General features: G+C 40.3%; 1 protein-coding gene across 1 annotated transcript; it reads left to right on the top strand.

Moving 5' to 3' along the window:
• The first annotated feature begins 50,963 nt into the window (after positions 1-50,963).
• Positions 50,964-142,613, top strand: ptch1 (patched 1). Its single transcript, XM_041787833.1, has 24 exons — positions 50,964-51,533; positions 52,884-53,076; positions 83,874-84,063; positions 86,946-87,015; positions 87,172-87,263; positions 90,081-90,279; positions 90,646-90,767; positions 95,231-95,378; positions 97,917-98,048; positions 98,172-98,327; positions 98,753-98,851; positions 99,880-100,005; positions 108,553-108,671; positions 109,264-109,939; positions 113,274-113,583; positions 115,528-115,670; positions 123,842-124,025; positions 128,234-128,514; positions 130,961-131,098; positions 131,240-131,382; positions 136,461-136,560; positions 138,624-138,974; positions 139,063-139,612; positions 141,022-142,613. The coding sequence occupies exons 1-23, from the start codon at positions 51,363-51,365 to the stop codon at positions 139,609-139,611; spliced, it is 4,692 nt and encodes a 1,563-aa protein (XP_041643767.1). The 5' UTR covers positions 50,964-51,362; the 3' UTR covers position 139,612; positions 141,022-142,613.
• Positions 142,614-144,179: the final 1,566 nt, after the last annotated feature.

Below are 144,179 nucleotides of genomic sequence, written 5' to 3'. Positions count from 1 at the left end.
TCCCATTATCGAGTCCATACAGGTGCTGAAGATTGTAGGAGCTAAGATGCACCCCTGCACCACCCCAGAATCAGCTGGGGAGAAGTGTGCAATTGAGCAAGCCCCCTCGATGTCACAGGTATCTGAGAGTCCCCCTGAAGAGAAGTCCCGTTCCAGGCGCTGACCTGGAAAGACTCAGGTTGAGCCAGAACAGTTAAGAACCAGCAAAATTGCAGCAAATTGGGGTTATATGTCTTGCCCAAGGACACATCATCACGTGATTGCAGGAGCTGGAGATCAAACCATAGGCCTTCCAGTTAAGGGACGACCAACTGTACCGACTGAGCCACAGTCGCTCACAGCTGGTGATAACTGGTGGATGGAAACCCCAGTTCTGTGAGGGCATTTGTTTCATAAGGTATTCAATGCATGACATACCCAAAGACAGGGTAATGTGTCTTGTTTTTAGCTCAGCCATGCCAGCATCTGTCTAAAAAGGACATATTCATTTTGTAACATTTAAACCAATGCAGAATAATTATATAAGAAATACATTTTATTATTGTTGAGCCAATATTGTTTGCCTGTTGGCCTTGGAAAGGGGGTACCTTTTAGTCGAGTGTGATAAAAAGGCTTGCAAGTTTATATACTGTAAGTTAGCGATCAATCCTCTCTGGACACAAATGTAATTTATCATCTCTTGGTAACCACTGGCATTCCTTTATGCCTTTCAGATTTAATTATGAAGTATTTTTGTTGGTAATGCATTGATGATGGTTAATTTAGGTTATATTGTTCCTCTAAATTACTATATGGGAATCTATTTCCTACAGGGACCCTTTGAAATCCACCAGAAATTTTCTAAAATGAAGTTATCATCATGTCTTTGTTTTATTTATTGTCCTCAGAGATCCCTGGGATTCGTTCCAAGGATTAACAGATAGTCACTGTAAATGGTTTCTATTCAGGCAGGCAGGAGAATAAAAGTGCTGCAATGCTTTTTAATTAAGTTGTACAAACCTTGAATCCCTTCCAAGGAGTTTTGAACATTATCCAGTTTGTCTCATCCCCCACACAACTTGCTATCATACTCTCTCTTTTTTCCCCTCTATCAATGCAGCCCTCACTTACTCACAAGGCGTACTTAATTGGATACCCCCTGACTTCTCCCGGCAACCACAAGAATTTAAGAAACCACTTGTTTATTGCTTCGTTCTGCCTCTTTTCTCTTGTCACTTGTTACTGTCTCTGTCACCTGTGCCAGGGGAATCCTGCCTTCTCTCTTTGCTCTGCTCAGCACCTTGAGGCCTCAGACAGCTGATGACACAACTGATTCTGCTCAGTGAGTTGATTTACAACGTAGAAGCCTCTGATGACCCGAATTTGATGGCTCGTCCCTTTTGTCCTGCAGTGAGATGGAAAACTCTGTAGAGCAACATATTTACGATCAAACCGGTCCTCATTACACTGCAGCCCCCGTAGAGAAGCCTTTTGTTCTGCTGCTTCGGTCACACTAAGTACATCAACCAGAGAAGATAACTGACTGTGGCGTCTGTGCATGTGTGTGCATGTGTGTGCATGTGTATATGGTGTGTACAGCCTTGTGTTTGTGCCTTGTTATCAAAGGCTCCACAAACCCTGTTAAACAGCTGATTAAATGGCCGACAGCAGCAGTGTTAAACAATGGGACAGAAATGCTACAGAAAGAGCGCAGAGACGCTGATTCCTGTCTCACAGCCACTATCCTTCTGCCAGGCATAGCGGACGGGCACAAAGTGCTTGGTCTTGGAATGAAATATCTGGCTGCTAAACAATATTTTCCCCCTCTTCTGAACCACCCCTAACCCAACATGAGCACTGACAGGGACTCAGAGCTGCATGACTGCACGTCCCAACAATGAGGCCACACAAAAAGCACCAGCTCAGCAGAACTGGACGTCCGTTTCTCAGGCGTTTAAGCATGCAATTATGTTCCCCTCCACTCCCCACTTCACAATCAGGATTGGGGGAGTACAACGTGGTGTCTGTAGTAGTTCAGCTCCTGCAAGGGAAATTCAGAGACAAGGGTACACGCTGTCTTGATTGGAAGGATTTTTTTAGCTGTGTGAAAGCAGATTAAAAGCTGAATGAGGCATTTATGTGTGTATAATGTATATATGTGTGGGATTTGTATGTGCTTGTGTGGTTTGGAAGGGAGATTTGGGTGTGAGCCAACAATTTCATGCATATTGTGTCTTTATTTTTTGCTGAACACCATGAAAGGCCAAGCGAGAATAGCCTGTTGATCCTGATGGATGGCACATATGATATTTAACTGTATAGGTTTTTTTTTCTTTTCACCACAGGTATGCATAGTGAACTCCAGTGTGTGTGTGTCAGGGTTTTATGGGATGTTATCCAGTTGGGAGCAGTCCTGCGGAGGGCTAGGCCATGCGTCCATGCATATAGCACACACACATTCACCATATGGGGTCCAGAGGGGCTTGCAGAGGCCGGACGAGCCATGGACCATTTAGCACACATTGCTTTCTCCTTCATGGCTGCGCTGCACTCCCCCTAAACGCAAGTCAGAGCTGGAAAACTTTACAGTGAATCACAGAGAAAGGCCCCACAAGGCACAGAGGGTCTGGCTCAAAAGATATACAGATCTGTCTTTATAGAGATATTTGACAATCCTTCTATTTTCTTTTTACTATTTCTTTGATACTGAGGGATTAAAAACAGCACAACCATTCATGCAGTATGAATAAATATTGCCATGAAATAGCACTCTTGTCAAACAGAGCATTTACAGATTTTCTCTGGTCAGAGTGAATTTGTAATACATAAAGGATGAAACAGTTAGTGCAAGTTTGGATGAATACTAGCATTCAGTCCAAGTTGTCATAGAGCAGTAGTTCTCAACGAGACACTGAGAGGGGGTCGCCAGATGCCTTAAAAAACTAAAAATATTTTTTGAATTATTTCAAATTGAATATTTGACACATTTTTATGAAATTATGTGTATAAAATCAGTTAAATATAAAATAAAATCGTAGTCATTTGTTGAGATTTATCCTCGGATCAAAGTAATTAATAAATCTGTTAAAAGTAGGTCTGCACACAGGCCTGCCAACAAAATTGGCTGGGCCCCTAGTAAACCCAGAGAATGGGCCCTCCCAAGTTGTCATCTATTGATGATATCAATGCGTGTGTGTCTGGCCAGTAGCATTGATGCTAGTGTCCTGGCTAACAGTTACCTCATTTTGGAGCTGAAAGTGTGTTAAACTATTATTGGCTTCTAATGTTGAAAGTCTTTATTTGTGCCACTCGTTAACCACTTTTCCCACCCAGTGTTGCCACTATAATTTGCCACTTTTCAGTGTTGTGCAATAGAAGACCCATTTTAACTCTTTTTACAGCACTTTTGAAACATTTTAATCCATTTTCGTCACTTTTTCCCAACAATTTTCAACACTATTTACATATTTTTGCCGCTTTACACCCATTTCTGCCACTTCTTATTCCTGTTTCATCACATTTTCGGGCCATTTTTCCACTTTTAAGCCATTTTTGTCACTTTTAGCCCGCTTAATCACTTTTTCTGCCCTTTTTTTGCCAATTCTAAACCAATTCTTGCCACATTCAGACTATCGTTGACCCATTACTGCTACTGTTAACCCCATTTCACCCCTCTCACTCACTCGCTCGTCCATTTTTGCCAGTTTAAACCAATTTTCCCACTTTTAATCCCATGTCACAACCTTTTGCACCCATTTTTGCCACTTTAAACCCATTTCTATCACATGTTAATCCCATTTCACCTTTTTTTTCTCCACCCATTTCTCCACTTTTAAGTGTTGCCGCTGTTAACCACTTTTACCACTTTATATGCCTGTCTTTGCCACTTTAACCCATTTCTACCACTTTTCCCCTAATTTTGGCCACTTTTAACCCTTTTCTGCTACTTTTAAAATCCCGTTTCACAACACTTTCTATCAATGGTTGCAATTTTTAACCCAGTTTAGCCATTTAACCTATTTATTTCTGTTTTTATAATGTTGCTTTGATAAGAGTGTTTTTTTATTCAGGTAAAAAAAATAAAATATCAGCTTAACTTTGACTAATCTTGAATATTTATTGATGTGTTCAACCACTGTCAACAACAGCGGGGTCCCCGGTCTTTGGCACCTTTGTTTTGGGGGTAGTTGGCTGAAAAGTTTTAGAACCCCTGTCATAGAGAACATCCACCAAGGGATTTCTGGACAAAACATAAACCACATCAAAGTCCGAATGAAGCGTGGTGTCTGCCAAACTTTTTCAGCAATTTAGTGGTAAACCAGCCATGTTTCTGTACAAAAATATAACTTTTGCTGCTGCTTTTGATGCTGACATATTTGATTCATAAAACTTAATTTTGAAGTATCTATTGACTACTCTATGACTCTCTTAACATTACAATCATTCTGTTTCCATAAGTGCAGACTGATAAAATTAACATTCATTCTTTGTTTGGTTTTGTTGTTTAACTTTCAGGTTTTACTCAAATGAAGTTAAAATATGTAACCTCAAAAGTTAAGTTGTAGGTACTCACTAGCTAGTTTTACAAAATCAACAAGCAATACAGAGAAGTATTGTTAGCATAGAAATGGGTTTGCATTTGATTATCAGAGATTAAATATAGACTTACGAACAGAAGATAAGCCTGGATCCTGGACTGATCCTTGTGAAACACCTTTTTAAAATGGTAAAATCTCTTATTTGTAATAAAACAGCCTTTAAAGGGCACATATTATGCAAAAGTCACTTTTTCAGGCTTTTCTAACAAGAAAATGTGCCCCTGGCCTGTCCACAATTCCCCAAAGTACCAGAAAAATCCATTCCCTTCCCCTCTTTTTTTCTCCACTTTTCCGAAAATGTGTGCTGAAACAAGCCGTTCTTAGATTTTACCCTCATGACCTCACATGGGGAGTAAAAACCTGCCCCCAGGTTTGGTTGGTCCTCCCCGCTTGGAAGAAAGTTCCACCCTCCTCTCCTGATCTTCCTCTCAGGTGCCAGCTGAGATACTGGATAGCTCAGTAGGTTACCCTGCTGGCTTTGATCTGGGAGATTAATGGTTTGAATCCCAGTCAGGTCCTTACCTTTGGATGAAAGTGTCTGCAACATCAGGAGTGCCAAATCCATTTCCTGAGAGGGGTGTGGTCAGGGGCGGAGTCAGACAGCTAATTACCATTTAAAGCCACAGAAACGGCTCGTTCTGAGCAGGGATGAAATAGAGGGGGTTTTCAGACATGCAAAAATCTAATAGTGGAGTTTTTTTTTAGCACCAAACTTCACAGGCATGTTGTGAGGACCTATGAGAACAATATAAGCTTGTCTTAAAAGGGCAAAGTATGTCCCCTTTAACACTAAGTATATTTACCTTACATCATTAATCCAATACCTGGAGTGAAGTATTGGCCGTTATCTGATGAATTACCTTGATGCATTTACATTAGCTTTGGTAATGTGATATCAGAAACAAACAAAACTTGTTTATATGATTCAGTCAATGGTTCTAAGTCTTTCTGCAAGCATATGGCAGCAAAACAGCCACTGGCATTTTTCTTTGCAACCTCTTCCCCTTTTTGCATGCTGATGTGCAAAGGTAACCTGACATGCCAGATGGATTTGTTGCACACACCTTTGAAAAAAAAACTCAGTGTGATTAGATGAACGTTCTGTCTGTCACATCTGTACGGGCCAATCAGAGCAACGAAACACGTGATGTCGTAGCTGCTACCGAGGAATAAACTCCATATAGAACAGCATAACGTGAACCATGGCGACTGTAGACATGCCAGTACACGACTTTTATCGTTTTTGAATAGAAAACAGCTCACCGCTGTTCTTTGTTCTTTTAACAAAGAATGTTGTCACGTCCTGATAAAACTGGCGCTTTAACAGCATCTACGCTAATGTCTTCTGCCATGATGGCACCAGCCTCTTGTTGCTGCTTGCTTACATCATGACTCCACTGCGCCCAAAACTACTGCCCCAAACAGCTCAGACGGGAGCTTTGCAAGATGGATTTGCCAGTGAGAAACAAGAAAAACGGGCAGATCCATCTGCTTTGCAAGGTTAACTGACTGTGCCATGTACTTCAAAAGTCTTGTTTCCCAAAATGCATTACCTATCTGACTCTTTACATGCCCTCTTGCCCACAGACCATGATATCTGCCACACAACCATCTGAGTATTTACAGATAATTTAAACTGTTCAGCTGACTGTTTTTCATGTCTTGCTAACTACTTTAGTTGAGAAAATGTAAGGTTTGACAGAGTAAAATAACATAAAATGATGACAGTGTGGAAGCTTTGAGCACCCACACCCCAGTTAGAATGATGACCTACAGTTACAGTGACCCCAAACTTCCCCACATCTCTCTCTTCCTTTCCCTCTCCCCTTGCTGTCCTCCTTTACTGCTTCTTTCCTCCATGTCCTTCCTTCCGCCCTTCATTCATCACTCCCTCTCTCTGTCTGTGTGTGGTCTAGAGACACTGTAAATTCCCATCTCACACATGGTGCCACCCAGCGCGATGCTCAGACCTCCTTATCCACAGTATCAACTACCATGTCAGACCAACAAGGTCAAGGACATTTATGTCTGTGAATGAATGCACATTTTCCAGTAACACAGTCTACATCTAACTAAAGTAATTTGGTTAACTGTGAGCTTATGTGTAGTTGTCTGTTCAGAATTGGCTCTATTTCTCGCAGTGGTTTGTGGTTGTTCTCGCATGAGAGCTGGATGTGGATTTTAGCCTCTGAGATGCCACTGAGAGGGAACCCCACACCAGTGTTTGCCATCTGTTGTGCTGTCAGTCCTGTCAGATGAGCTCAACAATATGAAGTCAAAACCACCACATCATGATTCTTTGAATGGATTTAACATATCTAGGCATTAAGAGCTCTGGAGGATACGCTCGGTAATTGTTACACTGGATAAGCAAAGTTTGTGATAGTGATTTCCCAGTATGTGGATACTAAAATGTGACATTACTAGGAGTGTCAAAAGTAGGATGAACTGAACAGAACTTGTCTCCTTGCTGGGACAAAAAGCCACAGACTGAGAACCAGGTTAACTATTACATCTATGTAATCCATGTGTTGGACGTCATGGCAGTTTTGTGCTCATTATTTAACATAATGCAGTTGGAGATCTAGTTTCTTTTGCATGAATTCACCTGAGTAAGACTCAAAGTGGCCTACATACTTTGGATTTGCCCCACAGCTCCAGGACCAGCCTTTGACAACAAGTTGAACAACACAACTGCGTTGCCTGTTTTCAGATATTGCCAAAGGCTAGAGGGATTGTATTAACAATATAACTGTGCATTTTTGACACAAAACTTTACAAAAAACTCAGTTTGTATGGGGATCAGGGGTGAACAGGCCTTTTCAAGTCCAGCCACAAATTCTCAATTGAATTGAGGTCTGTGTTTTGACTTCGCCACTCCAGAACATTCACTTTGTTGTCTTTAATCTATTTCTGTGTATTTCGATGTATGCTTCAGGTCATTGTCTTGCTGGAAAACAGATCTTCCCCCTGTTTTTTTTACAGACTGAATAAGATTGTCCTCCAGGATTTTCCTATATTTTGGGACATTCATTTTACCCTCTACCTTTGAAAGCCTTCCAGGGCCAGATGTCAAGAAGCATTTCCACAACATGATGCTGCCACCACCGTGCTTCACAGTAGGGATGGTGTGTTTGTGGTGAGTTGCAGTGTTTGTTGTCCTCCCAACATAGCGTCTTGTCTGATGGCCAAAAAGCCCCATTCATCAGACCAAAGAACTTTCTTTCACTTGACCATGGAGTCTACCACATGCCTTTTTATGAACTTTCATCGAGATTTAAGCTAAGTTTTCTTCAACAGTGTCTTTCTCTTTGCCACTCTGCCATAAAGCTTTGACTGGTGAAAAACCTTGACAACAGTTGTTGTATGCAGAGTCTCTCCCATCTCAGCTGCTGAAGCTTGAAAGTCCTTCACATTAGTCATAGTCTCCTTTTTGCACAGACACAAAATTTGTGAGGACAGCCTGATCTAGGCTGATTTACTTGTACCATATTCCTTCCATTTCTTGATGGATTAACTGAACTCTTGAGGATGTTCCATGCTTTGGAATTTTTTGTATCCTTCCCCTGACTTATTCTTTTCAATAACCTCAGAGTTGCTTGGAGAGTTCTTTTGTCTTTGAGGTATAACTGTAGCCAGAAACACTGATTAACCAATAACTGGACCTTCCAAGCAGGTGTCTTTGTATTACAATGACTTGAGACACATTCAACACTACTAGCATTGAATGTGTAGTAGTAGTCTTACGACTACTAGCCCCAATTGCACAGTAAAACAACAAGTTAAACATTTAAGGAGTAGAATTATATTTTTGAGTGGACTTAAGTTGAGATATATAATTTACTCTACAATCTTGGATGTGTTAATAGAACTCAAAACATTAGAGGCAACTGGTTACATAAAAAGGTAAGCAACTGAAAGAACAGTATCTTTGTAGTAGCAGGTACCTAGCCATTTTAAATCATCGCAATGCATTTTACTTGTGCATTTATGTTGGGATAAATGACTCTTTTAAGTTAAACTACATCATGGAAACTTTCCTACACTGAAAAAAAATCTGTTTCAATCCAAATCAAAAACATGTTAAAATGCTTATCGTTAAGCTACATTATTCATCAAATGCAATTTTCACTTATTTCTGGCGCACACTTTAATCTTGAACATTTGTATCACTCAAATAATAACTGAGAGAATAACTTTTCCATATGCCATCCATTGAGTATTGTGGTTGCTCGCCACTGGTGGGACTTCTCTAACAGAGTCAGTAACTTCACTCATGGTGCAAAAGCGTGAAAACTATGCGGATTAAAAAATGATTGTCGAATATTTTGAGTGCAGTTACAAAAATGCATCCTATCATTTCAGAAAAATAGCCATCTAGGATTCTAAAGTTACCACAGTTACTTTTTTAAAACAACCTCCAACTGTTCATTCTCACAGTGAATACTGATAGGTACACTTTGCCCAGAGCGTACCTTTCCACTGTTTAGTTATTTATCTTTGTCATGCAGACGTTCACACTGTCAGGACTTCTCTGACTGAGTCAGTAACTTCACTCATGGTGCATATGTGTCTAATGTCTAATGGCATTCTGGGAAAAAACAATGCAGATTAAGGGATGAATAAAGAAATACTTTTTACTTACAAATATGTTCAATAAACTTATACAATTAAAGTTGAAATAGCCATTTTGGATTTTTAAGTTAACACAAAACTAATTTGTTTTAACAGCCTTCTACTGTTCGGTCTTATGGTGTGGTTTTAACTTAAGCAGATTATCTTGAGGAATGTCTATATGCCTAAATGCATTTGTTACTGCTGAGTGATTGGCTGATTAGATATTTGCATTAATGAGCAGTTGAACAGGTGTACCCAAGGAATGGATATGCCAAATTAGTGTAGGCTACCATTTTGAGGAGAAAAAGCTGCATTTTCAAGTGTGTTTTACCTTCTTTGTATTTTTCTAAATTCAGCTAACTGTTGTTTTTTCTTTTAGCTATTTAAGCTGATTTTAGCTGTCTGCCTGTCAACACGTTTTTTTCATAGGCTGCCTGCATTACAGGAAGGAGCTATACTGTCTTGGCTTATTAAAAGCTATTATAAATGTATTAAAGATCAAAAACACAAAATTTAAAACCCAATTTGACTATCTATTCCACTCTTTAACACATTTTAAACTTTGTATCTTCATTTTTCTCCAGATTGTTATGTTTATTATGTTTCTGACTGCAGTTATCTGCAGTTCCAGGTACACCTGGTTGGGAAGCCCTGCCCTATGGAGGTGAATTTCTAAAGAATTTTTTTTTCTTTACCTTGTCTTTTCATCCACAGCCAATAGAGGCAATTGCTTTATCAAACCCTGTGTCATGTGACCCACGCATTTCTTTCTTCTCCTTGCTTAATCAATACAAAAGACACTCTCTGTTTGCACATCCTGTCTTTCACCTGGATGTTACACAAATGACTCTCCTGTCCAAGCTGTGTCATAATCCCTCATACTGGTGACAGAGAGGGATTAATCTCATTCAGCTCTGAGGCCCTGGGAACAGAGGAGGCGTTGAAAAATAAAGCCTCAGCTCTCCGTGTCTTGGCCCGGGCTAGCTGGGTGGTCTCACAGGCATAAATATCATACCTAGTGACCATCTTCTCTACACTTCAATTCAGCACATTTAAACAAATAGAGGAAGCAGAACGTACTGTTGGAGTGGAGATACGTGAAACTGTTGCTGCACAACCTGAACTCTGCCTCGGCCAGGCTTGGCTGACAGAAGGTGAAATGTGATAAAAGAGAGAGGAAGAGGAATATAAAAAGCATAGAATGATAGAGAAAGAATGATGATATATAACATTGGTAAAAGAAAGGGAGAGAGAGAAGACAGGAGAAAGAGAGTCAGTCGCTCTGTGTGTGGTCCAAAGACCTCCAGGCTTGTTCCGGGGTGAGTGTATGAGCGCGCCCTTCCTGGGCTCAGAGAGGAAGGGAAAATAAAATAAGGAGAAAGAGAGGAGTCTGCACAATAAAGGGCATGTTTGCCTTTGCTTGTGCATAAGAGCAAAATGACTGAGCCGCTCTTTTATGTGGAACAAGCAAGTAAACACGGGTATGTTTGGCTCACCATGGGGAGATTACTGTGTTATTTGTAGATACATCAACTCAGCCTGCCAGGAAAAACGTGCTTTTCAGCAAGCCATCAACAAGTGAGAATGAAGCCTTCTCCCCCTGATGCTTATTGTCGTAAGATTTTCAAAACACTTGAACACCTGTGTGTATCTTGGGTGTGTGTGAAAAGCATCTTTTTTGTTTTTTTAAGTCCTCTAATTATAGTTTAACTATTAAAGTTTTCTTTTAACCAACCTGAACACTAGTGAGCTGCTTCCTAATTTATCAAAGACTTAACTGCTGCAAAAGGCCTTAGGCACATGCATGCCTCAAAACATTTTAGATGAGTTGACTCAAATTTTCTGAATTCCTGGATACATTTGAACCTCACAGTAGGGAAATGTGATTATGGCAAAAAATATAATAATGATTAATCTGATTAACATTGAGATCATGACTGTTAAACACGATTACCCATTTATTCTATATCTTCATCACACGTGTTTATCAAACTTAAATTCTCTTAGCCATTTCACATTCTGTAAATTCTAAAAATAAAACTGCTTATGATGATGTGGACAATGGAATAAAGTTTGTATTTTGTAAAATGTATTGTTTCAGATGCATTTATGGACTTCTGAGATTGCTAGTATATCAGAAAGGAAGTGCCCTTATTAGCTGGTACACTGTATTGCCAGTTTAAGATTTTTTCTTTTTTAATAATTCAACTCTATTCATATACAAATTCTGGCACTAACATTTAAGAAATAATCTGCTTTCCAATAACATAAAAATTTGAAATGATTTCAAATTACAAATTTAACCTATTATTGTGAAAATATACTCACAAAATTAGTTCAATTAAAAATAGAACCATGGTTAAGTGAGATTTATGCTAAAATGAAATCAATTTATATATACATTTCAATCAGGAGAGGCCAGTGACTGATTTAAAGATAATATTTTGTTTTACAATAGATGTGATATTGAATTATGGTCAGACACTGGTGGTGGTGGTGGTGATGGCTGAAGAACTATTAAATTAAATTAAATTAAATTTTAGCATTAAAAATATCATTTTGGTTAAAGAGCTTCTACATATTGGTGCATTAACCATTGCAGGAACATAAAAAATGATTTTGGTAATTACCAATGCTGTTAATTTAGGGCAGCTGTGGCATAAACCTTACTTTGGCTAGGGTTAGGGTTGTCTAATAAATTTGTTAAGCACTGTATATAAATTTTCACATGATACCTTTGTGCAACATTTCATGCTTTAACCGCCTCCATGGACAAAGGGGTCCCTACTCCTTGGCACTATGATTTTAGGAGTCCTGGGCTGAAAATTTTAGGAGCCCCTAGCAACATTGCATGCTGAAATGTAAGTGGTGCAAACTGAAGGTTTAGAAAAACATACAAAGTTTTTGACAGTGCTGATCCAACACATTTACACAGAAATCATGTAGGTGCATTTGTTGTGCGTGTAAGTAGCAGCGTAAATGAATCTTCTTGCCATCATTTGTCGTCAATTTCACTTCATTACACAGATTTTTACTGTCTTATGCCCAACACTATAAAAAAAAACGCTACACAAGTTGTAGGTTTATAAAAAATAAAATACACAAACATATCTTTATTCTGTGAGCTTGTTACCTCTGTCAAAGAGGTTATGTGATCAGGTGGGTTTGTTAGTTTGTTAGTTAGTTTGTTAGCAACATAACTCAAAAAGTTATGGACGGATTTTCATGAAAATTTCAGAAAATGTCAGAAATGGCATAAGGAAGAACTGATTAGATTTTGGGACTGATCCGGATCACCATCTGGATCCAGGAATTTTTTAAAGGATTCTTTACTATTGCGAGATAGGGCTAATGGCTGAGGTCTGCGCTGTTACCACATCACACCAGGAGATGGCGGACATGAGTAACTTCAATCCCAGCAGCATGTTTTTGGTGTGTTTCTATTCAAAGATTTGGAGTTTATAGAGATTGAAAGACTCACGCCTGGTCGAGGAGACGAGTCGAAGCGTAACAGAGAGAAAGACAGCGAATTGTAACGAGAATACCCACAATGCTGGGAGGAATAGAGGAATATTCACCCTCTGCCATGGGTGAGACTGTCAGTGCATCTGTTGGCTAGGCAGGCAATGCTTCCGCCATGACAGTCCACACGTAGCGAAGCAAATGCTTTGCTTCAACGTGACTCCACCCCATTGGGGAAGGAGTAATTGGCGAATTAGATTTTGGGAGTAATCCAGATTACTGTCTGGATCCAGGAATGTTATTAAAGGATTCTTCACTGTTGGGAGAAAGGGCTAATGGCGGAGGTCTGCGCTCTCTGAGTGCTTTTCTAGTTCTGTACTGTTGAGCTTTTTGGTGACTGAAATACTACACATTTAGACAAATCTATATGTTCAGCAGTGTAATAGAAGAAAACGTAAAGAAATGCACACACTTTGCGGAACTTAATCTACTCACTCACAATCCCTACACAGAGAGCAAACGCCCATGTACATCAAACAAGCACATACTTGAGCTCAATTAAAATCAACACTAAGTGAGGGCCTCAAACCCTGAAAGCGTTTCCAGAGACGTTTTGTGCCCCTCCTGTGAAATGTGGGCTGAGTGAAGGGGACTGCAGTGCAGAGAGTTGAAATGAGGAGGCCTGGTGCCGAACAGACAGGGTTACATATGAGTCCTTTACTGTGTGCCCCACATCCACAGACCCATGTACCTTTTTCAAATAAAGACTCTGATTGGGATCCATCAGTCATCTGTTGGCCTCAACCAGAGCTTTTTCCACCTTCGACCTGGAGGGGAACAGATGTCAGCATGTATACATAACACACATACACAGCACATACTCTACATCAGGGCTGAATTACAGAGTTATATATCCAACAAGTATTTTCACAATTTTGCAGAACTTTCTTTGAAAAATAACACACACGACAAAATCCAGTATCTAAAATAATTGTAAAATAAATACAATGGATTGACTGGTTTTGAGGCGTTGTGTTTTGATGGTTTACCATTTGTGATGTTGTGTTTGTTTAAATGTACAATACAAGTCATAACATCAAATCTGTATTTAGATTAGGGAAAAATACAAACAATACAACTAGGTTTCCCTCTCCTGTAATCAATGTAATTATTTCAGATCAAAAGAGCATCTTTTTTACGATGGCTTGGGAAAAAAAAGTTTATTTTTGTTGTGCTGGTTGCTATGGCAGGGCCATCCAGAGAGATGGTTGTGTTCTGCAAAGATGATGGAAAGTTTCTGCGACTACGGCCTAGATAAAGTTTAGAATCTATGCTATTGCAGCTTCTTTTGATTCATTGTTTGAAATGTTTTTCAGGGCCATGTAAAGATCATTTTGAGTGTGATTTATAATGTGGCAGAATATATGGCTCTATTGAACAATTAATGAAAGAGGGGGAGAAAAGGCATCGATGTATTGTTGAAAAACTAACATACATTTTCAATACAATACAATAATAACTTTATTAATCCCTGAAGGGAAATTAATTTGTCTGGAGTCTTATCTATTTATAGTAGAATTATATAGTCTTATTGCTAAGGGTATAAAAGATCTTCTATATCTTTCTGTCCTGCAGCAAAGAGAGAGGAGCCATCCATTTAAGGTGATATGAAGTGGATGATCCATGTTCGTCAGAATGTGCATCTCATTGTGCATCTCTCCACCTCATCCTCCAATGAGTTCAACTTGATTTCCACCACAGAGCCAGCTTTTTTCACAAGTTTGTCCAGAAGCCTTGCATCATTGTGTTTTACACTGCCTCCCCAGCAGACTGTAGCATAAAACAGAACACTTGCCACCACAGACTGATAAAACATCTGCAGCATCTTACTGCAGATGTCTATTGATCAGAGTCTTCTCAGGCAAAAGAGGTGGCTCTGCCCCTTTTTGTAGATGAAGTCTACGTTTTTAGACCAGTCCAACTTATTATCCAGGTGTACACCTAAATATTCATACGATGTCACCACCTCGATGCTCACACCACAAGTGTTCACTGGCTGAAGAGGGGGTTTGGATCTGCGGAAATCTATGATCATTTCCTTTGTCTTTGAGGTGTTGAGTAGGAGGCAGTTTTTGTGACTCCAGTCACTGAAGGCACTTACCAGATCCCTGTATTCAGCTTCTTGTCCATTTCTGATACATGCCACGATAGCAGTGTCATCCTAGTTTTACTGAAACGTCTAAGGTGTAACCTTTTTTTTTTTTTTTCTCTGAGGCCCCAGATTATTAACTTGCTCAAAGGCAGGTCACACAAACTAAGCAATGCACTTTCACTTAATTCAGAGTTTTAAATCTTACCTAACTGTGTGAGGAAAGAAACACATTATCCTGACATGCATGCAGAATCAGTTAGGGTGAAGGCCCTGCAGCCAAACATTGATGTATGCATGAAATGTTTATCAAGTCAGGATATTTCTCAGAATCAGAGCATGTGTTGAGGTCATCATCTGGAGCTCCACACGGCCCTCAGTGCAAGCAGGATGTCCTGTCTGACAGGGACAAATAATCAGCTTCATTTATCAATTTTCCTCGGCCACACACAGATCTGCACGAATGCAGACGTGAGAACACACACCCAAGGCAGAGACAAAGACACAAGTGTTGCTGTTCATATATAAATAAATATCTTAGCAGAGAAACATAAACATGCATATACACTGGTTTGCAGCAATATACATGAATTTATCCCATTTTTATTGTCAGAGCCTTTTTTATAATAATACACTGACACTGGGCTGTGCACAAATTTTGATTGTTTGGACGGCAAACTGCCATACGGTCTCTCCGAAATCTACCGCAAAGGTTCCATTTTTTTCAAAGTACTTGTGGTACATTCAGGACGAAAATACTTTGGAGGGGAGGAGTTTCGCAGGCAGGTCGGACACCACGAAGAGTCCTATAGGAATGGATGGACTTCTGGTAGACTTACATCCATAACCCTATGGAAACGAGAGGTTATGGTACGGCCCTGCTTAAAGCGTCCATGTGGCAAGCTGACGGATTGCCATGCTTCACCCTTCCCTGTTGCCAGCTTGCCTTTTTTGGATTAAGCAGACTTCTCAATGAAAGCCACACTCAAGTATGGGTTTTTACTGATAGGTCACTCAAACATCTTTTCTCTCTCAGTATGTGAAATCTATCCAAAGAAACAAGTAGAATCTTATGGAGTATGATTTTTAATGAAAAGACACCTCAATTCAACAAAGTTTGTAGGCAGTGCTGACATCACTGCTTGGATGCTTTCAGTGGGGCTGTACCATTAAGGCACTGTTTTGGATCATGTGTTGACAGTTGGAGGGAGGACTCCTTGAGGCAGGTGAAAAGGAATTACAGTAGTCAAACCAGGAAGATATAAAAGCATTAATAAGAAGAGCGCAAACAGCGCAGAGAACACTAAATTGCTTCCTTTTAATATTGAAGTGCCTTGTTGCTTATACACATGCAAACTCACATGTGCACCATCCTCATGATGATTCAACGGACTCTCTCACTGGCAAATCTACAGAACAAACTGAAGCACACAAGTCACTTTTTGCAATTCAATACAAAGCAAGGATTAATGTTTCAACACACTGTCTTCATCAAACAGCAGAGGTGCAATTTGAAAAAAGTTAAATACCCTCAGAGGATATTCAAGTTTCGTTTTTGGATTTTCCTGTGAGAAGGAGTCTTTTGAATAATCTTTAAATGTCTCTGCTCCTTCTCTGAGAGCATCGGCCTCATCAACAGAACTGAAGCTTAAGAGACTCCTGTTTTATGCACTCACACTCGATATAAACACAGAAACAGTCCCGCACACAAACACAGGCACGTAGCTTTCCATCGGGGCCTCATCTTTACTGCTGTAACCCATGGTGATGTACAGGCCTGTGACGGGTCAGTGATTTATTAGCATGGGTGTAGCTCACTCTCAAACATTAGATCATCTCACATTTAAGTCACAGTTCAGTGCTTACATTTACCAGTTTATAAGTCACACCTGTAAAAACTAAAGAATAGCTCTGTGTATCTGTAGAGGTTTGTCAAGTCTCTCTGTTGTAAATTATCAGGTCATAGTCTGTTATATTTTTGTCCTTTATTACAAACCGTTAACTGCCAAGCCCAAAAATTAATCTGGCTTCATGTATTTGTAAAATATGCAGAAACATGTCCAGGACCACTATTGTACTTGACAGGATGAACAGTTATTTTTAAACAGTGTGAAGTGTTGTTTTGATTATTAAAGTGTGTGTCCTCTGCAGATTCATAAGATACAGCATCAATGAAATTTATCAACTACTGGAATACTTCTTTTGAAAAGGCCTAGCACAGTCTAACACAGTCATGCACAGTGGTATGGATTATGCTAAATTATAGTAACTTTAAAATTTAAAAAGGAAACACTTTAATCCCTGATAAGTTTTATTCCTGATTTTGATCATTTTGGCTCAGTCTTAACTCATCCAGACAAGTACTTTAAAGACTAGATTTCATGTGAGGAATCCTTTGCTGTTTATGATAGAGTGAATTTAAAGCATCAGTATGGGGGAACTCAGTTTGATGTGCTTTGGCACCCACTGAAGGTCATTGTGTGCAGCTGCACTATTGTAAAACATAGTGCTGTCACCTCTTCTTCTGATGGGTAAAAACTTCAAGCAGAACCAGACTCATGTTGAACAGCCATGTGTCAAAACTGTGTTGGGGCTTTAAAGGGAGAGTGGGAAATACATTAAAAAAGACAGGAGGGAAGCATTTGTTGACAAGCAAAAGTTGAGAGCCAGCAAAGATGTTGTCAGGTTCCAAAGAACCAGATTTGTTTAGATATGACTCTGCTAGTGTGTTTGTAAACTGATTGCATGTGGAGTTTGTGTATATGTATTGAGCTGTTGCCATCATGGCTACATCGGACAGGCTAATTCATGGCATGCTAGGTGGGAAAGGTTTGTAAAGTTCCAGACTGATAAAGCTATGTTGAATACTCCCCTATTCCCTGAAAAAAAATATCCAAACAATCTGCACTGTTTCTGTTTCTCTCCTACCTATTGGAACATAGCTAGGTTTTATCCACATCTGAACACAAACCAAACAGAACCACCCCAAAAGAAACATACCTCTGTCAGTGCCTGCATGAAGTCAGCTGATTAAACCTGTAAGACTGCAGAAAGGAGTGCAGAATTAGTGGAATTATCCCCATTTTGGGTTTTTTTTTTTTTTTTTGATTTGTTTTTTTGGATGACAGGAATTACAAAAGCTTGTTTTGCATTGTTGTCATTGAGGTGACTGTGCAGTATAGCTGTTTCAATGAGGCGTGCAGCATTACGCACAGCCTGTGTGTAATATTTCATTTCATTTTTATTTGTTCTGGTCATGGTAAGGTTCAAAATTTTTCACCAAAAAATTGTTGTATCTAAGAGCTAAGTCCCCCCAGGGCCCACTTAGAAAAATTAAACATCGTTTTTAATTGTTTTCATTAAGAATACCCCAACATCATAGGCCTACATTCACTTGTTCTTGCTGTATTAGGGCCGCTTAAGAAAAAAATAGTGATAAAGACGATCCAGTGATTTTCAAGAAATATATTCATTAAAAATAAATCATAAAGCTAGAAAGTTGAAAGTCAACTTATCGTTTTCAGTTTGGTTTTGGTTGTAATTTTTAACTGTACACCGTTGTAAAATGATGCTAAAACTTTAGATTTATGAGTTTATAATGTCTAAATTTAAGACTTTTTAAACTCAGCAATATCTAGTTTTTCCTGTACATTACTGACTTGTAAAGATCCAACTTTATAATATCAAATACTTTGATTTCCTCCCCCCAAAATATTGGCCTTTTATTTTTTTGTTTTTGCAAAAATGAACAGATCCACTCTAGGGGTACATGGATGCCAGATTGGGAACCTTTGCCTTAGAGTGACAGACTATAGTAAATCAATTATGGTGTAGAATGACCATAAGGTTGACATGTTCAATGGCAGATTTTTATAATGGACCTGGAATTTAGTAGTAGAATAGTAGTTTAGTAGAATTTTAATTTTTGGTGACAAAAAAGTCACCATTTTCTCAGTTTGTAATGCAGTGATATAGTGAGTTACTTTTAAAAATGATGATACCCAGCACTGATTATGAGTGATGTCCTGTGGGGATGTATATTCCGCTTTAAGATTGTTGCTTTTTGTCTGACTTCTTGCCCTGTCATCCTCTCTTTTTTTCTTCTTGCTACAGTCTTCTCCATTTGCAACCTTCTCTTAGCCTCAGCCTTATTATCAGCAGGGTAAAGAGACAGGCTAACTGGCTTCTTTTAGGCTGAAGGCTGGTGTGTGAACCAGTTCCATAAAGCCATGTGCTCGTGAGGAAACCACTGCCTGCTGCCAAAGTTACAAAGTGAACACAGAAAGCAGGCATCAGAGAGCTCTGTGGAAATAGGATATACACCATACTCCCCAATGAAAGTTATTATGTTGTTTTATTGACTTTATTACTATTGTTTTAAGGTTGAAAGGTTAAATATTTCTGCTCTGATACATATGCATCAACATAGATATTACACTCCAAGAGATCTTTAAGTACAAGATTATTTTCTTTTTCAGAACTTGAATGAAACTTTGAATGCGTTTACATTCATTCTTACATTTACAACAGCAGAGATTCACCATGGCTGATATGTTTGACTGTGGAGAGAAAGCAGGATGGGATCTTTGGTCCAAACAAGACTGTTTACACATGTACAGGACAGTTACGCACAGGTTAAGGGCACTGCTGAGTCTGCAGAAGACACAAATTTTTCAAAAACCAAAAGTTTCTTATGGGAGTTTCAAGTGGTCCAAAGAAATTGATTATGTTAAAAAAAAAAAAAGATATATCACTATTATTCAATACAAACAATTTTTTGTCAACAGTGAAATAGAGAAGGACTTTTTTTTCACAAGGCTAAACTGTGGCCCTAAGGTGCATTCCCAGTTCTTCATATACAGGTGTGCCTGAATGGCAGCTCTCTTTAAATGTGTGTTGCAAGGTCACGTCCCCCTGTTTATTCCCCCGTCCATCCATGCGGACACATTTACCATTTCCATCCAGCATGCAGGAATGTTTATGATCCTGTGTTAAATATAATGATGGCTCAGTTTGTCTCCATGAATTAGGGCTTTTCCTATAAAAAGAAGAAAAGGAGGGTTCCCTTGGGGCATGTTTGGGGCTCTCTCCTCACAGCACAATAGTTTTTACACAGAGTTCTGGAGAGCTATAACTGGGTTTTGTGTACACACAGTGACTTCACGCTGTCTGCTAAATACAAGGCAGAAACCCTATCCGACATTCGTGGGGTTTTTATAGCGAGACTTTAAAATTCAGTTTCTGTTCTGTTTCATTTCTCTTTAAAAGCATTTTTTTGTGCCACATTGGCTCTGCAAAATAGCAGAACACAATAAAAACCCACACTTACTACTGTCTTTAAGTGAGTAACAACACAAACATGCCACCACAGGGACTCATTTTCAGAGCAGATGGTAAAACTCTACGTGCTTCTTGTCATAATTACTGACTCTAGTTTTTTTTAACACAAAAACAAAATCACAAAAACCAAAAATGATTAAGTTTACATTATAATAAAAGAAAAGGAAAACAACACTTGATATATACAGCCACACTGGCCTATGTTGTAGTCACTTTCATGAATGCACATCGTGATAGTTGGTCAAGGGTTCACCTGAGTGGACAGAATTTATCCTCTGGGGACCATGAGAGTCCATCCAACCTTTTAAGGCAATCCATCTGACAATTATTGAGGTATTCAGTGTTTGCAATTTTGTTCCGGTAGAGTCAAAGTTTATTTATGTAGCAACCTTAAAACCACAGTTGGTCAAAATGCTAAACAATATAAGGCAGTGGTTCCAAACCTGGGGTCTGGGCAACCCTAGGAAAGGCACTAAAGATCTCAGGGTGGGTGCAGGACCCTGTCTGCTCTGACATCAAAATTGAATGTACATGTATTTTTTTTTTTTTTCCAAAACATGACTAGAAACATATTTTTTAGAGCCAACTTCAAAGATGAAAGTAAAGAAAATCCCCCCAAAATTCTGAAGTTTTGGTAAAAACACCACAAGAATTGAGATTATAAAGTCATATATTAAAAAGAGAACAAACTTAGAATTTCAGAGTCTAAAAAGCTGGAAATTTACAAGGAAATCTTGAAATTTCATAGTTTAAAAAGTCTTATATTATGACATCAGAAACTAAAAGACAAGTTTTTGAAATTGTAAATTTACAACTGTTAAAAGTCAAGATTTTATAAGAAACCAAACTGAAAAACGTGGTTGAATTTTTTTTACTTTTCAACATTATAATCTGAAAAAAGTTTTGGTTGACATACATTTACAACTGTAAAAGTCAAAATTTTATTTTATTTATTTTTTTCTTAAATTACCAACTTTTTTAACATAAGAGTTTTGTGTTTTGTCCAGAAAAATCGACAAATCCTCTTTATTTTTTTCCCTAGTGGCCCTATTAGACTGTCATAATAATGGATACTGTATAGATAGATCTTTGTCAAGAAAAGTGTTTGTATGACTGATGTGTTGGGGTTTTTGACTACAATTACCTGATATTTCTCTCTAAAGTTCTTTTGGCATTGTTGTGTAAAGGCAACCTTGCATAGCAGATGGACTGTCCAGATTTCATGTCTGTCATCAGGCAAATTCATCTTGCAAAGCTCCAATTTGAAATATTTGTTCATGGTCTGAAAATGGATCTGACCAATCAGTGTCCTTTGAGGGGAATGAGGGTTTTTTAACAGGAAGGGTTTAGTTGTAACTAAACCTGGGCTTCATAACACCACAGCAGTGCCACAGATTGATGGCCTCAATGCCACATTACACTGATGCGGTAATTCATGCAAAGGAGCCCAGTCTAAAGGTCTTTACTCACTGGGTCCATTATTTTTTAGATACTTCTTTTTCAGATCTATAATCCATGAAATAAATAAATAAAACAAAACAAACAAACAAAAAAACACATACTCGAGCCTTGCACACTAAGTCCATTGGATTTTCATTTGGCTTCACTGTGAAAATTCATGGCATATGGCCTTTTTTTTTTGTACATTGAGCCCGTGACTCAGTCAGTCCTTTAAAATCACACTGGATCCGTTCAACCTAACAGATATCTTCATACAGCAGCCCCTCAGGTGTCATAGCATGTGCCAAGATGGAGAGATGGAGAACAACTTTTTAATTCAGTCTCTGTTATGACCTGTGAATAGACTACAAATGTATGCCTTTATCTGTTATATTTGCATGGTTGATCTCTGCAAAATACACAGACAAACCACATTATTTAAAGTGAAGGTGGAGTGCAAGAGAGGGAGAGTGAGGGAAGGGGGACAAGAAGGAAGAGGTGGGTGCTGACCTTCATTAATCCCCCATCAAAATGACTTGGACTGATGTGAAAATGTGCATTAAAATTAAACCTGTTCTGAAAAAAGAATGATGGACAAAAGTATTGGCGTCAATGTGCAAACATGAGAACAACATGATTCTGATTTTCTTTTTTAACATGTCACAAATTTCAGATAAAAATTATCTTACAAATCCTTTTTCTGTTGGTCTTATGTAATATTCTTATTCTTGAGATACTGAATTTCGAGTTTTCATTCACTATAAGCCATAATCATCAAAATTAAAAGAAATAAAGACTCTATCTAACACAGTTAGATATTCCTTCTGCAGTATATTTGCAAATGTAAACACTTTCTCATCTTTGCTGTGCCCCAGTTTGGTCTAAAGATGATTAAAGGTCAGTCTAGTATTCCCCAAATAGAGGCTGGGTATTTTCATAGACTGGAGTAAATGAAAACCCTGGCTGTTATTTGAAGTTTTATGGGTATATCCTTTTTGTGTGGGTCCAAGGGCAGTGCAGCTTTTCTTCAAAACAAATAAGGGGTGTCATCTTCTGTATTTATAGTCTTTATTGTGTGAAGGACGTACTTCACTACCACACTGACAACTTCTGCAAATTTAACAAAAAATAAAGATATATTGGAGAAGATGCTTCAACAAGGAGCATTGATATTATTCTCACCTTTTTTGTTCTTAAATTGGTACAACTATCCTATAGTCCTGTAAAAAATGATAATATGTAATTTAGTTAAAACCATCTGAGTAAAGTTGAAAATTAATATAAGACTGCAGGAAATGATACACCACAGCTACCTCTGTGCCAACAGTCAGAAAACATTTTTACACATCTTATGTGTAATAGTAACATGATAGGGATGTTTCAATATGCCATTTTGACAGACCAGGACAGATGATGCTTTTTTAATCCCTACTTTCCTTCCAGACAATGACTTTTTTATGGCTTCAGATCTCTCATTTTGTGTGTGTCCTGTGACGAGCTACAAAACAGCTCATAGGAAACAATGGAGCCTGGCGGGCCCCTCAATCAGAGTCCAGGCTCTCCCCGACAAGAGCCAGATGTGGCTCTTGAGATCTTGATTATGTTTGTCTTGTTTACAAACGCAGCTCAGAACAGATTCCTCATTTTCTGGCCTGTTTTTCTGTTCCTTTCCTCGGATCTATATACACAGAACCTCAGTATGACACAAAGTGCAAACAAAGAGCATTCTGGGTCTGACATGTAAGAGACTCTGTTTGTTAGGAAATTGTTAGCTCAAGGCTACAGTATATGGCAGCAGTGATGCTTGTGTGAGCCTGCTCATTACTCTTGATAACAGAGGAGAAAGGGACAGCAGGAATTTAAAGTTATTAAGACTATATGTTTCAGTCTGATGATACTGAAGTTACTACACTAAATAGAATGATAGTGTAGATGACAGAGTAAATGATTATATAGGTGGTTTCATATCCAAGGCTTTTTAGTATGTTAATGATGTCTCTTCATGAGCTAAAAGTAAACAAGCCAATCACCCACAAAACTAGTTATAGCTATGTAGTTATTTTTAATACCTGCAACTGTGGCTGCAGGTATAGCTGTCAGACAAAGTGGGGTGTCACACACTGCAGAAAGGATTTTTAGGGCAAGAGCACTGACCTAGGAGTGGGGACCCTATTGAAAGGCACTCTTAGATATTATTTCCGGGTTGTTTTGGGGGCCTTAGAATGTCTATATAGTCCTGAAAACCTTCCCTTAATGTGAGATAGAGGACAGGGTGGGAGCTACATACTTGAAAATCAGTACACATATTTATCATGATTAGACAAAAAAATGTAATCCTCTAAAATGTAGAGAATATGCAAAAACAGTTAAAGGTCAAACTGTGGTTGTTTTGGCAGCTTCACTGTTGTCACATGTGACGGATCTCCACCTACAGATTTCATCTGATTGTTTCCAAATTTTTTGTGTATATTCTATACATGATGGACATCTAAAGTTGTGTTTTTTGTAAATTTTTACCATGATGCGTGGCCGTAATCGGAGACCAAATTTGGAAAAGCCTTTCTTTGCGGTTTTCTAAACTTTACCAAGTAGTTTGATTGTAATTTATATAACTCTACAGAGCTTATGTTGATCATTGCCAAACTTCCACACTTTGTCACAGTGTGCCCTACTGCCAATCAAACATTTCCTCCTCTAAATTTTGATTTTTTTCCCCCCAAAAACAAATGTAAACATAATTACACCTTTCCGAAAGACATTGGGGTATGGAGACTGAAGAATTACTTCAAATTGTTTTACTTCCTCAGCTATTATTGCTTGAAGCAAATTGGAAATTTTGAGAAAGCCCTTATATTGCTCTTGTCCGAGGCTCCTGGATTACTAAAACCATCCAGCGGTCTGCAGTCTTTGTGATGATAATTATGCGTGCTCCTGTTACTGCTGTAAGACACCTAAACACTTTAGTCTAATTGTACTAGCTGCCCTAAATTAACAGCATTGGTAATTACCAAAATCATTTGTTATGTTTCTGCAATGGTTAATACAGCAATATGTAGACGCTCTTTAACCCAATTGATATTTTTAATGCTAAAATATAATTATTATTGTTATTCATGAATTTTCAAATTCACTGATTTACAAAAAAAACTTAAAAAATAGTAAAGCATATTATTATTTCTTGATTAATATGTCAAATTATAGTTATTTACTTGCATTCCTGAACAGAAAAATGAGTTTTAGTGGTTGAATGTTATGCTTGATTAATATCTGACTTCTCAGAGAAGCCCAGTGAGCCGGCTCAAATTGGGGTCTAAAAAGGTGAATTCAGTTTGAAATCCCTCATTCCTGTTCAAAATAGTAAAATGTGGAGAGCTGACTGAAAATGAAAGAGTCCGCATTAAAGCACTTCATGATGCTGGATGGTCTCTGAGACAAATATGACAGGTGGTCTAATAAATTTGTTAAGCACTGTAAATGGTACTCTATGAAGCAATACGATACAAAAAACACTTTCCATTACAGTACAAAACAAATAATACTTTAAGATACGATACTGTACAAATTACACTTTACAATACAATATCATACAAAGAATACTTAATGATATGATATGATTCAAATAATACTCTACAGTACAATATGAAACAACAAATACTTTACAGTATGATACAATATGAATTAAACTTCAGTTTATGATACAATGCAAATAATGCTTTACAATACAATATGATGCAACTTACTTTCCAATATATATCATACAAACTTTATAAAAGGTACCACGATATCATACCATACCATGTCTTATGGTATAATGCAATACAATATAATACTTGATGAAAGGATAGGATGGGATGGGATATAATAAACTTTTAAAAAAAAGTAAGGCAATTTGTGTTTGGTACATTATTTCTTTGTTGTAACAATGCTTCTTGGCAATAAATTTTACACCGTTGGAAAGCCTGTTTATTTCCCTTTTAAATAATGCCAGATTTGTAAGGATCATGCATTTGTGGGATGAGCAGCAGAGCTGAGTATGTGGGTTGCTCCCATGAAAAATGTGCCAAATCTTCTCTGGCAATGCCAGCTGAAAGCTGATTCTGCTATTGACTCTTGTTTGGTGTTTGGTGGATTGGATGATTGAAGTTTGAAGAAACAAGACATATTGACAATTTAACAATTTATTCATTTAACAAACAGGAGCCTCAACAGTGTGTGGAAGCACCAGACACAGCCACAACAGCCTGGCACCTCCTCCTCATGCTGGTCACCAACCTGGTCACACACTGCTGTGGGATGGCATCCCATTCTTCAACCAGCATTTGTCGCAAGTCCGCTAACATGGTTGTGTTGTCACTCTGGCACAAACAGCACGCCCAAGCTGATCCCACAAGTGTTCAATGGGTAAAGGTCAGGACTGCTGGCAGGCCATTCCATCCTCTCCACTCCCAAATTCTGGAGGTAGTCTCTGATAAACCCCGCTCTGTGGGGGCAAGTGTTGTCATCTTGAAGGATAGAGTTCTTGCTGACAGGGTGAGAAAAAGTATTCTTGGGGTGTTGTCTTCTTGGGACACCCACTTTGCAGCCTGTCTCTGACATTCCCTGTTATATGGAACTTGGCCTTCAGTTTGGAGATGGTACTAGGGTTCACTCCAAACAATGTCACAACTTGGTTTTGCGGAACACCAGCTTGAAATTGCCCAATCAACGGGCCCTATCCAGATCAGTCAACAGGGCACGCCCATTCTTGAAGCAGACATCTACTGACCACTGTAGCAGGGCCCATGCTCACAGGTGCTGCCAATCAGGCACCAGAAGCTCAAAACAAGTCAAAAGCAACAGCAAAATAAGCTGTTTAGCATTGGCAGAGAAGATTTGGCACATTTTTCATGGGCGCAACCCACATACTCAGCTCTGCTGCTCATCCCACAAATGCATGATCATTACAAATCTAGCATCATTTAAAAGGGTAATAAACAGGCTTTCCAACGGTATAAGATTTATTACCAGGAAGCATTGTTACAACAAAGAAACAATGTACCAAACACAAATTGCCTTACTTTTTGTTTTGAGTTTACATTATCATACGATATGATTGGATTTGATACTTTACAATCTTTTCCTTTCGAAATTCATTCTTCCAGGAGAATAGAGAGAGACAAGTAGAATATAAAATAAATGAAGCAAAACATCTGAAGAACTTAATATTTTGCATTCTTCTTTAGAGAATTCACAATTAAATAAATTCAAAGCCTCATCTTCTCCTAAATAGTATCAAATCGACTTATAAGTGTATCTATTTAATATTTCTAGAATTGTTCACCTTTGAAGTGTTGAACAGGGACATGATGAAGATCTTGATGGCAGAATATCCTGAGGATTAAAAAAGGGAAAGAAGGCATATTTTAAGAAAATATTGTGTTGTCCTGCTGGGTAATCATCAGGCCCCCCACTGTGCCCCCATTCGAGGTCAACCACTCTGGCCCCCTTTGGCCCCTCGCAGTCACTGCTGCAGGAAATGACTTCACACACGGAGAATGAACCCACACCATCAGACAGCAGCCCCCTTCACCTAAGCTCAAAGGTCAGAGGAGTCATCAGGGAGTCAGTTTGAAATGTGTGTGCGGGTTCTCTCTGATCAATTGTCAGTGCTGGACAGTGTGTGTGTGTGTGAGCGGGTCTTTGGTATGTCAGGCATGTGTGACTGTCTGTGTGTGTGTAGTTCCACTCACGCAGGTGGAAACATAAGCACACTTTTGATCATCTGTCTTTGTCGTGTGTGACACCATGTGTGTTTGTGTGTGTGTGTTGTTACATAGTAGAGGTATGAAGGGTTTTTGTGTGACTTTCTGGGTTTCCGTTTAAAGTCATGCATGACCTCTTGTGGAATGACCAATCAAAACAAAGATGAAGTGAGGCGCTCTGCTTCATTCTTGTGTAAGTGACAGCTGGTCAGGACTTTAGAGCTTAATCATTGAATATTTCCAGTTTTGAACTATATCATATCTGTCCTTCCAAAGCCATCAACTGAGGATTTAGATCAAGTTTTTTAAGCAGTCCCAGATTTAGTTAAAATCTTTGACTTATACTATACATACTATATACATACTATGACAAAATGTATTATCACATAATAGAATATGACATTATACAATACAGTTAGATACTTTATGATAGGATACAGTAGAATGTGATTCAGTAAACTATGATACAATATGATAAATGTGATATGTCATATGCAAAATAATACAGTATAATACCATACCATACAATGCTTTACAAAACAATGCGATAAAAACAGGTACAATAAAATATGATACGATATGATTAAATACAATGCAGTACAATACATCATGGAACAATACAATTGTTCTGCCCCACAACTTTGTATGTCATTTAGGGGCACCTAGTGGTGTAAAAATGAACTGCACTTAAGTTTTATTTGCTTGCATAGGCAGTTCAGCAAAGTTTCACTTTCTGTTGAGAGCACATGCAGCGGTAGTTTCAGCTGTTGCCTACAACCTTTTCAGCCTTTTCTCAAGTGAAGGTTGAAGTCTAACTTATTTTGTGTGTATGATGTTACTCTTCTCTGCTTTTACATTTTGTGAAAGTTAACCTTTGTTTTGTGTTCTTTGTGCAGAATTGTTATAGATGCTAACTGCGATTTGCCTTTAAAAACGGTGCTAAGATTAGCTTAGACGCTAACTAGACATGTGTGCACCTTATTTAAGGTTGTTTACTTAGACGACAGCTTCCTGCTGTATTGAGTTATTTTACGATGTATATGTGCATGAAAAATTTGTAATGACATTATTTCATGTTTTTCACAGTTTTACAGAAAATGACAAGAAGAATCTAAAGCCCTTAACTCAACTCTGGTTTCTTAGGTCTTTACTCTATAAATAAGATTTTCTCTATCTGCTAAGCTGCCCAGTTAAGGAAGAGCAGAATAACAATACTTAATGAGGGTGTACCATACACCAGACCTATTCAATTAGAGGCCTGGGGGCCACATGCGGCCAAGAACTAACCCTCAAGTGGCCCAACCTGTGGTGATGCCCAAGATGCAGAGGGCAACCTGTTTCACAAGTTTTCATAAATTCACACTATTTCAGACCATGAATGAAACACTCTGTTTAGCCTAGCAACAGTCTACCTACAATGTACTGCGTTGTTTTGATGCGTGGCAAGTGATGCTGACAGAAGTAGCCCCAAAATACCAAATTTAAAAGGGAGACTATGAATAATAGGTACAGATTTTTCATCAAATTGCTCTGTATTGGTTCCAAATTTGACATTACCAGCTGCTTACTGGGGGCCGAATATTTCCAGCCCGGCTACATTTCTTGATTTTAAATTTGGCCCAGTTGAATTTGTAATTGAATAGCCCTGCCATACACTGTGATTAAGTATGACATGATACAATATGATACAATGTGATATGGTATTAAATGATATGTTACAATTCTTTTTGATAAGATGCAATACAACAGTAAAATACCTCATGATTCAATGCGATTAAAAGCAATAGAATACAGTACAATACCATGCCATACAATACGATGCTTTACAAACAATGCGACAGGAGCAGGTCCAATAAAATATGATAGGATATGATTTTGGTGCAATGTGATAGGATTTGACGCAATGCAATACAATATGTTACAGTATGAAACAGTACAGTACTTAATAATGGGATACAATACAATATGATACAAAACAATACAATATGATAGGATATTGTAAGATCCAATTCTTTATAATAGTTTACAATAGAAAGCAGTAAAATATATGATGTGGTGTGATGTGATGCAAAGTGATGTGATTGAATTCCATAACATACCATGCCATACCCTACCATGCAATGCTTTACAGTGCAATGCAATAAGAATAGGTACAATAAAATATGACACGATATGATTTGATGCCATGCCATGCGATATGATATGATACGATGTGATACTGTATGGAACAGTACAATACTTAATGATAAGATACAATCTAATGCAATACAGTATGATATTATATGATACAATGTGATATGACAAGATACAATACTTAAGATGCAACATGAAAGTAAAATATGATATTACATGATGCAATACCATACATACCATAAAATACAATGCTTTATAATATGATGCAGTATGAACAGGTACAATCAAATTTGATATAAGTGATACGAGTGATATGGTATGATACAAATTAATACTTAACATTGAGGACTCAGATGGTACAATATGATGCAATATCATACAATTTGATGTGACAACAAACTCTAATATGATACAGTAATACTTTACAATATGATGTGTTTTGCAGCATGATATGATACAATGGGATGTGATATAGTAGGAAAGGAAAAAGAATGACCATAACTCAGAAAGCAAAGGGCAACAACGGAGGACATCCAGCATTTTTCGTGTTGCTGCTTATCACAAGTGGTAATTGTTTTGGCCAGTCAAAGGACTGCAATGTACGCTTGGTGCCCTAATAGAGGGATGCCAAAATAATGCAACAGTAGGGTCGGTTATTCATGAAAAGTTCCCAACTTTTGATTGTGGAAACAAATAATTGTAAACTGTACTGCACCGAAATTAACCAGACTGTTGGATGGAAGCATAGTTTAAATGGACTAATAGTCTTCATGGTGGTTTCTTCAACTTTTGTTTCCAAGGTAAAGTATAAATGTTAACCTTAACCGTCTTGCCAATATGGCCACTTCTCAAAATATATTATCATTGTAGTTCACAGCTCAGTCCAGATCCTGTTAACAACTTGTTACATCCCAGTCCTTTTTTCTGGATAACTTCATGATTACAGATTAATTCAACTTATCATTGACATTTGTATTTATTTAATATCCAGACACTCAAGGGAAACCATTTGTCTTGGTTCGCTTGGACCATCTGTCTTACAAAATATCACTTTTTTTTTGGTCTCCCTAAATCCTGTTCACACATTGAGGTCCACAATGTGTAGTAAGGAGTAGGGCGGCTCCGCATTGTGCTGAGTTTTCCATTAAAATGTTATGATGTGAGGACAGAGATGAATGCTGCAAAACATCTGCAATTCAGATGAAGTAACTACACTTCCTAAACTTTATTTGTGACATGTTTTGGGCCCATGCTTTCTGTCATCACAGCCGTCACTTCAGATAAAACCCAGAGCATCTTTCAGAGAGCCACTCTCCCCAAAGTAAGGTGATTTTTGAATTAAGTCTTTCTGTATACTAGCACATGTTGACTTTGTTTCGGATTGTTTGACATTTTTGTGCTGCACACCAGCATAGCAGTGAGAGAACAGATTTATGTGTGTTTATTTTATGACCGCAGACCCAAACCTGCAAACGCTATCTAAGGATGACTTTGTTAAATCAGCTCACAAGGATTTAAAGTGTACCAGCTTTTATTTCAGGAATCCTTGGAGAACTAGCTCATCCTCCCACGTACAGTTTGATCTTTCTTTGTGCTGCAAATCAAGAGATATTTGCACAAAGACACATGTAGAGCACTAATTACATCACACTTGAACTCATCACAAAGATTTTAAACAATGCAGCTTTTGAAATGAGAAGATCAACGTTGCCAAGACTTCTAAGCCTGCATGTTTCCACCAAAAAGAAGCAATGCTGAATTGAGAAAAGCTGTCATCGCCACATGTATACAAAACACTGCTTGGCAGTGTTTGCAAGAGTCAAAGCAATAATTAAAATACAGCCTATAAATGCTCCTCTATCACATGCAGCTGTGTTTACATTTTGTCATTCTATCTGAAAATGTCATATGAGTCTCTCTCTGACTATACTGACTTTCTCAATGCCTCACCTATTGATCACCTATTCATTCATGTATAAGTTCAGTCTAAAGATAAGAGTATCAACAAAAACACATAGTTCACTATTAGCTTGCAACTGAAGTTGTCTCATTGTTTGGTTGCACCACAGGGGTTTAAGATGCATTATCATAATGATAAACTTTATTTATAGAACTTAAAGAAACAGTGTGCTTCACATATAATACAGTAAAATAAAACAGTAAGCAGATTTAGGAAAATACAAGTTCTGGGGGAAAACGACATTAAAGACAGCATAGTATGGCATATGCCTCATGATTATACAGGTGAGTCTAAAATATCATATTTTCATGTAAAGCTCATTTCCCCCCATGATTTGGGCTACTTCAGGAAGTTAAACCTTTATAAATTCTAAATTCATTTCATGCAAGGTGATTCATTTCAAGACTTTCCTGTTTTAATCTAGATGATTATAGCCCACAGCTCACAAAAATCTAAAATGAATTATCTCAAAATATTAGAATATTGTGGAAAAGTCCAATTTACAAAGGTTTCCTGAGCCTTCATTCTTTCATTCTGGTTTAGTACACACAACCACAATCATGGGGAAGACTGCTGACTCGAGAGATGGCCAAATGAGAATTATTGAAAGCCTCCACAAGGAGGAAAAGCCACAGAAGGCCACTGCTGAAAGGAAAGGCTGTTCTCATAGTGCTGTATCAAAACATATTCATAGTAAGTTGACAGGAGGGAAAAGTGTGGTAAGAAAAGATGCACAACCAACAGGGATGAGCTCAGCCTTCAGAGGATTTCCCACACAAAGCAGATTCAAGAACTTAAAGGAGCTTTACAAGGAGTGGACTGAGGCTGGAGTCAGTGGAACAAGATGTTAAATATTTTGTTTCACAGGAAACTTTTCTAAAATGATTTATCTCAAATATCTTTTTAAGTTTCTGGTGTAAAGTTTGTCTTGTTTCATCACTTAAGTCGGAAACAGTGAAATTTATAAGTTTGAGATCGAGCCACGGTCTAAACTGAAAAGTTAAGTAATGAAGTTACTTAGTTAACTTAAGATGTAACTTAAACTTTAAAAAAACTGTTCTGAAATGCTCAGTGACTTCAAGTGTGGCACTATGATGGATGCCACCTTTGCAATAAGAGTTCCTGACATTTAATCCCTGCTGGATTCTCCACAGTCAACTGTCAGTGATACTGTTAGAAAGTGGAAGCATCTAGGAACAACAGCAACTGAGCCATGCAGCAAAATGGCATGTAATATCCCAGAGCCAGTATAACAACTGCCAAGGCCCATGGTATGTAAAAGTAATCAATGTTCTGCTGATTCCATAGCTGAAGAGTTTTGAACTTCCACTGGCATTAATGTCACATCACCAAGTCCAGTGCCAAGCATTGGATAGAGTGGTGTAAAGCACTTAGACACTGGACTGTAGAGCAGTGGAATCGTGTTCTGTGAAGTGATGAATCACGCTTCTCTGTTTAGCAGTCAGTTGGGCGAGTCGGGAGAACCTTTCCTGCTTGAGTGCATTATGCCAACTGTAAAGTTTGGTGGAGGAGAAATAACGGTATGGGGTGTTTTTTCAGGGTTTGGGCTTGGCGTCTTATCTCCAGTGAAGGCCAATCTTGATGCTTCTGCATACAAAAACATTTTGGACAATGCTATGCTTCCAACTTTGTGTCAACAGTTTTGTAAAGGCACTTTTCTATTCCAACATGACTTTGTCCTGGTGCACAAAGCAAGGACTATAAAGACACGGTTTGATAAGTTCAGTGTGGAAGAACTTGACTGGCCCACAAAGAGCCCTGACCTCATCTCCGTCAGGCACCTTTAGGATGAACTGGACCAGAGATTGTGAGCCAGGCCTTCTGGTCCAACACCAATGCCTAACCTCATAAATGCTCTACAGAATGAATGGGCACAAATTCCCACAGAAACACTATAAAATCTTTTGAAAAGCCTTCCAAGAAAAGTAGAAGCTGTTATACCTGCAAAAGGGGGAACAACTCTATATTAGAGCACATGTTGTTGAATACAATGCCATTAGATTTCCTGTGGCTGGCTTTGGCTCTTCCTCATGCCATATAACAGTGAAAACCAACAGCCTCATGCAAAGTTTCAAGGGTTTTCTGCAGAGATTATGGTTGAATATTCACCACCAAGAACAGTTTAAGCTGGAATGTGAGAGAATTGGAGGAAAGAGTGCCCACATCTTGACCAATAAGCATAAATTAGGGAAGAAGATTGTTAGCAGACGGTAATTAGGAAAGAGGGATTTTAGCTTAAAGATGCAGGAATGGGTAATTACGACAGCTATTTTCCTTCTGCTCAAGTTAGACCTCACAGTAAGCCCACTAGACATTCAACAAAAGCCGGTAAGACAAGCAAAGACATGAATCAGAAATGCGCAAAGATACACTCACAGGATTGCAGGTGTCATAGTAAGATGACTGGAATTAAAGTAGGCAGGTTTTCATTCACAGATGTCCTGAAAAGCAACCCTTAAATCCCCTCCCTCCTTCTTCTTCTCTTGCTATCTCCAGAGATGCCTCGGACTGAAGAGTGTTTTTGCTAATTGGCCACTTATGCCATGACCTCATGCTTCTATGGGGAGAGCAAGCGGATGATGGCTGTGACGGCGCATTGATGAGCCAGAAGAGAGTTGATGTGGACGCTGTGGTTTGGCTGCAGGTGCTGTTAGCACACACTCAGGTCTGAACCTCATCTAATCAGTGACACTGAAATGACTGAAACCTATTTCTCCCACAGGCTTTGACTGGAAAGATTTCTGTTTCCCTGATGTATGTACACATTCAACAAGGGAGCAATCATTTATAGAAAGTGATCCAAGTCTTTACAGTTCAAGGCTGATGGGTCCTCTTTTCTTTTTTTCTAAAAAATGTCTTGAATGGTCAAAACAATCAAGAATTAAGATTCCTTTGAGGCTACATAAAATGCTTTTTCCAGCAGAAATGTTGTCATTCTGTCAGGATTCCTAAATTCCAACACAGCTGATACAAATAACATTATAATTAAACATTTAAGGAATGTCCCAATCCTTGTAATGACAGCATGTTTATGTCAGAGGAGCCTTCAGTCACATGCTGTCTAATTTAGTCCTCTGTGGATTATGTGTATTTCTTTTTTTTTCAGGCATTCCAGTGTCGTTATGGTTAGATTTTAGGTTCTTTCTCATACATGTTCAAATAAAAACATCCATCCATTATGTATGCTGCTTATCCCATTCAGGGTCACAGGGGGGCTGGAGCCGGTCACAGTTGCCACTGGGTGAAAGGCGGGGTACACCCTGGACTGGTCGTCAGTCAATCACAGAGCTGACACGAAGAGACAAACAACCAGCCATACTCACACTCACACTTACGGGCAATTTAGTGTCACCAAGTATCCAAATGAGTATGTTTTTTGGTCTGTGAGAGGAAGTCAGAGTACTTAAAAAGAACCCACCCATGAAAGGAGAACATGCAGACCCAACACAGAACGGCTCTGTCCAACAGGGAGTCAGACCAGGAACCATCTTGCTGTAAGGCAACAGTGCTAACCCCTGCAGTGCCATGCAGTCCCAGATTAAAGCTTTGCATACTTAAAGAAACTATCAGGAGTTTTAACTCGTTTAAAATAGTTTCAACTTTCAACTAATGTCTCTGTATAACCTACAAAAGCCAATTTGTCAGCTCAAAGATCACCTTCTTTATTTTTAAAAATGCCTTATACTGTTGGGTTAGATTCTGAAAGGGAGACTTATTGAAAATGGACCAAAAGGCTGTTTTTCAATCTATTTTTACAGGACAAGTTCCTGCACATGCCACAATCCATCTCTGGCACATGCTAAAAGTGCCACTCTGCTCTGCTTGAAATTCACTCCAAATATATTCTAGCCACTTCCACCCTGGGTCAAGCTGAACAAATCAGATTAACTCAAACAGGAAGTCAGATACAAGAAAGCACAGAGATTCTGGTCAATTTAAAACAAGCAAACAAACAAACAAACAAACAAACAAAAAAACCCCCCACAAAAATAGACTATAGACTGTAGACCAGGGGTGTCAAACTCAATTACAGCAGGGGCCAGATTCTGAACTTGGGACTAACCTGAGAGCCTACCAGGGTCGATATTTAACCATAAAATGCCAACCTCATTTTCACCAGGGATGATTTGTGGAGGTAAAATACTTGGCACTGATGATAAATAATTTTGCGATTAAAAGGAGAACATGATAAGTTAAAAACTCAAAATCTGAGATAAAAAGTTTTAAAGGTAAAAACATGACATTTAAAGTCAAAATAAGGTTTTAATAATTTTAATCATTAATTTTAAGAGTCAAAAACTGAGATAAAATTCAAAATCATGATGTTTTTACTGTCAAAATATGAGGTAAATATCAAAATTATGAGTTTCAAATGTCAAAATATGAAATTTAAAAAAATTATGAGTTTTTAAGGTTAAAAGATGACATAAAAATGAAAGTTAGGAGTTCAAAAAGGTCAAAACGTGAGATAAAAGTCAAAATCATTATTTTAAAAGGTCCAAAAACTGAGTTTAAAAGGTAAAAAAGATTAGATAAAAGTCAAATTTAGGAGTTGAAAAAGGTCGAAACATGAAATAAAGGTCAAAATCATGACTTTAAAAGGTCAAAATAGGATTTAAAATTTAAAGGGATGTATCCAAAAGGTAAAAATACAAGTTAAAAAGTCAAAGTTATGAGATGTAAAGGTTAGAATATGAAATGAAGTCAGAACCATTACTTTTCGTAATAACTGTGAGATGAAAAATTGGCAATATAGAGAAACCATGAATTTCTTCCCCATGTTCCTAATTTTTTATCAAAAAATTTTTACTGTTTTCTCTTTCTAAGTTTTATAACTCAACAAAGATATTATAAATCATCAAGGTTAAGTTTACATTTTTATGCTGGAGGAAATCTGCAGACCTCATACTGGTGGGCCAGTTATAATTAAAATATATGATCTGGCAGGTATAACTGCACCTCGGGCTGGATTTGGCCCCCGAGCCTTGAGTTTGACACCCCTGCTGTAGACTGATCCTATACCCTGTCACTGAAACAGGAAGCAAATGAACAGCAAAACAATCTTAGACTGGCAAAGAAACATGCCGGTTAGATTTAATAGATCAATCATGGTCAATATAACTCGGCTCTTTTGACAAATATAAATCTCTTTAATGTCAAAGTGAAAACAGAGTTCAACAAAGTAATACCAATTTAATAAAAATGTCAAATAACTGACGGTATAAATATTCACCCTCTTTAGGTCAGTATCTAATAGATTCACCTTTGGCTGCAATCACAATACTGAGCCAGTGAGAATAGGTCTCAATCAGGTTTGCACATCTGGTCAGTGCAATTTTACTCCTCTCTACTTTGAAAGACTGCTCAAGCTCTGTCATTTGCAGCCCTTTCCAAGTCCAGCCACAAATTCTCTAGTGAATTGAGACCTGGGCTTTGACTCTGCCACTCCAGAATATTCACTTTGTTGGCTATAAACCATTTCTGTGTAGCTTTGACTGTATACTTCAGGTTGTTCTCTTGTTGGAAAATAATACCTCTCCCAAGCTGTAATTCTCTTGCAGACTGAATAAGATTTCCCCCAGGATTTTCCACCATTTTGCTGCATTCCTTTTACCCTCTACCTTTTCGAGCTTAGGGCTGACTGCCGAGAGGCATCCCCACAGCATGATGCTGCTACCATGGTGTTTCACTGTGTTTGATGACCGCAAAGCAAACACCCTAAAACCAGGTAAGTTGAGTTTACTAAACAACCCCGTGGAAACCCATTGCCTTAACCTGTTTAACATGCCCATCACATCCAGTTAAGGTTCGATGTTAACACAACTAACCTTATTTAGTTCCATCGTATGTGAAAACTTTAAGGGCCCATTAGTAATCTTTACTAAAAATGATAATTTCACATGACTAATTTCTCTTTCTGAGTTTAACTTGCATAATATTATTTTAGGTACAGCTTACATTGCATACTACGTTGGCCCAATGTGACGGTTTTACACTGGCTCAGCACAGTTACTTCTTGCTGAAAGAACGTATTTAACTTAGATGGACGTAAATCTGAGGTATTTCTAACTGAACTACTTAAACAGTGCAAAGTACTGTACATTCAAAGCTTGCCACCTCACATTAAACTATAATGGCAATGTGAGGTGTCTTGTGGCCATCATGGAACAATGTGAGAGACACAACGTTAACATTTGCTCTGATTTCAAAGTCTGTAGTTCCTCCATTATTATTGAATATGGATTTTCACAGTCAGCAAGTGGCCAACTTAGCAGACAGCTACACTCATGGTGCAGAGGTGTTTTACATAAAAAATCATCTCACCAGGAACATGAGCAAAAGAATCCCAGTAGTGATCACTGTAAAACAGGCAACATCTATACAGCTAAACACACTGCACAAAGGCATCATGGGAAACCTCTGCCCCTCAGATTCAAAATGACAGTGGGTGGCATTTGGATCAACTGACTCTCTACAGAGTTAGATTAACACTTAATAGATTAATACTGTCAGAACACTGAAGGACATTTACTCTGAATGGAGTTAAAATTACACTTTAAGTGTTAAAACCAACACTCAGATGTTTAACCCTTTTCTGCCTCATCACAGAAACATAACATCCTGAGTCACCTCTGCTTAACATGATGTCAGGTTCAGGCAAAAATCCAGAAACAAAAGGCAAAGGACCCAAATGCAGATAAACTAAGAAAGATTTAATTTCAAACAAAAAGGCAAAATCCAAAAACTGATCAAAGGCCAAACACTAAGGAAAAACTAAACTAAGGAACCACTAGGGGGGAAAAATCTACTGAACAAAAGTTACTTAACAAAGTCCACAAAAAGGCAAAAACACAGGAGGCACAGGGAACAATCGCGAGGAGCAGCACGAGGAGAAACACGGGGAAGACATCTAACGAACTGACAAAGGACAGGGAGAAACACAGAACCTAAATACACAGGGAGTGATCACACAAGGGGAGACAGGTGTGGGTAATGAGACTCAGGTGAAACTAGTGGGGGTAATCACAGAGGAGGGAAACTGAAGCAGGAAACTGGAATCAAACACAAGGGAAGGCAACTACAAAATAAAACAGGAAACATGGAACACCACACAAGAAGCACACAAAGACTCAAAGCCAACAAAACTGCACACTAGTAGCTTAACTAAGGAAACACTGAAAACACAGGAGAATACAAAGACAGCAAACTAACACCCAAAGGGAATACAACACAAGGAGGGAAACTCGGACACAGGGAGGGAAAAGGATTACAAAACCACACTAGAACTTTACAAGAATAATGAAGCACAAAAGGTCATAACTAAACACTAGAAACATGAAACAAAGCATCAAATACACAGAAACACAAAGGCTACAGAATATATCACAGAAACTAAACTAAACACAATCAGAATCATGACAGAAACGTGCTACAATATAAGGCACAAAATACACAAGAACACAAAGGCTACAGATAAAATCTAATAACAGACCTTAACAAAATCAGGATCATGACACATGTTTGGTGCACCAAAAACTGATCAGAATATTGCAAACTAATATTTTTTAGTATTTACACCCTGCTGGAAAAAAACATAACAGATATGTAATGATAACAAGAAAGGTTTAGGTGAAACAAAATCTGGGTTTACAGTGTAGCGTCTTGTCTGATGGCCAAGTAGTCATAGGTGTCTCTGTGACCTCTCTCACCAGTTTCCTTCTTGCACGGTCACTCAGTTTGTGAGGACTGCCTGATCTAGGCAGATTTAGACATGTGTTATATTCCTTCCATTTCTTGATGATGGATGTAACTGAACTCTGGGAGATGTTCAGTGCCTTGTATCCATCCTCTGACTTATACTTTTCAAAATCCTTTTCTCTGAGTAGCTTGTTCTGTTGTCATCATGGTGTAATGGTAGCCATGAATACTGATTAACCAGTGACTGGAGCTTCCAGACACAGGTGTCTTTATACTAGAAATACTTGGGACACATTCACTGCACTCAGACGATCCCCATTTCACTAATTGTGAGACTACTAGCACCAGTTGGCTGGACCTCTGTTGAATTAGGTCAGTCACTGTAGAAGGGGTGAATATTTGCAGTTATGCTCAGAACTGAAACTTTTAAAAGGAGAGGCAATCACTGCCATGTTGAACTGTGATAAATGATAGAATGAATATGAATGCAGATATTTTGTAGGATGTTTAGTGTAAGGTGAATTAAGAGACACATTTGCATCTGTGCGCTGTGCTGTTGGAGTAATTTCTCTTAATGAAGGTAGATGCCTCTTATTTATGAGCTTGGATTCCTCTGTGAAAGGTAACAGCTTCTGCTGTTGTTCGGACTCGACTGAAACGAGGTCTGGACAGCTTACCTTTACATGTGTCACTTTTTCCACTCGGCCCCCCACCAAGACCCACCTCAGCTCAAATGCACGTAAACAAACCTTTCACCAAGGTGGACGTGTGCCGTCAAAATGTGCAAGCCTGCAGATGTTGGAATTCCTAACAAATACATTTGTTTGTCCGGGTGTGTTTCTGCGTGAGTCAAAATTTCCCCTTTTCTTTCTTTACACAATTTATAAAAATGAATTTGTTGAGAAGCCAGCTCCATCTGTTTGATGGCTCTCTCTGCCTGTTTCAGCTTGTTTCACTTTCCTGCTTTCCTTTTTCCCCGTCTCTCTGCGGAGCCACAGCGATGATATTGTATTATTCTGCTTATTTGTTGAGGCCGTGTGTATACATTCAGAGCAGCACACATTTCCTGTTAACATTGGAGGCTGAACTTGAAAAAATTACAGCTTCTCAGGCCAGTTGTGCTGAACAGACCTCTGCCTTGTCTAAACATCAGCCAGCTCCAACATTGTGTCCTAAATCTTGCAGTAAATGCTACACAGACTGAGTCCAAATTAAACCAAAAGGATACAAAAGTGCTTTGATAACATAAAATCAAGGTCAAATTTCGTCAATTATTTGGTTTTTCACACTTGAAGTGGCACTCTCTCTGTCAGGCTCATGTTTCTCCAGCCTTCCTGTGTATCTGAGTGCAGATTTTAGAAGCAGTTTTTAGAGGCAGTTAAAGTAAGTTAAAGAAGGCAAAAAGCAAAAAATCTTGCAGTGTGACAATCAAAATCATATTACTCTAAGAGGTCAGAATTATGTGTACACTCCTGATTTCAATGTTAGTGCATGTCGTGATGTATTCAGTGAACTATGCTTCCTATCTCAAGGTCCAAAAGAAACAAAAATCATCCTGATTCACTTCAAACATGCATTTTAAATCAAGTGGGGTTGTTTCTTCACTTGCAAGTTAAGCTTTTCTGATTAAGCAAATCAAACAAAAGCATTTTCTGCATAATGTTAAGAATCCTTTGCTCCATTTCTCTACGTTCTTGCTAGAGAAAGAAGGACTTGCCCTCTTGGATCCTCTCAGAGCTGCTCTGATTGTGCATACAAAGCCGGTCGGAAATTGGGAGAGGTAAACAGAGGCCAGGCGGTGCTGCAAGCTGTCAAACAGCTCGGTGTATGATTGAAGACAACCTTGAGCTGGAACATAAACATCCCAGCAGGCTCTCACTGTGTACTACTGCTTCACAGGCAGCCATGATGGACCAGGGAGGGGGCCAGCAGCTGGGTCAAGATGGAGGAGGAGGGGGTGCTTTTATGACTCGGAGCAAATATTGAAAATGGTACCTGTGTGGAGCTTTCAAATGGGGGACGTGGAGGTAAACTTATACATATGAATGTGCAGCCTCACAGATTGAAACACACAACTTAAAAGAAAATTCCAGTGTAATGCTTCTTGGGTCTTATTTAAGTAGTTTAAGCAATCATTGCAGTTACTTATGATAGTATTATACTTGTCAAAATAATTGTTGACATATGGGAACAGCATCATTGCAACAACATTGACCACTGGGGCAAGAAACATGAGCAGGCAGAAAATGTGATGTTTCAAAAACAATAAATTCCCTGGACTATTTAAATAAATATTAAACAAAAAATGTCACCCCCAGAATGAAAACAGTACTTTGTAATAACTACCTCTTGGTTAGATAACATTCATTGAATGAGCGGCTTAAAAGAGCACCAAGCTCAGGCCACATTTGAAAAACAATTGCAGCCCAAAATGTTAACCATTGCACCATTTTTGCACTTTATTACATCTCCTGCTATGCAGTGTATGAATGCTCTGAATGAAATTTTGTTGTTATATTTATTATGACAATGACAATAAATGATTAAATGATTGATTGATTTTTTTTGGGCTGTTCATTTACTAGACAGTGCCATTTTGGATCCCTGAAAATGGAAAGTTTTGACAATCCTAGCATCTACATCCTTAACTAGTCATATGAGGTTCCCGCCAGAAAATGCAGACTTTTGCCTGTGCCCATTAAGGTCCCAGTCAATAGCCACACACAAGTAAGTGGATGAAAAACCATAATGGCAAACTTCTGAGTCCTGTTCTGCTTGCTCTCAGCAGGCATTTTACTGACATTTACTTACTTTGTTGTTTAGGGCAGGGAGTTTCGAACTTTTTTGTCTGAGCCACACCGTAGATGAAGCCAAAATCTCAAGATACAACAAATTCACATCCATGCTAAACAGCCTCTTAACATGTCTCTTTAGTTGTTGTATAGTTTAAGTAATAACATATGTTGTACAAATTCACAGCACACACCAAGACTTACCTCAAGACCCACAGTGTGCCTTACTATACTGTACCTATTCAGAGTCAGTTAGACAAATACAAGCTAGGGTTTTGCCATGCACTGGCGCACGGTGGTGCAGGGGTCAGCGCTGTTGCCTCACAGCAAGAAGGTTCCTGGTTCACTTCCCGTCAGGGCCTTTCTGTGCAGAGTTGGCATATTCTCCCCGTACATGCATGGGTTCTCTCCAGGTACCCTGGCTTCCTCCCACCACCAAAAAGATGCTCATTAGGTTGATTGATGACTCTAATGGGCTGTTAGCCCTGCGATTGACTGGCGACCAGTCCAGGGTGTACCCTCGCCCAATGACAGCTGGGATAGGCTCCAGCCCCTGCGCGACCCCCAATCAGATAAGCAGTATAGAAAATGGATGGATGGCACTTCAGCCATATCAAACCTATTCACAGCTGTAGATTGAAGCAAAGCCCAAACTTTTTGTACTGGTCGTCATTTTTTTCACTAATACCCCAAATACATTCATACAAACCAAAGGTACAGCTACATATTTACCAGAAGTGCCTTGGAAGAAATTTCTGTATTCTATAAGATTTTTGATATTTCTATACTTTATGATAATGTGTGTTTTAGAATGATTAAACATTTTTACCATGATTATTTTAATCATTGATAGTATTTTAAAAAATGCCAATGCAAACACATGATCAAGACACACCAGTATGCCTCGCCACACCATTTGAGAACCACCGGTCTGGGGTCACTTGGGATAGCAACCACACCTCACTGTCTGTCCACATAGACGTTTGTCCACCTCACCACTCAGAACAGGGAATGGTGTTTGCACACATGTATGTTGTTTCATTAGAAATCCCACCATGTGTACAAGATTGGCTATAACTTTTAAGTATGAAACAGAAGCATATTGATCGTAATAACCCTGCCCAACAATGCATTTTGGCTCTCAGTGAAGCTGACTGCTTAGCCTCATAAAAATAAATTAGCCTCACTGAAAAGTTTTAAACGTTTTTAAACAACATTCAAATAGTAACCCTGCTGTATTAAAAATGAACATACATTCATTGTTGTTGAATTGTATTTGTGGACCCAGTGGTGGACTCAGGATTTTCAGGGAGCGGGGGTGAAATCAATAAAAGGGCACCTGCTGTATGTAGTGGGGCACCAACCAGAAAAAGTTGTCATGTATTCATAGTGAAAATCCTTGTTAAGAATAAAAGTCTTGTTATTATGTGACTATACTACACCTCTGTAATAAAACAGATGAACTTACCTTGCAAAGCAGATGGACTGGCCAGACACCATGTCTGTCATCAGGCAAATTCATCTTGAAAATCTCCGATCCACATCACTTGTGCAAAACTGAAAACGATTGTTGTGCTGTGAGCTGATAGCAATGGCTGCCACCAGTGTAGCGGTTAGCAAATATGTAGCTATAGTATAGCTGCAGTTTCCTCACAACTGGACCACATTTATTTAAAAAATTAAGAGCAAAGAACAGTTCTGAAAGCTTTTCTTAACGGAAAATATGTTTTTGCTCTTATGCTGGCCCACTTCGGCATGAATTTGTGATCACTATGTGGGGGTTGAGTTGCACTGTAAGTTGGTAGCCTTAAGTTTGGGTGTAAAGCTCCATCATTCCAGGACTACAACAGGGCTAGCCTGTATAGCTGAGGCTAGCACTGGAGCTCCGCATGTCTACTACCTCATTTTGGCTTGCCACTCTGATTGGTTTGTCATGAATGTGGCAGACAGAATGTTTGTCCAATTGCCTTCCAAGACTTAAAACAAACAAACAAAAAAAATGCCCTTCCCAAATGCTTTGTATGAGAGGTTTTCCAGATGACTGTGAAATACTGTATCCTATGAAGTGGATGTATGAATCAGTTAATCTGGTGTGGGTACCTTAGAGGTGCGATGTGGCAGATGTGACCCTTTTCTTGTTTTTTTTTCCTGAATTTGACTCAGTGTCCTTTCAGTACATGGAAACCTATCTAGACTAATGTGTTTACTATCATTTTAATAGTCCACTTTTATTCAGATCAGCACAATAAATCAATTGTATTTAACATCATGTAATCTATTTACAATGTTGGCTGGCAAACACAGCTGCATCTACATTAGTAACTTCTCAACTAATAAGTTTCCTAATTTTGTAAAACAGGCCTCCAAGTTTTTTCCACATTGGTTGAGTGTTGTTGCTATTCACTCTGCCAACAAAAAAATAACCACTGACCAATCATGTAGGTGTTAGAATACATTGTTAAATGAGAGACCGAATTTAATTCCTGAAAATATTGCATGCAATTGTCTATAAAAATGATGAGTAATCTCCATACCATTCTCCACTCCGAGGCTGACAATGAGCCTGCCTAGGGGGAGACTTATGACTTCAGGATATTCATGTGTTGGCACACTTTTGCTTTGAACTCTAATCCACCTGCAAATCATAAATAACAAGGTTTTTCCTCTTTTTTCCCATGGCTGCTGTCCAGATACCAGCATGCAGGGATGTGAAGGGCCCTGCAGGGTCAGAGCAGGTGATTGGTTAATGAATTTGCTGCAGGACTGATGCCCTGGAAAAAAGCGTTGGCATTGGCATAAACAACACTTGATAGCTGCAAACACTGAATACAAAAAAACATTTCTGCATATGAACAAAGCCTGTAAAGACAACAGAGGAGCACTTACGACTAGTTTCAGTCCCATTGTATTACAAGATATCTTCATCAGTGCATCACTAACTGCTATAGTTAAGAAATTAAATAAAATAACCAAAATGATTGAAAAGCTCATATTTTCTCTGTGCTCATGAAATGCTAAGCTTACCAGCAGTCCTAAATGAAAAGAAGTTAATTTTGCATACATTTCTCTGTCCTTTGTATAATTCCTAAAGAGAGCAATTAGTCCATCTGATTCATATTAGCACATGATGTTAGACAGAGAATAAAGGAAATATTCTCATGTTTGGTCAAGGGTGTTTTGGCATCTTATGTGCATACGTATTTCATTAGTTCACACAGATGCTTGCAATATAATCTCCCAGAGCATTTTTACTGGCATATCTTTACAGCCTCGACGCTACAGTATTCAAAGGATAGGACCGTTTTCCCACAATGACCTACGGCAATCTCATGGAGTCCTACAGTGTTAGCATCATGGCAACAGCCTGAAAGTCGAGCACTGATACGGTGGAGCAGTTTAAGCTCACATTTGCTGAACAGGTATGTTCCACAGAGACAGGCCTGGTTTTATTCAGGGGACATCATAAAACAACAAAGCTTGGATGTCTAATGCTGGTCACATTATTTTTCTAACATTTCCACTGATTAAGAGTAAAGTCGAGATGCTGATGGGATTCATTATAATCAATAAAAAAATTAGAATTTACTGGACACTATCATTTATTGAACAAATACACATTTTAAAAGAGAGGAGGTCAAACGAATCATGCAGTTTCCTTACAGATTAGAGATTCAAAGGCTGATGATGAATCTTTGAATTAAAACCTAAAAAGCTGAGCTGCCACCTTAACATGGTGGAGGGGTTTGCGTGTCTCAATGATCCTAGGAGCTATGTTGTCGGGGGCTTCGTGCCCCTGGTAGGGTCTCCCAAGGCAAACAGGTCCTAGGTGAGGGACCAGACAAAGTGCAGCTCACAGACCTCATATGGTGGAGCGGCAGGATAGAAATCGATCTCCCTTGCACAGACGTGGGTCACCGGGGCCCCCTCCTGGAGCCAGGCCTGGGAGTGGGGCCTGCACCCATAGGGCCCGGCCAGGCACAGCCCGAAGAAGTAACATGGGCCCCCCCTCCAATGGACTCACCACCCATAGGAGGGGCCATAGAGGTCGGGTGCGTTGTGTGCCGGGCGGTGGCCGAAGGCAGGGACCCTGGCAGTCTGATCCTCAGCTGCAGAAGCTGGCTCTGGGGACGTGGAACGTCACCTCTCTGGTGGGGAAGGAGCCTGAGCTTGTGCGTGAGGCTAAGCGGTACCACATGTGCACTTGGCACCAGGACACCCTATGTCACAGTTCGATGATCGATTTTGTAGTCGTATCATCGGACCTGCGGCCACATGTCGTAGACACTCGGGTAAAGAGAGGGGCGGAGCTGTCAATTGATCACCACCTGGTTGTGAGTTGGCTCCGCTGGTGGGGGAGGATGCCGGTCAGACCTGGCAGGTTCAAACGTATTGTGAGGGTCTGCTGGGAACGTCTGGCGGAGTCCCCTGTCAGAAGGCGCTTCAACTCTCACCTCCGACAGAGCTTCAACCATGTTTCGGGGGAGGTGGGGGACATTGAGTCCGAGTGGGCCGTGTTCCGTACCTCTATTGTCGAGGCAGCTGATAGGAGCTGCGACCGTAAGGTGGTCGGGGCCTGTCGTGGCAGTAACCCCCGAGCCCGCTGGTGGACACCGGCAGTGAGGGATGCCGTCAAGCTGAAGAAGGAGTCTTATCGGGCCTTTTTGGCCTATGGGACTCCAGAGGCAGTTGACAGGTACCGGCAGGCCAAGCGGTTTGCGGCTTCAGAGGTTGCCAAGGCAAAGACCCAGACGTGGGAGGAGTTCGGGGAGGCCATGGAGAATGACTTCCGTATGGCTTTAAGAAGATTCTGGACCACCATCCGGCATCTCAGGAGGGGGAAGCAGTACGCTGTCAACACCTTGTATGGTGGAGATGGCGTGCTGTTGACCTCAACTCAGGACGTTGTGAGTCGGTGGAAGGAATACTTCGAAGACCTCCTCAATCCCATTGATACGCCTTCCGATGGGGAAGCAGAGGCTGGGGACTCGGGTGTGGGCTCTTCTATCTCTGGGACTGAGGTTGCTGAGATGGTCAAAAAGCTCCTCGGTGGCAGGGCCCCGGGGTTGGTTGAGATCCGCCCTGAGTTCCTCAAGGCTCTGGATGTTGTAGGGCTGTCTTGGTTGACACACCTTTGCAACATCGCGTGGACATCAGGGACAGTGCCCCTGAACTGGCAGAGTGGGGTGATGGTTCCCCTCTTTAAGAAGGGGGACCAGAGGGTGTGTTCCAATTATAGGGGGATCACACTTCTCAGCCTCCCCGGTAAGGTCTATTCAGGGGTCCTGGAGAGGAGGGTCCCTCGGAGGGAGGAGCAATGTGGTTTTCATCCTGGTCGTGGAACAGTGGACCAGCTCTACACTCTCGGCAGGGTCCTACAGGGTGCATGGGAGTTTGCCCAACCAGTCTACATGTGTTTTGTAGACCTGGAGAAGGCATTCGACCGTGTCCCGCGGAGAATCCTGTGGAGGGTGCTCCGGGAATATGGGGTACCGAACCCCCTGATAAGGGCGGTTCGGCCGTAATGACTATAATGTTATATTAAAATGTTAATGCTGAAAAATTTGGGATGCACCTGTTTCAGCCGCATTCATGCTCATTGAAAATAAACGCATTTTAGTACAATGCAAATACATTCAAGAACCATATATGTGTACTACCAACCTCCTCGCTGGTGCTTGGTTGGGACATTTTGCTCGAGTTCTCTTGAGTCTCTGCCACGGACATGTTCGTACTAGGCTACATACGTCTGCTTTTTCCTTGTTGGAGTGTGACGTGATTTGTGTCGTGCGCAGGTGCAATGGATTGTGTACAAACACAATCAAATTCACTCTATCAGGATGGCGGGATTTATCTGGATAGGTTTTGGGGTTTTTTATTTGTGTTTTGTTGAACAAACAAGCCGGAATGAAAACAAGCTGAAATGAAATAGGAGTAATAAGGCTATTTTTAAAATGTAAGGAGTAGAAAGTACAGATAATTGCTTGAAAATGTAAGGAGTAGAGGTAAAAAGTCGGCTGAAAAATAATTACTCCAGTAAAGTATAGATACCCAAAATTTCTACTTAAGTAAGGTAACAAAGTATTTGTACTTAGTTACTTGACACCTCTGCTGTTTTCCCACTTCTATCTCCTTTTTGGCACTTTACAACAATTTCTGCCAATTTTTGCTGCTTTTCACCCATCTTTGCCATTTTTCACGTATGTTTGACACTTCTTTTTGCAAGTTTTATCTCATTTTTGCACTATTTGCCTTTTCTTTTGCCACTTTTTTCACAATTATGTGATTATTTTCTTTAAAACTGTCTCCCTTTCTTTTGAGTTATTTTCTGGCATCCTTTGTGCACATCATGGCTTAGCTATGAAGTCTCACATTACTTTCCTAATGGTTTAGTTCACTGTGCCCATCCACATTGATAACATTACCAATAACAAGGGAATTTTATTTCAAGAAAGGGGTTTAAATAAAAGTCATTAGGCTATTTGTTGTGCAGATCTGTGAGTGTAGACCTACATTTGAATGTTTCTGTGTCTAAATGTAAATGTATGCCCTATGCATAAACTCTTTGTCAGTTATGTTCCTGTGTACGACAGTGAGGACTTCTACTGCATGTGCTACTTGAGAGACTCTATACTACTGCTGAGCATTGGTGGGTCCTTAAAATTTGGGCTAAGCACATGACAGTCAAAGGGTCCTGCCTATGGACCACCCATGAAGCCAGAAACGAACAGCCATGTAAATGTGAGTGGACCTTTCCAGACGTAAAGCAGGATGTCAGCGACCAACACGGATTGCTATGTTCTCTCTCTGTTCGCGAAAGCCGTTCGTTTTATCTTCATCATAACTGTCACGTTTCAGGCTCTACTGGGGGCAGATATCCCAGATTTGTCGTGAGCGCCCCCCCCCCACCTGGATAGAAGATGGTGAGTGCACGGCTGGCAGCCAGACCAGCCTCTGCTGAGCTGTAGGGCTCAGGGGTGTCTGAGTGTGTATGCGCGCCCATGTAAGAGAGAAGTGCGCATGCCGGCGAGATTGATCCTCTGCCCCATCAAGTGGTAACAAGGGTTACTACTCAGTTAGCCTTTGATGGCGTGCATGGTTCATTCTTTGTATTTATGCTCCACAAAACAGCCAAGTGGGTTAAAGGAGGGACTTTTTAAAGAAAACTTCAGGACATGCCGAAATGTGCCATTGTTTGACTCCATAATACCGATAACCTAGTTAGCTCCGCTTTCTGGGTCACTGTTTTGTGTTATTTCATATAAAAGACACCCTGCAAATATAGACATTTATACCACATGTATTAAATTAACTTATCTTTTTAACCCAATAGTGATTTAAACAACGATTTAAAGGTGCAGCGTGTAGAAGTTGGCAGCATTTCACCGAACAGAAACGGTGTAAATGGGATATAATGTTGATATATTTATGTGAAGTGTGTTAAAATAAGTGTACAATCATCCCCTTAAAACCTTCGTTTTCTTTTTACAAAATTAGAAAAAAGCTTTTTAAATTTACATTACCACAGGTCGTCCTCACGGAGGCTGACATAACGAACCGCCATGTTGTCTACAGCAGCGTTTTGGGGACAGAAAGAGCGAAACTCGATTTTTAAATATGAACCTGCCCGCTAGTCCTGAAATCTACCTGGAAGGCAGGTGGAGAAGAAGACTGACCTTTAATTTATAAAAATAATGGTTACAAAAATTAATGAATAAACCCTCACCTCGTCAATGCTGTAAATGATGTCTGGCTCATGATCCTTTTTGGTCTTCACAGGCTCTCGTCGCTTTGTGGTGTGATGTTTTGGTAACAGATCGGCTTATTCTAAGATCTGAACGTTAGATGTCGCTAAAATTCCAATTTCTACACACTGCACCTTTAAATCATTGCTAGATTATGAGCTTGTCATTAGCCTAGCAAAGAAAAAAATTACTGCTGCAAAAAGTGGTGTTATTTTTCTCTTCTCTGGTCTTAAAAGGTCTTAAAAGTCTTCAATTTTAATTTGCAAAGTGTGTAACCCTATCTAAGAGGATATTTTGTGTTTTAAAGCTCCTGTGAGGAGATTTTAACTGGTTAAAAAATAGCTTGAAATTCATGCTGAAGAGTCTTCATAACCTACAAAAGCAAACATGCCAATCAGTGACAACATTGATAGTTCCTCATTATTTTTTTAGTTGTTGAAATTACAGCCACAGGGTAGGTGTCAGACAGTGAGTAAGAGCAGGCTACAGAAACAGCCTTGTTTACATTTCCAATGGCAACGACTGTTCATGGGCAAAACATGTGATTCTTGAAAGATGACAACAGGGGGCGCCAAAATACTCACAAATTGACTTTTTTTCACAGGAGCTTTAAAGACAGTTGCTGGTTTGGTAAAGCCTAAAGATTCAGATTAACTTTAAAAGTTCTTTTTTAATTCAAGTGAATGTTTGATTGCCTTGTCTTATGCTGTATAAACGGATATCTTAAATAACCCAGGTTTTTCTAATATCACTAATAATTTAATGTTTTGGAAGTTTTCACACCCTGAGGAGGCCAATCTAAAATAGTTTATGAGAAAGAAGCCCACAGTAGCACCCCCTGGAGTAGTTGTAGTCTGAGGCTGTTCCACCAACATCATGGTGGTGGGAAAAAAATCAAAGTTTAAACCCATAATTCTGGCATCCCTCCTCCTCTGTCTGTCTTTGACATGAGTACCTTCACTCAGACCTGGGGACTTTTCAAGGAAACCTCTCTTTGCAGCGACAGGGCTGTATGTGGAAACCCAAATCACCACTCCAAGCCGGTTTGGCTGTCCGGAGCCTCCCCTGAAGTTGGAGATGCACACATGAGGTCTTTCTGCCTGGGTGGTCTCTCTACTTTAGTGAGCTGTTGCTAAGCAGCTAATAATAGTCGTGTTTGCTGAGTAATTTTTGCCCTTCTGGAACCAATCAGAAGCAAGAAACTCCTGCAATCTGACAGCCCCAGAGGCGGGATCTCGAGTCTTTTTTTTTTGTTTTCACCCCTCCTCCTTTCTGCCTCCAAATGGAGAGAGGTCTTTTTCTCCTTCTACTATTGAATCTCAGAGTTGGCCGTGACGCGCGGCCCATGGGAAGACCACATAGATCTCACCAGAATGCTACGACCATCGAGCTTTCTCAGCCGACAACTTGTGTATGGGAATCCCTTTGCGCAGCTCGCTTTTTGAGAGAGAAACACACTTTTTTGACGAGACTCGGTGAAAGCGGTGAGAGCGGTGGAGACCTCCGGATCACGAAATGTTGGGATGGAAGGCGCAGACTTTGACTCGCCGTCTCCAACAGGAGTATGAAGTCCTACTTGACGGGTGTGAGATCTCCGAGAGTGAAACTTTGTTGCCTTGGGATATCGCTACACGCTTTCGGGGAAATACAATAAAGTGGGAAACGATTACCACCTCGCAGTCCCCGCAACATGGCCTCGGCTGCTAATGCGCCCTCCGAGCAGGAAAACAGAGACCCCGACCGGCCGAGGATAACGCGGAGGAATAGGGGGGACTATACCCGCAACACACCGCTGGATTTGGAGTATTTGCAGCGGCCGAGTTACTGCGATGCGGGCTTCGCTTTGGAGCAAATCACAGAGGTGCTTATGTCTTATTTTAGCCTGGAAACAGCTTAAAGCTTTTGCTTTCATTGTATCGCCGAAAGTGTCCAAACTATGTCCCGTCGCTGCTAGGTAACGGGTCGGGCTGGGCAGAGGGACACGGGGGTAAGGCAAGGTTGTAGTAAGCCGAAAGTTTTGCTGTTTTCTCTTATGCAACTTTAACATTCCTTCAATGCGCCCGGCTTCTCTGAAGAGTGTAAAACAGGCTGTTTTTTGCCAGTTCAGCCGCTCTTTTCTGCCTAATACTACATCCCAGCCTATAACGGTCTCACACAAGGCAAAACATGCAGCTTTCACTCCCAGTCTGCTCTGCCATTGACTGTTTACTTCCACTGAACTCCTCTGCGTTTAAGCTAAAGTTAAACCGCTTAGTGGTTGAAGTTAAAGGTTTGTATGACAGTGTATAAACTTGGGAGACTCGCGGTAAGCCAGCGAGAAAAAATCCATGTGGCTGCCCTCTTCCGTTCACAAATATTGTGAGTCCCCCCGCGATGGCTCCTACACTCCCCACGCAGGCCGGAACACACGGGCTGCTGCACGGGGAGAGGGGCTGCGTGTGGTGGTATCAACATTAGTCTTTAAAGTGTTTGAACTACATGATAACATATCCCTTTAGTAGAGTTGGGAGCACAGCTTTAACAAGTATTTTCATAGGGTGCTACTTCACACTATTTTCATGCACCTAATGCAGGATTTAAAGTTTTCTTTGGCCATATTTTAGGGTCCGTGTTAAATGGATACATAGGTTATTGCAAATCTAACTGGCTATCTTATTTACTTACCTCCATGCAGCACAGATGTGCAGCTGCAAAGTGCTCTGCAGCCCAATAACAACCTAATGTCAGTAATTCTGCATTAGCATCCTCCTAAATCATCACTGCAGCTGAGAAATGACAATCGGCTGTCTGTCTTTGTGAGAACATATCTGACTTTTGCATGTATCCTGCTAAGGTTACAGTTTATACATGATACTGATATGACAGAGCCCATTGCTCTCACTCTGGGGAGTCCTCAGTGGTTTCCATGCAGTCTGCAGCAAACTTCATTCATCACATGTAAGCTGAGTGGAAGAGTGAGTGTGTTTACTTTTATGAATTATCTAAAAAATGTGAAGTTTTGTAGTGAAACAGATGCAGCTCTCTAGGTCAAATCAGGGCCGGTGAGCCTCTTTGACATGACCATTTGTAACCACCTGTTGTTGCTTTGTCTTGTTTCCCTGCAAAACATTAAGCATTCCCCGTTTAAATCTCACAGTTTCACCTGTCCAGGTAAGTTCAGTGGGTCATGTTTGATCTTAAAGTAACACCAGGATTCTTGTTTTCATCATAGGGCAAGGCGACGGGGAGGAAAGCACCTCTATGGCTGAGGGCGAAGTTCCAGAGACTTTTATTTAGGCTGGGCTGTTACATACAAAAGAACTGCGGGAAGTTTTTGGTTGTGGGTCTGATGATTTTTGGAGCTTTTGCCGTGGGCTTACGGGCAGCTAATCTGGAGACGGACGTGGAGAAACTCTGGGTGGAAGGTAAGAAAATCTACTTTAATATTGGTTGTTTGTTTTCCATATGTTTGTGAATGTACAGTGCTGCAGATGTTCTCTATTTAGTTGTGATATTGCATGTGTAGAAAAGCATGAGATGGTTTATAGGGGTTGGTAGCTGCTACCAAACAAGCCTGTGGGATTGTTTATTGTTTACTCCCTGGGAAAAGGCCAGTTGAAACTTGTAAATACTTTAATTTACTCGACCATAATATCAGATATTCTAAAATGTGTTACATGCACTCAAAAGACATGCAAGAGGTGGCTTAACTGCTCTCAGAAAGAAGGTTGTAATTAAGTTCATAAGCAGCTTTTGGGGTAGAGGAAATTTTTGTCAAAGCCGCCATTTTGTGAGAGTGTGTGTGTGAGTGTGTGTCTGCCTGCCCCCAGCAGTTGAATGCTCAGAGACTGTGTGTGGTCCCGTTTTGGACAGCTCTCAACTTTCCAGAAAGATTTGTCTCTGGCTGCAGGGAAAAAGCGGAGTGAGGACAAGAACTCGTGTTTGCGGAGTGGATACGCCACTCACTTTTTTTTCTTTCTGTGTGTGTGAGTGCGTGTCAGAAATAACTTAGAAAGACTGAAGATTTTAAAGAAGGAAAAAAACTGTGCGTATGGGTGGTGCTTTGGGGGGCAAGGGGAAGGGGCCGTGCTTTTTTCCTTTCCTTTGATCTGCATTCCTGCACTTATGGGCTCGAGTTGGCTGTAGGAGTCATGAATGGAGGAGTAGATTTCACTGCTGAGGAGCTGAATAACGTTTTTTACTCCTAAACTCAGATAATTGTCTCTATACAGGATGCTGCTGTTAGGTTATCTTTTATTTCCCCCTGCTTTATCCACCATCAGATCTGAAATGAACATCTCATGCGATCAAACATTGAAGCACACTAATTCCTGCACACATCTCCTCCCCGGGTTGGCTGCTGTGTCCTTGCGTGCGGCTGCAGGGGTCTGACAGACAGCGCGTTCGTCTAATCTGTGACGCAGGCGCAGTTGGCAGCGGGTTAGGCAGAGGGGAGCCTCTTTAGTACAGGACTCATGATTGTAGTCAGAGGAACACACAGTTTTCACACCCTTTTCTCATGTCACACCACGGTCATGTGTGCAAGGATGAGGGGCACCGTATGAGCCTGAAGGTTATTGCTGACTCCACTGTAGGGTTGTCACGATATCAGTATTTTAAACTGTGATACAAAACAAGAAAAAACATCAGTATAGATGTATGTGTTTATTAATATCAGTGCACAGCACCCAGTGTTGGGAGATTTGCCTTTGACTCACCAGAAGTTGCAAGTAACTTATGCACATTTCTTAATTGCAGAAATTCATTGGCCAAAGTTTTTGAGTATAGTTTGAGTATAGTCTGCTCTCTGTTTGTGAGAGACATTAACAAATTTTGCATCATATGAGACCAAAATAACTTGAGAGACATCTTTGCATTTGAATAAATCACAGCTGCTCTCTCTTCCCCTTGCAGCAAATGTGTCTTAAAAATACACCTGTCGAGCTGTTGCATTGGTACTATACAATACTAGCAATGTTTAAAATGATCAAGATAGCTTCATGTAAAACACAGAATAGAAAAGTATCAAAAATGTTACTACTGTAATACTACAGATAAGATTTGAGTCCTTTTATACTTTTAAAAGAAAGCTTCAAATAAAAACAGAAAAGGTGTCTATTTGCAGAAGTTTGTGTCTCTTATTACATGAAGTAATCAAACTTTGGCAGCTTGTAAATGGACCATCAAATACAATGGAGATTCAAAGAACATCATTTTTAGCTCCACTGACTTGTGATCAGTATTTGTCTGATCTAATCAATTGCTTTCATGGAGAGTTATACTGTGGCTAAACTTTGATGAAACTGTGCAGCAGAGAAGTACTACTCCATTATACAGTTATTGTTGGAGTGTCTCCGGACACACTTTAGGACAAAGACTGTTGAAAGTCTTGATACCGATGCCATTATGAATTCTTCTTATTAATTCAATTCTGTATTGATACCTTCCTGTGATTCTTCTTTTGTAAAAAGTAGACTATCTCGGTTTTCACTGTAAATGACAGAAATTTTATTGAGTCTCTTTTCTCTGAACACTGAGCAAGATGTATGCCACCTTCAGTGAAAGTCAGTAACAAGCACACTTCAATTACTGCTATAATAAACAGTTTTGATAACTTCAAATGTTAAGCATCAAGTGTTTGGGAGGAGAACATACTAAAATATACAAAAATGCTCTTTTTTGTTTGATCTTCAATATCTTACCTTAAGTAAGAATACAAAACTACAGCTCATTTCCTTTAAAAGATAAAACCTTAACATAAATATATAACTAGTCTCTACACAAATAAGAAGTAAATTAAGATGTTGAACAAAATAAACAGTTCTTGGGTCAAAAAAAGGCATAACTTGCATGAAATCACTGTTTGACAGAAGTTGCACGCCCTACTGTTGTGCCATTTTTTGAGAAATGAACCCACACTTTCAACTGCTTTAGCTTGTTTTTGAGACTGTCCGCCATGTTTTCTTCCTTGACGTCCCTGTTCTTGTTCACGCTGACTACATCTAGCGTGACCGTGCTTTTCAAGGCATGTGGAAGTAAGGCATTTGTGAGTTAATTCTAAAGATGAACTGAAATGGTGTTGATGGATTGAACCAATTGGAACCAGTTCTCAACCGAAAGCAGTTCTTGCTTCCCTTTCCTAATTTGGTGAGGGGCAAGGCTGCAACAGTCTCAAGTCAATCACAGGGCTGATATCTAAAGATAAGCAAGGCATGCTCATAGTTCCACCTATGGACAATATAGAGTCATCAATAAACCTAGAAAGCATGTCTTCGGACTGTCGGAGGAAGAGAGCCCACACATGCACAGGGAGAACATACAAACTCTGCACAGAAAGGCCCTGTGTGACAGGGATTCAGATGATGCTGACTGAGGTGGCAGTGTTAACCACTGAGGTACTGTGCAGCTCTCTGTTCCCGAATGATCAACAAAGTATCAAAGCTTAAAAAAGATCTACAGATCTTCTGTCTTATTTTTAACCAAAAGCTCCCAGTGTTGAAAGAGAGACAGAGATTTGACAATGTTTTGGACAGTTTCAGAATTATGAAGGAGTTAGTTAGCTGTTTCTGGTCACGAAAAACAAGAAACGGCCCAGTTTTTGATGTCTGGGACTTGTGTTTTTGTTACCGTAGTGTTATAAATGTCTGCATTTTATGTGAATGTGTCAAAGTTTAAAAACTTGATTTGTATCAACCCTACTATTCACTTTGAATGTTTTTTCCCTTTAATTGTAACAAACTTGCATACTGTGCATCTTTTCCTGCCGAATTTATCATCCACAGCAGTCAAAATGTGTGATAACTCAAGAAATTTGTTAGTTTGTTAAGATTTTTTGAAGGCATTGTAGACCAAAAAGCTGGATTTTGCATCCCTTCAAGCCTAAAGATTTGGTGTTTCCTTCTTTTATAAATGGTTTTTGTGTTTTTCAGCCATTGTACCAAAGTACTTCAGACCAATGGAACTGTCTGTTATTTTTCAAAGGTACTAATGAATCAGTATCGTGCACTTAGCCAAGGTACTGCTGGATTGACAAACTTCTTTGGCACATAACAGATATATAAAATTGATCTAAAGCCCTGTTTTTGCACTGACCTTCTTTTCCTCTTTCACTGAAGTTAGACCCTGGAGTTTTGTGACTGTGAGAGCAGGCTAAAGACCCTGGCTCACGCCGACACACACTCAGAGACCTGTTCATGCACACAGAGTCTGACAAAGAGCCTGGGCTGTGGTGGTTTCCTAGGTCCCGGCACATGAGGGGTTCCAGATGTTGATAGGGAGAGATCTGTTTGTTTAGATTAGCCTGCACAGCTGAGGGATAGATTAGTTCTGCCTGGACTGTGGAACTGTGTGCTGTGCTGTGCTGTACTGTGCTGGGGGACCGGCCCAATCGTACGAGAGGAAAAAGAGGAGAGAGAGAGGAGGAGAGGACAGAGCGGCTGTTTATGTTTCATTTGGAACTACCCTCCGCAGGCGACCCATGGATGACCCCGCCTGGAAGCTTGTGTGGCCTGTGGATGCACGCACACACATGCACACACAATAGCTCATACTACATCTCTCAGCTCCTTGCATTTCACTGGAGCTGCTTTTTGCTTTTGTGATCCACAGAGTGTTTGTCATCACCACTTTTTCAGTCAGGATCACTTTGTCAAGAAACACATTATTTGTGGCTATGAATATTTCTTTATTTGCAGTTATTAATTAGCATTAATTGCTGTTATTTATATTTGGTAGGGTGGCTATTCTGGGGTCCCTCTGCCCTTACATGCAAAGCATTAAACAGGAATAGCACATGTTCCTGCTCTCCCCATGAAGATATGGAAAGCCTATGTCAGAGAGAGTAGCAGCAAAAACCCCCGAGCAGCAGGCATCAGTGCCAACAGAATGACACTGATTAAGTCAGAAGCAGAATAAAGGAGGAGCTGAGGTGGAGGAGGGTTGCAAGAGCAGCTTGCAGAGAGAAGGGCAGAGCATTGCCAGGCCTGAGAACTTTAAATAAAGCAACATGATAGCAATTAACCAATAGCGTGCTTAGAGCAAATCAGCTGACCGACAGCTGATGAGGGCTTGCATGAGATCAGCTGATCTCAATTACTGCAACACTTGACTGAACTAAGGCTCATATTGGTTTTTGTTGGCTGGTGTTCACGATTGTATTGTTAGTTTAACATATAGTTTAGCATATAGGAATGTCAGAATTTTCAACTTTGATATGATCCTAGTAAAAAATCCAAGGATGGCAGTAAGCAATTCAATACAATGGCAGCAAAAACAGAAGTCCTAGAAGAGCAAAATCAGGTATTTTCTTGTTTTCATATGTCAAAAATTGCAAGAAATCTCTTGCACGCTCCAAAACTTGCACAAAAACACTGCATTGTTTCACCACAGGCACATTTCCCTTTGTTCTTTTACAACTAAGACAAATTGCAGGAACTGCCTTGCAATATTTGATGGATTCAGTTCCTCTTCTATGTATCTGTCTTTTGAGCAACTTTCAGTCATTACAGTCAAGGTTATTGTATCATTTTTACATCTTGACAGCTTTACTAGTGTTTATATTTTACTCACCCTCACGTTCCTAAACGTTCACAGGGATTGTCTCCTCACACAGAGTGCTCACTCAGCACTGTTTATAAACACTCCGACACAGGGAGTTCTGTTTATTAGACAAAGCGACAGAGGCCAATCAGGAGTGAGCACATGCCTGCCTGAAGAGGCAATTGTGTCAAACCTCTGAGGATGTATGGGAGTTGGAGTTTTGCTAACTTGTGTTTTACTCTGTCTTGTTCCTCCAGATAAAAATGATGGTGGCACGAATTTAGACTGGATCCACACTGCAGATAACAGCTGTGTTTATGTCCACTGTGGCGCACACAGGAAATTATTAGCTCAAACGGGAAGTTGTAGTATTGTGTGCTCCTATCTTCCCCTCATAAATGTAGTCCACTGCTTTGTGTGTTCTTCCCTTGAAGCTAGAACTTCAGATGCATCCTCAGTTGTAAATTTTTAGATGATCTGGCAGTTTTTAAGAACAAAGCGCATTCAGAGGAAATACAAAGGAGCAGAATACCCCCCCCCCCCCCGCCTTCAGAGCTACTCTTTGCCACAAATGGAAAATGAAGCCATCCACTGGCATTCTGGGTGAAGGCAAACATAGGCCAAATTGTAAAGAAAATAGCAGCGCCGCCTGCGTCTAATTAAAACAGTATCGCGTAAACATTGGCCTTCCTGTAGACGGCCCCTTTACTCTGTCTCTGTGTTTCTGTGCTGAGCGAAGGGCTGGAAATGTGGTGGGGTTACAGGGCTGTGTTGATGGGTTAGAGAAGGTACAGGCAGCAGGAGAAAATTTGGTATTGAGGCTTTGGAGCTCAAAGTCCGGGCAAGGGTTGGAGTTGAACCAAGGAGTTACTGTAATCCTGGCTGGTTTGTGGTTAGCCTGTAGATTTAGCAGAGACTAAAGAGAGGATGGGGCCTGTAGCATTCAGAGCAGGCCTTTTGTTTACATCCTGGACTTGACTTGACCTACACTAGATATGTGTGAGCTATTCAAGTTGAAATGAGTTTATAGTCCTTTAGATTTATGGCCATGAGAGGGGCAAAGGACTGTGGATTGTAGTCTCACGGCTACAGACTTAGAGGAGGCCTCGAGTCCCTGAGCGCTGTCTTGGGGGGGACATAAGTGAAGAGGCCAGGGGCCACAAGGGTAGACCCCTGGGACCCTGAGGTCATCTCGGTGAGGCCCTGCTATTTAAAACCTCACCTGATACTCACCCTGTGGCCTGGGTGCAGAGTGAAGGCTCACAGCAGAGGGGGGAGGAGGGGATGGAGGGACTGCAGCAGAAGTGGCAGCTGTCACCAGGTGTTGTTTGTGTCCTGATTGTTTATGTGTATCTGCACACATTTGTTATGGCTATATGAGTGTCTCATACAGGCCAGATGTTGTTCATGGAGTTATGACTCATTTTGTTTGGTTTGGAGTAAATGCAGTGTGCCTGTATCTGTATAACACTGCATGGATCTGTTTAACCTTTTGACATCTAGCCTCCAGCAGAGGGCAGTGAATCAGATAGAAATTTGCTTTAATCCCTGACTTGTTGAACAGCAATTCTTGCACTAAAACATTAGAACTATGCACTAGTGAAAGACAGCGTCCATGCTTTAATTATAGCATATTTTGGGGTGAGCAACTGGTTACCCAGGGGTCCCATGAGCCCCCCTCCACAGTCACTGAGGCTCACCAGTCAGTTTCAAATATCATTTAATTGCAAACAAGAAGACAGCATGACATGATGGATTGTACTGGAGCTGCTCTTACAACACCAGGCACTATAACCAAATGCATTACAACATGAAGGCTGAGATATTCTTTTGTTCAAAAACCTGGTATATGCTTGGGTCTGGGTAGAATAAGTTGGCTATAACAGCTTCTTTAAAATGTTTTTGTATGGATTTCTAAAGTTGAAAAATAGGAATAGAAACATTAGTGAAGCATTTTTAATTTACTGGTAAATCCTAGGGTTGCACAATAGTATCAGCAGATGAAAATCTGATATTTACAACTAGGGGTGCACGATAGGACGATCTCAGATCGTGAAGAAATAGAATGTATTGGCACTCTGGTAAAGCGGTTTTATTGTGGAATCGACTCGATGCAGGGGTGGTTCACGCTGCAAATGAAAGTAAAACTTAAGATTTAGTTCTTTTTAACTGTCTAATACAAAGTTGTGTCTTGGTTTTCTGAACCATCAGTGTGCAAAAAACGTGTATTTGCAAAATCTGCACAAAGCATATGAACGTTTTTGATTGAGCTCGATAGACAGCATCCTCCTGTCTGCTGAGGTTTGAGCAGGGAAGAGAGATGAACCATGCCACAGTCAGAGGAGTAAAGCGTGGCAGAGGCAGACAGCCTACTGTTGTTGTAACTTACATCCAACGTTGTTTTGCTTTTCCATTATTTCCATGTTTTAAAACTTTATATCAGAATCTTTTTACAGAGGGAGGTGGTGATGTCCACAAGGTTCAGACATTCATCATTATTAGAAAATGTTTTAGACAGTATCATAATTGTGATTTACATGCATTTCTTTAGCCTACATTCATGCATGCTGAAGCACCTAATCCTGCACCTCCTCCTCCTCTCTCAACCATTGTGCAGCAGCAGGTATGAGTGTGACACATAGCCTATGTCACTGCTCATCACAGCTGTGAATTTGACTTTTCTCAACCCTTTTTAAAAATGAAAATTAAGATTGTGTGAAAATAACATATACTCACTACTTTGCTGCATAACCGCATCTCAAAAATTCATCAAATTCTGTGTTATACTTATATTTTCTGTCGTTCTGTCATTCAGCTGTAGGAATTCTATTTAAAGTCCTCATGCTTTAAAATTAAAATCAAGGTGTCAAAATGTGCCTAATAAACACAAAAGTGGATTTAAAGGACACAGACATTATAATGCTAAAGTGGCACAGAAAATGCAGAAATTGGTTTCATCAATAGATCAGAATGCAGGAAAATAATTTTTTAGAACTTAAATATATTGTAGGAGAAGACCCCAGTCTATTTCATAATAAAACAATTTAAAAACATTTAGAATATTTAATGCATTGGCCAACAGGTTGGTGCAGAAGAAAATGAGAAAACTGACTTGTTTACACAGTATTCGAAAAATTATACAGAGAAAAATGTTGTTTTCTCAGGTTGGAATGAAATTAAATCAAGGTTGTGGTCTGGCCATAAAAAAATTGTGATACGATTTTTTCCATATCGCCCACTGATATTTTGAATATTAAAATCCTACCATATCAGCTGCAATTATTGGCTGTAAGAACAAATAAGTAAGTGGAGTTTTAGGCTTGGCCAACAGGCCAATGTCAATGTCAATGTCAATGGATGTGGATCAATGGATGCGGCTCTCCTGAACCTCCTCTCAGCTGCCAGCTGTAAGGAGGTTCAGGAGAGGAAGGCGGAACTTTCTTCTAAGCAGGGAGGGACAACCAAACCTGGGGGCGGGGCTAACTCCCCACATGACATCATGTGGGGAGTTAGGGGAAAGTCTGAGAATGGCTTGTTTCAGAACACATTTACTGTGAGCAAAGCACACATTAATGACAACAGAATAACACTGATGAAGTCAGAAGCAGAATAAAGGAGGAGCTGGGGTGGAGGAGGGTTGTAAGAGTGGCTCGCAGAGAGAGCAGCATAGCCAGGCAAGAGCAGTTTAAATAAGGAAGCATGAGCGCGATTAGCCAATAGCATGCTTAGAGCAAATCAGCTTGCCGTCAGCTAATGAGGGGGAGATCAACTGATTTCAATTATGGCAACGCTTTAATTCCATGGCCTGCCAGAACTAACAATATATGCTGCGATAGGAATGACTTGAAATCAATGCTGCTCTGACATTCAAGATTCATTGAATGTCAGTATTTCTAATACCAATATGATATGAACAGTGCTAACCTTTATATGAATCCTGATCCTTCTTCAAGGTTTAAGAATCCATCTCTGATAGCACTAAATGCTCTGCCTCCTCCCTTTCTCCCTCCATGTCTGTTTTGTATCTCGTGTGATTAGGAGTTGAGTTGACAGAGAGTTGGTGGTTGTTTTGTTGTTTTGCTGGTAATGGCAGCGGAGCAGGGAGCGGTGTAATGTTAAGTGCATGCGGAAGAAGCCTTGACATCCTTTCTTGTGGACGAAGACGAGGAGGGGGGATAGGGGGAGGAAGAGGAGGAGTGCCCCTGAATGTGGCGTCTCCACTGAGAGGATTGTGGTTTGCATGATTGAATTATCCAGCTTTTGATGTGTGTGGGAGCATTGATACATGCATGGGTGCACGCACATACACATTCATGCATGCACTCGCATATGCAGAAAGGCTGCAGAGTTTTGGTTCTGTGAATGAGGAGGTGGTTGAGTACTACTGGCTTGACATGCTATTTTGATGGGCCTCTTTCACTGGGTTCTTTCTCTTCTTTTTCTTCATCCCTCTATCTCACACCGCTTTTATATAGCAGCCGCAAGCAATCAAACACATGCACCCGCCCACACCCAATATTCTTCCCAAGTTTGAGCACAATACACTGCATAAATTCATCTATCATTCACTCTTCGTTGATTACACTCCTGAGTTTCATCCCTGAGCGTGCATGCACATGCACACTTCTTAGATTTGATTATTATTTTGCAAACTGGACTCAATTAAGTTTGTGTTTATCAGTTCACTACAAACAGGATTAAACCTCCATAGAAGGAATAACATTCCAGCATGTTGTGTTAAACTTTATGAGTTGATGAAAAGTGCAGGCTAGCTGGTGAGGGATTTAGTGTGGGGAAACATTGCGCCTCTGGTACTGTACACAGACTTCCAGCGCTGTTTTCTCAAGCTAGCTCTCCACAGTTTCAAAGCCGTTTTGTATTTATTAGCCATACTCGGTGATAGAAATAACTTTAAAACTTTGCTCATTAACTGTGATGCTTTTGTGTGTGGTGTTTGCTCTCAGGCCCATTCACAAGCAACATCCTGAGATGCCTCCAAGCTCTCTGTTTACATTTTGCATTCTTCCAGGCGCTCTTATTCAAAAACCAGAGTCCTGCGAATGACCAACCACAGGAGACTGCGGAGAGAATTACCCTCCCCCCTCTACCTCCCTCTTTCTCTCCATCTCTCTCCCTCCTATCCCTCTCTTTTCCTCCCTGCCAGAAAGGTTTCTCTCTTTACTCGAGCCTCCTACCCCCCTCTCCACCACCACTCCCCCGTCTCTGGCTGGAGAGAGTGGCCTCAGAATGCCAGATGTATTACAGAGTGAGCCACGGCAATGTAAACACTCAGGCCTGCCATGAGAGCAGGGTGGTCTGGCCTCCCTCCTTCCCTCCCCTCTCCTCTCCTCCCCTCCCCTCCCCTCCCCTCCCTCTTCCCCTTTCCTCTCTTCCCTCCCTCCCTTACAGCGCTGACTGCCAGAGGGGTGGAGAAAGCACAAAACAGCAGAGGGAGAGAGTGTGTTTGGGGGGGGTAAAACGAGGCGAGGGAAGAAGCAGGAGTATAGTAGCGGTAGTGTGTTTGTGTTTTGGCTGCAGTGCCTACCGTACACCAGGAGAGAGATCGGGGTGTGGATTGATGCTTCTCAGACTGCAGAGTGGAGAGTTTTTCATGCAAACATACCATAAAGTTCTCCAAATTGTGCGTGTCGATGGAATTTTTTAGACCCCTTTTAAGCGCATATGGGTTTACGTATGTAGCAGTATAGTTCATTGCAATTCCTGCAGCACAACGTCATAGAAATCTGGCAGCAGCAGCAATTACACAAGTACCACACATGCAAAGCAAGGCATAAAGATACAGAGATATAAAACGTTTCCTCTCTCACATGATTGAGAGGTCTGGAGCTCCAGATTGACTCAGTATGCTTCAGAGGGAAATAGTCTCAAGTACTGATACCGCCCTGTGAGTCTGACTGAAACATTAGGAGACAACACAACAGCCTGTAGTTATATAAAGTGTGCAAAGTATCACTGTTTTCTCTCATTGTCTCTCTGGTTATCTGTTTGGACGTTTACAACAGACTATTTTTTTGGTTCCAGGACTGCTCACAGTGAGTGCAGAACAGAATAATGAATCAAACGTCTCTGTGTATTATACAAGAAGTAGCTCAAGTTGAAGGGTAAACCTCTACAAGCATCTTTCAGCTCGCTGTTTTGCTTCTACAGCATGCAACTTTTTTTACTTTTCAGCAAATTTTGGCTTTACCTTGATGGCTGGGTTCTTTCAAATAGGCTCCAATAAAACCCACTGAATACTACAAGCACACCGCCTAACAGCACATGGAAAAAATCTACCCTTTTGTTAGATATTTTCATAAAACAATAAGCTGTCCAAACTAACCTTCTGAAGCTAGTTGTGTGCTGACATCAGCTGTAAGAAGTATGCATTTGAACTAAATTAATCTGTATACCTGTCAAAAAAGATTCACCAGATCATGCCAGAGCACATCAGGACATAACAGTATATGTTGATTATTTAAAAGTGCTTGCTCTGTGCCTAGCTGCAAAAAAACGGTTAATATTAGTACAACATTTACTGTATTTGCATGATTTTAAAAAAGGTCAATTTGATGTGTTAGTCTAAGCTAGACCTTAAAGTCTCTGTAAAGTGAAATCCAAACTTTGTGTATTAACAGACTTGATATGTTGGAATGAGGTTTCTGTTGACATGTGAAAACCCTGAGATCTATCAGTGACAGAATCTTTGATTAGACTGCTAGAAAGTTGTTCACCTCTTTCCTGGCTTGGTTTTATTTGGGCAGCGCAAATACAGGAGCTCATAACATCACCGGTCCTGATGGGGAATTACCCTGCCCTCCTAACGCTACAGTGATATAAAATCACTGAGCAGTACAGTCTGTTGTTAGCTCATGTCCCTACCTTTATTGAAATGTAACAGCCAGCTACACGCTGTGTTTTTGTTCATTGTGAGGCAAATTTTCCAAATCTATCACTCATGGTGGACTATGGGAATCATAATGGGGAGGTTTGTGCCAGAAAACAGTAAATTTGGTCTCCAACTTCTGTCTCTCTGCTCTGGCACAGAGCCAGGCAGCTGTGCTCTGATCAGAAGCATATTTTAAAATTTGAGAGGATCGTACTTCCTCGTGAGTGGGCGGAGCTTCAGCTGATTCAACTGACACACCCACACAATTCTAGAGCAGATTTTGCTGCCTCATTTTTCACGACTTTTAAGCTGAATTTTATAAACTTAGACATGTTTTTCATGACTAAAATTTTGCCTGGTGGTTCATAACACAGTGACCTATCATATGAGGAAGCTAAAATAAAGATTTTTTTAATAACTTTACAGGGACTTTAAACAATGTAATCAAGCCATAGCCACAGTAAACATACAGACACAGAGTAAGCAACTTGCAAGTGAGCACAAGGCAGCATGTTGCCACTAAGAGCCAAGCATTTTTTCTGGTGCTTGTAGCAATCAAGACTCAGCTTTAAGGAGCATGAATTTGACTTCAGTCCTTCTAAAAATTATTTACCTTTTCAGATCTCTGTGTTTTCTTAGGGGGCAGATTTCTGCCCTGTCTTAAAGTGCCCAAACTCAATTGATTATCGGTGAAACAGTAGCGCCTTTTACACATGCACCAGTGTTTCCCATTTATTACACAGGCTAAGTCTAATCTCCTCTGCCATAGTCTAATCCGCCCCATTTAAATTACATTTTCATAAGGCCGAAACCATACACGCAAGAGGTTTCATACTGCACACACAACTAACCAACAGCTCCGGGGTGCACAGTGCCAACAAATGTGTGTGAGCTAAAGACACACACAAACTTGAGGAGCCTTTAAGATAAACACCATGAATGTACAAACATCCACTGTTTCTCCATCTGTCATGCGTATGTGGGCTGGTTAGTGTGCTTTCTTATTTAATTATTGTTTCAGATATTTTTTTCTAAAATGGTAAAAGCTCAGCGCGTGAGTGTGTGGTTACAAAGATTGAGCAGACATATCATTTAACAGGAAATACACGTCAGTAATGATGATTAGGGGATATAAATCTTTGCCAAACTTGTTGCAAACCACAAACCCTGTTTAATGAGGCTGAGAGACAGGAAAAGGTCGTCAGGTAAATGATGTGAAGCGACAGCTAAATGAAACTGTCCATTAGAGCCCGACCGATTGATTGGTGGGCCGATTAATCGGGACGATTATAGCATATCACAGATTAATCAACATCGGCCCATATGTAGCTGATATATTAACCCTTAGAGCTCATGCGGCACGGATCCGTTGTGCCTTTCTAATCGTGTCTTCCAAGTATTCGTAGCTCTTACAGAACATTTTCTAGTGAGCCTGGAACTTCGTTGACTTTCCGGAGTCTCTGAGCACAGTGTTGTCCTATACAACAGTACGCGACACACAGTTTATAAAAATGTTGATAACTTTTGAGCAGTAAGGTGTAGAAACTTACTCTTGTTTTCATCTGAAAGCTGACCATTTTACCGTTCGTTTTCTATCACTGATGTCTCTCTAGCACTAAAGGACGCCGTTGTAGCAAGCCCAGAACTTTTCAGGGTCTTTGGAGATTAAATCCACAGTTACATCCGATAATAAGTGTCTTTTTTTTCCATTTTTAATCCATTTTCGATCATGTACTTTGACTTTCTTCGGTGGGCAGCCATATTTGTTTGACATGCAAAGCATTGTGGCAGTTGTAGTCGACCAGTTGCATCTCTACTGCTTAGAGGAGTCGATAATAAACAATGATAAATGCAACTGTTAATTCACATGTTCACCATTATCTAATAAAAGACTATTATACAGCGTTTTAACGTTGTCTAAGTTGGATCTTTGTGAAAAAAAACAAAGAAAATATAAATATAAGAATTTGTGTTCATGTACAGTATATATCCTGTGTATGTCAATGTTCTTATTTCATATATCGGCCGATATATTGGTTATTGGCCAATACATCGGATATCGGCCGATATATCAGATATTGGCTTTTTTAGCCCCCAATATCAGTATCAGCATCGGCCCCAAAAATCTTATATTGGTCGGGCTCTACTGTCCATACAGCACAAAAATGTTTAAGGAGAAAAACATTTTTCATGTGTTGATCCTCCTAATTTTGCTCTCAAAGTGCACAAGATTGATGTTATTAACTTGAAAATGTACACACCAATGCACTCCTAACATTTTCTAGATAATTTCAGGACAGTTAGGCCCTGAAATGTTTGACGGTTTTCCTTTTATACATGTGCTTCTTACTCTTCTTTTGGTTTAGGTGTTGATAAGCCACCTGGGTAGTGCTTTATGGAGGATGACATGTATTCAGTGATGGCAGCTGTTGGTTAACATCACTTCAACATGTTTTCAAGGGCCTTTCTGATGTTTTTCCTACAATAACAGTTTAGAAAAACTTAATACTTAGAGCAAAGGTTTGGCAACATTAAGCTTATTTTGAAGTCATTTGACATTCTGAGGCTGGCTGTTAATAGACGTGCCTGAGTGTTTTTTGGCCCATGTAGATCTGATGTAAAACTCACTTTGTTTTGCTATTTGTTTAGAGAAAATATTGAGGTATATTTCTTGAATCACCATTCAGCTTAAAACTATTAAGATGTGATTTTGGGCCCACAAAACCCAGCTCTGCCTGTAGCTAAGGTGACAAGTTACGAGTATAAAGCAGAGAATCACTACTGAACATGTACATTATCACTCTGCTCTGCTTGTTTTAAATTTTAAGACTATAACCTGCTGCATTTTTCCACATTAGCTTACTCAGACTTCACACAGACTTTTCAGTGGGAGCTGGCGAATAAAAGGTCGGCATTAAGTAGGGGTCATAGTGTTTAGTTTCCCTGCTTTTACGCATACAGGCTACAGCAATTTCTAGTGCTGTGCATGTGCGAAGTGGGCTGTTGGTGCGTGCATAAGTGCTGGATAAATAGTGGTGTTAAAGTCTCATGTGTTTTATATCCCTAAATGGGGGTTCATGTGGGGAATTATCAGGATACAAGCTCAAAAAACTTAAATAGTTTTCAATGCTGCACAGCCTTAAAGTCCAAGAAAGAGCACGTGCAAAGGTAACCCAAAAATGTAATTGAAGGATCAAGATAACTAGGATGAAATCTCTCCTTATAACTCCCTCTCTTTCTTCCATTCACTCGCTCCCTCTGCTCCTGTCTCTGTGTCTTATATTCCACACTTAGGAATGTGTGATTTTTCGGATACCTGGAATCATGGGCCATCTTTCCAGGAAATGACAGGGAGATGGCTGGTTGAGATTGGCTGCTCAGGCTCATGTCACGGTCTGTTATGGCTGGGCCATGGGCCAATCACAGGGCAGCAATTGCAACTGGGGGAGATCGCTCACCTGGCTTACATTGGACAGGCACTGACAGGGGATACAGGAGGAGATTTATCTATCTCCAACGGATCTGTAGTTATGGAGTTGCTCTAAATTTGGTTTTCTGCCTTCTAAATGTAATGCACAAAGGTTTTGTATTATTACAAGGATTTTAAAGCATTTTAGCATCATTCTAAAATACTTTTGCATCAAATCCTGCATCTCCTTGTTGCTGCATACACCAATTAAGACATCATTTGCCCAACTTCTGCACACATGCATGCACATGCTACACACACAGACTCTCTGTCAGCGTTTTCTTACCCTACTACTCCTTCCACTGCTCTGTGAATCCATTGGCATTGAATAGGATTTTTTTTTTTTGGTGGAGTTGGGGGGGTTGGGAGGGAGAGAGTGGGACCTGAATGAAGGCAGCAACGTGGAAGAATCTGCCCATTGAGGAGTGTGTGAATGTACACCTCGGGCCCAGGGGAAGCAGCATTGGGAGCCAGCCGACTGCTAAATACACCCATTTTAGGGGCTGCAGGGGCCGGACAGGTGATTAGCATAATCAGGGGCGAGGGGAGCCATACATATGGTAATGCTGGAGTTGGGAGGCATGGGTGGGGGTTTGGAGAGGAGAGAGAGCGTGTTTTGGGGAGTTGGGGGGGGGGGGGGTGCTGGCAGCTGGGGTGTCACATTTGTGTCAGGGGTCGGGGTGCTCTGTGGTGTCTAGCTGCACCAGGAGACCCTGTGCATCTGCACGTCAGAGCACCTCTACTCTCTTTCTTAATATTTTTCCCTTCCTTATTATCTTCTCTTTTTTTAACACCTCCTCTCATTTTTGCTTGTTTTACCCTTCCTCTGTGTGGTAGCCCCCCCCCCTCCTCTTTGAAAGCTGAAAGGAGAGAGGGAAAGAGAGTGAGGGGGAGAAAGCTGCAAAGTAAGGGGGGCTCACCATGGGTCAGATGGGGTCTCAGCTCTCAGTGAGGCCTTTCATCACATATTTGTGGCTGTGTGCACACCTGCATTGCAGTGCCCACATTTAAAACCACTATTACTGCTTTGTATACTGCTGTGCTGGCTACTATAACCATGAATAACACTCAATACTCATCATAGTAGTCCTGTAAGTGCTGCTGCTACACTGGGAATGGACCATGAATTATTCTCACAAGACCTCATGTGCAAGTCAATGTTGCTTCCTCAAGTAGAGAAGGAAGGATCTTAGGTACACATGCAAGAGCTGGACTTGACATTATCGACATGACTTCAGTTTGTATAGTCAGACAATAGCAATTTTTTTAAACAAGGAAGGGACTGTTGGCAGTGTTTTGCAGGACTTCTTTAGAGGCTAGGGTAGTGCTGTGCAATTACATAATCGCATAAGAGGCTGCAGTTATTTTTTGTGTTAAGTAGTGCTTGAGTCTAACCTTGCAAAGCAGATGGATCTCACCCGTTTCTGTGTTTCTCACTGTCTTTCTGTAGCCTATATTTCACATATTCGGGGCAGCACCGTCATCAATAGCCTCCTTAGAGGCAAAGAAGACTTGTCTCCTCCGTCTGTAACTTCTGTGACTCTTTGTCATCTCAGCAACAAATTCCATCCGCCTTCGTATCATCAGCGCTGGAATGTCATTCAGTCTGTGCTGAGTGTGTATATTTAGAAAGAGAGACAAAGGTACAAAGTACAGGAAACAGTTGACCACCATGTCCATGGCTTCCATGCTCCTTTCCATTGTTTACTTAGCTGTGTTTCAGTTTCGGCGCACTGATGATGATGTCATCAACGTGATGACATCAGCTTGACGTACCAGAGGAAAAAAAAACAGCCATGCAGCTCGTCTGCTGGGGATCAGACCAGGGTCTGCTGGCAATGGGAAAGGAGTCTCTTGCCGATTGTTAGCTGGTTTACCCGCGTTTAAAAAAACCCGCTTTTAATCGCTAATTTTAGTGGGAAAGCAGTATGTGAGTGGTTTCCATCTGACGTGTCAGGTTAGCTTGATTCCAGAAAAACAAACTTCAAAATTATCATTATTTTCTGCATTTTCCTCAAAAAGCAAGAATTTAGATTCATAATATCAATTATGAATTATATCATCATCACAATAGCAAAGCACAATATTGTCTAGTATTCTTGCAATTTCACATTATTACTAAATCCAGCAGCACGAGGCTAGACTAAGTAAAATATATATGACAAATATCACCTCCAGCTCTTGCTTCATCTGCAAATGGACAGATTTACAAAGGTATGTAAAATTGAAGTCCATCCCGGCCACAATTCTTTGAATTGACATATGAACTATTAGGTAGCACAATATTATCAGCATCATATCTGTATTGGAAGATCTTTTCTTAAAAGTTAATAAGGATTTTCAGCAGATTTAACAATTTCTGATGATATTTTGGCGATACAAACCTGCCCATATCAGCTGTGAATATTGGCCATGTGAACAAATAAGTTTGGGGAGTTTTAGGCTGGACCAACAGACCTACTTCAGCTGAAATCTTTCATTATCATTCCTTACACTTTATCCTTAAACTTTAAATTGTTTATCAGTACAATTAATTTGCAAATATCAGATATTGGTGAAAAAAAAACAATATTGTGCAACCCTTTTATCTATACTTTTTCAGAGGGGTTTATGGGAAACATAGTGTACCACAGCAAGATTAGGCACAGCTTGGCAAGATGGGATACAATGTGGCATGATGTGGTACAATATTTGATATACCATACAGAAAATATGATATAATATGATATGAAATGATATAGCACAATATGCTTTGATACAATATGATATGATACAATAGGGAAAGATAGGATAAGTGATATATGGCCCGTGATAAATGAAATACCGCAGCAATAATTGATATGTTGCAACAAAACCATATAATTATACATCACAATAGAGCTGCACAATTAATTGACTTTAATCAGGATCACAATGCTGGCCTTCACACAGTCAAAGAAACATGATTGATGGTAATTTTTTACATTTATAATGCATTCTCCACCCATAGAAGACACCATGTGGTCCTCATTTGCAAACATGTTAAGAAATATATTAGTCTATTATGTTAAGTTATATATTGTGCTCTCTACTCTCAAAGGGAAATCAGCTTGCTTCCATTCAGTTTTCTTTTCCACACATACACAGATGCAAGTAATCTAAAATTACAAATATTATCATAATTGTGATCTCAGTATTGATCAAAACAATTCTGATGATCATTTTGACCAAAATCGTGCAGCCCTGTATCACAATATCTGATCAGCTCAAGAGTGAATTATCACCATAAAGGTAAAGTGCAGGATGAATGTCATTATTTTTTTGCAGTTTGTTGCTTGTGTCAACTTTATTAAGCTTAATCCCTAACTTCTTCTTGTCTGTCCTACATGTCCTGCTGTCTTATCCTCCTTTTACTTCTGTTCATCTTACCCACAGTAATGTTATTAGTACCACGGTGAGGTGTCAAAATGGCAGGAAAATCGGTTTAGAGTGCAGGATTTCTGTTATTAAATTATCTCTTTTGGCACCAGTGATTCAGTTATTGAATCACGCAGGTAAGGTTAGGCCTTGCCTATATTTTGTCCCATCCCTAGTAATGTGTGTTGCCCCCCATTATATGAATAACTAAGCACTAATGTAGCTATTGCTTTAGACATGTGTCCTACATATATAGTGCTGTGAACAAGTATTTGCCCCCTTTCTATTTTTGGGGGGTTTTTTTTGCACATTTGTCACACTTAAAAGTTTCAAATCATCAAACAAATTCTGATATCAGGCAAAGATAACTCAAGTAAATCCAAAATGCATGAACTCGGGTGATGATTAAACAATGATTTAATTTATTTATTTTAAGGCCCTCGTTGGAAAACTACAACCTTACATCTCAGACTTGTTGGAGTGGAGCTCAAGCACTCACATGACCCGCTCTACTGATTGGTTAGTTCTCAAAGGGGACATATTATGCAAAGATCACTTTTTCAGGCTTTTCTAACACAAATATGTGTCCCCGGCCTGTCCACAAACACCTAAAGTACCAGAAAAATCCATTCCCTCTCCCCCTCTCTTTCTCCACCTTTCAGAAAATGTGTGCTTAAACAAGCCATTCTCAGATTTTACATCTAGTAACCTCACCAGGGGCCTAAGCACCTGCCCCCAAGTTTGATTGGCCCTCCCCCACTTAGAGGAAAGTTCCACCCTCCTCTATTGATCCTCTCAGCTGCCAACTGAGATGCTGGATAGCTCAGTGGGTTACCCTGCTGACTACAGCCTGGGAGATTGATGGTTCAAATCCCAGTCTTGACTTTGGAAAAAGAAGTGTCTGTAATATCACGAGTGCTGCATCCATTTCCTGAGAGGGGTGTGGTCAGTGGTGGAGTCAGACCGCCAATTAACATTTAAAGCCACAGACACAGAAACAGCTTGTTCTGAGAAGGGCTGAAACAGAGGGGTTGTTACACTTCCAAAAATCCAATAGTGGAGTGTTTTTTCAGCAACAAACTTTACAGGTTTTGAGGACCTCTGAGAACAATATGAACTTGTCTTAAAAGGGTAAAATATGTCCCATTTAATGTTCCTCTTGCACTGAACTTGGTAAATCTGCATTTTCCTTTGATGCCCCAAGCTCATGGAACATCCTCTAACAAACTGTAAAGATTGAAGTCCTCCCCTCTCTTGCAGAGTTTAGGACCTTGGTTTCTAGTCACTTTGTTTCCAATTGTTATTGTTTTGATTGATTTCTACTGGTTTTAACTGACTGTATTTAACTGTTGTTTTGTCTTGCTTGTCCTAATGGGCTTGCAGTCTTGATGACACTGGAAATGAGGGAAACCTCAATGTCTAGAATAAATAAAGGTTTGAACTGAATTGAATTGAATTGAATTCAGGGAAAAGGTCATCCAAACCTACCTTGCCCAATGCAAAAATAAAATGAAACACCCCCTTGTAAAAATCTTGAGTTAACTGTGATTAACTACATTTTTCGGAGAGTCCAGTTGAATTTCACTAGTCACACACAGGCCTGATTATTGCCAGAACTGTTAAATCAACTAACTTTTTACATAAAACCTGTCTGACTAAGTAGGCTACCAATATGCCATGATCTAAAGAAATTCAAGAACACATGACAAACAAAATCAATGGCATGTATCAGTCTGCAAAGGGTAAGAGGGAGAGCCATTATCCACAAAGGGAGACAAGTTGGAACAGTGGTGAACCTTCCTAGGAGTGGCTGGCATACCAAAATAACTTCAAGAGTGCAACAAAGACTCATCCAGGAAGTCACAAAAGAACCCAGAACATCATCTAAAGACCTGCAGGCCTCACTTGACTCAGTTATGGTCAGTTATGGTTTATGCTTCACCATTAAGAAAGAGACTGGGCAAAAATGGCATCCATGGGAGAGTTCCACGGCCAAAACCACTGCTGACAAAAAAGAACACAAAGGCTCATCTCACATCTGACAAAAAAACATCTTGATGATCCCAAAGACTTCTGGGAAAATATTCTCTGAACCAAGGAGGTAAAGGTTTAACTTTCTGGAAGGAGACATGTGGTGTAAAATGTGCATAACATTTCCTAAAAAGAACATCATAGTGGTAGTGTGATGATCTGGGGCTGCTTTACTGTTTCAGGACCTGGACAACTTGCTGGAAGCATGAATTCTGCTCTCTTCCAAAAATCCTGAAGGAGAATGTCTGGCCATCGATTCGTGACCTCAAGCTCAAGCGCAGTTGGGTTATGCAGCAGGACAATGATCTGAAACACACCAGCAAATCCACCTCTGAATGGCTTAAAAAATAATGACGGTTTTGGAGTGGTCTAGTCAAATCCAGACATAAATCCAATTGATATGCTTTGGCATGACCTTCAACAGACCGTTCATGCTCGAAAACCCTCCAGTGTGGCTGAATTAAAACAATTCTGCAAAGAGGAGTGGGCCAAAATTCCTCCACAGTGATTTGAAAGACTCATTGCCAGCTTGCTTGCAGTTGTTGATGCCAACCAGTTATGAGGTTTCAGGGGACATTTACTATTCACGTAGGGCCAAGTAGGTTTGGCACATGACTTTTTTTTCCCTTAATAAATAAAGGCTGCATTTTGTATTAACTTGAGTTTTTTCTGTCTAATTTTAAAATTTGAAACTTTTTGATCTGTTTCCCCAACATACAGCTAGTGTAATAGCATACAGCTCTTTATAGAGTGTAGATGTTTTTGTGCATTTTATATGGTGCTTTTGGCTTTAAAGAAGGAAAACAGTTATCATGAGATGGTCGGGATTGCAAGAAAAGCTGTTTGCTGCAAATGGTCACCATAGACCCTACATGCTCTCTGCTTCTCTGTAAATATTTCCTCAACTGCTTTTAAAAAACAGCAGGAAAGGGGAAAGAAAAGTGGGTCTGGATGGTGAATTCACACCCTTTTCCCTAAATCACTGCAAATCTAAGGTTTAGAAAACTTGAATCATTTACCTGGTCCCAGGAAAAGTTGCTTAATCTTGTAATATATTCTTTTCAATTATTATTATGTATTGGAGGTTGTGAATTTTGACTGTAATACAGTGTTTTGTAAAGATGTAGCAGCATAAATGTGAAGCAGCAGACAGTAACAGCAGATGGTAGATGGTTGGAGGTAGGAGCAGATGAATGGGGAGGAAGGCAACAGGTGGGTGACTCTTTCAGGTTAATGGCAGAAGCAGCTGAAAGGAAAAAAAACAGCAAAGGGAAGGAAAGTAGAGGTAGGGACTTTAAGAAAAGATTTTCGGTGCTAAAGTACCTTCATAGACTGATCACAAGCAGGGGCCAGATATGGTGAAATGAGAGATTGTTAGATGAACGAGGCCAGCATTGGCTATTTAGGAGTGGAATCACAACGTTAACTCCAAAATATCAATACTGTTGGGATGAGTATTGATAGCACAAAGTCCAACATGAAACAATTTAGATTCAGTTTAAAGGCCTGTATATATTAAAGATATAATAAGCTTATTTGATACACACTCGCCAGTCACTCTATTAAGTACACCTTGTTAGGACAGGGCTGAAAGGCCATTCGTCTTCAGAAGTGCCTCATTTCTTCATGGCACAGTTCACCAAGATCCTGGAACCATTTTTAGAGATTTTAGTATTGTATTTGGTATTATATTGGCATGTTAGCATCATGCAATTGCTGCAAATTTGTTGACTGCACATCCATGATATAAATCTCCTGTTTCACCACATCCCAAAGATCCCCTGTTGGAGTGAGGTCTGGTGACTTGTGGGGTTCAGGTCATGTTAAAAGAAACATGGATGGGATGGTTTGCATTATCCTACTGGACATAGCCATCAAACGTTGGATATACTATGGTCATAAAGAGATGGACATGGTCAGCCATAACACACATGCAGGCTATGACAGTAAATGATACTCTAAGTGTGCTGAGAAAGTTTCTCACCGTTACATCACCAATAGCAGCCTGAACTGCTAATACAAAGCAGGATAGATCCATGTTTTATGATGTTTTACTCCAAATTCTGACCCGACAGTTTGAATGTTGCAGCAGAAATCGAACTATTTACAAGCATTGATTTTGGGTTACCCTTATCATGACGTTTTTTTTTTTTTTTTTTTTTGCAAACAGCGTCAAATGAACTCACTCAACATCTTATGTACATCAGCAAACAGCAGATAGCTAAAAGGCAGTGATAAGCTGGCAACTGCAGTATAACCGTACGCAACTGAAGAGCCAACTGTTTGTTATTTTACTGTTCTGGATACTTGATTTTTTTCTAATAAAAATACCTAACTTCAGCTTGCCGTAGTTTCTGTTAAAGCTTTTTTGTTTCAGCATTTTTCTGCAGTATTATGTCAGCTGAATAAATAGATACATAAAGAAACAGCTGGATGATTTTGAGCATTTTCATATCTGACATCTTATGCAACAGGTTTCACTTTCCAAATTTGATGTTGTTTTTAATCCATTTCATTTCTGCAGAGGTTAGACATTTCTCATGGAAAACGTGTGCTAACTGCATCTTGCATGCAAAACAAGCCTTTGCATTAAAGTCAAATTTACTTTGAGAACTAACTTTGCATTCTTGACATAGCCTCTGGCTTTTTAGACTGTTATCCCTCACATCCTTGTGTAGGTAATCTGCAGAGATCTGTGTATTCCTCCTCGTCTTTCTTTGCTCAGTGTACAGAGCTGCTTCGGGTATGGGAGGTCGCTATAGACTTGGTGGCGGAGAGATGACCTGGTTTTGGGGGGCTTCCTCCTCACCACAGGGGGTCCCTGCTGAGAGGGGGCCTAATCCAGCTAATCCTTTCTCTGCACACACACTCACAACGACATAAGCACACACACAAAGATGTGTTGAACGTACATACAGTATATATGTACACATGCAAACAAATAGATGAATCCTTTTGCATCTTAAAACATATTTGATTATTGTCTGTATGCTCTGGGTAAATATTCACTGCCAGCTTTAGTCTGAGTAAGTGGGAGGTGTGCGTTTTGTTTGCATAGTTTGTGCACAGCGTGCATGTTTTATCACCAGCGTCAGAGTTGTAGGAGTTGTTTGCCGCTTCTCGTGCATGTTTTCCTTGAAAGTGCGGGATGCTTCCGTTGTCAGGCGTCAGAGATGTGGGGGCTACGCTGTTGTGTGTTGCATGGAAAAGAGAGAAAGTTGGCAAAGGGGAAAAGGGGGGTGGGCTGGCTTTGACAGAGGGGCTGGGCTGATTGCCATCATGATCTGGCCAATCACAGAGTAGAGCTGAATAGAGCAAAGGAAGAAAAAATGAGAGTATAAAGAGGAGGGGGAGTTTAAGACTGAAAGGAGGCAGGGGGGTGATGTCAGTTCCTTAGAAACCTACTTTCTCTCCCTTCGTCCCCACAGCCCCCCGTTCCCCTACTTTGAGAATAGGGGGGACCAGGGGTTAATGTTATGCAACACGCTGAATACCCGCACTGAGCGCTCCAATACAGTGACACACATACGACTGCTTCTCTTCTTCTTCTCTTTTCTTCTCTGTTTTATTTTTCTGCTCCTCTGTGGAGGTCTATTTTTTGCTTAGTTAGATGGTGTTTTTGACTACTCACCAAGCAGAAGTGAAGCTTATCCAAGTAGTGAAACACTCTTACCAGAATTTAAGACTTTGATGTGAGACTAGTAAAAATCTAACTATATTGTTACCTGTTTCATTTCTACAGCAACTAAAATCCTATGCATCTGTTTCCTTTACTTGTTTTAATAACCAAAATTGCAGGAAACTCCAGCATACTGCCTAAATTGCACATGCACATTTGCATTTCTTTGGTGGTAAAAAGTTGCTGATACATTTGTGCAGCTTAGACAGTCTCCGCCTCTGTTTTTCTATCTGTCTCAAAGACACAAACATAATTTTTTGCATCTTGCAGCTGCATAGGGTTTAAAAAAATCTGACTGCAGATCTGTTTTTGTTTGTTTTTTTTACATTTTTATGTTGTTGATAATTAAAATCAAGACAACTGTCTTACTCAAGACATGTGGAATCAAAAAGTATTAACATTGTTGACACCCTTAACTCACATCCAGGTAAATCACATAGAGCACATAGTTTACATGACAAGTTGTGTTTTATGAAAAGTGTGTGAATTAAGATTCGGCTGCTAGAGGGCAGTGCTGACATGATGTACTCAATTATTCCATTAGGACCAAAGGGAACCTCCTATGATTTCATCTTTATGTTTCTGGATGATTTGGGAGCAAGTTAAGCTTTGTTGGGAGAGCATGCGCCAACAAACAGACACTACAGTCCTCACTGAAGGGTCACAGGATAGACTCCTGATCCTGGAACATCTTTGGTGCACATCTTTTCCCACTCTGTTGCCCTGTATGTTCTGTCTCACTTCAGTTGTCAGTAACAAAGGCAAAAAGCCAAAAAAATAATCAAAAAGCAATAACAAAACATTTATAGATAATTATTTTGCTCATAAAATGTCATTAAAAAAGTGGTACATGCCAGAGTTGGATGCCAGAGCCCATGCAGACATGTCTTCATAGCTTTCTTTTAAATGTCAAGTTAACCAGTGGAATATATCACATTACTGTCTTTAAGAGAGAAAACAAGCAACATTTTATATTGTCAAAAGTAAGGATGCACAGATGCACCAGTCTAAAATTGGTATCGGCTGATATCGTCCCCTTTGACCAACATCAGCCATCGGCAATTAATGTGGGCATGAACAGATATCAGTTGCAGAAGTTTGTGTCCAGTTAATACTGAAGAAAAGATATTAGGGATGCACATTTAAAGCAAACTGCCATCTGAAGTCACTCACAATAATTCAATCAAAATATTGATTGGCTTGTGTTAGGTCTCAGCAATATGGCCTAAATATCATATTATTGTGTTTTTCTTGCTCTTTACAGTAACATTAATGTATCACAGTTGAAAAAATAAAGAGATATTTTATTTCTTTGTAACTGCTTCAGTACTTGTAAGTTTCACTTCTGTAGTGCTGAAGTTTATCAAAGTGCTTTTAACTAAGCCATATTTTATATTGGGGGCGTTCACAATAAAAGCAGTTGCGAAATAATAACCACAGACTTTTAATATGAAAGAACTGACAGAAGTAGCGTGTTTATCATTAGTTTACTTCGCTTGGACGGCGGTACTGGCAACTAGAAGTAACTACAGTATTTACAGCTGCATCTCTGACTTCGTTTGATGCCAAAGCTCACTCCTTGGACTCAACATGGACTTACACCAAGAGAGTTACAAGTTTGAGCACACCTTTTAACAGTGGTTTAAGCCGAATCACTGCAGTGCTGGGCGTAAACCAAACCAAGACGACCAAGCTTGTGTGAAAGCCCCAGACAGGCTGACAGATGTGGGGGGCAAAGTGAACACAATCGCTCTGCTGCTTTTATTGCAGGCATCAAACCTGGGGAGGAAAAATGACAGGTTTTACAGTATTGCATGTTAAGTACAGCGGCATGAGTGAGTGATGTTCAGGTAGTTACCCAGCTGCCTGTAATGCTGGAGCAGAACATGATGATGACTGGGCTCAGACTGAGCTGTTTTCTGTCACTTTGTTAGACCAGTGGTGGCATCCGATATACCTCACGTGAAACAAATGCTTTCTTTCTTTTTTGTTTTTAATGGTAGGTACTAAACACTTTGTGGATGCACTAAAGCCACTGTCTCCTAGTAGTACCACATTACAGCTCAGCATTGTTTAAAATGATGGAAAAAGGTATTTAAGATAAGATCAAAGTCATGTGAACATTTAGAAATTTTAAGAATATATGACTGTTTAAATATCCTAAAGTCATGATGATTAATTCAAGCTAAATGAAATCCAAGAACAAAAGTTGACTTTGAAGTTGATTTGTAGACAGCGAGAAGAGTGATGTGTGAATAATCAGGCAGGAGAGAAAAAGGAAATGAGTAAGCAACGAGGTGTTATGGGACGCCTTTGAAAGTTGGTGACACTTTGTTTTAGGTCACAGCAGCTGAGCCCGGAGCGAGACACCTCCAAGATATCAACACATGCCGGGGTCAACCAGTTTTCTTAGCAGAAAGAATATGGGAATATGTGTCATTGAAGAAACACAGCTGTGTGTACACACTCACACATGCTCGCTCACACACATTTTCCTGGTCCAGCTGGGGTGTTAATTTCACCCCGAGGCTGTGTGAGTGTTGACCCCAAAACGCTGTAACCTCGTGAAGTGTGGAATTCTCTAAGCCTGAGGCCGTGATGTGCTGTTTCCTGTAGAGAGAGCGAGTACATTCCTTCGACTTGTCCCGCTCCTTGCTGCTTGCTGTAAACTCAGGGTCTTTGGGTGGCAGTCCATGACTTGGAATGTGTTCAAAACAGACAGTGACTTTTAGCAAACGTCCTTTTTCATCATGTCCTTTCCTTGCAAATAATAAAAATATACAAAATAGACTGTTCTTTCTCCAAACCAATGCTCCCATTTTCCCTATTCGTGGTGCGTGTCGTCCAGGCTTCAGGCTGAGTTTCCCTCGGAGCGTTGAGTGTACCAGACAAGTCGACTTGTTAGTGCTCTGTCAGCGTGCGTCGGGTCTAAATCAGTTCCATGCGCGCTGTTTTGAAGGCAGCGCTGGTGTAACGTAGCCGTGTAGCAGTGCAAAGCATGTCGCTCCGGTTAGCGTGGGCCTGCTATTAATGATGAGTATTATAAACATGCTTTCAGACAGGATCAGATGGGAATGCTGTTTGGGTCCAGAAAAAAAGAAATCAAGTGTGTTTTCTCTAATGCCCCAAGACATGGCCCCCTCCCTCCCGGTTCCATTGGTCTGACTGGGTGGTCCGGCTCAACAGAACAGGCATGCTTATGTTCAACTTTAATGCTATTACAATGGGCTGAAAATATTCAATCTATGCCTGCTGTTGCACGAATTGAGTGGAATTGCTAAATTGGATTAGAGCGTAATAAAATGTTACAGATTTTTCACACAGCCGGCTCTCTGACTGGGTTTTTTTTTTTCTCATTTGTTTGTGTGTGAGTGCATGAGCGAAAAAAGAGCAGCTTTCACCAGAGCACTCAGTCACTGATGATGGAGGAGCTCAAATGCTTTGCTTGTAAATCAGACACAGATACGCTCAGCAGCAACATGCATGCAGACACAAAACTCCAGCTGAAATGCATGCTACACTTGTAAACAAACAAAAAGGCTTTTTTGGTTTTTACTGATAAAAATCATGGTTCAAAGAATGCATAAATTCAATCAGACATTTCTGGACTTTCCTAGGGAAGTTATGAGACTTCACTGATGCTTGCATGCCTGTAATTGCCTGCATTTGTTAGTGTGTTTGTGATAGAGACTCTGCCAGACTCGCCTTGGCTGTGCTGGGGTGGAGCAGGGCAGCTAAACGACCTGAAAGGCTGCTTTTGTAGGCAGGGCTAGCTCAGAGCTCAGAGCGCACGCACAGGGCTTAGTCCCACCACGATACTGGGAGCAAAGCCTGGAAGAGAGAGAGCCTCTAGCTCTCTCTTCATCAAACACACACGCTGTCACAAAAACACACACACATATGCAGTTATCATGGCCTGGCGTTAGCAAATGAAAGCAGAAACGTTCAGCTGTGTTTGTGAGATGTGGATTAGTTGGAGTGATGTTTCTCTTCTGGATTGAGTTGGGAAGTTTTGCTTTTCTGAGTTACAAGCTGACTTCTTTTTCTTAAAGATGCATATCTGATAAAATGAATGCCCTGATGAGCTGAGTGTCTGTTTCAGAGAGGGTCAGTGCTACAGTTAACAGGCATTTTAGCTCATGATGTGATGTATTTGAGTTAGTGTGTGTAACGTCATCAATCAGTTTTGTAAAGAAATGTGTAAGCACTCTATGTTTATTTAGGGCCCATTATTTTCAGGTTTAAAATGCATCTTTAAAAAAAAAAAAAGTAGGCTCATAAGCCTCAAATTATTAATATTTGATAGGATTAAGATGTCAGTTGTGCATCAAAGCCTTAACTTTAAGGACCACAATTAAAGTCTTAAGGGTTCACTCACAGAAGGCCTAGGTGCCAAAACATGAATGCCCCAATCCCCCACTGATCTGCACAATTAATCACAATCACAATGGCAGACAGCGCAATTACATAATCACATAAAAGGCTGCAATTATTTTTGTATTAAGTGGTACTTGAAAGTGTACAAAAAATGCCTGCAGAAAGTTTTACAACAGTGCCACTACTGCTCTTTATAGAAGAACCTTTATTTTCAAAAAAATGAAAAACCTTTTTGTTTTTGAAGTTATTTTGCAGCAGTTCTGTAAAAGCAATGTTTTTTTAATGCTTTTTTACTTAACGTTTGTATGTTTTGAGTTGAGAAATACACTTCAAAACTAACTTTCTATAGATTTTTCTTGATAACTCAGCAAGTAGACTCATGATACCATTTCTGTATTATATCATAATTGAAAATCGCAATTGCACTTTATTACCAAATCGTGCAGCACTAGTCTGCACTTGTGTTGCTCAAGGCACAATTATGCCTGACACTTTGTGTATACATCATGACATGATAATACAACACATGCATTGCTTTGCTGATGAGAAACACAGTCTCAAAGCCAGCACAATGGAGAACAAAGCAAAGAACATTTGACTGAAGTTGTGGCTTATTTTAAATTCTTTAGTTTAGTTCTGGCCTCTTAATACTAGGGTTGGGTATCATCTGTTTTTTGTTGTTGTTTCTTTTTTCCAATACCAGTGCTAAATTGATACTTTTTAAGTTGTGCTGAGGCCTAAACCAAGCCTGAATCAGTACTTTAAAGAGAAAAAATTGTGATAATTTGGTGGACGAATAACTTAGTGTAGCTGTGTCCTTGGTAAGGACACATGGACAGAACAAAGTCATTTCTCCAGACAACAAAAGAAGTCCATGCTCAGCTGAAAAACACACAACTTTGCATAGATCACATAACATGCTGTTTCATTTAGAGTTTGCATTGGGTTGGCTTGGGTACTAAAGTGATGTAATGAAATCTGTCATGTAATTCGGTATGGTAGGTATCAGATGTGTTGGCACCAGCACCATGTTGGTACCAGGTTTCGATACCCATCCTATTTACTACTCCTTAGTGACCATTGGGACGATACAATCAATGAATTACAGGTTATGTACAGTATGTTACAATGTCATTTAGCAGATGCAACGTACATTTGGGACAGATGTTCCTGATGTTAAAGATCTTGCCGAAGGGGCACTGGATATTCATTGTGCCCTGACTGGGATTCAAACCCCCACTCTCCTGTAAAAAAGCCAGCAAAGTAAACCACTGATCTATCAAGCCTCCACTATCTCTCTCACTGGGTAGAATGTACTTTGGCACAGCACAGATTGCCAAGTGTGAATTTTGCAGAACAACCATGGGCTCTTAACTTCTCTTGCTTAACAAACTAAACATAATTTAGTTCAATGTAGATTAGATATTTATGCAGTTCAATGCTTTATTTTCTCTCTAAATTATCAGTGTTTCTGTACCGAAATGTTGCCATACTACTGTATTTGTGCATTTTTTTCCATTATTGAAATCAAGAATTGACCCAATGATGGGAGCATTTTACATTGTTTCTGTTTGTGTGGCTTGGAAAAAGTTATCGATATAGTTTGGATGTTTGCTTGTATAGTATTGACATTTAAAATTCTATTATTGTGACAGCCCTATGGAGACCCAAAATGAAATCAGTTTACACCTCCTTTTTAGGAGTACTTTTAGGAAGATCATTCAAGGTGAAAATAATGAGCCTTAAATTGTCTAAGTTTTGATATTGTTCACAAAATAAAACTGCATAGTAAGAGTATGTCTGGATATTTGCAGATGTTTAATGAAATCTACTTCTCTTTCAGTTGGTGGGCGTGTGAACCAGGAGCTGAAGTACACACGGCAGAAGATAGGCGAGGAGGCCATGTTTAACCCTCAGCTGATGATCCAGACGCCGCGGGAGGAAGGAGCAAATGTTTTAACGGTGGAGGCGCTCCTGCAGCACCTGGATTCAGCTCTGAGAGCCAGCAGAGTTCATGTTTACCTTTATAATAGGTAACTTACTTCCTCATGTCCATATTTTCTGTTTTACAGCCATGCCCCTTTTGCATTTAGAGTTGTAGGCACCATTGTTCCTGGAAAGAACACCTTTTGGTCCACATAAAGACACATTTTTACCTCAGAGGGCAGTTTAACAACATAATCAATAAACAACACATCAGTCACAGCCCTGCTACAGATATATAAGGCTTAAATGTAGATTTTTGACATTTCTTCACAGAGTTGTGTTGATCATTCTGACAGTATCTTATGTTACATTGCATCGTTTTTAATAATCTGACATGTTTTTTTTTGCTGCTTCCATCTAAATGTGTGCAGTATGTAAAATCATATTATTGGATTGAAGATGGCTCTTAGCTAAAATAGATGCACTTATTCCTCTGAGAGGAAATTTCCCTTGTTTAAAAAAAGGATACAGCCCATTCAGTATGTTTACATGCATACAGTAGTTAGGTCACTCTGAGGATATAGCTGAATCAAGCATTCAAATGGATTACTGTCCTTGACCCAGGAGACATGCACAGTGGGAAGATAGACTTCTTAACAGGAGCGTGTCTACCTCATTACCTCAGCTACAGTAAATTGCAGTTATACCCTCTTTAGCTGGTTACTGCCGACCTTCTTCCTGTTGACTTTTTTCCTGTTGACCTTCTTCCTGTTGACCCTCTTCCTGTTGACTTTCTTTCTGTTGACCTTCTTCCTGCTGACCCTCTTCCTGTTGACTTTCTTCCTGTTGACCTTCTTCCTGCTGACCCTCTTCCTGTTGACCTTCTTCCTGTTGACCTTCTTCCTGTTGACCTTCTTCCTGTTGACCGTCGTCTTGTTGACATTCCTGCCGCAACCAGTTTGCTGCTGGTTGTATTTGAAATGTTCAAACAATAGACAAACTTTACAGCTCTGTACATTTTTTACATTATGCTTTACTTCTGGTTCAAATTAGAGGAGCACTAACCTCTAGCTTATAACGATATCCGAAGGCAGACAACAACATGACTCATGGTACTTCTAGCATTTATGCTGTTCAATTTCCATTTCAAAGCCACAGAGACTGTGAGGCATGTGCAGAATGCCTAGTCCAGTCTGGTCTTTTTTAGCTTCAGTGCGTAAAAAAGTATTAAGCCCCTTGGATATTTCACCATTTTATTGATTTTATAAATCAATCACGGACAGTTTTTTTTTTTTTTACAAGAATAATCACAAAAAATTGAATGTCAAAGTGAAAGCATCTAAAGGTGTTAGCAAAGTATGTAAAGCCTATAAAGTAACTGACCTAACTCAACAGATGTCCAGTCAATTGGTGCTAGTTTTCTCACAATGAGTGTTCACTTTAGTGCAGTGAATGCGTCTCAATTGTCTGTAGTGTAGAGACACCTGTGTCTGGAAGGTCCAGTCACTGGTAAATCATTATTCCTGGCTACCATTACACCATGAAGACAATAGAACACTCCATGCAACTCAGAGAAAGGGTGAAGAAAAAGTGTAAGTCGGGGGACAGAAACAGAAAAATTCCAAGGCACTGATCATGCCCCGGAGTTCAATTAAACCCATCATCATGAAATGCAAGGAATATGGCACATGTGTAAATCTGCATAGATCAGCCGTCCTCACAAACTGAGTGACCGTTTAAGAAGGAGACTAGTGATAGAGACCTCCAAGACACCCTTGACTACTCTGAAGGAGTTACAAGCTTCAGCAGCTGAGATGGGATTTTGTATACAACAACTGTTTCCTTGGTTTTTCAACAGTCAAAGCTTTATGGGAGAGTGGCAAAGAGAAAGCAACGTTGAACGTTAAATCTGGTCTAGAGTTCACCAAAAGGCATGTGGAACACTCCATGATCAAGTGGAAGAAGGTTCTTCAGTCTGATGAGAGCAAAATGGTGCTTTTTGGACATCGGATAAGACGCTAAGTTTGGCTGACACCAAATACTGCATGTCACCAAGAGCACACTACCCCCTCTGTGAAGCACAGTGGTGGCAGCATCATCCGTGGGGATCCTTCTCAGCAGCCGGTCCCGGAAGGCTTGTAAAGGTAGAGGGTAAAATTAATGCAGCACAATGTAGGAAAACCGGGAGGACAATCTTATTAAGTCTGCAAGAGAACTACAGCTTGGGAGAAGATTTATTTTCAGGTAAGACAATGACCTGAAGCATACAGCCAAAGCTATACAGAAATGGTTTAAAGACGAAAAGGTGAATGTCCTGGAGTGGCCGAGCCGAAGCCCAGACCTCAATCCTGTATTTAGAGAACCCAATAGAGAATTTGTGGCTGAACATGAAAGGGCTGTTCATGCCAGCCCCCCTATGCAACCTGACAAACCTTAAGCAGTTTTGCAAAGAAGATTGGAGTAAAATTGCAGTGTCCAGATGTGAAAGCCCAACTCAGCCTTATCCACACAGACTCAGTGCTGTGATTGCAGCCAAAAGTGCATCTGCTAAATACTGACTTGAAAGGGGTGAATATTTATGCCATCACGTATTTTACCTTACATGTTTTATTTAATTAACATTACGTTGTAGATATCTGCTTTCACTTTGACATTAAATAGTTTATTGTTATTTTTATTTTGGTCAAAAAACTAATTATACTGACCATGATTGATTTGTAAAATCATTAAAGGGGTAAAACATCCAAGGGACTGAATACTTTTCATAGGCACTGTACATGCAAGTGAAAGTTTATCTCCACCTGCGTTATCTTGGTGTGTTTATTTGACTTAGAGATGATACATTTGGTACAAATTCAGTGGCATGTACATGTTTACATGCATTTTTAAAGTCTGGTATTAGTTGGACTATCACAATAATTAGGCTGTTTCTAACGGCATGTGAACGTACTGACTGAAACTTGATAAACTTTTTTATTCTCTTTTTCAGACAATGGAAATTAGAACACTTATGCTACAAATCAGGAGAACTAGTCACAGAAACTCATTTTATGAATCAGGTAAGATGCAAACATTTTTTATGTGTATTCTGGCCTTTTGACATGTAAGACTATCTGTATCTTTCTTCCTCTGGTGATTTTTTTTTTCTTTATCTCCTTCCTGTTGTCAATGTGTGTCATCCATGTTTTGTTCTGGGTCTGTTTTTGTTCAATTAGATCATCGAAAAGCTACATCCCTGCCTCATCATCACCCCTTTGGACTGTTTCTGGGAGGGAGCCAAGCTCCAGTCAGGAATGGTCTATCTCCCGTAAGTACACCAAATTCCTTTTTGACTTGACTGAATCTGTGTTTTATGATGTGTTTCTCCATTGATAACAAGCCAAAAGAAGCTTCCACATTACTGACCAGACCAATCTCTTTTAAGCTTACGTGATCAAATATAAAAAACGCACTAGGGCAAAGAAAGGCCTTTCCTCATGATGCAAACTGATAAAAATGCACTTTAGGGATAACAAGAGCTTGGCCGCTAGGCTAGAAGTAACAATATTACAAAATAAATACAGATTGTTTTAAGGCAGAGAGACTGAGAATGTGTAGATTTGCTCCTTGTTTTTACCTCCTTTTGTAGAGGCTGCCCAAACATGCTCAGTCCATCTAAAGAGACACCCGAGAGAAACAAGAGTGTGTGCATGTGTGTGCGTCCTTAACTCGTCCCCTCTGAAGGCTCTATTGTAGTGGTTGCTGGCATGCGTATCGCTGGCGATAGTTTCTCTCCAGCCCTGGGCCTCACACCATTGTCTGGCCCTTCTGTTGCTAATGGCCTGCTGCTACAGTAATACTCAGCAGACCTTTACCTCTGCAGGAGCGTGTGTGCATGCACAAACTCTGTGTGTCATTACCATCGGTGCATATGGTTTTTATTTTTCCTTCCCAAATGTGTGAAAGTGCATCACCTTGAGTTGTGTCACCAGGCTTTGTGAATGTGTGTGTGTCGATCTTCGGTGGTAAATAAGGTTTTTACTATGTTCTGGTTGGGAGGCTGAGGATAATAACCCAAGCCTGGTTAAGCACATACAATGTAGTCTGAATGACAGAGAGAGAGAGAAATTCAGAGAAAGAGAGGCTGGAATGTGTGAGGCAGAGAAGACAAGGACTGGTTAGGAGCAGGAATTCAGCACTGCACCATTGCATGATGGGAATTTGTCTTCATTTATTGTATTCTGTCATCTAGCAAGAAAAACATCATCCTCTTCATTAAAAAAATTGGCTGTTTTCAAGCATAATTTTGAGGTTAGGTCACTCCTTTAACACAGGCTCTCACTTTTTTCTGCTTGTACAGTTCTTGTCATAACTACTGTGTCATCAGAAACAATCATCCTGAAGATGTTTCAGAAAATAAAATAACATCTAAATTACAAATAAAGCCTACAAAAGGCAGGAATATTTTCAGGACAAAACCACTCATTATTTGAGTGTAAATGTTCCGTAACTGGTTTGAAAACAGATGTGATGTGGGTGTACACGACATGGAGAAAAGTATTTTGCTACACGGGTTCATTATCAAATTCAGGTGTCTCAATCAGACTCTTTGCCACAGGTGTATACAATCAAGCACCTAGCCATGTAGTCTCATTTGCAAACATTTTTGATACAAAGTGGGTCATTCTGAAGAGCTCAATGACTTCAAGCGTAGTACTGCGATGGATGGTTTGTGAAAATTTCATCCCTGCTTGATATTCCACAGTCAACTGTAGGCGATATTATTAGAAAGTGAAATCATTAAGGAAAAGCAGCAACTTAGCCATGAAGTGGAAGACCATGTAAAATCACAGAGTGGGGTCAAATTGCATAGCTTAAGAGTAAGAGTAAACACAAAAACTGTTTGGCTGGAGCTTCATAGAATTGGTTTCCATGGCCAAGCAGCCGCATTACAAGTCCGATGCTATGCGTCAGATGGACTTTGACTGGACAATGGAGTGACTAAACACACTTCTCTTGGCAATCAGATGGGCAAGTCTGAATTTGGCGCATGCTGGGAGACAGGTGCCTTCCTAACTGCGCTGTGCAAACAATGAAGTTTGGTGGAGGAGAATAATGGTAAGGGGCTGTTTTTCAGGGTTAGGGCCAGGCTTCTTTTCGCCATTGAAGGGCAATCTAAATGTGTCATCATACCAAGACTTTTTGGAAAATGCTATGCTTCCATCTTTGTGGCAACAGTTTGGTAAAGGCCCTTGTCTATTCTACTGTTCCCCAGTGCAAAAAGAAAGGACTATAAAGACATGGTTTGATGAGTTCAGTGTGGAAGAACTTGATTGGCATGTACAGAGCCCTGACTTCAACCCCATCAAGCACCTTTGGGATGAACTGGAACAGAGATTGTGAGCCAGGCCTTCTGGACAAACATTAGTGACCTCATAAATGTTCTACAGGATGAATGAGCACAAATTCCCACAGAAGCACTCCACAATCTTGTGGAAAGCCTTCCAAGAAGAGTTGAGGCTGTTATAGCTGCAAAAGGGGGACCAACTATTAGAAAAATCTCATTTTCAGGAGTGTTCTGGCCAAGACAGGCAGCACATGTGACAAAGTTTCAGACAGAGAGCAGTCATACACAGCAAACATAGTACATGATACATGGATGAACTGCATTTAAAGACACAAGATGACAGATTTCAGCAGTAAATATCTACCAAAATTACCAAATTTGTAGGTTGATCAAACCATCTGCACCCAGATGTGTCTGCCTGCAAGTCATTCATGAGACCAATTCCTTTAGCATGTCATTTCTGAAAAAGGGAGCAGCAAACTTTAACACTTTTACATTGCGTTATGGCACTATGGGAGCATGCGATGCAAAATGTGATCAAACAGTAGTTCAGAATCAGGTATGTGCTGTTCCAACATTTTACAGTGATCCCATCTTGCCCCTATATAACCTCCATCACTATTTCAGAATACCTTCTAATCAGCCTTGCTCCTGTGGCCTTTAATTGCAAGGCAAGACATTACAAGGGTGTACATCTCAAACTGGCAATATTAAAGGAGCTATACAAACAGTTGTATGGCACCTTTAAAAAGACCTCATCATGGCTAAGCTGTTTGTTTGATACTTCTATCTTTACAGAGGTAAAGACCCTCTTCAATGGACCAACTTTGACCCTAAGGAGTTCCTTGAGGACTTGCGAAAGGTGAACTTCCCTGTAGAAGGCTTCGAGGACATGTTGGAGAAGGCGGATGTTGGACACGGATACATGGATAGACCCTGCTTGAACCCTTCTGACCCTGACTGTCCTCTCACTGCGCCCAATAAGAACTCAACAAAGGTGGGCGAAAAGGATGTCAAAGGCTTAGACTTTTTAAAACGTGTTTTGAAATTATATAATTTCTGTTCCCTTAATGACTGACAGTATCAAAAGGTACTAAAGCTTTAAAAACAGCAGATCATGAGTCTATTTTCATCAAAAGTTGCTGTGAGTGATAGAAAAACTGGTATTTATTTTTACTAGAAAAACACCTAAGTTTAAAAATCTGATATCATGAAAACCCTTTAGTACTCACACATGTACAGATAAGCTTTTGTCATAGAATACCTCTGTACAAGTTTTATTTGTTTTGGTTAAATGTTGAGACTTTAGTTTGAGCCGAGCTGCTGACAGTTATTTTCTCGCCTGTTGCTTTTATTGCACCAGCCATTCGACGTGGCGCGGGCTCTAAGAGGAGGCTGCCACGGTCTGTCCAGGAAGTACATGCACTGGCAGGAGGAACTGATCGTAGGAGGGACCACCAAGAACGGCAGCGGACCCCTGCTCAGGTAACATACCCACACTTACACATACACACCCTCATAAACACTGCTGTGATCACTGCAGGGCTTATTCTGGAAAGAGTATGTGTTTTTTGTTCTTTTACGCTCTCCGGAACGGTGCGTGCATGCATGCGTGTGCACTCCGTGCTGTAAATCTTGCAGTCATTAGCAGATTCCAGTGAAATCTTAGAGCTCCAGCTGTTCCTGCTCAGCTCTGGCTGCTCTGCCTGGACACTACCTACCCATACACATGTGCACAGAATGATCTATTGCCTGGCTAGTTTGTGCAAATATACAGCGATTTGGGGTACATGGCCTTAATTCCTGCTCAAGCAGCAGGACAAAGCTTTTAGATTATGCGGTGTACCAGAGGAGACATGATATGTATGATTTTAAATGTGCAATATGTCCTCCAAGAAAGCAGCCATTACATTCACTTTTTAACAGTTTGATAGATTGTAAGATTAAGCATGCACAAAATAAAAAAAAAATCACGTTTTATTGAGTAACAAGTAAGTTAAAGCTACACAAAATATGTAGCATTCTGCTAAAAGACCACTAACTTTAATGTGAAATCATAGTTTAAGTGGTGCACGCACATGCATGCACTCACAAAGGGAAACACACACACTGATGCATTAACACACATGCTGGTAACAGAGTACAGTGGGGTGCGTTGTTTGTTTTGTGGTCGTGTTTTTTCCTGGCAAGGTTGGGTCATTAGGGTGTCTATGCGTGCCTGCCTGTGTGTGTGTTATTCAGTCGCGCTGTCCACTGGGCTGTTACTGCTGGCACTCAATTTCTACATCTTGTTTACTAACTGCCACCATTACCGTGATTATCACCATATTACAGAGATCACATTCATGAAGAGAACGACTAGCTAATGTCGACTCCTTTGGTTCATAAAATTTGACGACCTGATACCAACATAAGCTGACTCAACTGCAGTTTTCAAGCTGCAAACTGATCCAAAGTAACTTCTTAATGACTTATTAGTTGTATTTGTTTACAACCGTCGTGGTGCATGTACCAGGATGATGCATTCCTCTTTTCATTAGATACCACAACACTCTTAAAATCTGTCAGAACACGATAAGGAATCCTGTGGATTAGGACCGGATCCTTATTTTATGGGATCTGGCTCCTTCCTTTGTTGCTATAAAATCTGGGCTGTACATTTCCTGAAATAGAAACCAATTGTGCCGTACAGATTCTTTGTTCTATGTGGAAAAGAGAGATGAGATATGGATGTATCTAAATTTTATGTGTAATACTGGTTGAGTGCTGCAGTCATCTATTAAAGGGTGCAAAGGAGAGATAAAAAAGTCACAGTTTTCTAACACAGCATACCATATCACTGAGGAGAAAACCAGCAGTGGAGCTGGCTGGTTGCATTTGGGAGTTACCTGGTTTGGTTAGATAAGTAAATTAAAAAGATACATTTCTGCTGCCATATTAAGTATCAACAATTTAAAATAACCATTGCAGAAGTAAATTTAACATTTTTTTTACATTAGTTAAAAGTTATTTTACTGTTACCAGTGACATGATAAATAATGTTTTTCTAATTATTAGTTATGCTACATTTTGTTATTTTTGTCATTAATTTGGGCAAAATCAAAATAAATAGTCAGTAATTTATATCATAATTTAGCATCAGAGGAAAATAAAGTAAGCTTACCCTTCAGTATTTCTATACTTTTTCAATACCTTGTCTTTTAAAGTGATACAGTCTTGATTAGTTAAATGATACTTTTAAATAGTATCATAACTTAAAAACAAACTGCATCTTTTTCATAAGACATCTGCATCAAAAAGGAACTAATTTAGCTGAAATCACAGGCAAACACCTGAATGATCAGGGGTTGACCAATTATTGACCTGGCCAGTCATTGAGGCAGATATTTCCTGTTTTCTGCTCCTGTGTTCTGTGCCACTTCTCATGCAGATGGGACTTGGGCTAAATGTTTTATTTTTCTTAATATTTTACCTGCAATTTTACGTTTTCCTCATTAAGTACATTTTGTACATCATGATAAATGCATATCAGTTCAAAATATCTGTTATCGGTCTCATGAGCCACTGATAACCGGTATCACATCAGTTCTGATAAAGCAGTATCATCTGGTTTAGATTGCACACAAAAACAACTTTTTGTGTAAGATAAATTGTATGATACAGGGTTCATAGGCAGTTATTTTTGTTGATATAGCATAAAAAGTGTCTTCTTGTTTTCTTTTACTGTATCAAAGTTAAAAATTCTTGTGTCTTGACAATGCCAGAAAATAGAAACAAAGTTTTCGTTGGTGACTCTAATTGATATTGAGGCTTACAGGAATTTATGTAAAAAATCTATCATCGTACCCCAATTACCCGGGTGGCCCAGGTTCAAGTCTGGCCTGTGGCTCTTTCCGTGCATAGCAATTGCCGCTCTCTCATCCCTACTTTGTCTTTACATTGTGTGAAAAACAAACTTATAAAGCATTCATGATATTATTTCTATTGCCAAATAATGTTGCATTCACACCAGAGCTGTTTGGTCCCCTTTAAATTAACTCTGGTCTGTTTTCCTGGATAGTCCAGTTCCGTTACAGGAAGTGGCATAAACCGTAGTGATTTATGTCATGTGTTTAACCATGGCGTAGTCATTTTGGCTCGCCTTCTTCTTCGGTATTGATTCATTCATCTCATACAAAGAACAACATGCTGGGCAGCTCTCTGCTTCACTGACTGCTCTTAATGACACCAAAGAAAAAGCAGAAATCCCAAGACAGCATACATTTGGTAGTGTGTCATCATTAAAGTGGTAAAAACATAACAACGGAAGGAGATAGGTTTCTGGTTTTGTCTTCTTCTACACCTTCTTTTCTTCTTTAATGCTCTTTGTTTGGGACAACAGCGCCACAGACATAAAACCACTTGAAGTTATCTAGCTTCTGTGGTTCCTTCACATTGAGAAAGAGAACAAAACCACATGAATGGCAACAGTGTTGCAATTTGAGCCCTGAACTGAACCAGTGTGAAAATGACCTAAGATCAAAACAACATTGATAAAAATAATCATGGTCCAGACATTAAAGATGGTTTGAAAAATTTAAAAAAGGCTTGCACCTTATGACTGGGGTGTATTTTCAAATGTTTTTAAGAATTAAAGGCCTTTTAGCCAAGCCTTAACCTGAATTATTTTTACAAGTGTATTTTTTTTCTGGTCTTGTGTTTTCCAACCCCTTGTTTTCAAGTATTTTCTTCCATGAGCACCAGTGGTTTGAGGGATACTAGAAGGTTGCAACTCAGGGTTTTAACATTTAGTTTATTAATAAATTCACTGCCTACAAAGGCTGTAGACAACAAGTGCATCATTCAGAAGAGGAAACAATGTTCAGCGTGTTCACAGATGATGCAAATTCAGCTACAGAAATGTGCTGCAAATGGACATAGAAAAATGTTGCATTAAACAGAAACAAAAGTATTAACAGCAAGCATGCTGCAGATGCAAAAATGGTGCAAATTCAGTGACACACACATCCAGAAAATATCTGCATCAGACAAATGCTGCAGTGTCAGCACCAGATTAGTTAAAAGGAAAATTCCTCCTTCAAGATTGGCTATGTGCTGGCATGTTAAAAGGTTTTGTCTGAATTAATGCTGAAGCCAGTTTACCAATGCAAAATGGAACACAGAGATTTTGTTAATTATTTTTTGGCTGTACTATCTGTCCCTTTTTAACTTTCTATAACCCTGAAATTAGATGGGGTTTTTTTTCTTTTTGCAAGTGTTGGACTGATCCTTACAGAAACCACACATCTAGGCAAATCACAGCTTTGTAATCAGTCAATCAGGAAATAATCCACAGATTACTCAATGTGAAAATAACCCAGTATAAATATTTTAGATGACTTAACAAGTGGTTGTTTGTTAAATGTGGTGTGTGGCGAATGAAGCAGGCTTCATTGCTGTGGGCGTCTGTATTCTTGGCTCAGCAGTCACATCAGATGGAACAATACTGTGCTTATGCAGCAGGTGTGCTTAATGCTTAACACACTGTTGTTTATGATGTTTTTTTCCAACATGCTTCAGGCACTGTGTTCTTATTTATGTTTTATTTTTCCTTGAATTTACACCTTCTCTGATTGGAGACATCCTGGTTCTTTAATTAAGACTTTTTTCTTTGTGGTTTGACACTTATTCAGGCTTATTCTGTCCTTGTTCAGTTGTCACCAAAAGGTATACTTATGATGAAAAATAAACAATAAGTGGAGTGTTCAAAGCATGCCCTAGATGAACTCTTTGCCCCTGTTTCTATGGCTTACTCTTGAATAAATCAATGTTTCATTTTCTCATGTAAACATAATGTTGTCAAGGAAGACATGCACCTCACTGACCTCCTCTTTTTTCTCTCCTTCTTTCATCCAAAAATCTTTCCCTCCCTCTCACTCTGCCATCCTCCCTCTTCCCCTCCTATGCAGTGCCCAGGCCTTACAGACCATGTTCCAGCTGATGACTCCCAAGCAGATGTTTGAGCACTTTCGGGGCTACGACGATGTTTCCCACATCAACTGGAATGAGGAGAAGGCTGCAGCGATCCTGGAAGCCTGGCAGAGGAGATACTCTGAGGTAAGACGCTTAAAAAAGCAAGAAAAAAAAGACAGAAAGAGAGAGAGACTGAAAAGAGGAAAAGAAAACTACCCTAAATCCTCTGCAACCACATTGTAAATCACTGACCGGATACAGGTGAACATGGGATGGCCCCATCCAAAGCCAGGGCCCCTGATAGATCCTCAAACCACTGTTGGTGTGTGGTAAAGGGCTAAAGCTTCTCCTTTACTGCTCAGGAGAGAGGAGCAACAGGGTGAGTGAGTCTGGAATATATTAAGGGATTGCTAGATCTTTCTCTCTGTAACTCGTGCACACACACAAACATATGTAGACACACCAAAAAAGTTCACACACAATCTCTTTCCCAGCTGTGGCCCCATTGGTGGCTCATGTGTGACATCATCTGGTCTTTGTTTTGGAGGCCCTGACCTCTGTTCGATATGGCGTGAGCTTGTGTGCATGCATGTGTGCCCATTCATCTCAGGGATGACTGAAAGAAAAGAGGTGTGATCCTTTAATCCAATTAAGTGTTTTAATCAATATAAAGATACCAAATAGTGTATTCTGTGTGTGAGTCATGTCTGCAGGAATACTACAGTAAGTCCATGCATGTCACTTTGTGCCTGACACATGTGCGAGTTCACACGTGGGTGTGAGAGCGTGTGTGATCTAGTGCGTGCTTCCTAATGTGTGTCAGCCAGCATTGCTCCCCACTGAGCAGTAACTGCACCACAATGTTGAAGCCATCTGTCTGCCCGAGATAGTGAGACAGAGAGAGAGAGGGACAGAGAAAAAGAGAGAGGATGGGCCAGGTTGCTGTCTGCAAATTCTTACAAAATACCTCCTGCAATGGAGGCAGAGTTTATATCTGAGCTATGACTGGTTAAACATGTTATGTACCAGTTAAATTGTTCCAAAGATGGCTGTGTGATTCAATATAATTTTTTTGTTAGATTATAATATGATCAATTACAATTATCACATCTCAAAAGTCTAAATTCATCTAAATGAATAGGAAAACTTATTTTTAAACTAGTGGTGGTATCTCAACAAGTATATGTACATTTTAGGACTGCTTGATTACTGGCTCAACTCACTGATTTATCTTTTTATATTTTTTTATTTATCTTTTTATATGATATCTACATCAAATGCATTTATTGTGCTTGCATTCATAACACTTTAATAAACAAGCAATTTACAGTGCCTATTAATATTATTTATCCCCTTCGATGGTTTACCTGTTTACTGATTTAATAAATTAGTTATGATCAATATAATTTTTTGACGAAGAAATGTTCAAGAAAACACCTCTTATGTCAAAATCAAAACATATTTCTACAAAATGTTATCAAATAAAAAATGTATAATCTAAAATAAGTGCCTGCATAAATATTCAGTCCCTTTAAAGTGGCTGATCTAACTCAACAGAGGTCTAGCCATTTGGTGCTAGTAGTCTCACATTTAGTGAAATGGGGATCACCTGAGTGCAGTGAATGTGTCTCAAGTGATGGTAGTCTAAAACACCTTTGTCTGGAAGGTCCAGTCACTGGTTAATCTGTATTCCTGGCTACCATTACACCATAAAGGCAAAAGAACACTGCAAGTAACAGAGAAAAAGTTAATTGATAAGTAATGGGATGGATACAAAAAATTCCCAAGGCACTGGACATCCCTCAGAGTTCAGTTAAATCCATCATGAAGAAATGGAAGGAATATAGCATGGGTAAATCTGCCTAGATCAGACTGTCCTCACAAGGTGAGTGACTGTGCAAGAATGAGACTAGTGAGAGAGGCCACCAAGACACCTATGACTACTCTGAAGGAGTTACAAGCTTCAGCAGCTGAGATGGGAGAGACTCTGCATACAACAACTGATGCCCGGGTGCTTCCCCAGTCAAAGCTCCATGAGAGACTGGCCAAGAGAATGCCACTGTTGAAGAAAACTCAGATTAAGACTGATGAGACCAAAACAGTGCTTTTTGCCCATCAAACAAGACGCTATTCTTGTCGGACACGGAACACTGCACATCACCACAAACACACCAGTGTGAAGTGCAGTGGTGGCAGCATCATGCTGTGGGGATGCTTCTTGGCAGCCGGCCCTTGAATGTTCGTAAAGGTAGAGGGTAAAATAATGCAGCAAAATGTAAAGGAAAATCCTAGAGGACAGTGTATTTAGTCTTGAATAGAACTACAACTTTCCAGAAAGACAATGGCCCAAAGCATACAGCCAAAGCTGCACAGGAATGGTTTGAAAACAACAAGGTGAATGTACTGGAGTGGCCAAGTCAAACCTAGACCTCAATCCAATAGAGAATTTGTGGCTAATTTCATTAGCTAGAAGTTCACTGAAAGATTCCTTCTACCTAACCGATAAATAACTGAGGGTGAAAGGGAAATGAAACACACATTAACCTTGCCTGTAATGTATAAAATCTAGATTACAGCCATTTCTGAATAGTACTACCCATACCCTGACTCCTTTTCCCTTCTCTCCTGTAATCAGAATGTTGCCTCTCTTAATATTTCTTGTTTCTGTTTGTCTCTCTGTAGGCCGTGTTGCAGAGCGTGGCAGCAAATTCGTCCCAGAAGGTTTTGTCATTTACCACCACCACGCTGGAGGACATCCTCAAGTCTTTCTCTGACATCAGTGTCATCCGTGTCGCCAGTGGTTACCTGCTGATGGTGAGAACTTTTTAAACAAATTTATATGATTTAAGAAAGCAGAGAAAAAAGCTATAACATCCAGGCTTACACATGAAGTAAGCTGATTATTAAATGGATTCCTTGTTTGCTGTTTGTGTCCAGCTGGCCTATGCGTGTCTGACTATGCTGCGGTGGGACTGTGCCAAGTCACAGGGGGCTGTAGGGCTGGCGGGTGTCCTGCTGGTGACGCTCTCTGTGGCGGCTGGTCTGGGCCTCTGCTCTCTGCTGGGCATTTCCTTCAATGCTGCCACCACACAGGTATTACACACAGAGCATGAAAAATTTTTATCCTTATCATAGATTCATTGTAAAAAAAAAAAAATTGAAGATTGCCAATTGTGGTGTACCTTTATGCACTTTATCTCCTGGGAGTATTCATTAAGATGTTCATCTGCAAAGACAGACTGTCATCATATCATTAGACTCTGCTGCTTTTCTGCCATCCCGGCTCATCCTTATTTTGTCCTGCCTCCTGAAATCTCTCCTGTCTGACAGTGTAAACTTAACACTGTTAGGGACATATGTCAAACAACCTGAGAGGTCTCAAGCACAGGATGTGCTGAAATTTTCTAGAAATTATACGGAGCTCATTTGTTAGAACAGCTTTTATATTTCAAAGAGATAAACTAAATGAAGGTACGCGATAGACAGCCTCATTGAGTCTGTGTTTATGTGTGCAACAGGTGCTACCCTTCCTGGCTCTGGGCGTTGGAGTGGATGATGTCTTCCTCCTCGCTCATGCCTTCAGTGAGACCGGCCAGAACAAGAGGATCCCATTTGAGGTGAGGAAAATATCCACGCTCGCCCTGTTCCTGCCTCTCTTATCAGCTTTTTTGAGGAATGTGTGAAAGCCTGTCTGTGCCTGTGATGTAGCATCAAACCCCGTTTGTACCACACACTCAGCATTCGCTCGCTTATCTAAGCAGTGCTCCAGAAGAAATATGTTCCCTTTGAAGACACTACACCAACTGCTGAAGACGTTTATTCATATTAAATGTCTCGTTGTTTGGGTATATTTCTTATTTTTAAGAATCTTCAGCTGGGATTTGGTTAATGAGTTAGAAGACCTTAAAATATTTTTGCTTTTCAGAAGTAGCTCACATTAAATGTTACAAAACATTAAAGCAGTCCATTTTTCTAAAGTGTATTTTTCTGCTGTCTCTGGTAGATTTTTGTGTGTATTTTTGTGGAGCGGTGTAACTTTTCACCTCCAGACGGGGAAAACACAGGCATGTATTTGCTTGTTGTTGTTTTCCCCTTTGCTTCCCTCCCCTCATCTCCATGCCTCCCTCATCCTCCGGCTTCCTTTGTGTGGCTGAGATGAAAACTAAACAGAGCTGAACCTGATCTCTCCTGTCTGACACACACAGACACAGAAACACACACACAAAGATGAACACGCTGCAAACCATCTCCCTGTGTGGTCCTGCACGTCCTCAAATCTTCACACAAGTGCCGCCAAACCTTTGAACGATGCATGCAGGCTTATCTTTGCTCTGCAGTCATAATTTGACTTAAAACGCGTTTAGTTTTAAAGGGCAGTGTGTCATTATGTTCTTTGTTTCTTTCTGCTTTTACCTCACATGTTTGTACTGAGGGTAGACAGGCCCAGGTGGATTATCGTAGAGCACTCCAGGGTTATAAGAAACATTGCAATCACTGTCACTCATATCAGTATTAGGATAATTGTACATCATCTCAAGTATTACACGTTTGCCTTTGGCAAGGATGTGATGAAAAGAGTTGAGTTTCATTGCTTCTTCTTTCATCTCTCTCTTTCTGTCTCTCTCTTTCGCTCCTTCCCCTTCAGGACCGTACGGGCGAGTGTCTGAAGAGGACGGGGGCCAGCGTGGCTCTTACTTCCATCAGCAACGTCACAGCATTCTTCATGGCAGCCCTCATCCCTATCCCAGCGCTCAGGGCCTTTTCTCTCCAGGTACGCTCTGCCAGTCATTTGAGATGTGAATCTTCCAGTATCTCACAACACAGTCAATTGGATTCCAAATATGGGACTCATAATTTGATTTAGAATCAATTTTGTATTCGAAGCGATTCCTAAATCACACGACATTCCTTATTTCTATAAAGAGATGATAAATTCAGCCTCTACTCTAGTCTGCTGTGAACTAAATAGCTGTATTATTTTTGGAATGCATTTTTTAGCATATTTGTGGTGTTTTTAATGAGCTAATTAATGGAATCCCAAGCCACTTTTTGCAATTTTTGGTCCAGCTGTTTTTTTTTGTTTTGTTTGTTGTTTTTTTTTATGCAAAAACGCCTCTAGAGTCTCAACTCTGTTAAGCACAACGACTTTTAGAAATTTTTTCCAGAGCAGTGGTACCCAAACTTTTTTGCTGGGCCCCCTTTGGCAGATGAAAAAATATATATATTTTTTTTTTTTTTTTAAATCTGACAAGATAAAAAATTCCCTGAAAACTAAAAACTTTGTAAACATTTTTTAAGATTAATACTTCCAGTCCTGCAATATTTTCAGTGAGTACTATCAGCATGTTTTGTGCTACAGATATTCTCAGGACCTTGGTGCAGCTGTGAGACTGCCACTCTTAGTTAATTTTTAGTTTCCAGCTTTGATTCATTTTTTGTCTTGATTGAGGCAACAGTAGACAAAAGACCGTCCTATAACTGGTAGGATGTTGCAAAAGGAAGGAGTGTGGCTAGGGCTTTCCTACCTAGCAGTGGGCACTCCTTTTACTCTCAAATCCAAAATGCAGAAAAATGTATTGGACTTGATTTGCAACTGCATCTTTGAATCTGAGGTAACATCACTGAACTGCTCCTCTTCTGCAGTGCTGAAGTCATCAGTTAGTGTTGCTTTGCTGTGAGCTTTGCTTTGTTGGATTTAGCAATGTGGATATGAAGTATCAAAGCTGCCCCTTTGATTACAAATGTTCTGGTTGGGGCACAAACGCAAAGAGCCGTCCGTTCATCGGTAAAAATATCCTGAGATATTGTAAACAAAGCATGCACTACCGCTTGGGATCGTTGGAGATCCAGCAGAGTTTGGAGGATTAAAATAATTTAAGTACATGTTGTAAAATCCCAAAAATACATAACATTTTGTGTTTGAATTGCAAAATAATTTAATATGAATAAAATGTGTGGGCTTAGGCATATTTATCAGAAAGTTGTCAGTCTGATGTGAACTCGGGCATATGAACGGTTCCTGAAGTATTCTTCATTACTTTGGTTAAGCAAACGCAGCATATGCACATGTACGGGATTGTAGAATCCACAAAGAGCCTTAATCTTTTGGGAAATTGGATGGACTGAGTGGCTCATCGCTCCATAGACAGTGCAGGCAGTATGTCACTATGTCAAACACAACCATGTAAAGATTACAAACACTAAGAGTTAGCGCTATTAATGCTAACGAGCTACAGCTAATAAGCCACACACCTCCTGCAGCATCAGGGAAGATGGAGACGGTGCTTGGAGGAAAATAACAACAGCAGGTTTGCTGAGATAAAACTGTCTGCTGTTAAAAATGCACTTAGGATGTAATAAAATATGAAAATGCAATTTCTGGAAATTTTGAACTGATTCAGAAGAGTAGAAATTTATATTTGTGATTCTAATGTGAATCGATTTTTTCAGAGCCCCTAGTGGTCAAGGTTTGTGCACGTCTGTGTAAAAGAGAGAGAGACTTAAGTCGTGTGGGGCCTCTCGCTCTCTATTAGTCCTGTTCCAGTCCTCATTGGCTCCAGATTTCTCCAGACAGTTGTTTTATTGATTTCATTCATCAAACTGAATGTGTGTGCATGTGTGTGTTTTGTTAAAACCATCCAGCCCTCTCTTCTCCTTCCCTCTTTGAGGCTGTTTAGTGGTGAGCCCGTCATCTGTCCAGATTGTGGCCGAGGTCTATGTAACTGAAACCCTCTGCGTACATGTGTTTGTGTCTCTCACTCATGTGTATGTGAGAGTGTAGAGAGTTGTAGTGTCTGTGTGGGAGGTTTAAAAAGCAATGGTCTAGCTGTTTGCGTGTGTTTGTCTGAATTTGTGAGTGTCTGAATCATTTCGGTGTGAGTGTGCGTTAAGGTTGGGGGATCTAGAGGGGAGCTCTGACTTCTCTAACATCTGTCCGTAATTATAGACGTCATCAGAACAGTGAAAACTGGGACAGAAAGAGACGTCTGTCAGTCGGACAAAATAACTCCAATAACCACCGAATTGTTCATCATAGAAACACTCAATCATAATGAAACACCACTCAAAGAATACGTTATCAAACCCTCTGAGTGAAGGCTCAGTCTTTTTAGCTGTACGACTGATAAACATAATACAGAAGCATTAAAATCATGGATAGCATTAAACAGGTTTGACCAACATACTATAAGTAATAGACTCAAACAGTTATATAGGGGGTTCTCTTGTTAAGGAAGGCTTATACTGTATTATGTTGAATCCACAGTTAAAGTGCACTACTTTTGTTTAAAGTCTATTGGAGAATATTTAGTTCCTCATCCTCCTCATCACAAGAGTCCTTGCCTTTTTTTAAATTCAGGTGTGGCAGCTTTGAATCAGTGCTTACTGTTGTTAAGTTACCAAAATTGACTTTTGACTTTTCAGTGATCAACATAATTTTTTGTTTGAAATAGCTGAAGATGCCTAACATTAGTATTTATTAAGTATTCTTCTCAAAAAAGCATGAAAACAATGTAAAGTAATTATGTCTTGGCAGCAGCTCCAGACCACAAAGTTGTACCCTTGAAAAGAGGAGTGAAATTTGTTTTTGACAAAGCTTTCATGTCTTTATGTCTTTATTAATGAGATTGGACAATGGATAGAGTTGGAAATAGGGATAAGAGAGTGGGGTATGGCATGCGGGAAATGAGCCACTGGCCAGACTTGAACCCAGGCCACCCACGTACATTAGATGTGGCCTAAACACAAGGCCATCTGTGGCCCCTGTCACATCCATCCGAGTTCTGATTTTAATGAGTCAGTCATTGGTAGCTTTCAGCACAGAAAAGATATTCATGAACACAGGCTTTTATTCACTGTACCATTCCACACCATACCATGCCATGCCATTCCATGCCATGCCGCACCACACCGCACCACACCACACCATACCATACCATACCATACCATACCATAGCATACCATCAATCAGTCAGTCAATCAGTCAAACTTTATTTATACAGCACCTTTCAAACAAATTCAATTGCAGTTCAAAGTGCTGTACAAGATTGTACAAAAGTGATTGACAAAAAGGTAAAATGGTAAAAAAGGTTTAGAGACTAATGCAAATCAGAAGTATTTCACTAAAAGATGGATGATTAAAAAGAGACATAGATAAAAGACAAAGCAGTAAAGGAAATGAATTAAGAAACATTAGAATTAGCATAAAAAATAATAATGAAAATGATAATAAAACAGAATTTTTCATCCACCTGCCACTGCTGCAGGTGGATTAAAAAAATCTACCAGCCACAAACATTTTTACAAGCTAATCCATTTTAAGAGGCAGCATTTAATTTAATAAGATATATATTAAACAAGGCTTATAGTGTTCAAGTTATTTTATTAAGTTGTCAAGGTAGTTAAGTTAATAAGAGACAGTTGGTGCATAAGTCATCCAAACTGACACTCATTTTAAATCAAATTTTTCCACCAATTTGTCCTGTACCGTGCAAACATTTACTGTGCTTCCTATGGGGCACTGTAAATTAATAGGCATTTTTCTGCATTATTAAGTTCCAGACTTGCTATAATTTCATATTAACTTTGTGAAAATTGCAGTCTCGCACCAAAATTCAGGCTTTGTTTAACCACCTTGGACTTGGAGTTACAGTGGAGAGCTACTCTCATGATACTTTGAAAAACCATCCCAGCACAAACATTCGCCTGTTCATTTTAAGTGTTGATCTAATTGCACATAGCACTATTGCACCGACTTTGCATATGCACATGCATGTATTATTGCCCAGGGGCAGCATACATAAGTCTATCTATGTATGTGTTATTGCATAGAAGATGCATGCATAGTTGTACAACATATGTATTCATGGAGATAATGAAATGCTTAAACAGAATCACCCCCAGGCCTTCTTACAGTACTCCCTGTATATGACATCTGCAGACTATTACCTGCTATGTTCACACATCAACTCACCCTGGATGCTTGTACTCTTTTTTCCTATAGGGCATGGTTGGGGAAAATGAGTAAAAGAGTTTTGATGGTTTGAGAAAGGTTTTTGGGAATAGGTGTGTGAGGACTTCAATTCAATAAAATACAAGTTTATTATTATTTGCAGGGAAGTAAGTGGTAGAAGTTACTGTAAGTCTTGTGTACACTACTGCGGTTAAATCCTCCTCTACTCTTTCTTGGCTCTCTCTCACAGACACACATACACAGACGCACTGTTAGTGAGGCGAGATGTCGCCACAGTGAGTACAATATTAGCATGTGTGGATAGATGGCTTTAGTACAGCGAGTCTGTCAAACATGATCCATTTACCCCATGGGTCTAATCCATGCAGCCTTGTTTCATACACACACATGCACAAAAAATACACACACTCAGACACACATTTGTGCATAGCATGCATACTTTATACTTGTGGTTTTGTGACTGGTGGAGGGCAGACTTGCAGCGAGGCAGACATTCATGCTGATACCCATCTTTTATTATGGAACACACACATCCACACACCCGTCACGACCGCAATCAGCGCTACTCATGCATGCAGAGATGTGTGTTAGTAGGAGAGCGTGTGTCTCTTTATCAGCATTTCCTGTGGATGACCCCTCCTTGGATTAATCTCTCTCCCTCTTTTCTCTGTCAATGTCTCCCGTTCACTTCCTTCCATCAGTACGGACAAAAAAAGAGGAATTTAGTCCAGATAACAACACAGGAACACACACATCCATGCTCTGAGGACAGATGTGATGATAAATCTTCCCACTCTGGGGTCAAGTAGTGGTCGCCCTCTATCTGTGTGAGCGTATCTGTCTGGATGTTAGTCAGCCAATTGATCCTGTGCTAACACCCTCACTATAATGACCACTGTCCAATACTATGTTAGCTATGATATACAATTCTGATTGCCTTTTTAAATTTCAAACAATCAAGCATAAACAAATCCTGAAACAAAATACAGATTGAAAGTATGACTCATTACATAGAGAAAAGAAATAATGACTCGCGAATAAGACAAAAAAAGAGATGCATCCAGGTTATGAAATAACAACATAGAGGCAAAATGCTCCAAAGATTATATGCATTGCACCAGAAAGGTTGTATTTATGCCCACTTTATTTTTCCATTTCAGTCATTATTCACTCGAAACTTCTATAAGGTAAGTAGAACTCAAAATATTAGAGGAAACTGATTACCAAGTAATACTCACTGAAACAATAGTGTTTGTCCATTTGCTGGTAGATAGCCGCTTTAAGTTATATCAGATCAATTTTACTTGTACATTTATGTTACGAAAACTTCTTTTTTTTCCAAGTTTACCTTAGCTGTGGAAACTTTCCTGCACTTAAAGATTCTGTTTAAATCCAACTTATCACTACATGTTAAAGTGCTTTTCGAAAGGCTTCATGTTTCTCATCCAATTTTCCCTTATTTCTTTCACGTACTTTAACTTTGAACATTCATGCCAATCGAGGCAGGCTAACTTGGATGACTACAAGCTACAAAGACTGAAAGGTGCTCTCTGAACCAGATGAACCAGATAAATTTGATGTTGATTTTTGCCAGCAATCTATCACTTTTTAATCCACATGGGTTTTTGGGAAGCTCTGCTTTTCTTAGATACAAGTGGGGGCACTCCAGGGAAAAAGGTTGAGAACTACTCACGTATGATGTCACAACATATGATCCATGATACAGTGACCAATCCTACGTTAGTCACCATTGCTTTGCACAGGAGGTCTGTCAAGCTTTTAGCTGAAATTAGTGTGCCCAAGCAGTGTTCTTGCAGGACCTGAAAATCTGATAGCTGGTACTCGAATTTTTTAGTGTGAGGCTTGAATTTTTTGCTTTTCCAAAAACAAGAGGAGAGATATCTGACATGGATTAAACTATTTAGAAGGCAGCATGTACAATTTTATTGGTCTGGATGTAAGTTGTCTCATCACACATAATGGACCTTCACTAGCAGATCGATTCTATACTTCTCTGATATTTTTAACACGTTATCTATAAATTTGATATTATTTCCTTCAGAATACTGCTACTTATACTGCAGAAAACTCCATATCCAATATGGTGGGTGGGAAAGCTTGACATCCACCAGTCACAAAGCCTCAAGGTGTTGCAACAGTAACCGAGGGGGCGGGGCTTAGCAAAGGGTCAAGAATTGAGCATTAATAGTTCTCTTTTATCAGAGGTTTTGTTCATCTTCTCTCCCTTGTATTTCTTTCTTGTTGACTGAGTGAGTGGTGAGCTGAGGAATGAGGGAGGGTGAGGATGTGTGTCTGGTTGGTGTTGAGGTGTGGCTGAAGTAGGAGGCTGTACACTTTTTTTTTTTATACGTACATGTGTATGTGCATTTTTTGTGTGTCTGAGGGTTGTCTGTAGAGCCGCAGCGCCTGCTCATCACCTCAGGCCCCGCGGGCCTCCAGCTCCTTGGGTGGTCTGGCTCACACACACCAGATTGTGTGTGTATATGCGTCTGCGTGTGAGTGTGTGTAGTGGTCTGGCAACTACGCAAGATCCAGATTGTACTCTGGGCAGGGCCCCAACCTAACCCCAACCCCCACCCTCTGCTCCAGTGCACCACCTTCAAATACTTAACCACAACACTGTACTGGCTTCTATTACACACACATATCTGAAGCTTTTTCTCTGCACAGTTAGTGTTTCTGACTTGAAGGAAATTAAGAGAGTGATGAAAGGTCATTTTTTCCCTGACGCCAACTTTGCTAATCGTGTTGTTTTAAGACATATTCAAGACTTCCTACTGTTTTTGTGCAGAGGCATGGAGTTTTTGAGACCAAACAAAATCCTTGGAACTTTTTTTAGTCTTTTTAAATGTTCTCTAACCCATTTCCCTTGATAAGTCTTATAATGTAGGATTGCAATATTGCAATAAGTGCTGTTAATTAAGTTCCATGATAAGTGCATTGATCACAATTAATCACATGCTTTATTGTCCCTCTGAGCACACTTTGGTTTAGCCAGTGTAGTGTCTACCTGCAGCCTCAGCAATAGAAAATGAGTCCACCACTACTCCTTAATGTCTCATTCCAGTTTAAAAAACTCACAGGCAGCTCAGTGAACAAATCAGAAGTCATTTGCACCTTGTGTTATCAAATATTTACCTTTGTACTGTTCCCTTATAAGATTTTTAATCCATAACAAGTTAATTTTCCGTGGTTAAGTTCATGTCTCAATTTTTAACCCACCTGAGGAACCTTATTTTCTTTTAAAATAAAAGCAGGTCTGTATTCAAACTTTGAATCAATTTCCCTTAGTGTAAAACAGTAAAAAAAAGTCTGATTTGAAGTCATTTATAGCCACAATGCACACAACTTAGTCCCTCCTCAGAGATGGTAAAGCAAGTATAGCAAAGTATGCTTACAAGTATACTTTTTCTTTCCCTTTATTTGTTTAGTTTTTCTTTTTAGATCACTAGGGGAGGCACATAACACTTCATTTACATTTTATCAAAACAAATGTGGTTTTCTAAGTTCTCACATTTTACATTATTCAGTTTATAGCCACACTTGTGAAAAACATCTGAATCTTGTTCACTTTTCTGACAGGTTTGTTAATTGCTAATGCAGTATAAAATGATTATTTAAGCATTTTTTCATAAATCTTTGCCATTGTCTCAGCTGAAATTCAGCAAATATGCAGTTTGATTCATCTGTAAGGAATGAAGGGCTTACCCGATCAAATGTAGCCATTTTGGCAATCTTGTGGCAATCTCTGATTATGAAAAATGAAGATAAAATTGAAATGCAAAAAGACGCAGTTTCTTCAGTTTCCACTTGAGACTGGCTTCAAAACCCTAAAAGTTACATACACACCCATTCAAAAAATACAATTTTTACAACAGAATTAGACAAGTTTACAGCCAATTTACAGCATGAGCCAACTGCTTATTTTTTGGTTTCTCACACTGTGTGAGGGGAAATTAAACTATTCAGTTTAATTAAATGAAGAAAGAGAGTTATTCATAAAAAGGCATTGGCCGATCTGACTGAGAGTCAGGCCTTTTTTAGCTGTTTGTCTCAAGGCTTAAGGCCCACTTTAGCTTCGTCTTTTTGTTTTTTGATTCTAGGTTGACCGAGAGCTAGCTGACAGCATTTCCAATATGGCATCTACCATAGATAATTTTCAAAATCTACTTAAGTAACCACATCAGTTATGTCACTGAGACTCTATCCATGTTTACGTCTAGACTATGTATCAAACTAACTAAAGTCATTTGCAACCACAGTCTGTCCTAAACCAAAACAATGCTGTCCCGAGTATAATGTCAACCTCTCTGTGTGCTTTTGCAGGCTGCAGTCGTGGTGGTGTTCAACTTTGCCATGGTGCTTCTAATCTTCCCAGCCATCCTCAGCATGGACCTCTACCGACGAGAAGACAGGCGTTTCGACATTTTCTGCTGCTTCTACAGGTGTGCACACATTTACAGACATTACACAAAGAAGTCCTGTTATTGCTGATAAAGGTTATCTTTCATTAACTTTTCTTTATGTGTCTTTCTGATCTGACGATGAATGACTTAAGAGCGAGTTTATCTTCAGGACATCTTCACCGTAATCCCCCTCAGTCAGAACCTAATTACTGATTACCTTTTCTGTTTGGCAGCTTGAATGTTTCACTGTTTTTTCTATTTACCTGCCACAGTCTTTATTAAACTTTACCAGTCTGTCTGCTGGTCTAGGCATGCTTGTTGGAATGACATTCATACAGATGTGTGCACACACTATTGAATTCCCTTGTTAAGCCTCAGCTCTATATTTCATAATGTTGGCAAAGAGGTGGAATGAAATCAAAATAGCATAATGATGTTAATGACTAATCAAACTGATTTAATGCAGCTAAACATAAAAAGAGTGTTTGATTCTGATAAGCTATAGCAGTTTCAGTCAAATTTTAATTTGAATTAAAGGAACATTACTCAACCATCAAACAAAATCTGATATATCTGATATTTTCTTTCGCACTTGCCTATCAGTTGATTTTTTCTCTGTTTATCTCTACAGCCCATGTGCCAATCGTGTCATCCAGATTGAGCCTCATGCGTACCTGGATGGTGTGGATGCGAGCCGCTACAGCCCTCCCCCATCATATCGTACCCCTCCTCCCTCGTACCAGACGCCTCCTCCCAGCTACAGCAGCCCCCCTCCTTCGTACAGCAGCCACGGCTTTGCCCAGCAGACACAAATCACCATGCAATCCACAGTTCAACTCAGGACCGAGTATGACCCCCGCACCCAGGCCTTCTACACCACAGCTGAGCCCAGATCCCAGATCTCTGTACAGCCCATCAACCCAGCGCCCACCAGGAGCAACCAGAACAACGATTACTACAGCACCAACGCAGGCAACAGCAGGAGCGGCAGCAGCAACCACGGCAACCTCAACAACAACAACAGTGGGAGCAGAAGCAACGGGGGATCACGGAGCTCCGACGCCTTCTCCCATCATCATCCTGCATCTTCTCCTGCTGCTCCGAGTGTCAGCTCAGCTCCTCAAGGTGATGCAGCCTCATCTACAGGACACATCCCAGAGAATAACAGCTCTACACGGGACCTGTTGTCCCAGTTTGGAGACGGCACATTGGGGCAACGTTGCCTTGAGCCTCCCTGCTCTCGCTGGACACTGGCTTCTTTCGCTGAGAGACACTATGCTCCATTCCTTCTGCAGCCCACTACTAAGGTCAGTATAGTTTCTTAGCTTCTTATGCACATTCACATTTGAATATTGTTTTCAAGTTTCATGACAATCATGATAGTGTCTGCAACAGCACCTGATTAAAGGATAACAATCGTAACACCTTTCTACTAACACATTGTATCTGCAAGGGTACATAAGACGGATGTCCTTGAATGGGGTTTCATATTGCATTACTGCATTCTGGAAGCTCTGAATGTAAACACACAGCAGAAGATTCATTCACCAGAACAGAGCAGTGTTGTGGCTTGTCAATTAAGATATTTTACATTGTAAAGCCCCCCCCCCCAAAAAAAATCAAAGAATCATTATTGGTGTGTTTGATGGTGGATCAGGGGAAGAACAACATAACCACGCCATTCAACCTCTGTGAGATTCACATTAGAGGCATAACAAGGGTGTAAATATCCCTTTGTTAACAGGAAGTATGTTGCACCAAATGCCGTATGTACTTGGAAGTTTCCTAGTGCAGTCAGGAGGACCACTTTGTCAAGAAACTTGCATGTTTTGTGGCTGTAAATATTTCTTTATGCTGTTATTCATATTTGATGGTGTGGCTGTTCTGGGAACCCCCTGCCCTTCCACAAGCCTGTGTGGTAAGCATTAAGCAGGAACAGCACCCGTTACTGCTTTTTCTATGCCGATAAGGAAAGCATAAGGCAGGGAGAGAAGAGCAGGCATCAGTGACAACAGAATGGCATTGATTTTGTCAGAAACAGAATGAAGGAGAAGCTGGGTTGGAGGTGGGTTGCGAGAGCAGCCTGCAGAGAGAGTGGCAGAGTGTAGCCAGGAAAAAGCAGTTTAAGGCAGTGTAAGAAGGATTAACAAATGGCATACTTGGAGCAAATCAGCTGGCCATCAGCTGATGGGGACTAGCGTGAGATGGCAGCTCTTGACTGTGGCCTGCTTGAACTAATGCTATACGCTTATGAACAAAAACTCAAAACCATTTTGGTCTTCACTTTATTTTCTTTGACTCATTTTACAAGTCATATTGTAAAATAAATATAAATGTAAAACACTCATATAAATGCATTATCAACACTTACTTTACTTTAAGATACACTGAAGAAAATACTAGAATAACTTGAATGCTCCCTACCCAATCTCTCCTTGTGTTTTTACGGGCTACATGAACAGTGGAGAAATTTTTAGCTAGTCTTTAGGACATCTCTAAGTACATAAATTCAGTCAGATTTGCTGAATTCATCGTGTGGCATCCTTGCAGCTCATCGTGCCCTATTATAAGCGTGTGGAACGACAACAATGACATATCCAAGATGCCGCACAACCATGAACCAGCGAGGCTAGCATGTTAGAATTTGAGTTACATTATTTTAATCCCCACTTTTTCCCCCTCCATGGATTTATGTGTAAATGCTGTGAAGCTGTTTGTATTGACAAGGTTTACTGGGCTAATTCTCTTGAAATGTTAGCATATTCATAACTCAAATATGGTAGGGCTCTTGCTATGATTGACAATCTTAGACCTGCCTCCATAAACTCACTCACAGTCAAGGAGACGGTGGTGACATCAGCATATAGTGAGTGGTCAGTATCACACTTGTCAGCCAGGCTGTCGGCCAAGAACGGTCAAAATTTAGAAGGGTATTAAGTGTGTTTTTGTTAGTACAGAGAAGTAAACCAGCTACACAGTACACAATTTTAAGCTCAACTTTTAGTTTGCTAATCAAGAGTGTGCACCCTGAGTTAAGGTTCATCGTAAACAGTTGATCCCAAATAATCCCATCATGTTTAATATTTATAAATCTAGGTCTGTCTCCAACAGATTATCCCAGAACAACCAATAAGAGCCAGCAGGCTTGGTAGCATCACCAACCAGATGTTGCATACTGTTAGCACTCACAAACGTAAACACAACCACACCACAATCTCAGCTAGGATTAACCCTCCTTTTTTCTGTCTTTTTTTTTTTTTAATTTCCTCTTTTTGCTGGAACTTTAATGAACACCAGCACAGTCAGCTGAGGATTTTAGTTGTCCTCCATGTTTGTTTTTCTTATGATTTCATGCTTGATCAGCAAGATTCTGTCATTGAATCCTCACTTTGAGATCATTACTATAGATGGCAGGTGTTTGGTCTCAACCCTTGGTTGCATCTATTGTGTATTTTAAGATGAAAGAATGTTTGAAAATGTCCTTAAATCTGTTGTCTCCTATGTTTTTAAAATCACGTAAGATATGGAAGTTGTTTGGTGTGTGGCCAGCCTAAGTGACAAACGGAGCAAAGCTCTTGTGTGAGGTAAGGAGTGAGTTTGTGCTGACTCACCATGGTGATAATTTGAAAGGGAGGGTTAGTCACTAAAGTGAATGGAAGAAGGAAATGTGGGGTGGAGGTTGTGGTTGTGTCCTATCTGAGTCACACATACAGTCTGACTTCAGTGGAGTGGGTGGCCTGTCTTCCAGAAAGCCTCCCAGAACTGAAATCATCTGTGCTTGATATTGTTAGAAAGTCTTTTCTTTTCATCACACTGTCAATTGTTTCTTCAGGATACCAGATTGCTTCATCCTCGTCTTTGATGCCTTAATCCAAAACTGTTCTGATGACTAGCAGGGAAAATGTGGTTTATTACAACCTGCATCTTGTTTCTTGTTTTTGGCCCACATATCAGCTTCACTACAACAAAAGTCAAATGGGGAAAAATGCATCAAAGTTTAAAGTTAGATCATCAGGCTGCTTGTGTTTTTCTTGGTGTGTCAGAGATCTTTTAGCATTCTGTTGCAGTAAATTTGAACATCTTGCTTACTGTGGTTTTAACTGTGAACTTTTTAACCATGAAATCATTGTTTGATTTGTAGTCATTCAGTTGGAAAATGTTTCTAAAATCAAACAATGATTTTGCCTTCTCTCTAAGCACCACTTAAATATTTTTCACTCTTCACATCAGTTACATTTATACTTTTGCTCTGAATATTCTACCCTTATTATGCACACACAAAAAATCATTTGTCATAGGAATCATGGTAATAATACTTTCTTTGATTGAGCCTCCATCTCTGTGTGCAGTAGGGCTGCACACTTAATCATAGTTTGATTGTTATTGTGATTTGAGCATTTCATATCTATTTGATGCAGCCTGGGCATAAAAACATGCTTTCATGGGAACATCAGGAAACATTTAAGCAGTGAAATAAACTGTTTCTTGATTTTATTTTAATCAGAAGGAACATAACTTATTATATATAACTTATATATATATATACTCTCAAATATTTGATGCGCACAACAAAATTTCCTCATATCATGCAGGCCTGAAGAGCAGAGAATTGATTGATGTCGTCTTATCTCTGCCCTCCAGGTCATTGTGATCGTGCTTTTCCTTTGCTTGCTGGGAGTCAGTTTATACGGGACCACACAGGTGAGAGACGGCTTAGAGCTGACGGACATCGTACCCAGGGAAACCAGCGAGTATGACTTCATCGGTGCTCAGTTCAAGTTCTTCTCATTCTACAACATGTACGTGGTGACGCAGCGGGCAGACTACGCCCACAACCAGCCTCTGCTGCACCAGCTCCATCAGAGGTTCCACACTGTCCGCTACGTGTTGAAAGAGGACAACGGACAGCTACCCCGCATGTGGCTGGACTACTTCAGGGATTGGCTGCAAGGTAATTCAGACCCAAAAGCACTTAACTTGACAGTGTTACAAAAATATCATCATTAAAAATCACTTCAGTGTTGCCCTAATACTGTCAAAAAGTATTTTGATAGTAAGACTTTATTTAAAAAACACCTTTCAAGATAGTTTAGGCTTGGGATTAATCTACTTTCACATGAAATAGCTTTGAGATCATATTTTTTTTGTGTGTTTTGACATCAATCTGCAAAAATCAAGATGTTTGGCAGGATTTAAGAAGTAGGTTGGATTGTGTAATGTACATTGACAGTAGTCTGATTAGAATCACTCATGTCTTCTTTAAGAGGAGTTGATGGAGGAGAACAAAGTGCTGGACCATATCTTTTTCCTCTTGGCCTAAAGGAATTATACAATTTGTTATTCTTTGGCAGTACAGCTAACAGAAAATGACATCTGCAAATAGCAATATCAAAGCACTCACTCAACTCATTTGCATGCATAATGAAAAGGTTTTTTTAGGTACTGTTGAAAAGGCACATAAAAAGCTATGAAACATAGTTTAAGTTGCATTATTGGACCTTTAACTGCTTTTTACAATGGCGTGTCAGTTTAATCCCATTAGATTCCTTGCCACTAGTGGACTGGCAGATTTTTTTGCAACTATTCAGTTATTTCCAAAATGTTGATATCACATGCTATACACCACCAGAAAGCTCTGAATCTCGTAATTATGATCATGTAAACCATATCAGGTTTAACCTGATACCAACACAGCAGCCACAATTAATGTATTTGTCAGACAAAAAAAACAAACAATAATAAAAGTGACACAGCTCACCATTAGAAGCTCTCCTGTACTCTCCTGATCATAATATCCCATCAAAAACAGTCCTACTGCATCAGAAAGAGTCCTACCAATCTAAATTCAGTTAAATATTTTGTCCAAAAACATAAGTAAGCTTGAAACACACTTGGCAGACAAGGTCAAGCTCGACAGCATTTCTTTTGTCCGGGACTTTTCACACCTGGTAATACACCCCTAGACCGCAGACGGTTTGAGACATATACAACATGACTAAGGGCTTAGGCAACCCAAATACCCCTGCACAGCCTTAGTACCCTAGGCCATGCTTACTTGCCACGTACACTGTTTAAATAACAGATTATTTTCCCATGTCCCTTGTTATCTGAAAGGACATCCAGAGCACAACCGGGGTTGTGTCAGTCCTTCTCCCCGACCGATGTTGCCCTCAGACAGTTTACTCGCCACGTCCACACCTTACTTCAGCCTCAAAGTTTGGCCTAAACATGCCTAAAAGTTCTGCACAGTACTGTGTTTCATGTACAATCGCTGTCATTCCAAAAACAGAGTCATTTTCACCAACAAAAGCACACTCACTGACTTGCTGTTAGTGATAAAACACATTGTGTGAGTCTGTGTGTGTGAGCCGGCTGGGAACGACACAGAGTGTGTGGGTGAGTGAGAAAGAGAGAGAAAACTGTGTCTGATATTGCTCTCTGCAATGGTGGGACAAATTGGAGCCAGACAGGCCAAGGAACGAGACCCAAAACAACATCTCCCACAGACGGACCACAGCATGGGCCGTGGGGGAGAGCCAAGAGGGGGGGTGGGGGTGGGTGGTGATACACATATGGATTAGGGAGAAGTATAGGACAGGAGACACATGTTGCTGATATATTCCCTAATGATCACTTTGAATCAAAAGCAGAGTATTTCTGAAGGGTTTGAACCCTTATTTGGTGATTGAGAGTTGAAAAGTTAACATATTAAACCAGTCAGGATTATTACAGGGTTGGTGTTTGGCTGCAGTGTTGTGTTGTCTTGTATTGTGCTGTGTTGTTATGTGTTTTGTTTACTGGAACTTTATAAGTGTAATAGAGAAGAGGAATGAAGATAACAGGGCATGAAAGCTTTTAAAGCCTAACCAATGTGTCTTGTTGTGGTTTCCTGCAGGTCTCCAGCAGGCATTTGACAAAGACTGGGAGGCCGGCCGCATCACCAGCACCAGCTACAAGAACGGCTCCGATGATGGCATCCTGGCGTACAAGCTTTTGGTGCAGACAGGACGCAGGGAGAGGCCAATCAACCTTAACCAGGTGTGTTAGAGAAGTACCCCCAAACCAGATACCGCAGAGTTAAAGTTTAAGATATGAAGAAAGAAACTGTTTGGTTGGCTCTGGAAGAGCCACGCTAACCTTAAAACCGCTCCCCCCTCTCTTTATCAGCATTTTTCTCTTTCTCCCTCCCTGTGTCTTTCTTCATCTTCTCTCGGTGATGAGTTTACCGAGCCCAGGAATTTAAAGCTCTCACCGGGGCTTCACAAGACCTCTGAAAAACCTATTAACTCTTCATGTCAACCATTTGTCGATGAATGAAAGTATTTAACAGTAAGACTACTTCTCTTAACCTTTTAGTTTGGCCTTTGTCATGCTGGTTGAGAAATTGGAAGGCTAAAATAAAATTCATTAAATGATTGGCCTTGACTCCAAAGCTTAAAGCCAACATTAACAGAATAAACTACCATTATCAGAAGTCGTAAAAAATATAATTTCTATTAAAGCCAAAAAAATAGCTTTAAAAAGATTTCTGTTGTTGCTGGCTTATTGTTGGTCAGAAGCACATGTTCCCCAGTTGTCAGAAAGTCAGACCAATTATTGTGGTTAAGTGCATCATGATCTTTTTGATAGAAATAGGGCCATGTTAGGATTATTACAGCAAGCATATCCACATAGACTCCATAATTTTGTCTGTTCTCAATGATTTATGTGATTTATATCTGCAGGGATGTTTTCTGCTTAAAGTCTGCTTGGACCACGTTGAACAATCTTAACTGTTGTGATCATTTTGATCAATCAGAATCATATGAGAAGAAATAGACAGTATTTTTCAGGTGTGGTTGAGTTGAAGTGACTGCAAGCCTGTAAACAATGGCATCCAGTGAAGAAATGCAGCTTTAGTGGCAGTTTTATCACAAGTGGACCACATTTATTTACTTAATGAGGAGCAAAGAAAGCTTTTCTTGGTGGAAAAGATGTTTTTGCTCTTCTTCCAACCATCTTCAGAAACGTTATATGTACCAGCTGGCTCCACTGATAATGAAAAGTTATAACAGTTGCCTGTCTTGCTCCTATTATGTAGTTTGTTCTCCGGGGCAGCACACGGCTACCAAGTCATGTTTTGTTCCTCTGATTGGCCAGTAATGAATATGACAGGCAGAATGTTTGTCCAATCACCCTCCGAGTTACTGTTTAGAAAAGTTCAAAGCCAATAGGGTGTTGCCTCAATGTACGTGAACTACAGGTTCATCTCAAACAAGACTAGGTAAAAACCTAGTATATGGCTGACTGCAGTTATCTGGGATGTTTGTTGAAATGCCTGACAGAAATGTGTGTTCTGGCAGAGTGATTTTGTCATGATTGAAAGTAGTTTACATGCCCAGAGGGAGTCGGTGAGACTAGTGACTACACCTCCTCCTGGACTCTTTTTGCTTGGCAGCTGTCCCAGTCTTCAACTTTTCAATGCTCCATTTCTCCATGGTGCCTTCTCTGATCGGTGCCCCGTTAGTGGCGATTATTAGCTGGACCAGTATGGATTTTGATTTTGTACACCTGATTATGGCGCAACACCGGGATCTGAGGTGTTTTGGGGTTTTGCTGCAGTTACCTTAATGCCAAATAGCGTCGGCCATGACACCTGTGGAGACCGTCATTACCTGCCCATGGATCTCCTGTGTTTTCCTCAGGGCACACTGTTTCCCTTTTATGTCCACTACATAATGCATTGTAGCACTTTTTGGCAAGAGACAGGAAAAACAGAAGATAAGGACCCAGAGTAATGAAAATATAAAAATCTCGGCCAGCATTTCTGCAAAACCAAGAGACCATTTGGATAATTTTCCTTAAGGATAATTAACTTTGACATATAGCCATGCTGTGTCTTGTTTATTTCTTTTTATAATTTGTATGTGAGCCAGTTTTTAAGTAGTCATTCAAACTTTCCACTCTTCTTGTAGCTGTTTGTTTTTCACTGCTTATCCTATCCATTTAACTCCATTGCAGCAGCATACCTCTCTTCCCATCCTTTTCCACCAGCCAGCAGGAAGCAGAGGTAAGCCTGGTGTGAGGCCCTGTGACATCATTTCCTGTGCCTGTGAGGGAAGTGTATTTGCCGTGAGGCGTGGGGGCCGCCAGCAGAGCTGCCTGGGCTTCCCGTGACAGCTTGAAGACATACAGTTGTTGCGTATCCCGCTGTTAAATTCAATCCAGATCCTCTGGAATCCGGCTCTCTTTCTTGCCCCCTCTGTCTCTCCTGCTCACTCTCTGTCTTTCTCTCTCTCTCTCTCTGTCTTCTCCTCCCTCCCTTTCCCTCCCTCTGCGCTCCACTGCTGTGTCCTCTTTCAATGGGGAGAGCTCAAACACGTGGTTTCTTTGAGGCAGCTCCATGTGTGCATTTGTATGTTTTGAGTGTGCGTTCTGCTTTTGTCTATTGTGCGTGCACTTCCAGCAGTAGCTGTTTTTTTGTGCCTCAAAATGAGGACCAGATCTTTTTCCAACCCTGGCAAATTGCAGAGCTAGATGTTTTATTTTGATATGCCACTCCATGGATCTGTGCAGAGGTGTTCTGCCTTTGATCTGTTGCTGTTAACATTTCTCTCGGTGCTGGGCGACCATTCATTCCTTATGGCCTTGCCTGGGAGTCATATGGTGGCTGTGTGTGTGTTTGTTTTATGTGTGCATGCATGGGGTTTGAAAATATGGCAAAAACAAAGATAAAGCTTAAGAGAATTAATACAGAAGGAGGTTGGTGCAGAGAAGAGGAGGAGGTGGAGAGTTAAAGAGAGTCATGCTAGTGCTATCAAGGCCCTTTTCTTCTCAGGGCAGGGTCGCTCTTTGGCGCCAGGCATTCTGGGTACCCATAGGGGTCAGGAGAAGCAAGTGTGAGCAACATTTGTACAGATGTTGTGTTATTTTTATAGCTCTACTCCATTTGCTGGGTGGCATTTCCTTCAGTGTTAACAACCAGGTTAACTGCACACAGACGCGCTCAGGGACTCCAGCCAATTTTTTTATTGTTACGCTAACTCAAGCAATTTTTTCCTCCCCTCCCACCCCCCATTCCACAAAAAGACTTACCCTTTCTTCATCCACCTAACCTCTTGAGTCCAGCTTCACCCCCAGAACTCTCCCAGCCTCCATGAAGGAGGGATTTATGGTTCCTAGAAGGGAGAGTGGCAGGGCGGTGTGCAGTAATGGTTTAACCTCTCAGGAGGTAGTAAGGCTAGGCTACACTCCTCTCTATTTTACGTGGAAGCAAAAGATGAGATTTTCCCCCCAATAAATGATGCTAACCAAGACATAGCTTGAGGAAAAAATGCAAGAAGACATAAAGACATTAGTGGGAAATTGATTTTAGGAGTTAAGCTCATGGCTACAAACATTTTTAACCAGTTATTTCTACCGTCACCGAAAAGGACTACACTGTGAGGAAACTGGGGGTAAGGTGTTGAAAAATGATGTAGTTTGTATTTTTTCATAACAGATGCTATGCTAGTTTGTGTAATATCGGTTATGTCTGACATATATACTTGGTTTTGACTTGGTGATTGTTTGCATTAAGAGCAGCTTACAGCTATGAGTATCACTGTGGCCACTATTTGAAATGAATGACACTGAATGGAGTAGAGCTTGTGACAGAAAGACAAGAAAACAAGAGGAAAATTAATTTTAGGAATCACCCTACTTGCTAAAACACTTACTGAAGTTACTGAAACTGAATTTATTATGAGTATATTGGAGTGCACATGTTTATCAATGATATATAAAGCCCAGCATTAGTTATTTAGGACAGGGCAGTCACAGCTGTAATCAGCTGATGACCAGCTGATCCGAATTATCGCCTCCTGTGTATTTAAACATGACGTACTTCTCACTGATCCCTACTTGTATGAATGCTGAAGCACCACGCTGCTGTTGCTTCTGGCAAAGCTCAACCTCCTCCATCCAAGCCTCCTCCTTTATAGCATAAAGCTTGTTGCTGCAATGGATTAATGCTTTTGAACCAATTTTATTGTATTTGATCTGGATTGTCTTAATTGTATCTATCCATATGGGTGTTTCTAGTCATGAGCTCCCTGGAAAGTCAAAGCATGCTGCTTGACTAACTCAGAGGGCATCTTTGGACCTAACTTGTAGGTTACAGCCCTACTTTGACAGTAGGGCTGTAACCTACAACAGCATGTTAACCCACCTTCATTAAAAAGATACACATTCTCACTATAAGCAGGACTGTTTGTTTGCTTTTTGAATGTTTGCCATATGCTAGCTTTTGCTAATAAAAACACTAAGGCGGGAAAGGAAGCTATGTATTTGTAGATATTCAGTCACTGACTGAAGCATCAAATAAATACAAATTTGTCCTTATGATGGTTATTGTTGTTGTATAGTTATTTTTTCACTTAGCTAAGTCTGGTGCAACCATTTTTTGCCTCCCATGTATGAATGATCAGAAACCGTGCATTCTTTCTTGATAAATAAAATAAAGTAGTCCTTACTTTGACATGTACGGAAGCCCTGAGTGGACATTAGTCCTGTGTGATATAGCCTACATATGATCTTATGTTTTATTTTTTTATCTATCTTTATTTCTTTACCTTTGTGGTGGTATTATATTGCATTATTACAAATTAAAAGAGGTAATGCTTTAAATGCATATTCAGGTAACTCACGGTACGGTCTGTACCTTGGTTTTTGGGCCACAGTTTTCGGTTCAGTTTCAGTATGTGTTTTGTGGGTAAAGAGAAGGTTTTTTCTCCTGAAAGTATCTCTTTATCTTGCTTGTCAGTAAAAACTGCATTTTTCAGTGAACAAATTTCAGTATTACTGGTGTACTGAATAATAAAACACTTTTTTTTCAATTTTGGGAAAAAATAGATTGGTGGATATGTCTTTTATTCAGCTATAAGTCATGTTAATGTCAATGTTTAAACAAACTCTTCTTTTATTGAATAGGCTATCGATGCTTAAACACTGTTTATCTTGTCTCTGACTCAAACTGTACATTTTCATGTTCTACAAATCAAATCTTTCATTCCAATAGTCTACCACATCTGTATTTTACTACACTATGTACTCATTGCCACAGTTAAAATAATAATAATAATAATAAAAAAATTGATTATTTTGAAAGTAGGCTACTTTAACCACAGTTTACAACAGACTGAGATTTAAAGAGCTGCATCATTGAAATTAAACTATTTCTCATCCTCTTTAAGGACATCCATATTCAAACACTCAAAAGAAATCTTTCTGTCAATAACACGTTTGCTTTAATTTAGAGAAGTAGTTTATTTGATAATTTTGTGCACTTTTTTTCATATGAGCTTTGACAGTGTTGGACGTGAGGCACAGATGAGCATTCACGTAAATGTGTGTGCGTTGGTGAGCAAGTGTGTGTCTCTGCTCTGTGCTGTTGACAAATAGCAGGGCGCGTTTAAATGGGGCTAGAACTGAGGTTTTTGGGGCTAACAGTGGACTTTATGGCGCTGGAAGAGAGTTTGTTTGGCTAAGTTTACCCCTGCAGTATACAACAGCCCATCGCGTTAAACATGTTAAGTTTCTGATTGATGATAGCACAGCCAACAGCTGATGGACGTGTGATGGTGAGACGAGAAGGAGACATGACGCAGCGCGAAAACAAGTCGAGTCGCTCCACTGTCTTGTGTTTGGGAAGCGTTATATCAGGATGCTTACGCTGTCTACAGTTTTCCCCCCCCTCGCTGTTGTATTTGACAGCGAAACCAAATTTAACCCACTCCGCTGATTTGAATGAAGCTGGTGCTTCTTCACATGTCTCAACTCCTCCGCTTGTTTTCTTTTTTTCCTCTTAAGTGTGAGAGCGGCAGCATGAACCCGGCTCCAAAACAGTGTGAGAGAGGCTGTGTGGGTGGAGCAACAACAATGACTGGGCATTAACTGGTGGGGAGGGCTTTTCTCCTGCCAGGACAGACGCACATACAGACACACACAATGGCCTGTAAACCATCAGTGCAAAATGAATTACACATCCGAAAACCACAGGTCCACAAGGGCGTATTGTCCCATGCAGAGCAGACCAAACAGTTCAATATTTTACCGAGTACCATTGCATCCCTAGTTACAACCTATTTCTCCCCCTAAAACAAACCTGTGATGGCATCCTAAGGTCATGTCTTAGCATAAGATCGAGGAAAAACTACTTAAAAGTCTCTGTGTTCACTTTCACTCTTTGAATTATCATGGACTTAAAACAAGCAACAAATCAGTTTAAGCCCACCTTTAAACAGCTGTTCAAGCCAATGCAATACGAGCTGCTACAGCGCTTGGCTAAAGATGGTTCCTGTGCTCAGCTCAAATCCCAAGACAGGCTGACAGAGACAAACACTCGCTTCTTGTTGCCGTTATTACAGACATTGAATTCAGAGAGTAGTGAACTATCTTTTAGCCTATTCCTGTGCTTCAGATTGATGACAGACACAAACATGTGGCTTTGGCCTGTTGTATTGCAGCTCTTTGTTGTCAGAGTGAAACACGCTGATGACTTGACTCAGATGGAGTTGTTGTTGGTCACCAAATTTTACCAGTGACAGTATTGATACCCGTTTACCACCCACCACTAGTGGACATACTAAATAGATTTAAATTTTACTAATTTTCCCATGATAGTACACTCTGATTGTTTTCTTGAGCTCTTGCCTTGTTTGTTCTCTTAACTCAGGATGATTATGCTGGTTTTCCTGTGATAAGGAGTTGATTTCAGCATTTTTTTAAGCTGCAGGGAAATTAACTTGTTACTATGTGATAACTAGCATGGTCATCTCAGATAAGAAAACAATCAACATGTACTCAACAGCATGGGAAAATTGAGAAAAAAATGTGTGATTGTATTTTTGCTTAGGGCTTCCATAGACATGAATGTCAGGACAAAATGTTGCCAGTAAGGTATTTGTCTTTGATGTCAAGAAAGTTTAAAAAGACATAATAAAGTCTTGGCACTCAAGTAGCAAAACTGTCTCCAAGATCAGATGGATTAAAGCTTGTCTCATACAACAAAAATCATAAATGTGAGTACTGCCCACCATTAATGTGAAGAAGACTTGGCCCGTCCTCCTCAGCAGCTGCTTCCCGACAGAGAGGTACTGCAGGGTTTCTTCTGAAATATATTCAGAGTGGTCAGGACGTTGGGCCTGAGGTTGGCCAGCCAATATCTGCTGTATGTAAAGAGAGAAGCTGATTCAACATTTTCCATGTTTTAATGTGGCATGATAATTCTGGGAAGCTGTGATGAGGAATACGGGAATTTTGAGACAGAAGACCACTGTTTTACTTGTTGATGTTTCTTTGGTCGGAAAGAGAGAGAGGGACTAATATTTGACTCTTTATTTTGAAAGCTGCCTCGATCCCCTGAACTCGTGCATGTGTATAAATAAGCATTTCTGTGGTCAGGTCACCTGAAGAAATGTTTTCGTTTAACACATCCCATTTCCACAATAGCTTTCTAGTGTCCAATATACACTTAATATGATTAACTGTGCTCGCGGCATTTCTGATTTTAGATTTGTTTCAACCCAATTATCATGTGACATTATGGAAAAAAAATAACATACCAATGCTAAACATCAGTCTTTCTTTGTTTCTATTATTTGTAGGTTTGTGTTCAAAGAAAAAATTAAATACGGAAGATTTTCCTGACTTCTTCAATTTATTCATATCTGTCTTTTTTCCCCAATAATTTGCAACTGATAACAAAACATACATTCTTCAGACCTTAAAAAAACAACCACATAGGAACAACCCTTTTCTTCAGTTTGGGAAGATCAGAAAACAATAGTTGCAGGAATAACCCTGATTTATAATGACAACTTTTATACCCAAGTAGCAGCCAAAAGTGGTGAAATGAAACCAGGGCAGACCTGTGAAAAAGTGCAATTCCTTGAGTGTCCACATGAGGCTGGCTCCAAGAGAAGAAGTCAATTAAAAATCAAGACATTGTAAACATGAAGACAGCGTTAGTTCTTCAGCAGCACTCTCAAGACTGGTTGTAATTGTTGCTGATAAAATGATGGAATTAAGAATAAACTGAGTTTGGCTTCCTTGTGTGTAGATATGCTGATTTTAGGAAAATCTACAGCAGTCTCTTAACCTTTCTGCAGCTTTGTGTCTGAAAGAAAAACATATTGTTGGCCTGTGTCATGGTTCCATCATTAATTCATTTTTGCCCCCTTTTTTTGCAGTTGACTCGTCAGAGGCTTGTGGATGCAGACGGCATCATCAACCCTGGGGCTTTCTACATCTACCTAACCGCCTGGGTCAGCAATGATCCTGTGGCCTACGCCGCCTCGCAGGCCAACATCCGCCCACACCCTCCTGAGTGGCTCCATGACCGTACCGACTCCATGCCCGAGACACGCCTCAGCAGTAAGTCAGCGTGCAGTATGTCCAGAAAATATGCTAAATTTAACAGGATGCCCTCAAGTGTAATGGAATTACTTTTTTCTTCAGTACTAGGGAGGAAATCTTATTATTTGTTCCAACAAATGTGGCAAATTCAATGTTTGTTAAAATTCGTACTTGATACATGGCACATTTGAACTAATTATATTTCCTAAGTGAAACTTTCATACTGAAGAGTTAAGCCAAATATATGAAGGGCTCATTGGTCTCGGCTCCATGAGGCAGCTGCTACATGTGAGCAGTGTTTATCTCTTGTGGTCTGAGTTATTGCTCCTTGTCTGCCTTTTAGCTTTAAGTGAAGTAGTAGACTTTACTATACCACAGTGCTATGTGTGCTAGCTCAGGTTGCAAGGCTAAGGACCAAGAAACAGCTCAGTGTGGTTCTTCTAATGGTGCCTGTGGTGAACGCTATAATCCTGGCTACCATGGGGCCCTAGCATTACACACAAAAACACACACACATTATTAAAACCCAGTGACCCCAAACACTACACACACCCTGTTCTCATTTCCCTACCACACACACAGATTGTAACTCACATAAAAAGTACATTCATGTTGTTGGTTGATTCTAACCTGTGATTTGGAACAATTCAGGAAGTTCTCCATGGGGGAGGAAAATGATTGGATAACAAGAAGAGACTCAGGTTAGAGTAAGAAGTACAATTGGATAACAAGCAGGAAGCCCTTTATAGGCGGGGGGGGGGGGGGGGGATGACTGGATAGGCAGCATGAAGTGCTTGGCTGTGCAGGAGCCCCAAGGAGCAGATCTGTGTTGGCCAAAAGCCAGCTTGTGTCCTAATGGAAATTTATAGTTGAGATTATAACAGGCCAATCCATGTTAGCAAGTGCTCCTGTCTGACCCTGCAGGCAGAGTGGAATATACAGATGCAATAACATGACAAGACACAAAAAGTTGTAGTTTTTCTTATGAAAGCAGAGAAATATTAACCTTGCAAAGCAGATGGATTGCCCAGATTGTCTGTCATCAGGCAAATCCATCTTGCTGAGAACGCACCTAATCAGTTTGCATCAGTTGAGGAGAAAGATGTCCGAGCTACAGGTGAGGTTTAGTTGTACTGGGGGAGGGGCATTTTATCAAAACCGGGCTACATTGCTTTATTAAAACAAGAGAAAAGAGCCACACTGAATGCTTCTCTTGGCAGAAAAAATGTTTTTACACTTGTACCGTCTTTTAGCCAGTCGTAGCCTCGTCTTTGTGTAGTTGACAAACATTTTTAGTCATTGTTTTCAGGGGGCATTATGGGGGGGGGGGTCAAAGTGGGGATCTAGAGCAGAGTTTCCCAACCATTTTTACTTGGGGCCCCCCCTACATGTACCTAAGAAAACACTGCCTTCAAAAATCAACATAGATTTTAATTGTTTCACTGTCAGAATCCCTTTTCTTATCAAAAGACCTTTGTGTAAACTACCTAATAACTGCATGATCATGGTTTCAGTCAATATTTGCAAATCTAATGTCAGCCTCAGAGCAGACAAAGCCTCGTGCCCCCCTCCCAAGATCACTGGTGCCCCCAATGTGGGGTCCTGGACCACAGGTTAGGAACCGATGATCTAGAGGGTCTGTCTCGGGGGGGAAAAAAAGGAAGAGTGATGCAATTTTTATGCATTTTGAAATCTGTGTACTCAACAGCATGGGTGGAATTATTTTCTGAAAAAAATTTATTTCTATGCCTCTCTGATGTGTCTGTCTCCCCAGACATTCTAAGGACATTTAAGGTTTTGAGAAAACATGAGTTTAATAATGCAAAATCCCTTCTGGTAATTTCTACTTTTTCTCGGTTTGACTATTGAGATGAATTGTACCTGATCAATGACCAAAGTCAGACTGACTCCATCTCACACAGTGGCCTAACAAGTTCTAGTAAATCAACAGATATCTTTGGTTGAAATTACCATGTTGTCATTATTAGTAGGCCCCCATGTTGACCTGCCTCACTTGGATCAGCACCTTTACCAACCTGAAGACATCATCATCCCATCCTCCTCGGATTGGTCTGAAAAGGTTGAATATCAAAAGGAACATAGTTTTTTAAAAGACCTGCTGCAAATAAAAAATGAAGTCAAACAGTAATAAAGAATAGTTTTGAGGAACTGAATTTTCAGATTCACATTAGTCGTATAAATATGAAAAACAATGAGATACATGTTATTCTGTTATGGGACAGTCAGCATGAGATTTCTTAACCCTCTGCTATAAGCAGAATATTTTGGTTTAACCTGTAACTATTTTATCAATAATAAATTGAATGTAGGGTTTTTATTCAAAGTAACTTTTCTTGGTCCTTTTCTGCAATTCAAATCCCATTTTTGAAACTAAGACATTGAGTTTTAAGGGGTACTGTGTATTTATTTATCTCATTGAAAACTACCTACCTGCTGTGTTTTCATTCTTTACTGCTGGTGCTTCTTGACGTTTTTTCAGAAGAAGGTATTTTCCTGATCCTGACCAGAAAGTATCACATAACTATCTTTTCCCTCTGATTGAGTGTTTAGGAAATTATATGTAGTCCTCTGACTGTCCTCAGGATTCATTCAGCTCTTAACTCACTTAATCAATATTTAACAGGAAGCTGCATTTTAACAAGTTAACGACTAGCAAGGAAGATGGCTAAACCAACTGAATTAGTGATCATAAATGACAACATTTAAAAAATCATATATTATTAAAATTGAGGGAAAAAGTCTAATGTCTTAAAAAATGGGCATGCTGCCCCCAGTTAACCTTGTAAAGCAGATGAATACACCCGTTTCTGTGTTTCTTACTGGCAAATCCATCTTGCAAAGCTCCCATCTGAACCGTTTGGGCCCGTTTAGAAAGTGGCAGGGCCAATCAGCGTCGAGGGGCAGTACTTTCAGGCGCGGTAGAGTCGTGACATAAGCAAGCAGCAACAAGAGGCCGGTGCAATTATGGTGGAAGACATTGGCGTGGATGCTGCTAAAGTGTCAGTTTTATCAGAACTTGACAACATTTTTTCATTAAAAGAAGAACAGCATTGAGTTGTTTTCTTTTCGAAACCAACAAAAGTCGTGTACTGACATGTCTACAGTCGCCATGGTTTGTGTTATGCAGTTCTCTATGAAGTTTACTCCTCGGTAGGGGTGGAGCTCCGTTGCGGCTACGTCACGTGTTTTGTTGCTCTGATTGGCCCGTAAAGATGTGACAGACAGAACATTCATCCAGTCACCCTCCAAGTTTTTTTTTTTTTTTCAGAGGCTCTGCCCTTTCCCAAACGCTGTCTTTGAGTGGTTTACCAGATGGATGTGTGAAACAAATCCATCTGGCATGCCAGGTTAGCTCCCACTAGTTTTAGTCAAGAAAATTGACTGCTTTGAATTTTTGGATGTCTGACATTTTCCCTATTTTAATGTCGTATTAAATGATTGATAAAGAAATTTAAGTATCAAAGCAGAGAAATAGTTCAGAAAGATAGATGTAGGATTGCAGAGAAAACCTTAAGATCTGCCACATGCAGCAATGTGTTAGTAATTATACAGCAAGCTTAAAACTGAATGAAAACAGTGTTTTGTCAGCAGAAAATGTGACTTCATAGCAGAGTGGCAGACAGGTATGCGTGTTTATGAATCTATATTATGCTTTATGTGGCAGTTGCTAAGTTTAGGGTGTGGTAATGGCGGTGATTCTGACATTGTAATTACCGTGAATCAACGTTAGCTCTGACACTCTGCTGTGTCTGGAACTGATAGGCCCTCATTAGGCAGGCTGGGCCACAGGCTGGTTGGGCTGGAGTCAATGGAGCTCTGTTTCACGCTGCTCCGCCCACAACCTACCACACAGACACTCTTGCACGCACGCACACATGGCTGCAGATGAAGCTAGACTTGGAGCACGGTTAGGTTGGAGAGGCGGTGCCTTGATATTGGTGGTTTGGCTGAAGAAGATAAAATGATTTCTGCAGAAACACTAAATGATCAAAAACTAATGTCAGTTAATCAGAACAGACAAGTATCATCTGCAGATGTCATCGTTACTTTTGTCGATGTATCTGATTATCTCCATGTTGTTCCTGTTGTGCTTCCATGAAGTGCAAATCATTATCTGTTGCTGTATTTGCTCTCAAAAAGAAAACAATACAGTTACACTTTTTATTGGTACCTATTCATCCTTTGCGCTTCGTCTTTCCTTACAGTCCCGGCAGCTGAGCCCATCGAATACGCACAGTTCCCCTTCTACCTCAACGGGCTCCGTGAGACGCCACAGTTTGTGGAGGCCATCGAGAGCGTGCGGGCTATCTGCAGCAACTACAGCCGACAAGGACTGCCCTCCTACCCAAACGGCTACCCTTTCCTTTTCTGGGAACAGTATGTTAGTCTGCGCCACTGGCTCCTGCTGTCCATCAGTGTTGTGCTTGCCTGCACCTTTCTCGTCTGTGCACTCTTCCTGCTCAATCCGTGGACCGCCGGCATCATTGTGAGTATAAGACAAAAACAACAACAAAAAAACCCACTAAATATCTAGTTTTTATATGTGTGATGCATTTGCACAGTATCCTCCTAACAAAGAGCTGAAAAACACGAGCTCCACTTAAAACAAATAAACTTCTTTTAATTCCTGCTTTTTATGTGTGGTCCACGAGGACTCTCAGAGAAAAGAGAGTCAGAAAAGAGAGGGGGCTGCTGTGTGTTATTGTAGCCCCAGTCACCACTGTTTATCTTATGCTGTTTTGTCAGGCCCAGTCTGTTTAGTCTAGTCCAACACTCCCAGACACCATCGCTGAAATGAATGGGGAAAGGATACAAAGTTGCCCAGGCAACTTGCTCCCACTCTAAACCTATAAAAAGCTTGATTTTATTTCCATCCTCCACACTCTTCCTCTTCTAGTCCTTTCAAAAGAGAATCCTCCAATCATGAACGCAGGCAAGCACAAAGACACTGACTCCAAGCAAATATGCTCATATGAATATGTAAACACACAAGTACATAATTCACACAGAAGTTGGACACAGAGTGCTCTGGTATTTCTCTCTGGTGGGTTTGTGTTTTACGACAGGCAGTGGCCAGGCCACCAGAGCCCTTAAACAGAGGGGGAGGGGACTCTGTGTCCATCCTTCAGGCTTTACTAGCAAGATCAAAAGACAAGTTATGGAGAGGCGTCAAGTTTAACCATTCACTCTGTCCAGGACCAGACCACCACCAACCCTGAAATGTCAAACCTTCAACCTTAAGCCCTCCAAACCCGCTCAGCTCATAGGCCTTTCTCAACTTAGCTCAGTAAAGACGTTTCTCATCCATCTCATATTGACTTTTGTTCAAAGAGCAGTCACCTGTGTCTGGGTTGGTAATTTGTTGTTTTGAAAGTTTGACATCAATGAAAGTTTAGTTACCAAGAAACTGCATGAGTGGGGTCGAATATGTTGTCAATGCACCCATACAGTTTTAATCAGATCACCTCGGGTGCGCTTGAGTTTTAAATGTTACAGACAGTCGGGCAGCACACACAGAACCCCCCCCCCCCCGGACACGCATGCCCATACTCTGTATATTGTATATGAGCACATTCGCACAGCTCTCTCCCTGCCCACCTCAGCCCTCTTCAAAGGATTTGGGCCCCATGTAACCTGACACCTGTCAGCTGATAATGGCATTTACTCCAAGCTCCTGTCCCACTCTGCACTCAAGCCTGAAAACACACATCAAGACAGACATATATCATCCAAAGTGATGTAACTACGTAACACATCAGTAAGACAGAGAAACAGATCCAGATCCTGATGTACTTTTTTTTTTTTCACCAACTGTCATGTATACATTAAAAATTTGGGTCAACTGTAATGCAGGCTTTAAGATTTTACACATGAAAAATGTGATTTATAATCCTAACTTGATTTCTGTTTCACCATTGTGTGTTCAAAGTATTATTGTTATGTTGTGAGCAACAAAATGAAAGTAGTGACACAAAAATCTGCAGAAACCTCTTCATTATTAAAAGAAACTCAATTATTGTCTCGAGGTAATGCAGGTTTTCTGAGACATGGTTGGAGAAGAGGGTGTTGGAGCTGATCAATTTATTTTAACGCTGGTCAGTTCCCAGCTAGGGGGAGCATTAATTCAAGCACACCAGCATAGTGCACCAAATTGATCCAAACTCTGATACCTTTGTCCACTTGGAATATAAAAACACAAGTCAGACTGCTGCAGGAGTAACATGCACACACTGGAAACATCAGCTGCTGCAGGACAGTTTTCCTCCTCATCTGCTCAGATCTGTGGTGAAAAGCACTCCAAAAGTTTTTGGCAAGTTAGATTAGTTAAAAATAACAATCCCATTTTAATGAGCCCATCTTATAAGCTGACAGACTGTTATTTTATGATGTGTTCAGGGTAAGCTCAGTAAAATGACTATCAATAAAGTGTTCAGATGTAAAATCAAGGAAAGACATTCAATTTTTGATAAGAAATTTGAATAAAACAATTGAGGATGAGATTTTTTTTCAGCAATATGAATATATATAACAGATGGACTTTTTCACTATACTTAGCTTATACCACTTGTCATTTTGTCCTTCCTCCAAAAAACAGAAAAATACCTATAGTAGTATTGATTAGGACTCAAATCAATAATGGTGACAATAAGGCTATCAATATCAGGAAAAAGTGGTGATCTTATGAGTCAGATTGGCAGGAAAATCAGCTTAGATTCTTTCTTTATTTTGATTACAGTGTTCACACTTGGCATCAGTTATTTCGTATCTGAATCACAAGTCAGGATGATGATATTTTGTCCAACCCCTGATCTTAAATTTGGCTGTTTGCCTTAATCTGTTTTGAACTACACGGCAAAACCCCATTATTTAACTATTTATTTAGATTCATTAATCACTCATAGGTTTACCAGAAGCTTCTCCTCTCCTTTCAGGTATTGGTGCTTTCTCTCATGACAGTGGAGCTGTTTGGCTTCATGGGTCTGATGGGAATCAAGCTGAGTGCTGTGCCTGTGGTCATCCTCATTGCCTCTGTGGGCATTGGAGTGGAGTTCACCGTCCATGTTGCTCTGGTATGTACACAAACCTGTTAAGTAATATGGAAATATTTTCATGTTTGTCTCTATATTAAAAGATAACGATTATTGGTATGTGTTTTGAAATCACAGATTCCCTTGTAGGAGAGACATAAATGATGTTTTTGTGTGTCATAGGCGTTCCTGACAGCCATAGGGGATCGTCACAAGCGGGCAGTGCTGGCGCTGGAGCACATGTTTGCTCCAGTGCTCGATGGAGCCTTTTCCACCTTGTTAGGCGTCCTCATGCTTGCTGGCTCTGAGTTCGACTTCATCGTCAGGTGAGGACAAAAAATAGACTCTCATTCTCGTAGTTTAATGTATAAGCACTCAAGACTGCACTTACAGAGGTTAAGCTTTCGTTTCTATGTGGCGTCAGTGGACCATTGAGACCATGCCCCAACCTGTATGTCACCCAGGAATCTACCTGAGACACCGGCCATGCATGAAAGCTCTCTCTCATCTTCCACCCACATCTCCCTCTCGTATTCCCTCTCTGTAAACCTCATCCTTTTTCCAACAGGATTTGTACATTTCTCAGCGAAGAAACTGCATAAACAAGGCCCTTTTCTCTGCTCTGTTATGTCTGCTCTTTCATCTTCTTCTTCTCTGCTCTAGTGTATCTCATGCCAGACATTTTTAGGGGGAACCAGAGGAAGGATGGAAAGTTGAAGGTCAGGAGAACAAAGAAGAGGAGAAAGGAAGCAGAGGGTACAGAGTGAAAGAGAGTGAGGGGGAGAAAGAGCAGGAAAGTCGTCTTCTTCAGCTAGTTTAACTGCCCTCGCAAGACAATTCTTAAGCATGGGAAGGAGTAACGGGGTGGTGGGGCAAGAGGGCAGTTGTGGAAAGACAGGAGAGGTGGAAATTAAAGGAGACACACTGTGGGAGCTCTGCGTCGGTGGCTTCTTTTGAATGTGTGCACACTGAGGCATCAGAGTGAGTAGTTTTGAGTAGTAGCTGTTCAAGGGGGAGAAGAAATCGAATGATTCCCAAGCCGTTAGTTTTCTGAGAAGTTTCCGTGATCTCAGTGAATGATTTAAAATAGACCAAGTTGCTGTATGACACTGTCAATTTCATCAACTTAAACAATGACTAGAAATGTTAGTCGACTACCTTTTTTTCATGAGAATAATGAGACTAACACTAGCTAAAGATAGATCTTAGGAGATAAAAACTGAAGCTTAGTTTTTCTCACAGAGACTAAAATGTTAGTGCTGGAGTGTTGGACATTATAAATCCATGATATTTCTCCAATGTAGGTATGATTGGTAAAACTTAAAGAAACAGGGTGTACACAGGGTCTTAAAAAGTATTAAAAGTTCGAACCATCCATAAATTTTCTACACCGCTTATCCTGTACCTATTCCAGCTGCCATTGGGCAAGAGTGTACACCCTGGACTGGTTGCCAGTCAATCACAGGGCTGACATACAGAGACAGACAACCATGCACTCTCATTAAACACAGGCAACAGCGCTAAGCCCTGCACTGCTGTGCAGCCTATATTAAAAGTTGATAAATCAATCTTGTCTGAATTAAGGCTGTTAAAAAGACCCACCATGAAAAGCTTTCTTTATCGATCTCTGCTCCTCTTTCAATAAAGGACTTCACTCCAGATCTGATTAAAAACTGTTGCTGAAGCTACATCCAAGCTAATAGCTCCATCAGCTTCGAGTACTGCTAAAACCCACCAGTGACTATCGCAAACTCCTGCCAAAGCAGGTCAGGAGAAGAGCAAAAACATCTTCTTCACCCTGAAAAGCATCCAGTGCAGTTCTTTGCTATTTTTTAGATAAAGCCTATCCAGAATGACTAAACTTCACCCGCTTCTACTGCCCCATTCTCTTCTAATGAAGCTGATTGGTCAGGTCTGCTCTCAGACTTGGAAAAATCATTTCAGACTACAGCTTTGCTGATGACAGGCATGAAATCTGGTCAATCCATCTGCATCTTGCAAGTTATGTTTTTGAAGGTAACATTTAAGTTTTCTGCAGAGTGGTTGAAGTCGCATTTTTGTCTTACTATCAGCACAAAAAAATGTATGCAACTGTGTCATTAATGTAACAGATCTGAAATTTAAGATGCAATTGGGTCTTCAAACATATGAAGATGGTCTTAAAGGGGTCTTTAAAAGTATTACATTTAATGTCAGATTTTTTTAATAAACCCTGGTAGAGATTGGATAGAGAGCACTGAAGCAGTTTGATTACTGTTTTTAGTGTATTTGAAAGTAACTGAAGTATAAATGTGTTTGACATTTCTATTAATCTTACAGTTTGGCTAATAAAACTGGTTAAAATGAAATAATTATTTTGGCTAAAAGTAAAGACTAGCTTTTTATTGACTAAAACTGAACTGAAATGGTTTGGGGTTTTTGTCGACTAAAACTTTCAAGAGTGAAAATGACTAAAATGTCACTAAAACTAAAAGTTTTGGTATTAAGACTTAAACTAAAACCAGAACAGCTGCCAACATTAACACTGCTGTATGATCGAGCTAGCCTGCTTAAGTAAAATGCAGTCCATGTGATCTGTCGGCACATACACTCTGTCATGTGCCAAACTCTGCACTCATGCATGCACACCCACACTATCACACATTGTCTGCCCCCTCACGCACACACCGCCTTGCACCCTGACCCTGTAATCATGGGGGTCAGTGATGGCGTGCCTTCCAGTGAGAGGACACACAGTTACACACTTGGAGAGACACACACAAACATACACAAACACAGGGAGGCCTAAAGACCTTCTCTCCTCACCTCCAGTGGTGTGCTCTGGTTTCTGGCTCAGTCTCAGGCCTCCATTTAAAGGTTCTGCTGTTGTCTGAGCAAACAAAGCTGCGGCCCAAGACGGCGCAATAACAACAGGCCCGGCTCGTATTTTTCTGCTTGCGCCGAAAGAAATGTTTCCCTGACTTTCCCCGTCAGCCCAGTGAATGTTTTCCCTCTAAACAGCCCGGTGGGGCTCTCTGCCTGGTATGTGGGCTCCACGCGTGCATATGTGCATTTTGTGTGTCCAAAGGTGACGTGGCGTTTACTCCACCTGGTGTGTGTGGAGCAGAGGGATGACTCTGTTATTTCAGTTTCAGTTACAGAAAGAGTTTTGATTATCCAATAAACGTAAATGATGGACATGTGGTCAAGCTTTAAAGGCTGTATAATGTATAAGGGTCCGTATGTGCCTGTTTGGATCTGGCTTCAAAGGCTGTTACGTTATATTTACACATGCACAAAAATCCTGAAAATTTCCAGAAATTTTTTAGGGTAAGCCGCATGTGTGAACGCAAACAGCAGAATTTTCACCACAACTTCACTCGAACATTTTCCCGCTAGCCCCCTTTTTGTTTGATGAAATCAGATTGAATCGATGTGTGAATACTGCTGAAAATACTGAGGAAATTCATCACATGGGAATGGGTGAGGTTGACTACTTTTACATCATGCACAAGTAACAAGGATTAAAGGCAGAAACCATTATTAAAGCTTGAGATCTTCTTCTCCGAACACCTTGAAAATCTTGTAAAAATAGAGTGCCTGTGTCCACAGTCTGTGCTTTTTACACTGGCAGTAGTTAAGACCTCAGATTCAAAGCTGTGTATTAAAAATGAGCACTCTCAGTGGAAAAAATGGTGGCTGTGGGCAAAGACCCTAAATGTGCTGTTTAACTGCAGTAACTTTGCCCCAGAACAAGGAACCTTAAGGATCTGTTTGGTTTGCGATAGCAATGTGTATTTTTGTTAAATAAATGCCTTAATCATTCACAATTCCTCATCTTTTTTATTATGAAGCTGTAGCAGTTATCTCTTAATCTGAAACATTTAACTTCAATAAGGATTTCAACCTCTTCACCGTAATTGTATGACAATTTGTGCACTGGTGCCCCAATGCATACAGCATATGCCCTTTATTATTGGCGCCCCTGCCCCTCAAACATCCTTACTCCACCACTGGTGCAGACCACCTAGTCCAGTTTTGGTTTGATTGAGGTTTATATAAGGGTTAATTGATCACTAACCACATTGTCTAAGTGTGTTAGTTCAACTTTGAGAAATTTGATTAAGCTCAATTTCTGTCACACTGACATGTTTCCTTGTGTTTTAAAGGTCCAGTTTGAGTTGATCTAACACAGTAATTGGGCTTTTTCATACTGCATGTAAACATACTCAGTGTGTCTCTGATAACCTGGAGAACTGAGCAGGGAGGAAAGCCTGGCCTAATGAAGGGAGCTGGATAGGTGAGAGGGAGCGAGGAGGATTTAGAGTTGAGATTGGGGGGTCTTACCTGATACATTGGAGATTTAATTAGACGAAGGGGATTGTGGAGTGGCCGGGAATTTCACAAGGGCTTAGCTGGAAAGAAGGGAGAGAGGAAAGAGAGAAATAAAAGTGAGGGAGAGAGAAAGAGAGAGAGTGTGGAGGGGGTGGCGCTCTGAGGGTCCCCTTCTCTTCTTCCTAGACTAAATTGTTTAAATTCTATACCCTTCACTTCATTTGTTTGCCTCTCCCTCTCTCCTTTTAGAGCTGGAGAGGAGAGAGAGGCCCCTGTCCTCTTGTGCCCCCCCCTCCACACCCTCTAACGTTCCCCTCACCCTCCTCTCCTCTCATCCCTCCTTTTTTTACCCTCCCTTACCCCCTCTCACCCCCCTCCTCTTCCTTCACATTCCTCACTGCTTTGTTTTCTCCATGTTTGCTTATACACCACACACCCAAGAGAGAGTACCCTCGCCCCCAATAACCCCCCCCCCCCTTTTTTTTCTTTCCTCCCGTGCCTTTGAATTAACCAGCTCTGGCTAATTATGCTTCCCCTTTCTTTTCTCTCTGCGGCTTCTTAAAGACTAACTCTCTTTGGCAGGACTTAGAATCACACAAGGTACATTTCTGTTTTGCTCCTTGAAAGCCCACAGTGCATGAGTGCCTGTCTGTGGGGGGTTTACACATGTGTGTGTTTGAGGAGTGGCCAGGCGTCTTTGTGGAAGTATTATTTCAGGCATGTGTCATGGTTGATCTTGCACATGTCTCTCCATGTCTAAGCCTCTGTGGTTTGTGCAGGTATTTTCTTTGTTTTTATGTGAGCTCTGTTTCTCTTCTTGTCTGTCTGTGGTGGTCTCTGCGACTGTTTTTTCTTACTTTGTTTAATTTTCTTGGTCCTGGTCATAAAATGTCATTTTTTTAGGTGGTCTCGTCCATCATATTTGGCAATTGTCACTACATTTTCATGTTGTATCAGAAGGAGTGTCCAATAATTGTGATGTGAATGTTTTTAATATAATGTTTTAAACCTTTGATGCTGCATTCATCATGGATGGTAACATTTATCACCTTTACTTAACTACATTTATGTGTATTTCTGGTGTTTGCAGGTATTTCTTTGCAGTGTTGGCCATCCTTACAGTTCTTGGAGTTCTGAATGGATTGGTCCTTCTTCCAGTATTATTGTCATACTTTGGGCCGTATCCAGAGGTGAGAACCACAGAAAAACTAAGAATAAAAAGTGCAAGAAAATTGAAAAATACATTGGTAAAATGGCACATTTTCATGCAAGGGGCATGCCTTTAGCGTATAAGAATGAAGGTAGACTGAAGGCACGCCACAGACACATCAGGTTGTAGATGTTTCTGCTCTGTGACCACTGAACTAATTGATCTGTATTTGTTGCTTAGTTTCTTTTATGTTTGTGTCTTTGTTAATTGCCTGTCTTGGCAGGGACACTCTTGTTAATGAGATTCTTGACCTCTGGGAGGTTTGTCTGGTTAGATACATTTAGAAGGTCATCAATATTTCTGATACTTGAGTACTTTTTTGGTACTTTTGGATACCAAAATAAAAAAAAAATTCAATTTCTTTAGGAATCATATGTATTGAAAAGGACAGAAGCTTTAGAAAACCTACATATATACAAATAAGGTGCCATGGGGAGGGATGAATTCATCAAAACATTGCAAGCAGACTCCTGACCTCTGTGTAAACTTTAACATACAAAACCAGAATGTTGCAGACATATTTATACAAATAATCCTTGTGTTTTCTTAGTTTGGACTGCACATTTGCTGTCTTTTTAGGTCAAATTTGACCCACCGAGGTTTTACGGTTTTTAAAGTAGACAGCATAAACTATCTTTTATTTATCTATTACAGAAGTTTCTGAATCCATTTCTTAAATGTATGGCAATTATGCCCCATTCACATGATACTATTCCTCACTTTTGAGTTTTAAAATAATAACAATATAACTATATATAATAATTTTGTTTTTTTTTTCCATTGAAATGATGTTTAGAAGAACATTTGATGACTCATGATTAGAGCTTGATACATTTTTAAGCCAAGAATGTATTTTTTGAATCGCAGCAATTATCACAGTGACCCAGTTTAGTTTTGCCTTGTTATAAAACATATTCACAATTTATCACCCATTTCCGTATTTAAACTTTTTAGCTTACTATATTTCAGATCATTCACAGTTTTTAAATATTTTCAGAATTTGTAGTCCATGTAGTTCTATGTACTCAGTAACATGAAATTAACCCTTTCAGTGTCAGAGTTAGCATAAACAATAAATTATTTTGATTGTAGTTAGTTGAAAATATCAGTTGTTTTTTTTTTGACAGCACAAGATCACATTTGTTTTCCTCAAAGGCCAAAACTGACCCCACCTAGTTTGTCTTGTTATAAAGCATAAGATGTGCCATTTAATCCTGTTACATATTTTTTGCAGACTTTATTCCAAGTTTTACTCATTTTTGGAAGTATTGATCAATGATCGGGGTTGCATTGAACTCTAGACCCAATGTTTGTGTAAAATAAGCAAAAATTCTAGATTAGTTTGGATTATTACAAATTGGTACATGGCTGTTAGTAGTCAAGACAGTCACACGCTCTATCTTACTGATCTAATCTCATCACAAACAACAGATAATGGAAAAGGGACGAAAAAATATAGGCAAAAACATATATTCAAGGGAAAAAAAACATTAAACGTGTTGTTATATCCATGTTATTGTTAAAACATTTTTGTCAGAATACTATGAATTTATTTCAATTAGAATTTTAAAAAACATACAAAACACTTTTGACCTGCATAGACAACAGTCAAATTTTTTATACAGTAAAAGACAAGTAATTTATTGTGAGGATTGATTATGTAGGGTATTTTCAAAGTGTGAGGTAGGAAGCCATCCATGTTATTTTTAGACAGCTACATCAAAGAATTGCATATCTATCTGACTTTTGAAAATGGGAAAAAAATGACCCCGAGGATAACATACAGGTTAAGATACTATACAAGCGTTTGCCTGCAATCACTGATCACTCAAAACAATATACCCCTACACTGGGTGCCGGGCACGTGTATTTTTGTTGATGTGGTATTTTAACAGCTATCAGTGCCTTGTGGCTTTAAATAGCATCATGCCTTAGTTTAAAATTCTGCTATCATGACTACCCTAGAAAGAACCACCTTTTATTTCATGAGGAGTAGAAGCAGCTCATTGTACCCTCCTCACTGTCTCTCACCTTCCCTCTCAGGTGTCGCCAGTTGATGGTCGTAGCCGATTACCAACTCCATCTCCAGAGGCCCCTCCTCCTGTGGTCCGCTTCTCTGTCCGTCCTCACCACACCACCGGGACCACCACCTCTGGTGCAGCTTCAGACTCTTCAGACTCTGAGTACAGCTCAAACACCACAGCGTCGGGTATCAGCCAGGAGCTACAGAACTACAACCTTCCCTCCTATCAAAGAGGCCAAACTCGAGCAGAGGAGCAGCAGTACCACCTCCAGGCCAGCAGGGGCAGGGCAGCCAGGATAGAGGAGGGGAGGAGAGCAGGATCAGGGCCCAGACGCTCAGCCAGGCAGCCTGAGCCTCCAGCTTATACTTCGGTAAGAAGATTGTGTTTCATGTATGATTCTCTTGTGACAGTTTTTGTTGTCTGAAATAACAAAAATAACTTAATGTCTTGTTCTGTAGAATGTGTCCTCTCAGGGTTGTGATTCTGGGCCCCAGTCCAGGGCTACTCAGCGTAACAGCAGCAGGGACCCCAAGAGCCAGCTGCACTGGCAGGCCCCGCCCCCAGCCCGCCCGCGCATGGACGCTTTTGAAACTGCTACTGAGGCTGGGGGCCATCATGGCTCTCACAGCCATAGAGAACACTCAGCAGGTCACAGGGCCCGCTCTACCCACAACCCACAGCCTAATCACCACCTCCCACACCACCACCCCAGCTCCACCCCATACTGCCAACCCATCACCACAGTAACAGCGTCAGCCTCTGTCACTGTCGCCGTCCACCCACCCCCTTTGTCCAACCAGAACCCCCCTACTTCTTCTTATCCAGGATACACTGCAACGGACAGTTACTGCCCATTAGGGCAGGAGGAGCCGGAGACTGTCTTCCAAGACCCACATGTGCCGCTGGACACCCATTCGGGAGTCAGGGGGGTCCAGGTGGAGGCCATGGAGCTTCAGGATTTGGACTTTGAGGCAGCTGAGAGCAACAGTGGCAGGCGGGCAAGCTGAGGTAAGCTGTCAAAAACTATAGTAGATCTATAACTTCATTTCATAACAAGTTTGGACATTATGTAAAATGTAATAAAAGGCATATTTTTCAAACCATCAAATACATATAGGTTAGCTAAAATATCCCAAAAATAAACATATCAAATGATGAAACTAATATTTTAAATTATTTAGGGAAAAGTAAATATTCATTTTGAAACAATAACGGAGACCCTGAACTGTAAGACAACTACAATCCTACATTAAGCAAGAATGGGACATTTCATTTTCAAATTGACAGAAACTGGCGATGTACAAGGTGTTGGTTAAAGTAGAGGTGATGTTACAGGGTGGGAAGGATGACCCTGTCCCAACTTTTTTGAAATTGCAGTTTCCACTTTTTGTGTTGTCTTTGGGCTATTTTCAGTTGACTTCAGTAAGGGTGCATGATACTGGATTTTTGCCGAAGTCCAATATGTCAATATTTACAAACTAAGTTCAGCCAAAATCAATATTGTTACTAATACCAATACTGATGTTTAAATATAGCTTAGAACATAACAAATGAACAAATTCAGTCATTTAAACAGACTTTAAAGTGTAATGAATGATGATTTATAAAAAATAAGACCTCAGCTGATGTAGGTCTGCTGGTCCATCCTAAAACTCCACCAAATGAGGCCTATGTTAGTTCATGCAGGACATGGTAGTTATATGTCCAGCCGTAATCAGCTGACAATCAGCTGATCCCAGTTATAACCTCCCAGCTCCCACAGCCAAGATCTTTCCAGCCACAGATCTTTCTCTCAGCACAGCAGTGTATTTAAACTTGTCTCACTAATCCTTGCTTGCATTAATGCTGATACACCAAACTGTGGCTGCTGGCAAAACTTAACCTCCACCCCAGCCTCCTCCTTTATAGCATGAAGCTTGTTTCACCCTATATATTGTATGCAGTATGCATTGTCATAAATGTATCTGTCCATACAGGGAATTCTAGCCATGCACTCCCTGGAAAGTCAAAGTATGCTGTATGACTAACCCAGAGCATCTTTTGAGCCTGCTCTGCCTAATAAAACTGTTTATCCATTTTGCAATAAAATGGTAAAATATATGTCAAGAGTGTTCCTGACTAAACCTATTTGTTCGTACTGCCAATATTTACAGCTGATAAAGGCAGATTTTTATAGCCATAATATCGGTAGTAAATCTCAACAGAGATTTTCGTATCTGCCGATATATATCATACCAATAATATTGTACCTCCCTTGAATTTGGGGTTTCAATGATTTGCAAATCATCATAATAAGCTGTTATAAAGTTTACTCATTTTCTCAACTTTTAGGAAAAACAATTGCATCTGGTGTACAACTGTGTATTTCTTAATCTGTTCATGAAGATTACTGACAATACGATTTCCTTTTTTTCCAGTTGTGGAGAACTGAATCACAGCGGCCAAAGACTCGGCCTGGCACAGCCCAGCCCAGCGTAGCCCAGCCTGGCTCGATCCCGGCAGAGAACAAGTGTCCAGTGTTGCCGTCATGGTGCTCATTCTTACTGTAACCCAGTGGACTATTGTCTTAGATATTTCTATCTATATTTAAAAGATGTATACATATGTAAATATGAACAAAAAGTAGCTATAATTTTAGGAGATGTACAACTCCTCATGTTAACAGACTGGGGCTGCCATTGTATATGGTGTGAGTGAGTGAGTGTATGAGTGCGATTGTGTGTATATGTGAGGGAGCGATAGATTTCTGATTACTGTTCACTCATCTGTGGATCTGTGCCATTAGGAAGCTTCATCTAGACAAACATACCTGTCAGCATTCACTGTTGCTGCTCAAAGTATAGATATATATTTTTAAATGATAAACATTTATAACTCTATGCAAACGTCTCTTTAAACAAAAGAAGTGATCTGTCTTCATATGTGTTTGTGTGTAGGAGGTGAGTGTAGTGCTGTGATATTTTTCTGGCTTAAACATCAGATCCATCCTGAGAACAGACTAACATTAACACTCATTTCTACATGAGGGGAAGTGTTAGCTTTATCAAACAGGGCTATGATTTATGTGTGGATGTGTGTGTGTTTATTGTTGTATAAAGGTACGCATGTTAATCTATTAATTTTTTATCACAAACCTGTGGTAGTTATGAAACAATTACTGTTTAACTTGACACGCTATGCGTGCTATTTAAGACGAGCAGAAATGAAGAAATTTTAAAGCTGTTTTTTTTTTTTTTGCTTTTTTTAAAATTTTTTTTGCTTTTGTTTGTTTTGTTCTTTTAGCCATTCCTCTGCATTGGAACCTGTTTCTGCTCCCAGCTTTGTATCACTGTGTTAGGCTGCTCTCTGGTCGTATTTTACTGTAAGAGGTTATGTATTGTTTACCCTAGCAGGCTCCACACAGGTTCTATCTCATTTACTGACATACACTCCGTAAACCCACCTCAACAAACTCACTCTGCCGTCACATTACTGATTCTGGAACAGGGTCAACACGGGGCACTAACTCTGTACCCTACGTGCTTGTGTCTAGTGGATAAGCTAAATCTCTGACTTTATACTGTAACCTGACTCAGCATGGCACTTGACTGCATTTAAACACAGAAATATCTCTCCTCAAGTAGCTCTTTATTTCTGTCCAAACAATAAGCTAGCCCACGCAGCCTGCTAAGGGCTAAGCCCTATATGGCCTGACAATGTGCTCTTTGTATGTCTTCATGTATTCATGTATTCATGTGTCTTTAAACATTTCTCTGTTTGTGGTAGTTCATCCTTGTACTCAGTCACAGCTCTCTTTAAGGCTGGCTACACACCAAACATCCATCCATTTTCAATACCGCTTATCCCATTCAGGGTCGCAGTGGGGCACGAGCCTAACCCAGCTGTCATCTGGACTGGTCGCCAGTCAATCGTAGGGCTGACATATAGAGACAGACAACAAGGCACACTCACATTCACACCTACAGCCAATTTAGAGTCACCAGTTAACCTAATGAGCATGTTTTTGGTGGTGAGAGGAAGCCGGAGTACCCAGAGAGAACCCACACATTCACAGGAAGAATGTGCAAACTCCGCACAGAAAGGCCTTGACTGGAAAGTAAACCAGGAACCTTCTTACTGTGAGGCAGCAGCGCTAACCCCTGCGCTGCCGTGCAGCCCCACACACTAAGCAATTAGCAGATATTATTTTTCTAAACATGAGGACAGTTTCAACTTATTTTTAACATCATGATACTCTGAACGCACAAATTTGAGGATTCGGCCAGACTGTGAGACCATAAACCAACTGTTTGTAGTAATGATTTCAGGGTGGAGATCTCACAGGAACTGGTGTGTGCAAATGTTACTTCAGATTAAACTCAAACATAGAGGATGATTGATATCCTCAGCTAGCATTCTGTTTTTTGGCGAAATACAAAAAATAAAGTAAAAGACGATGCATAACATCCTGTTGGTGATGCTATCCCGGGGCTGTCCAAACTATGGCCTGGGGTGGCAAATGTAGCCTGTGGTCTATTTTGATTGGCCCATGGCTAATTCATGGAAAAAATTAAACATGGCCGACATTAGGACATGAAGCTTGTGCATTGTACATTTTAGTTTCAGTACAAGGCAGTGCTACCATGCTAATTCTGTAAACAAACATTTTGACCAGAATAATTTACTTATTTGGGTTTCTTTTGTCTCTATATCGAGTCAATTCATAATCATATTAGCAACCCGAATAATAATATTTTTATTTATAACGCTCCGATGGATTATGGCAGTAAATAGCAGCACCAGTAACATTTTAGGGGCGGAGCCAGTGGTAGCCAAGACCAAACAGCCCTGAAAGCTTAACTGGCCTCCCAAAAAACCCTGAGAATGACTGTGTATTTGCCCTGTAAGTCATTTACCAGTCATTTAGGCGTACTCTTTCACTTAGCATATATAAATTTGCATAGAATTACTCTTTCTAATTTTAATATCCTCAAGTCAAGGAAAATGAAAGTGGCCCCACCCTCCTTATATATTTCTGTACTTGCCCCTCAGTGGAAAAAGTTTGGACACCTCTGTGTTATCTAGTTCTCTGTTGGTTGTTGTCCATATTTTGCAGAGGCAGTCCAACCTGCAGTCATTAATATCAAACATTTTTGATAGGTATGATTCCAGATCAGCAAACTCTGACTAGATTGGGAGAAGTAAAATAGTTGTTGGCATGTCACAGGACAGTTTGGACAAAATCAATTGTGACGAGCTTCAAGTTGGTACATCACCCAATCGAGTGGGGTTAAAAACTGGGCTCAAAATTGTCTGGTGTGTAGTCAACTTAAGTGATAGAAAAGACAACTGGCCCCAGCCGTCTCCACTGACCTCAGCTAATAAAAATCCACAATGACACTAATTGGACCCCCCTTTTTCTCTTTAAGTGCCAAATGGCACTGACCTGAGCCTCAGGGGTCTTAGTTTACTCTGCCAGCCCCCTCTTTATAAGCAGTGGCCAGTTTTTATCTGCATGTGTGTCTCGGTCAGCGTACATACCTGCTCAAACCCCCAGTTCCAGATCCCTAAATCCCTCGCCTCAGTTTCCCACTTC

Source organism: Cheilinus undulatus, linkage group 5 (assembly GCF_018320785.1).
Source record: "Cheilinus undulatus linkage group 5, ASM1832078v1, whole genome shotgun sequence".
Lineage (NCBI taxonomy): Eukaryota > Metazoa > Chordata > Actinopteri > Labriformes > Labridae > Cheilinus > Cheilinus undulatus.
Note: the sequence above shows the minus strand (reverse complement) of the source record. Positions and strands in the feature narration are given on the sequence as shown.

Coding starts and splice junctions, on each gene's coding strand:
- ptch1 (XM_041787833.1), top strand. CDS start 51,363: ATGGCCTCGGCTGCTAATGCGCCCTCCGAGCAGGAAAACAGAGACCCC. Junction 84,064..86,945: donor CATGTTTACCTTTATAATAG/GTAACTTACTTC, acceptor TCTCTTTTTCAG/ACAATGGAAATTAGAACACT. Junction 131,383..136,460: donor GAGTTCGACTTCATCGTCAG/GTGAGGACAAAA, acceptor TGGTGTTTGCAG/GTATTTCTTTGCAGTGTTGG.